General features: G+C 42.5%; 2 protein-coding genes across 2 annotated transcripts; both read right to left on the minus strand.

Moving 5' to 3' along the window:
• Positions 1-6183: 6183 nt before the first annotated feature.
• Positions 6184-46862, minus strand: PLBD1 (phospholipase B domain containing 1). The gene is made up of 11 exons (XM_064452969.1): positions 46684-46862; positions 38161-38380; positions 30347-30430; positions 28265-28403; positions 21473-21637; positions 19800-19944; positions 13405-13605; positions 13153-13293; positions 9136-9321; positions 7851-7957; positions 6184-6435 (listed from the first exon to the last, which is right to left on the minus strand). The coding sequence occupies exons 1-11, from the start codon at positions 46757-46759 to the stop codon at positions 6268-6270; spliced, it is 1632 nt and encodes a 543-aa protein (XP_064309039.1). The 5' UTR covers positions 46760-46862; the 3' UTR covers positions 6184-6267.
• Positions 46863-50725: 3863 nt separating this feature from the next.
• On the minus strand, positions 50726-96500 carry GUCY2C (guanylate cyclase 2C). Its single transcript, XM_064459590.1, has 27 exons — positions 96102-96500; positions 95039-95151; positions 93736-93803; positions 90365-90580; positions 88064-88185; positions 87096-87192; positions 84653-84767; positions 83331-83466; positions 81032-81117; positions 80491-80602; positions 76514-76595; positions 74135-74240; positions 73505-73567; positions 72835-72906; positions 71783-71887; positions 70459-70545; positions 66086-66218; positions 64135-64272; positions 60385-60473; positions 59558-59649; positions 57811-57969; positions 56222-56414; positions 55656-55830; positions 54639-54737; positions 53786-53880; positions 52911-52987; positions 50726-51346 (listed from the first exon to the last, which is right to left on the minus strand). The coding sequence occupies exons 1-27, from the start codon at positions 96310-96312 to the stop codon at positions 51172-51174; spliced, it is 3216 nt and encodes a 1071-aa protein (XP_064315660.1). The 5' UTR covers positions 96313-96500; the 3' UTR covers positions 50726-51171.
• Positions 96501-113238: the final 16738 nt, after the last annotated feature.

Raw genomic sequence — 113238 nt, forward strand, 5'->3', positions numbered from 1 at the left:
TGTATGTACCTGCAGCAGCAGAACACGTGAGGCTGCAGAGGCAGGATCCCCATAGCCTGTATTTATTGCCGTGCTCTGACCAGCTTCTCAAGGGGAGGCAGCTGGTCTGGGGCTTTGCTCCTTTGAATTACCTGTGCTACCGTTGACCATGTCGGACCACTGAGCACAAGCACTGAGACACTCGCCCATCCCGAGGGTTTTGGCACAAGGCTGGAAATGCCTGTGGTGTCTTCCCTGTAAAAATAAGGGGTCCTACCCTGCCTCCTTTGGAAGCACTGGCAAAACCCCTCGTGCCTTCAGTGGGAGCACGACTGGGCCCAATAGTAGGATCCGAGCACGGTTTTGTACTGTAACAAAAATAGTCACTTCAGCCCTTCCTTTATGCTGTTTGTCTTAAGTGTCCAATAAGTTAGAATCCATATTACATGTAGGGACAGGTCAAATCTGTTCCTGCTCCCCAAACAGCCATTCCCCGCTATGAGAGTATTGCAAACACTGTACAAAATCAAGCTGTGATTCTGCCTTCTTAGAAACTCTGTAGCGTTTTCATTTAGTCAAAAATATCTATCCAGACTTTTTAAATAGAAGCTTGTTATATTAAATATATATTTTTTTTAATTTGTTGGTTTGGATAGGGGTGGGCATTGTATGAAAACACTGGAGGGAGCAGAGCTGAAATGACACTGAGCCAGCCCTGCCGCCAACATCTGTATTCCCTTCTGAGGGGAGAACGAAAAAAATAAGGATAGTTAAGAGAAAGCGAATGAGTTTTCCTTTTCATCCCTCCTAAGTACCTGTTAAAATGCATCTTTATTTCTCATTGTCATTATGCAGGCTGAGCATTCTTTTTTTCTTTTTTATATATATATATATACACACACACATACATATATATATATATATATTTGAAGTGCTGTCTTAATTTAATGGGGTATAGCTGTAAATAAGACAACTGGGTAATAGCTGTTTGGGGAGTCCTGTTCAGCTTCAGTAATTTATTGGCTATTGGGAGTCAAACGTACAAAATCCTTTCTTATGAAATTCAGAATCTGATTTCTTGTTTGTTTTGCAGCTGGACTTGTAAATACAAAAAACAAAAATAGGATGGATTTAATGTCCAATTCAAAACGGGCAGTTGCAAGCTCTCCCCAATTTTGTATGTACTGTAGATTAGCGTGTGTGTCTGTGTTAACTGTAGTGGGGTTTTGTCTGACAAGCCTGAAATTTATACTTTGAAATAAACTACTGGGTTTTTAACATTTTGAGTCATCTGTGCTTAGTTCCAGACATTTCAGGAGGCAACTCTTTCCGAAAGAGCCCAGCGTGTGCCCTTCCTCTTCAGAAGTGCTGCCACCCGGAGGAGGGGCCACCGCAGGCCTTTCAGGTTAGCGGCCTCGTTGCCACCTTTGCTCAAGTACCAAGTTGAGCAGCGATGGTTTGGCTCTAGGTCATGCCCAGGTCAGTGCATGGCGCTGCCCTCCCAGCCTTCTCACACAAGCAAAAAACGAAAGCAATGCTGTAACTTCTAGGAAGTCACCTTCCAGGTGCTTTTGCAAAGCAAAGAGCGGCTGTGTATCCTGGAGAGCCAGAATCCAGTAACTTGCACCCCAGAGTTGCCCCAGAGGGGGACAGGAATGGAAACAAGTTTGCTGGTGCTGCCCTCCTCTCCCTCCAAGGGGTTGGGTTTGGTCTCTGAAAAAATGGTCATTGTTGTGGCAAGAGACTTTGGGCAAAGTACAGGGGCTGCATTTGGTTTTTCACAGCACCCTGCAGCTTTAGAGCCTTGAGCCTGCAGCAGTGGTCTCAGCACACCTGACCGGCCGCGCTTCTCAGGCTGGCGGCAAGCTGTTGTGCACAGAACTAATTGCATGAATCAGGTAATGCAATTGGGGGTGATAAAAAGGGTGTTTCAGTGCAGAGATCAAGAAAGAATCCACACACCCCCACCCTCCCCAGCTGCTTTTTCAAGTGTAGAAGCCAGGTATTTCACCATTAAATATGTTGTGCAACTTACTCAAGAACCAATAAACTGCCTTACGAGAAGGCAGCAGGGTAAAAGCTGCCTCTTGGGCCCAACTCTGCTGCCAAATCGTAGGGAACTCAAACGGAGTTCTTAAAACTTGGGAGTTCCTGACGTGCCTACCCTGAGTTAGTGCTGAGCCCATACATCAAGGGCATATACTTAATTTGTGATGGTAATAATTAGTTTTCTGGCACTTACTAAAGCTTGCTTCAAGTCTGACCAAAAGATGATGGCCTCTTGTGAAGTGACGCCTGAACACAACCGCACTTGAAAGTCCAGAGAGTCTCTGAAACTGCCCATTTAGAATAAGCATAGACGTACTGCACATAGTTTAGACCATTGGTTTTATTATAAGATATAGTGTAACAGCGCTGCTGAAGCGTTGTAATTGCAGCTGGTGCTGGTATAGAGAGATGTGAAGACATAAACATCCAGAGTGCTCGCTCTGTTTTGCTGCAGGGTAGCTTTGCCATACGCTCAATGGTATGGCTGGGGAGAAGTGCTACAACCACAGAGCAGAACGTACCTAAGGCAAAGTGCCCCACTGTGGGCCACTGGTGCGCCTAGTGTGTAATGTAAGGGAACAAAAAAACCCAGGAATGGGCTGCGAAGGAATCTGCCCCAGCAGCATCAGGATGCTGACAAAGAAATGCAGTTGGTTTCTCCCTGGGAAGCGCGGTGTGGCCCAGTCTCGCCTAGAGAGTCATTGCTCAGCCCTTGCATGGGCATCCCCTGCTACAAGGGCAGAACATGCTCCTGTCACACCTGGCCCCCTGTGAGAGCTGAGGCTGTGCAGGGTATGACCAGCAGTGCCTATGGGCTGAACTGGGAGGGGTGAATTGCTTCAAAACAGGGACATGGTAAAGGAAGCAAAAGCTTGCATTAGATGTAGTAGTGGCAGTGGTCTTGCTGGGAGCAGTCATTTCCTCGGTAGGCACTCTCCAATGACCCAATGGTGATTTCATTATTCCAAGGGACAGGGTTTATCACAACCACCTCTCAATCCACACCCCCATGCCCATCCCCACCCCCCCAAAAAAGGGAAGTCCCTCTCTAGCCACAGGAACTGGGAAAAAACCCTGCAAGCAGGGTGTTGAAGGGGGGTAGGGGCAGCTTCTGCCACAAAACCCTCTGCTTAGAGCACACCTTCCCTTTTTTTTTTTTTCCCAGTGCGCACTGCAGAGAGGAACAAGATGATGAACCAGACCTTTTAGCTTTATGCAGCTGCCTGGGAATTAAGCTGTCAGTTCTCGCTTGTGCCCAGCCTGTAGGTCCCTGTGGCTGCACTCCCAGCCGTCTCCGCCGGTCCCTGGCCTTGCTCTAGTGGGGAGAGGAGCTGGACCTGGTTCCTGTGGTTGTGGTTGGCAGACCAACCCGGGCTGGCCTGCTGACAAAGGAAGCACGCCGGGCAGCACAGCAGGAGGAATGCTGTGACCTTTAACAACACAACCATCAAAGGCGAAAAAAAAAAAGCTGCAGTCATATGGCTTGCAGTCCTAAGACTCATAAGATCCCATTGATGTAAACATTTACTCATAGAAAAGGGCTCTTAAAAGTAGAGCTCTGTTCTCCCACAACGCTGGGGTTGAGCACAAAGCAGCCTTTGCCTCAGGGTAGGAGGCTGAAGGTGGGAGAAAGGCAGAGCTCCCATTTCCCTGGCCTGGCGCTTCCGCTGCATGCTTGTGCTGCATGCCTCCCAGCGGGGGGAGGGGGGCAGGGGAGCATCCAGGTGTGCACCGGTCAAGGACACTGTCCAACACCGTAACCAACTGGCAATTTCCTCGTCCCTGGGGACCAATGTCTTAACAATACCCTTCCGTTAGTATTTTTATATAAGATTGGGTGAAAAGCCAATAAATACACCCTGCAAAGTTGCTGTGTTGCCTGGCAGTGACAGTTAAGTAGCAAACAGCCATCCTCCAGCCACTCTGTGCTTCCAGTCACGCACAGGCAGCTGATTCTTGGTTCTCTGCTTGCCTGACAGCTCAGATCCCTGTACTGCCCTTCATGACCCGGCTCCGTTTCTTCATTTAAGTGTGCACCTTAATGACTGTTCCAGCCTGTTCCAGTCAATTCAGTCTGTGGCAGTGGCTCTGTAGCAGCCAGTCGCCAGTGCAGGACTTCAAGACCTGTCTCTCAAGGCAGCAATCGGCTGCAAACACCTGAAGGCTGCACACAAAAAAGTGCTTAGTTCATATTTGATGCTTACCCAAAAAAAGCATCAAGGCTGCTGTCCTGTAAGGCTGCAGCTGTGCTCAGAGCATCCCCGTGAGAGCTCACAAAGCTGCCAAACCAGCTAGAGGGTGAGACATAAGGCAAGTGACACACAGCAGGTCGAGCTGCCCCATGTGTGGTGCTGCCAGGGCCAACACAGACGCAGGGCTGTTTCGGGGAGCACTGCTGTTCATGCTGGGGGGGGGGACAGCGCAAGTCCCCACTGCCCTTCATGCAGCACAGTTGCACAGGGCAGGGACGGGTGGCTGGGGTTGCAAAACCCTACCTGGAGGTGGTTTGTGCGCTTGGAGCTTGGGGCAAGGACCAGCCACCCGGGGCAGGGGCTGACACAGGGGCCGGTGTCCCTGGAGTCCCAGCTGCAGGCGAGCAAGAAGCCTTCACTGATAGAGAACCTCAGGGGTAGGAGTAACGGGAGAGGGTACTCTGTTTAAAAACTCTGTGGCTTGGGGTGCCTCCTCCCCGCTGGTGCAAGGCACCTGTGCAGCACTGCCATCGCTTTTGGCTCATAAGAGGCACCGCGTGACCACACATTCACCCCCCTGCTAGCCTGGTCACAGCTGCAACTGGCACATCCACCAAGGCATATACTGACTCTGTGTGCCTGGCTACCACGGCTGCTTTAATTTTGCTGCTTTACCCAATGAAGTACTGTATCGCAGACCAAAAAGCAGCTCTGTGGCATGTACTTTGGCAGTTACAGCCATTTTACATGGTGATCTCCCACCCCTGCACCCACCCACTCCTCCTGCCCCTGCACATGGCACAGGTGCTCTCCGCTCTCTCACACCTCCTGCTCCAGCAAACAAGTCATTTCAGTTGTTCCATGGATTTTTCATCCTCAGCAAAAGCTTTGCTGTGACTTGTGGTCTCCCTCTCCCCTTGAGGGAAACCAGCCCTACTGTGACAGCCAAACGTTTAGGCTAGAACCTCACCCAAGCTGCAGTAACTCACTTCCTTCCCCCTCACGCAAGCTAAACTCCAGCGGCCTGACCAAAACCTCCCACTGCTCATCCTCCACTTTTGTAACCCAGGGCAGTTGCTTCGCAGTTTAGTTTGGACCGCCAAGGCCATGAGGCAAGAGCTGTTTATTTTGTTTTACTTAATTACATGTATAACATCTAGCACTAAACAGACCAGTGACTCCTCAGTGTAAACATCGGTAACTAGGAGTAATACATACAGCCCTGGCCCTCACAGCCATCTTCCTGTCACTTTCCACCTCCACAGCTGAGGAAGCTGGCAAAGAAGTCGCTGAAGAACCCCACAGGCCGACTAGTAACAGATCTGTGGCACACACACACAAGCAGACATTTCTTTCCCTGCTGCTACACCCCAGCCTGGGGCCGGGGGGAGCGTGTGGGGTGGCGTTTCCAATAGCATCAGGCTGCTGTCAGAAAAGCCACCAGGCACACCACTACCTTTCACAGCCTGACCATTGCGTGCTGCTTTGGTGAGACAAAGGAAATATCACATAAGCCGTGCCCTGTGTGCCTGGTGTCTCCGGATCTGCCAGGGAGAATGGGCCTTGGCTCTTCGTTAGGGATATTCCTGGATGCAAAGCAGTTTGCAGTGCATCTCACAGGCCCTGCTCAGACAAAAGGCAGACATCAAGCCAGCACAGAGATAAGGCCACCATGGCCCAAAGCAGCCACCTGGCTTGGCCCAGCCCTGGAGGCAGGTCCTGTGCTGCTACTGGAGACTGATCACTCCTTGATCCTATCGCAGTTTGCTCTGGGAATAGCTGTGATGGTGGGTCAGATCACTGAAAACCAGTGCCGCGCCTGCTTCCCATCAATCCCAGTCAAAGGAAGGGCCACCCAGATAGCTCAGAAGAGCAGAACGTGCATTTGGCTGCAGAGAGGCAGCCAATGTCAGTACAAAGTGCCTAGCAGGCAGGACAGGGTAAGGCAGGTAAGGCACAGGGATGTGGACATCCAGGTCAATTTATTACACAGATGAATGAAAATTTCCATTAAAAAAAATCCCATTTGGGAATACTGATGCTGGTTTTACAGGATCGGCCTCATGGTGACGAAATGAAAGTTGTATGACTCTGGCAGGCCCTGGTGTCGTGTGTGGTTAAACTGCCTCCAGGTGAAGACAGGGAGACCACCCTGTACTGGGGGGCCATTGATTGCAGTGGCTGTGAACGCTGAAGCCAGGCGAAAATCTGACACCTGTAATAAAGAACAGGAGTTCAAGGTAAAATGGTGGCATGGCGTTTGACACGCACCCATCCCACAGAGCAGGAACAGCTCCAGGAGATTTGGTAACAATAAAAAAAGTGAGCAAGGGGGAATGCATGCTGGGCAGGCAGCATTCGTCGCCTCCACAGAGGCATCTTCAGCACACTGGAGGGCAGCAGCAGAGCACAGGCCCATGCTGCCCTCTAGGCCTTGCATTATCCAAGCTGAGAGAGGCAGCACATCTGCCCTCAGGACAATCCTCCTTGGGTTTGGGTGTCTCCACAAGAGCCGGAGCTGCAGCAGACAGCCTAGAGGGTCTGACCTAAGATCTGCTGCGTGTTAAGCACTTGGACTGTCCCCTTGGGCACTGTCAGGGTAACTTAGGAAGGACAAAGGCAGCATGGAGTTAATGCCCAGACCCTGCCCTGTTCCTTCATTAGCTCCCAAGAGGTCGCCAGCCTGCTCTGTCTTCCCAAATTCAGAGACACTAACATTGTCTTTAGTCTTTACAGCAGACTGGCATTAGCTTCACTGCCAGGTTTTGCTTCTGCTCTGGGCTATTTCTCTCACATCCAGCATCACAGCCAGCATGCACTGACCTGCTCCCTTACCAGACACCTCTACACAGCAATTTTCTGGATTCAGCTTATAATAACCAGCTCTGGGAGCTCCTACCAGCCACTGCAGCAGGCGGCTGCCCTGGGCTTGCGCAAGCTGAGTGGACACACAGCACTGGCAATGCCAAAACAGCCTTCACAGGGCCCATCCTAGCAGCCAAACTCACAAATCCAGAAACGCAGCAGGCTGGTCCCCACGGGATGAAGCACCATACAACCTCCCAGCACACTGGGGCTGGGCAGCTGCTTATTCAGGTATTGCCCCTCACAGTGAAAATACCGTACAAGCTGCCTAGAAAAAATGCTGCTTTCTCCAGGACAGTGGGCCTAAGCATTTTCCCTGCATCCCCCAGAAAGCCAAGCGATCTTTAGCAAACTTTGCTTGAAGCAGTTTCACAGAGAGGTGGAGCCCTGCAGTAGGGTGACTCACTAGGAAGCCGGGCTTTCGCAAAGGTAAAGCTAAAATGAGGCTGAAAACACATTCCTGTGGGCTCTGGTGAGGCACCCACACAGTCCTCATGAACAGGAGGCTGAGGCTGTGCAACAGTGATGTAAAGACTCATTTCTGCCCTCTGCCACTGTGCCGAGACTGGTGTCAGGGACAGGAGATAGGACTCTGCACAGAATTACCATCTCAGGATCTGCCCAAGCACTGGGAAAGCATGAAAAGAGGGCACAGACAGGCCTGGCCATGCCTGCCCTAATGCCCAGAAACACAACACAGGTCTGACAGGAGTACAAACAGGCCATAGCAAACATTCAGCAGATACTGAAATTGAGATAATTTACCTTGGAGTCATAGCAGCCCGCAGGCACTGGAAAAGAAGGATTCAGGTCCTCCCGGCAGCAAATGGTGTTGCAAGGATTGTGTTCAGCATAAGGATCACGCTGGTAGTCTGGGCAGAAATGTGGTGGGAGGGGAGGAAGGAAGGAAGGAAGGAAAAGAAAACAAGTTAGTCCCCTCACAAAAAGCCTCTACTACTGATGCAAAGTGCCCAAGCCACTAAAAGCTAGGCAAGTGCGCAGGCAGCAACACAGGACTATCACATCAGTCTCACGCTCCTCCCCAGGTACCAGCTGGAAGTCAGTGCTTGAGACAGGACAGTAAGTATGTAGACAAACTCCTAATCCAAGACCATACATCCCAGGGCACCACTGCCAACCTCTAACCACAAACATCTGCAACTCCACATAACGAAAGCTTGCAGGAACTTTGTCAGGAGAGAAAAGCAGAAGATATAGGGAAAGGGGGGAGGGAGGGGAAGAAAAGCACAGCACTGAGAGCTTTTGTTTTCCTTTCCAGACTAAAATAAGTGGCAAAGAGCAAAGTCTTTGAACACCCATTGTAGTGGCTGCAAGCTAGTGGGGGGAAGGTGGACAAGCCTCACCATCTATGAGCATGTTGCCACTCACAGACCAAAAACAGCAGCAACACCCCACCCTGAGAGAGCCCTCCCAAACCCCAAGCCCAATAACCAGCGTGCTCCCTATAAGGAATTCCCTAGGGAATAAAAGTATAGCATCTAAAGCTATCTGTACTTAGAGATGAGCTTAGTGAGAAGTTAATTAAGCTGGTTTTAATTCAGTTAAGGAGAACCCAGTCAGGGAAGAGCAGAGCAGAGCACTACCTACCATAGATCATTCTGCCTGAACAGGAAAAAAAAAAAAGAGAGAGACCAAACTGACTTGAAGTTTTACACTAAATTCTCTGGTCTGATCTGACCTAACTTTTGCTTAGGATTGAAGGCTTTTAATATTAACAGGCTATAGATGTATTGGGTAACAGCAGCCCACAGAGTCTCCTGGAGTGTCAGAAGCTCTCTGGAAAGGTCAAACAGCAAGGCCGAGGGCCCTTGTTCTAGAAGGAACCCAGACATTTCTTCTGTTAGAGTAATTTTAACCTGGTTTCCTACCTCAACAGTAAATTTATATTATCTATTTGCTTTGCATGTACTCTGCGTCTAGGGTAGTACAACTCTCTGCGTGAGACTACAGCTTCCCATTATATTCCAAGAACTATAAGTAACACTGCTTTATTAAGATCAGCTCCACAGTACATAAACACGTGTCTTACTGTTGTATCTCATGATGTACTTCATGCTTTCCAAGTTGGTCACCTTGCCCTGGTCTCGACGGAAGATTTTTGCTCTTGGAGCAAGCTCGTAAGAGAAATCCATGCCATACTTCTCAACATATGCCGCATACCCACTGAGATTGTAGATCTTTTCGTGGAAAGGGATATTGTATGAAGGCCAATAACCTGCCAGAGACAAAACCCAATCTTTTAATCACTTAAAAAAGCTGAATGCTCTTGTTTGTATCAAAAAAGAAAAATAAACCATTTTCCATGCTGCACTGCCTTAACAGCATGTCGAGGAATAACATGTCAGCTGGTTTGAACACAAGAAAATAAGGCAATAGTCCCTGGCATGACCAGGGTTGACTCCCAGTATAACACCACTGGAGACTGTACCCAAGCAACCCGCCCCCAGACTTCCACCCTGAGGACTCATCCTGCAAAACAGCTGAGATCAGCTCTGCAGGAGTTTGAGGTGAACACGCAGAGCAGCCACAGCCCTCCTAACAGAGGTTTCCCTGCTCAGCCTCAGAGGAGCATAAGACCATTTACGTCCACCAAACTTCCCAGCAAGAGGCTTCAAGTCACTCCCTTTTCCCTCCCTCTTCCCATCTCACCAAGGCAGAGTAATACACCGTGCTGAGATGTCAGGGACGTACAGATGGATACACACACGCACCACAGAGCTAATAGGGACAAACAGGAGGCAGATCAGCAAAGAACACACACACACGCTTTGTGCAACAGTGGCTGGGAAGCTGTGCGTGCACACAGTGATAGAGGAGAGGCGATAGCTGCACCTTTGCCAGTGTCTGTCTTTGAGGGTCAAGAAGCGATTGATCAGCAGGGCAGACCCCTGCCCTAACTCTCCCAAGAGCAAGCGTGAATCCTGCGGTTCTGTTAACTCTGAAGAGCAGGGTTACTCTCTTACTATCTACTGAAGAGCCAGAAGTCCACAGAGAGTTTTAGGTAGGAAACATACAACTGCCTGAAACAAGACCAGTCTAGAAAGCAGAAAAGCTTGTAAAGAGCCAGGAGACCATCCAGGCCAGGATCTGGATTCAGCAAGTCCTGGAAGAAATAAAAATTATACCTACACCTTAACAGTCAATATTTTAAAAAATATCTTTTTGCAAGGCAGGCACCAAGGGCTGTTTAGACAGAGAGTATGTAACACAAGCTAATTCCAAGAGCAGCACACTTTCAGGTTCTCTCCAAAGTGCTAACGTTCTTGTTGTCAGAGGGGAATGTTGCTTCTCAAATCACACACACCAGGATGTGGCCTCAAGATTTACCATCTAGACGCTGGTAAATGCAGCGCTGCATGTATTCACTGCAGCCTATTACAACATGAGGAGTCTTGGCTGCACGATGCTCAAGAAAATCAACTGGGGCTCACTGGGAGTGATACACACAGATACAAACCAAACTTCCTGAAGGACGGACACACGAGACAGCTAAGCACTGGGACACTGCCTGAGCAGAGGCCTTACCAGCTTGGGTCCTGCCTAGCATGCAGCAGAGACGGGAATACCCTGTCTGCTGGCATTTGCTTACGTGACCTAGAGCCTGCCTGAAGGAAAATGGGTTTGTACATGTAGTGTTGTAATACAGGCGTCCTCCAGAAATGAGCGCACTTGCCAGCCTCTGATGACACCGGCTGGAGGACACAGATACATCAGCTTCCAAACCAGTAGGGTTAAGTTGTGATTCAAAAAGATGCTGTTATCTCACATGAACACAGTGCATACAGATGACCCCTTTCTCCCACCTGGAAAAGCTTTTGTTTAAATTGCTAAACCAGAAGAAGCTATGTGGAGTTCTCCAGCAAGTGCTCTTCTGTGTCTCAGGCTCTGCAAGACTGCAAATGCCATGCAGACAGTGCAGCACCAACCTAAGGCAGGCTTTACCCAAGGGCTGCTATAAGCCAGTGAAACCTGCCTGTCCTGGCAGGGTGAACAGTGACAAAAACGAGTCAGAGAGAGTGTAAGGTTGAGAGGGGGGTGAGGAGGACAACATGAAGGCAGCAAAATTTCTCTGAAACAAAATGCCTCCTTCCTGCTCTGCCCACCAGAGCAAGAGATAGCAGCAATATCAAACACAGAGCAATAAGAAAATTAGGCATATGATGAAAGAGACTGAGAACCCAGGTTCTGATCTGATGTGATGCTTTTGATGCTGAAATGGATGCACTGCTTACTCATCATCAGGAAAAGTGAACTGCAGCCCACTCCTCTGCCCTGTCCCTATACTGGAGACAGTACTGCTCTCCCCCACCTCCTCTAAAGGATTCCCAAATTTTCTTTGTCAAGACACAGAAAGCACCTTGACATCTTTGCCTGGAAAGGGCAACATAAGATATTCTAGTTTTTAGAACTCACCTGCAGTGGTCCAAGAGACAAGCTGACACCAGGTCAGCTACTCTACAAACACTTTAAGCCAGAACTGCTCTTAATAAAGGCAAACTTCCTTCACCTGGGCTGCTCTGAGCACCAGGGGACAGGTCAGGGGCCTCCATGGGACTCGTCTGGTGTCCTTCGTGGCATGGAAGAGTCCAAATGTGGTGCTTGCATGAGCAGTGCTGGCTTAGAGCAGCTGAGGTCTCTTAGGAGCACTTCTGCAGTGCTTAGCCCACCCTGTGTGCTGAGGGCTGTCCTTCTAACATTTAAATTCCCAGAGACTGACTGCTGCATTTTCCAGTATATACAAGGTGCATTTAGATACCCGGAAAAAGCCATACTGTAAATGTAAAATAATACATAACTTCTAACACATGCTGTTACCATCAAGAACAGAGCAGCCACAAGATCTCCTAGGAGGGAATAAGTGGACACTGCCTGCCCAAGACCAGAGGCAGGCTCAGTCCTACAGCGAATCCCACACAGCAAGTCTCGAGTCACTGCTGAACAGGAACTCAGGGAACCCTCTAAGCCTGGCCTCTCTGCACAAGTGCAGCACTGCCGTGACGTGGCTGCACTGCTTCAAGTGCCAGAGCTAGAGGGTCTCTATTAGCTTGTTTGTCTGCACCACAATCCGTAACACAGCACAGAGAAGCCCAAGCCATTTCACCATCTGAACTACACGCAAACACTGGAAGATAAAGTGCAACAGCCTACTTTTTTATTTTCAACAGATAAAAGAGCCAGAGAGCATAAGGTAGAGACATGGGATTTTTCCAAATTATCAAGAAGAAACATCTCATAAAGCCATATTAACATTGTGGCAACACCTAAAATAAGCCAGAACTTTCCAAGTAGCTACACACAAGGAAAAATTCCAACGGGAAACAACCCCAGCTGCTAACATAAGTGGACTTCCAGTCACTTTGATGATGAACAGCAATTCATCAATTCACCTCCTCAGCATGTGGTTAGAGGAGGGAGCACAAAGCACCAGACACACACTTGAATTTGTGGAATGAGCTCAGGCTTTTAGATGCTGACATAGAATGTCTAGAAACCACTTGTGAGTGAAACCTGACGGTGGGTGTTTTGCTTCACCTAGATTTTTGTTTGTTTTCCATCAAGATGTTGCTATTCTTGCTATGGGATTAAGGAACCTTTTAAAGAGCAGATATCTAGCTGATAACAGAGCTCCAGAAAAGTTGAGGTGCTGAATCTAACATAAAACTTCTCTTGTCACCAAACATTTCAAGTAGCCCACGGCATCACAATTATTTAGTACTGCTTCAAATAGACCTCACCTTTTTCCTCATGGGTCTCTAAGACAGGGCAAAATAATACCAGAAAAAAAGCAAGCAAGCAGGTAAATTCTACTTTTCCCTCCCCTGCTTCTGAGAAACTCAGATGCTCACCACATTCCTGCTACACCATACAGGAGAAATGAATACAATGTAATAGACATGGCAATAAAGGCATGCTCAAACAAAGCTTTTTACCTTGAATGTCAGCACTAGTATTCAATAAACCCTTCCCAGGTACAAAGCAGAATTCTCCATCAGCTGGCACAAAGAGATGGCTTTCCTAAGCCAGTTACTACTACAGGAGCTATTACCTTTCCGGAGAATATTTGTTTGATCAGAATACTCCACAAGGGTTGGGATCTGCTCAACAATGTACAATGCACCATCATCAAGGCTCTTCTGTAGCTTGACCTTCTTCAGGTCCAGCACCATGTACTGGTTGTTGTAAGTCCCTAAGTATGAGAGCAAAGGGAGAGTTACCTGTCCTGCTGGGGAAGGAAAAGGGTACAAGGGGGAGAGGGAACACATCCGTTTTTATAAGATTCACATGAAACGGTACTTACCAGAGTTGCACTTTGAGAAGGTTTCTGCCCAAGTTTTGCCACCATCTGCCATCATGTTAGCAATGCGGACCCTCTGCCAAGCTAACAGGGATTCAGGCACCACTTGCTTAATGAGAGTTTGGTTGAACACACTGTTGGTAGTTTGCAACATTACCAAGCCGCTGCCTAGTATGTAAAAGTCATCCAGGGACACCAAAAAGCCTTAAACAGCAATAATAGAAAATTTGTTATCTTTGTCAACCTTTGATATACTCATAGAACAAAACAGAGAGACAAGCCAAGAGGATATAAATGAGTCAACATGTGTGTTAAAGATGAGATGGTGACTTCTACAAGTGCTTTAAGCCCACCTGTCAGTACAGGTTCTCATTTGTCATCTATCAAGACACAACATAACTCTCTGTCTAGAGCATTTGCTTCACATTTGCACCTGTCGTGGTTCAGCCCCAGTCAGCAACTAAATACCACACAGCCACTTGCTCACTCCCCCCACCCCTGTGGGACAGGGGAGAGAATCAGAAGAGCAAAAGCAAAAGAAAAAAAACCTGTGGGTTGAGATAAGAACAGTTTATTGATTAGAATAAAATAATAATTATTATAATAAACATTATAACATAATAATAAGGAAAAGAGGGGAAAAAAGGGAAAACACAAATGATACAACTGCTCGCCACCCGCCAACTGACGCTGCCAGCCCCTGAGCCACAACTGCCGCCTCCCTCCCCCAGCCAGCTCCTCCCAGTTAACATACTGGGCATGACGTTACATGATACGAAACATCCCCATGGCCAGTTTGAATCTGCTTTCTTAGCTGTGCCCCCTCCCCACCTTTTTGTGCACCTGGCAGAGCACGGGAAGCTAGAAAAGTCCTTGACCAGTACAAGCACTACCCAGCAATAACTAAAACATCAGTGTGTTATCAACAATGTTTTCATACTAAGTCCAAAGCACAGCACTATGCCAGCTGCAGTGAAGAAAATTAACTCTACCCCAGCTAAAACCATGACAGCATCCCAAGCTTGGAAGTTTCCACTTCACATATCAAGCTATATCTTATTCTTATGTTGAGGATTACATACTGTAAATGCCTAGTGAGTTTTTGTTTCTAACAAAGAAATTCCTTTTAAAAAATACAACAAAGAAAACCAAAACAAAAGTACAAACTCCACAAAGAGATTTTCATCAACCAGTTTCAGTTTTAGATTTTTATTCTGTAAGGACAACAGGTATTTATTTAAATTAATCTCTTCTGGACTAAATCAAGCCAAGCAGAAAAACCTTGCTTCTTAAAAGCATCTCCAAGAAATGGGCACCTCTTCAATCATAAACCACAGCCTGTATATGAGAGAAAGTTTCACCTACTCCTTTTTCTGATATGTTGTCACTGGGTTTTTTTTATGCCTGTCAGCTCTGCAAACTCAACACAGTGATGGATCTCCAGGCAGGACTCCCTTCCACCTTACATGCCAACAGAAGTACTAGGTCCAATTGCAGATCCCACACCAGGAGGTGGTATACAGAGCTGTAAAGGTCAACTATAATGCCATGGATATAGCATGGTGACTGCTTACAAAGCAGAAATAACTTGACTTTGAGATCCTCCAGCAGATACGCAGCTTCCAGGTTGGGGAAGCAAGTTTGTTAACTGAGCTCCTGATGGGGAAGTCATCCAGAACCCGGTCTCTTGGTAATGAGTTTTTAATGGTATCACCCTTCAAAGAGTAGAAAATGCTAAAATGCTGCGCAACAGCGTAATAGTTGAGTTCCACTACGAAATCTTCTACAGCAAGTTTTATTAATGCACTCTGCAAACAAACTAAGGTCAGCAACCTACGACAGCTAGAAAGACAATTTAACTCTGGCTCCTATTCCTGGGCTTTCATCAAAAGGCAGACCTTCAAGCAAAAGTAATGTTTAAGGGTTCCATTTCAGCAAGATGTCTTTAAAGTCTCACGTTCTCAAATCAGAACAGATCCAGGAAAATATACTTTGTGGTCACCTGTTCTCTAAAACTATGTCACTATAGAACAGGCAGCTGTGGTTCCTAGTATTTTATTCTTGGAGACAGAAAAGTATGTCAATAAATTATGTACATCAACAGCAGAGTTCTCTCTCAAATAAGTAAAGACAAGAAGAGAAACACCCTAAACCTGTCTCTGCCAGTATATTTTATACAAAGACATGCGATAGTCCAGCAATAAACTGTTAAAAGTCGAGTGCTTGCCCAAACAAAGACAGGAAATGAAATTTTTAAACAATTGTGATTTGAACTGAGTGCCAATTCCCATGTGGGTGCCAGTGCCAAGTGCCCTACTTCAAAAGAAACCAAATAGTTTTTTCTTCCTTTTCAATCAACACCTGAGGTAAAACAGAAAAACTGAACTCAAAGCAAGTGTCAACACAAGGAATGATGCTGAATTAACTGAAGTTTGAACTCTGTAATTCAAATAAATTGCAAAATTCAGCTAAGCTGAAAACAAGGGCATTTCCTTCTGGGCTTTAGGATTTAGTATTTACCAAGTTTTATCCTGCAATGTTTTATTGCAGACACCAGTGTGCCCTCCATGATACACCATTACTAGCCTAATTATTCTGAGACAACATATACTATTTTGACTTAAGGCATAGGCACCCCTGAAACAAAGGGAATTTAAAACACATACAACAGGTTTACCCAGGGCAAAGACATACACAAAAATAAAACCTGGGTGAAGCCTAGAGATATCAGCAGGTGTTTGATGTCCTCATGTCATTCTTGTCTTTTCAAGTATGTATGAGAATCCGTTGTAACTGAAACTGCTTTTTATGTCAACTGTTGTCTCACTGTACTGTTCACCTATTCTTTCTGTAAACCAATCTCCCATTTTTGTCAGCAACCTTCAATCATTTTTTTTCTTCTCTTCAGAGTAACATACTTAACAAGCCTGTGGCTCAGCCCAGAGAAAGCAGGTCACTACCCAAACCAGAGTGCTTGGGTCCTAATGGTAGGTTCCCTTTCTTAAATGAAGTTCAAAACTAACTGTTCAAGAAGAGGTCCATGCAAATGGATGGAAATCTTGGAAACTGCTGTCCCAGGAAAACTACAGATTTCATCAGTTAAATGAGCTCACTTCTTTGAATGCCTCAGTGGGGCAGCAGAGCAGTGACTTCATAGTGCAAGGGGGGGGGGGGGCTTTCTCTCTGATCTTTTACTAGTTATGTCTTGAAAAACACAGCATCCACCTAGCTTCTGTCATCGCATTCCTTACCCGCCCCAAAATGAGCATCACTTCACTCAACATTTGTGAGCAACTGTAACATGTCTGTATAATTTAAGTTCTCTCTGCTGTGCATAGATTCACCAACCACGTTAAGTACTTATGTCCAGAACTTGAACAAGACACTGAAGTCAGGGGTGCCCAACCATTCAGCTCAGAGACATTCCTCCATTCTGGAGGTTCACAGAGCTGGCCTATATGCAAATCCGCACAGATGCTTTCAACAGAAGAGAAATCTAAGACTACAAGTAGAGTTCAAGTGAGGATTAGGAAATGTGTGGAAATGAGCAGCAAGTGGCTAAACCATTCTGCAAAAGTAGAGATTACTACCACCCTTCATCTCCACTTGACTGTGCCTCTGCAGTGCTACTGTTGCTCTGAAAGGGAGAAAGCAGCAAAGAGGGGACATGCTGTAACAGCAGACATTTGAGCATGCTGGCAGGAATGTGGGAAACTGCTGGGGAAGCCAGGATGGGCTCTGCAATTCCTACCTGTCCTCCTGCCTGCTCAGTCATGGCACAAGCAAAGAAGTGCGAGGCCCTCTAGCTGTATCATAATGCACACGCTGACATGCATCATGGTTAGTGATGAGTCTTAGATCCTTTGAGTCACAACAAATACTGATTTTTGCAGTGTAGTAGCCTGTCTTTTGAAATTCAGTAAATAAACAATCTGGACAATTTTACTCTGTCACCCCAGGAGAAACTGGGGAGTTGGCACATTCCTTCTGAGAAGGCAAATGACTCCTTGAAGCTTTTCTGACACAGCTTTTGGACAGCAGAAGAGTCTTACTTCATACCCAATCTACCAGATGACATAAATCTTTTAACTACTGAATTAGGTGTCACAGAACGCCTGGAAGGACACCTGTCTTTTAATGTTGTTTCCTCAAAAGTCGATACTTCTAAGTACATTAGGTTCATGTTACTATTCAGGGAAGCTTATTAACATGGCCTTTCCTACTGGTTCTTAGTGTCTATCAGGATGGAGAATAAGAGTAGGAACTCGCATGCAGAGAACAGTTAAAGTTGTTCAAGTTGAACCATAGCCAGGACCTGCAGATTCCTTGGTCAGATGCCCTGAAAATATAAGGCTTCATCTCATCACAACATGGAGCAGAGGAATTTGGCAGTTCCCTGCTTCCTGCATGATGTCCCTAGATCATTACCAGGCCAGCGCTTTAGAGCTTACTCATCCCCTGGAAAACTGCAAGTTGGTGAACTACACCCACAGCTAACACAATTTGCTGTAGTCAATGGATCACGCTTGTCTGGTGCTTGGGATAGTATTCCGTAATTAGGCGGCCAGCAAGTACACTTTGCATACTACTGGTGTCTCAAACTTCACTGTAGCCATGGCAACTATGTTTTGCAACAGTTCTAAATCGATTTTCCTGGTAGAAGTGCACCTTAACATGACTCTGTCAGAGTCTACCCAGCACGAGCAAGCTTCTAAATGAGCCATCTCTACAGCCCTCAACAGTCTCAGAGAAGCGCACGGGGATTTTGTATGCTAGTGAACAGACCCTGACCATTTCAGCACAGTAGCAGATAATTTTCAGGTATCCTCCCATACAGCAAGTTTTATCAGTCTTACAAAACAGAAGACCTGTATTTCACTTCATAAAAAGAATCCACAAAAGGATCCCAAAGGCATCACCGCAGACACCCACTAGAAAAAAAATAATACATGCTCTGCATAGCTGATCCTGATCCCCAGTTTGAATCTGCAGCATAATGCAGCATGCAACAGCTGCTAAACAGAGCCACATTCTCCTGAAGGATAGTACTATCCTCAACAGCATTTCTGCTGAGAGATACATGAGATCCAGAATAACCTTCCATACATTCAGACCTCAGACAGAAACCTTGGCTTTCTGTAAGGTTACACAGGCTTGGCAAAATTCCTTGCAACAAGCAAGTGAAATTCCCCCAAGGGAATCCAAAATAAACCTTGAAAGACTGTACACTTAGGCATTTGCCAGAATACCCCTACCCCTTCCTCAAAGCAAAAAACTCAGTTGTCAGAAAATGCTGCATTCCTGAGGGTCACTGAGGAGGGTGAGAACCCCACAGAAAAAAAATTGCTTTCAACATTAAATGAATGCAACTGCTTTTCAAAACAGTTTCACAGTCACAGCTTCAGGAGTCCCTGCCATGAAGGACCCTTGCCTTTGTAGTAAGGCAAGCACAGTAATTCAATAAAGCACGTTTTTAAATCAACCACCAACAAAATTTCATCAGAATCAGGCAGTCCCCTATGGCACATACTTCACTTTTAAAAGTTTATGAAGACTCTTGAGTGTTTGGGGACCTTTGAATTTGAAATTCCACCTTTAAAAACTTATGCAATGCTTACTCTTAGACCCTTAGATTTGATTTGGTTTTTTGTGTTCACATTTCTTGGTGCTAGTCTAGCACGAGGGCCTATTTTACCACTGAAACATTAACTGATGGCAATTTCTAACATTCTTCCAGGAAACATGAGAATATTATATGCTGCCTAATCTTCCTGAGGGAGATTTTAAATATTCTCGCTGACTATATTACTAACACATGAAATCAGAATTTTAAAAAAACCCTCCCCTCTGCATTAGCTTATAGAGAAGCTGGAAGAGGGAGATGTGGGGGAAAAAAAAACAAAAACAACAACCTGAAGACTTGCTAACCCAACACCAAAGAAGTCAGTAGAATTTCAAATGGCTAGTGTTTGATACTCTCTAATAATTCTATTACAGCACGAGTCATGCCACAGTGGTAAAGAGAAGAGTTCAAAACTGTTATTACCAAACATGCGAATGCTATAGGCAAGGTGAGAAGTTCAACAGTTGAGATGACTGCTAACTACGCGAGCAGAATTCAAAGCAGCATATTTGTGCCAGAGGTAGAATATTTAACTAGTACTATTCAGAACACTGAAGGTGATTAATCAACAATAAAAGATGGTGACAACAACACCACGTTCAAGCCAGAAAACTGAAGACGACATTTTGTCCTTCCGGTGGCTAAAAGTTTTAAGGTAGATTGAAGCCAGTGCTTGTTGAGGTATCATCCTTTTTATAGACAAGACATCTGCAAGAAAGTAAGATGGTCTATGCCATGTTGGATATCTACATTGTTTTGGGCTTCTTGGCTTTACCTGGGTAACTGCTGAATGAGACACGGCCGGTGCTAGTGTCTGGATCAACTATGTTGAAGTTCCAATGTTTATATATCCTCAGTGTGGCCGCATATGTAAACCAGCTGGAATGGGCAAAATATATATTCTCATATCCAGGTAGAACCTCGAAAACAGAAGCAGAAAGATGAGTAATTTCAGACCCTACTATACCCTGCATGTTTTGTACTTGATAGAAACTGGGAGAACAACTTGTTTTAAGCAGTTTGATTAATTGCATTGTTCAAGGAGGAGTAGATTCTTGTGCTTTTAACTGTGTACTTAACAATGAATTTCTGAAAACTCTGGAAATAATTCTTGCCTGTATGCTGTTTTCTAATAATCAGCTGTTATTTTTTAAAATGAAACAGCTTAGGGTCTTTTGGGACACCTGCATCACTTGGTATGGTGTTTTTCCCCTGGTTTCCTCTTGAATACTTGTATTTACACATTCAGATCAGCCCTCTGCAAGCATAAAATCATAGAATTGTTTAGGTTGCAAAAGGCCTTTACGATCAAGTCCAACTGTTAACTCAGCACTGCCAAGCCCACCCCTAAACCTTGTCCCTAACCACCACACCTACAGGTCTTCTAAATACCTCCAGGGACGGTGACTGAACCACTTCCCCAGGGCAGCCTGTTCCAGGGCTTGATAACTCTTTCGGTGAAGAAACTTTTCCTAACACCCAATCTAAACCTCCCCTGGCGCAACTGAGGCCGTTTCCTCTCATCCCATCACTTGTTACTTGGGAAAAAGAGAGTGACACCCACCTTATTATAACCTCCTTTCAGGTAGTTGTAGGGAGTGATAAGCATATCCAACATTAACTCAGAACACGCTGTTTCTGTGAAAATGCCTCTGGGTGACTTTGAAGTACGGAAGCAAATGCAAGTAAATTCATTTTGAAAAGGTCAATATAGTTGATAGTACATCTTTTCAAAGTCTTTCCCTTGTTCTAAGGTTTGTTGTTAGCTCAGAAACCTCTTGCTGTAGGCAAATGCTTGAATGAATGCTTCTCAGTTTAAGGTGAATATTGTTGCTCTGGGATACACGGAGTCTCAATATGCTGACTAGATCCTTGATAATTTTAACTGAAAAATTTAATTGCCACCATGATGTATCGGACACTTACCTTAAAAACATTTTTTTCTGTCATTACTCCCATTGGAAAGCCATTCCAGAGTATCACTGTTAACACTTAGAAAACATGAGCCACTTGCACCCATTTGTGCTTGTGCTAGCACTGTCCTTTAGTTTAAGTAATCCTCTTCCCTTCCTCCCTGCTTATTTGCCCAGTGTGTTTTTAAGACATTCACAATACTCCCTTTCAGACTTCACTTGGCTAGGTGGAAGAAGTTACCCTCTTCCAGTCTCCTCTCCATGGTAGTTCCCCATTCCCTCGTAATTCTAGTAGCTTTTCGTTGTCAATCTCCGTGATTTTGTTTTGGTTTGGTTTTTTCCCTGCCCTTGAACACAAGTGAGCAAAACCAGACCCAGAATCCTACGGAGGCACAAACAACAACTGCATAAAAGGACCTTGATTGACAGGAGTCTCTTTAAGCACACACAACGTGAAGAGCAAAGACTCAAAAAATGCAGACTCAGGACACAGCAAATCAACACAGTCACTGGAGATAAAGTTCTTGGTGATCACCTTGATGAGTGCAGAGCAGTGACCCATATCCCACTGATACTTCCCATGGCTTCCTGGCTCCACGTTGCATTGTCCACCCCGTGCAGAATACTCAAATAATGCAGGAATGAGGTCCAGCAGGTCTCCAACTGCATTCAGAAATTGGACATCAAAGATGCTCAGTGGCTGAGGAAATGGAGAAAAGAGAGACCACAAAAAGCGCTTTCAGACAGAGAAGCATCAAGACAGTCCCAACTGTTAGAATTTTTCTTTTCTCAAAGGAAGCTCTTATATTGTCTGTGAAACACTGGCTCACAAGGCCCAGATGCTCAAACTCAGTGTCAAATTAGGCACCTAGGTATCTTTAAGGTTCTGGCCCTTATAGTGGCATTACCAATGCTAACATTTCTGAGGAAAAAAAGAGACACTAGCAGTAACTTATCAAACTTTTGTGTGTCTTTGCAAACAGCATACCAATCAGTCTGCTGGGTAATAGTAAGATTGCAATTTTTCGGCTGATCTAGATGCATCTGAAGAGCTTTACATTAACAAACACTCTTGGGAGTTGCGGATTTTTTTTTATAAAAACTGATGTAAGACATCCTCAGGACTAAGGAGGAGTAAACAAATGAGGGAAGCAAGATATGTTAACAATACTAATCAAGTATGGAATTAGCTGAAGAGAGGAAGTTGGTCAAAAGGCATGCCGCTATGCTACATGCTTGTGAAAACCCCTTACGGTTGGAGCTTTCCAGGCTTAACTACACACAGCTCATTGTGCAACATGCTCTTCAGAACCTTCTCTTAATTTGCCTCTTCAGAAGAGCTTAACAGTGGTCTAACCTCAACCTTCAAAGACCGTTTTCTAAATCCTTCCTGTTTCTGCTTGTACCACACCTTCAGTTAACGCAAGGCTTAAGGAAAAGAAGTCAGAATGCACATCACTGTAGGGCTATGAATAGTAACTTTAGAATGGGACATAATCATATAGCAGAGAAACACATTGCTTGCAGTATAAATCACTGTTATTAAACCATATAGCTGACCTCTCTACAAACCCCAGTAAAAGGCAGACAAGGACATGGAAAAAATAAACAGAGCCAAATCAGTTTCCTTTTTATTCAGAAGGCTGAATTCTGTATCATCCAACTGCTGTTTTGGCAGAGGAGATAACCAACAGGAAAACCAAAATAATGTAAACCCTAGTCCATATATCCAAGGGGAAGGATTAAACCTTCCCACAATGCTTACCAAGACAAGAGAGAGAAATAAACCATTCTCACAACTAAAATCATGCATCGCAGAAGGCCCTAAGAGCAGATATAGTTTGAGGAAGAAATCCAAAGCAAACTTTCATATATGTTACATTGCTTACAGCAAAAACATGATGAGCTAAAAGACTCAAACAGGGAGCAGTAAAGGCCACAACTGATAAAACATCAAGAGATGTATATTTGGATAGCTTTAAGCAACCCAGTGGTGTGAATCATTTACAAACAAGTCCCAACAACTGCTATCTCACTAGAATCTATACAGAGAGACTTGGCACCCTTTCAGCACAATTTTTCCTCATCCAGCTGCGTTTAAAGGTCTGCAAGCCCACCACACAATGAGAAGAAGCTGTTTTCCAATGCCCAATATACACAGGCATTACTGTACAGCACCACCAGGAGGGGAGCAAACAGGATTGCATATGAAAACACTCAGCCAGCCCTGACACTTGCCACCCACTTGACAAGTACATATCCTCCTCCATAAAACCTTCACTGCAACATCAACAGGTAGCTACACTGACATTGCTGCAGCATCACTTGGAATTGCCTGTATATTTTTAAAAAGTTTCACATTTCTGTGCTATCTTACAGTCATTTCAAGTCAACAATTCAGTAACTACTAGGAAGCCCATTCAGGCTAGAACAAAGGTGCCAAGCAAGGAAGCTATCAGAACTATACACACAGAAAGGTGGCCAGAGAGCACGAGGCAAGACCCACTCAAACAAAGAAGCAAAGGTTATGTAAATTCCTAGGGCTCCACTGGGTGAGATTAGGCTGTCAGCTCCCAAAGCCAACCAAAATATCACAGAAGTAAAAGAGGAACTAGGTTGTTAAGTACCCACTAGGGCTGTATTTTCATTTCCTTTTTGAGAGGCAAGCAAATTTTGTTCCAGTTTATTTCCAAGAACTCACTGCTCTGCTTGGATAAACCTGGTTTTGTGTTTAAGATTGCCTGGTGCTCAGTGACATCACACAAGCACAGTGCACAAAGCTTCTCTGGAGTCTCAGTAAAACAATGCATTCAAACAGAAGACTTGGGCGTCTGCAGTGCAGACCAAATCTGGGTATTTCGCGACTGGCCTCAGGCATCTGCTACAAGGCTGAGGGCCCCAGTTAGGTAATTACTACAGCCAATTTCCAGGATATATTGATAAGACTTCTCTGTGAGGAGTTAATTGGTGTCCACCAGCAAGAATTAGACCAAAATAAAAAAAGTGTGCATCATAACAAGTGCATAATATAGGGCTTATTACAACCTTTTGCAATCACCTTCTCCCATCTCACACACCAATGTCAGGAAAACTCTTTGCATGTATGGTTTACACCCTGAAAAAGAGTGAATGAATGAGCTAAATTGACAAGCGGAGAGGTGGTATAGCGACGATAAGACAAAACGTCCTTTTGCCAGAATGTGTGACTCCTCCTCTAGGGTACTGTCACGAATAGCAAAAAAAAAAAATCAAATTGAGTTTGAGTTACATCAGCTGTAAGGAGAAATGAAATTAGAAAGGGGAGCAGATAGGAGAGAATCAACCTTAAAGGCTTGTCTATATGGGACATTAAAACAGACTTTATTCTGTAACAATTATTTTCCAGTAACTTCCCCATATGTGAGCATTCTCAATACAAAATAAGGAAGTACAAACAGAGGGCTGTCCTAGAATCATTGTACTACTTAAAACTCTGACACGTCCTTATTCAAGAGTAATTTCCCTGTGTAGACAAGCCCAAGATTAATCACAGCGTTGGTAGAGCATTAGGCAGATGAAAAGGCTTAATGCTGAGTGCCCCTCCTTCAGAAATTGTCTTGACAAAAGGGTTGGGTTTGTTTACTGGATATAAAATGTTGCTAAACCAGACAGAATAATGTCAGACTTTAACAAGAAAATGTATTCAGATTTTGACATCACTCTTAATGGTACCTGTAAATATCAAATTCAAGATACAGAAGTTTACAATATACATTGCCTTCATGCAGGTTTCAATGGAAGCACCTACCTAAAATAGCCCTGCAGGAAACCAGACTTCATGCAATTAAAAAAATAGGTTAGAACAGTACACTACAAAACATATGCTGCATACATAGAGGAAAAAGTAGTACGAATACATATGTACCCATACTACTATCAAACAGTTCAGAGTTAACACCAGATTTTCTTTCTGTAGTAAGGTTTGGTTATTTGTGGCAGACACAATGGTTCTACAATATTCAAGTGAAGTAGACCTGAAGTTTAGGGGAGAAAAGAAAAATGGAACATTTCAGAGTGGCCTGTGTGCACATAATCCAACTCTCATTTAAGCACCATGTGGATTGAGCATAGCTTCAAACTACCACACATCGTACACGACAATGACAAGTCAGGTCTTTTCACTTGTCCTCCTCAAATAAGTGCACATCAACTGATCCACCAAATGTAAAACTCCAACTACTTGCAAGTTTGAAAAGGCATGCACAGTGCTGATAAGAAAACTGGACATGTGAAAAGTGTAAGATTAAAAGCCAATTAGCTATTGATACAGCTCGTTTCCATTCTCCCGAAAAGGGAACAATTTTGTTCAGCTTTGCTCAGTGTTGAAATACACAGACTTTGTAAACAGTCACTTTTCTCTATCTTTTGGCCTATCCTTGTTAATGAACCAACCTCTCAGTGTTCAGAAGAGCACTTTGTGCACGTATGAGCATTCATTGTAGGGAGGAGAGAATGTAAGAACTTTGAAATCCATCTTCTCCTCTCTTTCTCTTCCCCAGGTCTCTGATCTTTTTTGGGGAGTTAGAAGAAAAAGTAAGACTTTCTTCTGCAGTGTTTAGCCTTCTTTTAAGCTTAGGACATTGGGGGGAAATTACTCTGTAATTACTCTTTATGTGCAGAGGGCAATTAGTTGTATTTAGAAATACGCATAGTTTTTCCCAATAGCAGTTAAAACATGAGGCAACAAAATACAGCCTGCCACTTGTTGGGTTTTGGTTCAGTTTGGGGGTTTTGGGTTGCGGGGTTGGTAAAAAAAAAAGCCACACAATACAACCCACACGAGATACTATCAATATTTCTAATGTTCATTACCACCATGAATGCAAACTACTGCACCACAAAAGATCAAAAGATAAACGTGTTCCTGATGATAATAATCCTAAAACAATACAAACAATAGAAAGGATTCTTTTTTCAATGAAACAAAACTAGTATCTACCAAAGGAAAGATGGAAGAAAAGACTCTCAAAGCACTAAGGAAAACATGCAATAGGAATGAGATTTGCTTTTAAAAACTTGCAGAATTCCTTGTCGGGGCTTTCAGTAACAAGTTTAATTATCTTTTAAGGTGAGAAATAGGTAATGGAAATAGTAAATACTTGTTACTGCAGTTGTTGTCCAAAGAAAGATCAAAATAACATTGGATTAATTGAACCAAAGTATAATACTTAGAAATAAGGAAAAAAATTAATCTATTACATTAATTTATTTGCCAAACATTCTACTTAGTAACAATCTAATGGAATAAATAAAAGAACCTTTGTAAAATTCTTAAAATATGTACTGCAAGAGCAAAGTTGAAAACAGCCTCTCTGGAGGGCAGGTGTTCTTTAGTCACACAGAATAAGGAATATACTGTTGGTCTCCTCAGAGGTTATTTTGTTTGTTAGTTGTTTGGTTTTGTTTGGTTTTTTAAAGTGCCAACAGTTTACAGAAGCTGGGTTGATTCTCAGGTAAGTGGATGTGTCAAAGCTAGAACACTAGTCAGAAACACTGCATCTGCACCTGTTTTTATTGCCCATGTTAAGCTCAGAGCAACAATCTTCAAACTCTTCATTTCCTGAAGGGGATCCTAACAGCAGTAAATATGTACACAAATAGCACCGTTGTAGCCTAATCTCCCAGAATTGTTTGAAAAGTAGCATGATATCCAACAAAATGAACTGTATTTACTTTTGCAGAGCTGTCAGGTATCACATTGACAGCAAGGAAAACCAAACAGGTAGGTGCAAAAGCAGCTGTCCAAACTGTACTCGGAGGTAAGAGACTGATGTTAACTTACTGGCTCTGGCAAACAGAGGAACCTGCAGCACCATCTCAAGTGAGAAATACATACATGGGGAAAATTTCTGCTTTTCATAAAGAGACATGGATCCCAACATAGGTGATAATGCCAAAAGCTAGAATTGTGAATGGCACAGGAAAGAGTTGAAATAAATCCCACCATACGCTCCAGGCACATTTGGGAAAAGAACTATTTATATCCACTGCATTCAAAAATAGAGGACACAAATATTTCAGACTGAACCACATATCTGAACTTTCATTAAATGCACCATTTTTATATAGACGTGTTGATGAGATATCTGAAAAGAGGATTAAGAATGACTCGGTCACTTCAGAGGTCACTGCATTTTAGTATCAAATCCACATTTAAATAAGTAGCATGGAATACACGTGGCAGGTAGGACATGCCTATTATAAAGAAAAAGTTCCAGCACAACCTAGCACATACCCCTCACCCCATCTGAATCTAAAGGATTCTGAAGCAGCCAAAAAAATTGATGAGCTTTGCAGGGCTCTTCAGATACAGGTGTTACGAAAAGGAATTAATGGAGTTCTTTTCCTAGAAAGTCAAAGTGTCTTAGTATCTTCCCTATAACTCAGGCCCACCAGGATGGATCTTTCCATTACTGTGAACAGTCTTTTCTTTTAGTTTGAGCTGATTCCCCATTCATGAAAGCCCCAGAGCAAGTTCTAAGCAAGAAAGATAAGTCCATTTTACTAAAACCCAACTGTTTATTATTTAGCACTCTCAACTTCTCTAAGTTCTTGATATGGTTAATCCCCAGACCAAAGGGGTCAACTACAATTACTCAAGTCCTCCCTCTCACATTGAGAAACCTATTAGACTTAAGCACAGCACTGTAATAGCTCTACTGAAGTTAAAGGAGCTCTGCTGTTGCACACAAGCTGATGATCCAGAACACAGCTCTAATTGAATTAAGAAAAAAACACATGCCCCATTTGGCCTGTCACAGCACTGACAATGTATTTTGTAATGGGAGACTTAAAAGACAGAAAAGGAGAACACATTTAGCAACATAAAACATACTCCAAAATAGAGAGGCTTTTAAGATTTGAAATCTGACGCATGGAAATAAGAATGAAAGCTTTAATATACTCCCTGTATGTCGATTCATGCTGTTGCAGCTACCCATTATACCTAGAGGGTCATTTGCTCAGTAACAATTGTAAAGTGACGACAGCAAGCACTTCAGAAGTGTCTGTCCTTCCAACATTCATATGTGGATACAAAAGCCACCCCTAGTCTAATCAGCACCTGAGTGCCCACGGTTCCAAGTCCAGTGCAAAGGATCTGTGGTGACATGACCCAAGTGCTCAGTCACACTACCTACATTAAACAGCCTTTTTGTAGAATGGCACGCAGAATGAGTACTTGCCACTCATTATCCTCTTTTTTAAAAAAATATCAGATTCCCTTCTCCCATCTTTGTCCTCTGACATCCCATCCCCAACTACTGAAAAAGAGATGCAGTAATCTTACTGTTTGTTTGTGTAGTTTAGCCCACTCAAGGGCGCCCATGTACAGACCATCCAACTGTGCAATAATATAGCCAGCATGCCTCCAAAAGGGGTCATCCTTATTATTTCTGATTTGTTGTCTTGTCCATTGATCTTGTTTCCTGCAGAGGAACAAACAGGTTGGAATTTTCTTGTTTTTGTTTTAGAGTGTAATCGATAATGCAGGGAAGGGACAAATGTATTATGACATAGATGATCCAACCGTCTTAGAGTTTTGTGGCAAACCATGCTTTGGAAATCCTGCAGACATAAGTGTTATATCCTCTGGGTGTAAATGTTCAGATCCATTCAACATACCCTACAGTAGTGTGCCTCTATCACACTTTAGTCTCAAAGAAAGTGTTGGACTCCACCTCTGTGGAGGACTCTGCTACATCAGTTCTAGCAACTCCTTATGGTCAGTAAAGGGAAGCAAGCATTTGATAGGCCAGAACCACCATTCTCTTTTAAATGCCTATTTAAGGATAAAATAGACTGACCTTTGAAGAGCCTATGCCTCTCCCCCATGTATAAGTGCAATGAAGGCATGCTGCTGTTGGTGCTCAAACACTGCCTAAGAACTATTGCTATCTTCCTCTGACGAAAAGGTGGGAGGCCAAACACAACCATCCCATGTGCCAAATCCAATCAAGAGGTTACTAGCCAAATAACCCAGGTTTAGAGCACGAGACAACACAAACTGAACAGACCCTAGGGCAAGAGCAGCCAAGGTTATAAAGATCTCCCAGAGTTCCCTCCTTTGCTGTGTGCAAAGGGCCACAGAAGAACCACAGTTGTTAGAGTAAGTCAGGACCAGATTCCAGCCTCTTCCATCCTGCTGTATCTATCCATCCAGCATTATGTACGGCAGCAAAAAAATAAATAAAAAGAGAACGAACCTAGCAAGGAAGCAAACTCTTCCAGCAGTCTATGGGTAACAAAACCAGCCAGATTTAGTTTTCTAGAAGTAACAAGATGCAAGACGTATGTCAGAGGGAACAGGGATATGGCCAGAGCATTCAGGGCTAAAGACTTTCAGGCCAACACAGCAACCCATATTGCAAGACCGCTATTAAGTAAAGCGGAGATGCAGGAGTCTAGGATATAGGCAATAGGAAAATTATACAATGCCACCTAGTATTTCCCCCATCCTCCAACAATGCATCTTGGGGGATACAGCTGCTATGCTGAGTCATTCTGGAAAAAAAAAATCATACACATTGACATGGTAGCTAGCCCATTTTTCTCACTAGGAGGACAGCAACACTGAAGAATGACAGTAAGGGAGCCCTAAGATTTTTTTTTCTCTTCTTATTGGATAAGCTAAAACCAATCAGCTTTACATATATGCACCAATAACAGAATTAGTCAGGTACATAACCCCTTGAGGAAAGCAAAATACAAGGGGAAGATGGGAAAAACAGTCCCCAGAAATTACTGAAGTTTCATAGAACTACTTGTAATGGAAGAAAACATAAGTCTAAGGAGATTTAAATAACTGGTAATCACAATTGAGTTTCCCAGTACCTGGCCTGGTTCTTCTCCCACTTGTAGTTTCCCACCAGTGTAGCTGCATTATTTGAGCAGAATTACTTTTGATTTATACAGCCAAAGAGAAAAGGGAATCAGGACTTTTGTGATTAGAACAGAATTTACGTCAGTGGTAGAATAAATAAAATGCTAACCTAACAGAGGAAGAAAAGGATACACAGTGCTAAAAAGATTAAGGTACCAAGAGACCACACTCTTCGTGTAACATTCAAAATACCAGCTTTTTAGAAAAGGATTTTGACTGGAATGACATTCAGAATTCATTAGCATTGTCCACACTCCTTTGTAGCAATGGTTTTAAACATTTATTTTAAATAATCAGAATTAGGGAAGGGCATATGCCCTTCTGCATGTATGTTTAGAATTTTTTCTTATACTAATGCCATTCAATCAGAAAGAAAGGAAGCATATATTTTCTTTAGCCCATAAGGAAAGGAGTTAAAAACACTCAAAAATCCAGTCACCCTCCAACCCCAAGGGTTGAATGATTTTTTTCTAATAACTAAATACATACGCCATAAAATTCTGAACTCCACTTCGAATGGTGGGATTCTTAATTAACTGCGGATACATATTTGCAGCATGGTCATACATGTGCCTGAAAGAACAAGAGTAGCAGAAGTTATTCTTTTGCACCTTCCCTTCCTTTTCCTTAGCAACCCATTGGTCAACAAGCATTGATAGACAAACACCACAGCCCACAAAGCAAGCTTTTCATGAACACAGAAATTACTTCATATCTTTAATGCATGACAAACAGCAAAGATAACACAAACGGACTGTTAAAATTTAACTTAAAATAAATGACCTCACTAATACCTGCTCAAACTGCTGTACAACAGAAAGAGAATCAAGAATGAGATTGAGCTAATTCATGGCAAAGCTTCAGGTTCAGGGAATATTTGTAGGCCAGAAGCGTCTTAGAAGCTTTAGCACATTAATTTAAATCACAACAAAAATAGTTTACTGGAGAGCTATTCTATTTAGAACCAAGAAAACTCAGAGGTGAGGAGAATATAATTAGCTGATTCAGTTGTAAGAGAGAATTTCAGCCTGAAATCTAGCAGGTTTTACTTACCATTAACCATGTTCCTTCCTTACAGATTAAGCTAAATCTCTCTATTTTAAAGCATGTATAAATTGATCCTACGTGTTCCCACAGAAACTCCCACTCATGCCAGCTCTAAACAGATTCAGCTTTATGGAAACCAAAATTACTGTGATTTTTTTGTTGTCGTTGTTAAATTCAGTTAGCCATTTCATTCCCATTCACTAATAGAAACAAAAGTTGTAGGGGTTTTCTTTCTGGTTGGTTGATTGGCCAGTTTTTGCTTGTTTTGTTGAAGTGAAGCACTTCACATTTCAAGATGAAATAAACTGCCAAAAACTGCTCAGTAGCCCAAAAATTAAAATCACCCTTCCATTTCATGTCAAATATAACAGTATGATTCAAGCCAAACCAGAACTTTTGGATTTTCTCATTCTGTTATTTTCTCTTCTATCAACATTTCATAATTTGGGTCAAACTTAACCAACATTTTTCTCAGCCACCAAATTAAAAAAAAAAAAAGGAGGACGGGAGAAGAATATTTAGTTCTAGGTGGAAATCAACAGAAAACTATTTTGCTGAGGTCTGGAGTTGATAGAACTACATCAGTCATCAGTAAAATTAGCTCCTACCAAGCCTACCAAGTGCTGACAGAAAGAAAACAGAACTAAGAAACAGATACCAGCCTCAAGGAAGGTACATGCCAGCAGAACAGAATTCCCTGTATTAAAACTCATGAGGGCAACTTCCCCTGAGAAAGATACAGATGGGAGCTCTCCCCAATTTCCCTCAGGGCATAATTTGAGAATACAGCCAGAGATGATTGAATGGTTTGCTGATAATTAGAGAATCATCCACTGACCTTCTCCCCTCTTTCTGTCCCCTGCCCCATTCCCAGCTGTTTAAGTACTTGACTGCATGACCCTGCTGCCTTATCTCAGCTCTGCTACCATTCTGGCTACTAAATTGTCAGCATATATTCAGGCAAAACACTAATCCAGCAAAAAAAAAAAGGGAATATATTTTTCTGGCAGTTTGCAGTTTGAATTAGGTTGTTATGTAGACAGATAAGCGACAAGAAGGCAGCTCTCTACTGTGTTAGTAAATGAATTGATGCATGAAAGGGCCTGATTAGTGCCATGGCAGATACAGGTTGCAGGTTGGGGGTTTAGATCTGTGGAGGGAGGTGCTGGGGCAAGAGAGGGGAGCACTCAGCAGCTTTGCACCATTACACCTTTCATGAAACTGCAGGTGTCGTATCAATTTTAGCCCTAGAGTTTCCTGTCTCCCATTTAACACAAGACTACATGCTGTAATCATAACCTATTTTTTGAAGAGGACAAGGAAGTTGAAGAGACAGACCAATATTCTCCATCCCTACGTCCACAGAGAATGTGGCAAACAAAAATCTGAAGTAATTTTAGGAAGGAAATTATAGAGTAACATACTCCATACTACAAGTCAGAGTTCTCATGGCACTAAGAAAAGGAGCAAATAGCACCAAGTCAGTCCATCTGGCAGATGGTATTTCAGGCATGAGAACCAGATGAGGAGGATAAAACCAGCCAGGATACTACTCTACTGACTGCCTAGGCCAGGACACACAATCAGGCTTCTAGGTTCAACCATCAGCTCTACTCTCTCTATTTTGCATTCATAGATTATGCAACACAAGCAGGGTTCCCCAGGGCTCAGTTCTGAGGCCAGTCTTGTTTAATATTGTTATCAATCATCTGGACAGGGGATCAAGTGCACCCTCAGTAAGTTTGCAGCTGACACCAAATTGGGTAGGAGTGTCAATCTGCTCAAGGGTAGGAAGGCTCTGCAGAGGGATCTGGACAGGCTGGATTGATGGGCTGAGGCCAATTTTATGAGGTTCAACAAGGCCAAGTGCCCAGTCCTGCACTGGGTCACAACAACCTCAGGCAATGCTACAGGCTTGGGGAAGAGTGGCTGGAAAGCTGCCCAGCAGAAAAGGACAGGGGGACTTGGTCGACAGGTGGCTGAATATGAGCAGGCAGTGGGCCCAGGTGGCCAAGAAGGCCAACTTGTATCAGGAATAGTGTGGCCAGCAGGACTAGGGCAGCGACTGTAGCCCTGTACTAAGCACTGGTGAGGCCACACCTCAAATACTGTGTTCAGTTTTGGGCCCCGCACTGCAAGAATGACATTGAGGTGCTGGAGTATGTCCAGAAAGGGCAACAAAGCTGGTGAAGGGTCTGGAAAACAAGTCCCCTAAGGAGGGACTGTAGGAACTGGGATTGTTTGGTCTGGAGAAGAGGAGGCTGAGGGGAAACCTTATTGCTCTCTACAACTACCTGAAAGGAGGTTGTAGTGAGGCAGGGGTTGGTTTCTTCTCCCAAGTAACTAGCAAGAAGACAAGAGAAAATGGCCTCAAGCTGAGTCAGGGGAGATTTAGTTTCTTTACTGAAAGAGTGGTCAGGCAGTGCCCGGAGAGATAGAGTCACCATCCCTGGAGGTATTCAAAAAACATGTAGACTTGGCTCTTCAGAATATGGTTTAGGAGACATGGTGGTGTTTGGCTGATGATTGGACTTGATGGTCTTAAAGATCTTTTCCAACTTTAATGATTCTACAATCCTATAATTCTACAAGGCAGATTTTACACTAGTAGTATCTTTCAGCTGCGATGACTGATATAGAGACTGGGTTAGTTCACAATTGAGGGACTGGAAACACCTCCTTTAATGGCCTTCCTTCTTGTATATGCTAACAGACGACATAAAATTCCTAAAATTTATTTTATTTTTTTAAAACCCCAAGGTTCCCCCTAGTTGCCCTGTGGGTTTTGGTGGGGATTTTCTGTTGGTTTTTTTTTTTTTTGGTTGTTGGTTTAGTTTTTGTTTTCTTGGGTTTTTTTTTGTTTAACAAAGCTTCTATGTGTGTGGCCTTGCATGTTTTGTAAGAGTATTATCCTCTGAAGTAAATTGGATCATTATAGTAAGGTAAGGCTTTGCAATTGTATTTAAGGCCAAATGCAGGGAAATTACAAAGCTGGGAGAAGATTTCGAAGTCTAAAAACAGCAAAGCAGAGCCCTGCTTCTTCAAATTAGAGGAAGATGACATGATGCAGGTCAGCTGAGGTTATATCATAAAAGAGTACAATTAACATTGCTTCAAATTTAAATACTGCTCTTAAGCACCTGGCATGCCCCAGTTGGAACTGATTAAAAGTATGTGCTTAACATCATGGATTTGGATGCGCTCTGCCATTCCTCAAGTAAAGTGAGGCTTCATTAACACTTCTGTTTGTAATGGGAGAAGAGAATTCATACCAAAGAAATCCAGAGCAAACAGTTTCACCTGGATGAGGCTCTCAGAGAGGTGAGAGACTGGTGATAAAAACAAATGTGTGATCTCCAGACATGACAGACACTAGAATTACATTTATTCCACCCCTAGCTATGTGTTTTCAAAATAGACAGCTACTATCTGAATCAGGTGCCAACATTAGAAAGACGAATCATGCTCTAGAGAACGCCTGTGTTTCTACCCTCACTGGTGAACAGGTCTGACTAACTTAGTTATTGCTTTTTCTGCTACAGACCTATATAGCTAGAGCTGAGATTAATTCTTCCCCAGTAATCTGAGATAAGACAGTCCCAGCATGGTGTTTTGTTTTGGTGTTTTTTAAATCTGGTTGTCTTATATTTTGCTTAGGTTCCTATTAAGGACAAAGCATACACTTTCAGGAGAGATACTTTGTCACTCTTTTGCTTACATTTTGAGGCCTAGCTGTGTCTAGAAAACCTCCTTCCTGCCCTTAATGTAATGTAAGAACAGAGCTAGCCAAGAATTCCTGGAGATCTCCGAATTGCAGGCACTGTCAAGCTGGAGCTCCTGCTCAACAGACAGCTTTTGCAGGAACCTGCACTTCAATTTAGGATCAGGCTTGCAATGTGTCCTTCCCAATAATGCATAACATCAAAGCTCTTCCTGGTAGGATTTAAAGGTTTCTGCAAAGAGCCACCTTGGATGATTTCTACTTCATGGAGTCATTGCCGCAAACAGATGTAAAACAGCTGGAGACCTTGGGAGTTGTTCAGGCTACAGGTAGCAATGTGCTAGAGGGCACTTCAATTACCAGGCATACCCAGTGTATTCACACTGGGGGGGCTGTGCCTGAGCCACCCAAGGTGGTGCTTGTACAGGCAAGTGACCAGTGTCTTCACTCCAGTAGCTAAGTGGCTGTTGATGCAAATAAAGCCTTCCAGCCAAACACATTGTTACACTTCCTTCTTGTTACCAAGTTTTTAAAAAGGAAGGTTGAGCTGTGTGCAGCTACTGTGGGCACTGATGTCTGCAAAAGCAGAAAGAGTGTTGAGAGACACCTTCCCATAAAAGAAGTCACAATGGTGTTAGAGAGCATCCCTGAAGACAGACTGAATGGGCCAGGCAGTCCGATGGGAATAGTCAGAGACTGGGAAACTGTTTCCTGGTTTTACTTCTGAAGACTTGTGTAACTGTCCCAAAGAAAGAACATCTGCCTGAGTGTTAATTAGTATTCTGGGAATCTCTAGGCAAGATAAAGAAGGAGGAATGGAGCTCTGAGAACAATCTTAAGATCTGCAAATTTACTGAGTTCTCACTACTCCTGTGGTTCAGGAAATTGCAAACACACTTTATAAGAGGATTCATCAGTTGAAGTTTGCTCAGCAAAAAGCCACCAATGTCATACAGCCAAAGCCTGAAGCAATAGGTTCTCCATCTTCAAGGGTCAGGGGAGTACATCACTAATTCATCTCCACTCCTTCGCTAGAGCATTTTTCAGTAGGTGTTCTTAGCTTCAAAGAGAAGCCCTCTTAATCCGAAATAACTTTACAAGACCTGACAGAAAAAGCTTATATTCATAACTCCCAGTGAGAAATATGCTTCCACTGCAGGTACAGATGTACAATGGGGCAAAGACATGGCCAAAACCCAAATTCAGATGGTATGCATAGTATTTGATAGTAATTTTAATGATGGTAAGCATTTTCAGGTTTTGCACTGTCAGGGGATTTCTCAGTGGATTTCCTCAAAAAGTTTCCTCAGAAAAGAAAGGATTTGGCTACTCTGGTTTCGCATCTTTACCCACTCTCTCACTTAACTCCTTTGAAACAGCTGAGTTTCCCACTTTGATTAAAAGCCAAAGTCTCAAACTCTATTTTTCTACATTGATACAAACCCTCAACTTCACTTCCACAGACTAAGATCTCTGTTCATTACTATTTCTGCTATATCCACTTCTCTGCAAAGGGCCACTGTGTGCTGGAGCAGGTAGCCCTACAGTAGCAACAGCTAGGGCTAGGAACCAGCCTCAGTAAGCACCTGGCCTAGAGAAGGCAAATGCTTTGAGCAGAGTAACTTGTGAGTACCTTCACTTCTATGAATCCTCACTAAACACCTGTAGAAAAAACAAAGGGGAGAAACTCCCTGCCCTAAACCTAAGAATAGACTAAGACATCAGAGGAAGTCCCTGCAGACACCGTTTCACATTCAAACCATGTTTAAAGGAATGGGCATATACTTAAGTTCATTTAAAAGACAGCCAGGAAGACTCAGAAATCTACTGTGGAGGCAGAAGGGGAACAGTGTGTAGGTTGTTGCTACTAGAACATTACTTGCCATCTAATTGGGCTTAGCATGGATTGGGCTCTCTATGTAATGTGACAAAGCTTAAGCTTAACCACTTAAGAGATGAGTACACTTAAGTACAACCTTAGTGAAAAAATAAATCTGTTGAGCAATACCCAATTTTAACAATATTCTAAATGTAATGTTAGCATTCCCCAGATCCATACGTAGTTTACGTAAACTGACTGAATAGCACACAACAGTAACCTCTCATCCCAAATAATCCAACAACATACATACAGATCTCTGGTGTACTTCATTTCCTTTCCTGCCTGAAGTGCACTCAGAACTCTAGGATTCCTTTACTCTTTCCCTCAGAAGTGTTTTGTTATTGACAAATATTACGTCACTGAACTTCCTTTATACTCTCCAGAGACCTAGCTGCCTCTCCAGCAAAGTCTACTAGAGAGTCACATTAACTTGTCATATGACCAGAGAACTATCCATAAGTCTTAACTGATCTCAAAATGTCTTGCTCATTAAACTAATATCATCTTGTCCGACAGCCATATCTGACAATTGTTCAGCAGACAACCTTCCCCTGCTGGCCTGTTCAATGCTGCCTATGGGTATTTATTTTAGTGTCCTGGAAGCAAAGCTGGTGAAGCCAAATTCATGTCACTGCATCCATCACAAGCATCTCCCAACTATTCCCCAGCCATGCATCAGAATTTGGGAATTTTTCTTTTCCTGTCACTAAGTGGATAGAGGAAAAGATGGAGCTTGTTCAACAACGAGTCATGTGTCATCATCTTAGCTATATCACCAGCTATATCCTATCAGTTAGTATGTCATCGTGCCATTCTGTCTTCCAACTTAGTCAAGGAAAGAATAGGGTTTGCTTTTGGGGTTGTTTATTTTTTTGGATGGTTGAGTTTTTGCAGATTTTTTTTTGGTTGGTTGTTTCTTTTTAGAAAAAAACTGCTCTGGATTCATAACATACAAAATTCTTTCAGTTTTGATAGACCTGCACTGCAGGAGAGGTTCAGTCCCGCTTCTCTTCAAAGGGCTTTCGGGAGTACACTGACCCTCCTAGACACCCACCAGTCAGTCTTCAGGCCTATCAGTATATCTGCCTTTTTTTTTTTTTAAATTTCTGCAAGACAGACTAAAGTCCCCATGCTGTGAAGTTTCAGTATCTGCTCCCCAGCAGTTTCTTGAGAGTGTTTGGTGAAAAGGGTCCTTAGGGAAGCCCTGCAGCCCTTGCTAGCAACACCTCTGCCTGCCTCATCTGCTCTCTGTTGTCTCATCTGTTGTTGATCAGTCACCTAACTACAGGCTGGGGAGATAACTATTCTTTCTGCTACCCCATTTGTAATTATTTACAATACAGGGCTTACACACTTCCTTACACAGGCACTATTCTATGGTTATATTACTTCATACAGTACTCATCTATCTTGCCAAGGTGTTAGGAGAGCCTGCAGGACGAGAAGGAGAAGGCACATCTTGATCCCATAATGAAGATGCTATACTTCGTACCTGGTAATAATTAAAAAAAACAGCACACAGCTGCAAAATGTATGGTTAGTTTAAATGGATGGAAATTAAGGGGAAAAAACAAACAAACAAACAGAAAACTCACAAGTATACAGAAATCGACTGTAAGTGTCATAAGCCAGGTTGCTTCCTGAGGTACTTACGGTGCTGTCAGATAGCCTTCCAAGAAGCCAGCTGCATACATGATATCTTCATTGCTTAAGGTCTGACGGCCATAGCCTGCTCTGATCTCCAGAACTCCCCAACCTGTTGTCTGTACAGTGTTGTTGTAGAAACCATAGGCATCTCCACTCCTGTCCAGTTTATTCCTGACCTGAAGGGTTTTTTCAGCTCTATTCCAGTACACAGTTGCATATTGGATTTCTATGGGGTGGAAGAAAGGGGACAAGGGAAACAAAACAGACATGAGTTGGTATTTCCTATCTAATACTGAATGTCAAGACAATATTTTGGCAATTTAAAAAAGTTAATTTGATAGCTTTCTTTCAGGTTTAGGTCTACTATGGAGAGCAACACTAATAATAATATACTGAGGAGCGGCATGAGAACTAAGTGGAGTTTTACCAAGACAAAAGCTTACTGCTAAATATTCTCATGTTGGTCTCCTGGAAATTATCTACAACTCTTTCTGTATAGAGCCCCAACACAGCTAAGTCTTGACATAAAATTCAGAAAAGTATTTCCTTACCTGGCCCAGAAGAAAAATCTACACAAATGTTATTGAAAGTAACTTTAGAAGACAGCATGCCTTAGTAACTGCAAACTATTATAAGGTACTGTTAACTTGGTTTTCTACCTGAAGATTCAAAAGGCTGAAGAAGTTTTCTAAGCTGTCTTTCTGGGCAACTAATCCTGGAGGTGGCGTTACTGAACACAAGCACTAGAACTCAGTGGATCACAGGCTTAAAGACAAAAGCACCACAGGTATGCAATCCTTCATAAAACACACAATCCCTACCATCCATCCAGAACAGAATTGATCCCAAGCTTGAGATGAACGGGAAGTAGGGACACTAGACCACTCACAGTTCTGCTTGAACTGCTGTTTAAAGAAACTTTCCTTATTAGGTGGGTTTTAATCCTGCTAAGCTGAAGAACAAAGTGCAAGGTAAACTACTTTCCAAAACAAAATCCCTACAACTTTAATTCAACCTTCCCCACGATGGGACCTGATTACATCAGCTCTCTATTCATGACTGATCAAATCACTACTATGGTATTGCAAGTGAAAAGAGTTAAGAAGTCACAAGTCAGAGTTCCCAGAATTATTTGAAAAGTTTTAAGGGATAGGTTCATAAACACAACTACTGAGTAATGTTTTTATTCTCCTGACCCTTCTCCAGTGCATGGCAACTAGTCTTGCCAGTTTATAGCAAGAAATTACAATTTGGTTACTACTCCTCACAACAATTCATTTTTTTGCATCATGCCCATAACAGCTGCAAAATAGACAGCTAGATCTAATTCTGGATGATCTCACACACAATACTTGGTATGCATGCTATGATAATGGAACTACAAAAAAAAGGCAATACGATGTCAGCGTAATACCTAATGCTCTTCAAAAATCCATAAGTCATTAAGCAGCTAGTTTGATTTTGAATTAAGTACACCCACTTTTATGCAGTACTCTAACACATAACAAAGAAGCTATTTGTATGAAGAGCCATGACGTATTTGAATTAAAAAATGCAAAAACATTTTCCAAGAACCAAACTCTTTCTCCGACTAATCACTTTTTGACATAGCAGTTACTCGGTTACTTTGAGCCAGTTTTCATCTGTTTGACCAAACTATTGAATATTCTGTGTCATTCAACAGCTAGAAAGCTGTTCTCTCCTAGTGTTCCCGCAAGAACAGCTAAAATTGTTTCTTACAGAGAATTACAGAATGGCTGAGGTTGGAGGGGACCTCTGGAGGTCATCTTGACCAACACCCCTGGCTCAAGCAGTGTCACCTAGAGCAGGTTGCCCAGGATTACATCCTGACAGCTTTGAAGTATCTCCAAGGATGGAGATTTTTACAACCTCTCTGGGCAACCTGTATCGATGTTTGCTCACCCTCATAGTAAAAACATCTCCTGTGTTTCAGTTTGTGCACACTGCCTCTGGTCCTGTCACTGGGCACCATTGAAAAGGACCTGGCTCCATCTTCTTTACACCTTCCCTTCAAGTATTTTTACACATTGATGAGATCCCCCTTGCACCTTCTCTTCTCCAGGTGGAGCAGTCCCAGCTCTCTCAGCCGTTCCTCACATGAGATGCTCCAGTCCCTTAGTCATCTTTGTAGCCCTTTGCCACACTCTTTCCAGTAGCTCCATATCTCTCTTCTACTGGGGAGCCAGCACTGACCCACCACTACAGGCACGTCCTTACCAATGCTGAGCAGGGGGGAAGGATCACCTCCCTCAACTTGCTGGCAACACTCCTCCTGATGCAGCTCAGGAGACAGTTATCCTTCGTCACAAAGACACGCTGCTAGCTCATGCTCAGTTTGGCATCCACCAGGAACCCCAAGACCTTTTCTGCAAAGCTGCTTTCAAAATGGTCAGCCCCCAGCATATATTGGTACACGGGGTTATTCCTCCCCACGTGCAGTACTTGGCATTTCCCTTTGCTGAACTGCATGAGGCTCCTGTCAGCCCATTTCTCCAGCCTGTTGAGGTCTCTCTGAACCATAGCACGACCCTCTGATGTATGAGCCACTCCTCCCCATTATGTATCATCAGCAAACTTGCTGAGGGTACACTCTGCCCCATCATGCAGATCATTAAGGAAGATGCTGAACCGTATCGACCACTGGCATACACCACTAGTTACTGGCCTTCAGCTAGACTTTGTACCACTAAGCATTATGTCAGTCTTCGTGATGTACTAGAGACACTTCTCATGTGAACAGGAAAAGGGTTAGCAAGAACAGAATTTTAATAGGGAAGGAACTGCATTCCCCCCCCCCCCCATTTCTATGAATAGAAGTTTTTACATGAATCTCTATTTAGATATGAGGTCATTGCAAGCACTTGGAACACAGTGTTTAAAAACATGTTTTTCATCTGCCAGGTACTAAGGCTATTTAAAGGACTGAGACATGACAGACTTTGGATAACTCTTCAAGCAGCTATAATTTTACTCTTCTGTTGCCTCCTTAACTATCTTCTAGTAATACATGGGGTAATTGCTACTTCAGCGTAAGGGTAAACATGGGAATCACTCAAGACTGAAACTCTATTAAAAAAAAGAGCAAGCTGATAAGGGTCATCACTGAAGAGAGCCAAAGGCCATCTTAGGAAGCTAAAGCTCACATAGCAAAGAGGTCAGGAAAATGGAGGTCCTGTGACAAGTGGTGCAAGGGGTCAGCGCAGAACACAACTAACCTGTCAAGCAGTAAAAAGGAAGGCTGATTTCAACCAAGAAGCCCATTGCGGGGCAGAGTAGAGATAGGCCACGTGCCCAGTACACAGAGACAGCTGAGGAATGGGTAAAAAGAGCAAGAACAAAATAGGGGAAAAGACAATCATCATATCTCATCTCTTCAGTAGGCTGAGAAGAGGTGGTGAGTAGTCAAGGAAAACCAGGGCAGTGGGGTATTATTAGTGCCCACAGACTACATCAGTATGTCAAAGAAACTTTCTTTGGCCTAAAGCAAAATCGCCATTGCTTTCTTTTTTAAAAAGGCGGCTGATGCCAGTGCCAGACAGCCTGATCCGACGCAGGTATTCTAACAAGGCAGGCTGTGTTTCTTTGTTTTATGCTCTGCCAGAGCATGAACATGCAGAGCTATTTTCAAAAGTCAGAACAAACTTTAAAATTACCCTTGGAGTTTGCCCTGCCCCAACTTCACTATATGACAAATTTAAACTGAAGAAAACCAGGACTAGAAGAAGATGGGAGAGAAGGGGAAATATTATATTACCAGATAATTTCCAACAAACCTGGATCAATGACACCTATGAAACTGCACCTACATAATAAATACACCTACAAAAATAACACCTCACATGCCTTATGAATGCCAGTAAAATTTGTTTGGCTTTTAGAGGAACAGCATCAAGGTAGCTTTCACAGATGTGGCTTAACAATGATGCTGGAAAAGACTATTTCCCATTACTGATCAGCACTACCTTTGTCAAGAAAACCAACCAGAGCTGAAATAAAACACAGATATTCAAGAAGCAACTGCACATTTCCAAACAATCCCATGTGTCCTGCAACAACAGGAACCTTCCCCTTGAATAATGCTGGCATTTTAATGTTTATTTTTGGAGAGCGAGGCAGGGGCCCTGGCATCTCTTACCCCAGCCGTTGTATTGGTAACTTCTTACGTATGAATCACATGCAACATCTCCATGAATCTACAAATCATCCTTTTATCATCAAAGTCAGACTTCGCAATGTGTAGCTGAGAATGCTGACAAGTATTTCAGCCTACTCTGTGCTCTCTAGACTCTGAATAAAGACAAGACTGTGATAATCTGTGGCTATTCCGTAACAGTACTGCTTAGAATAACCTAAATAACAAGCCAAAGCTCACACTATTTATTGCAATGAATGACTCAAAATCCCTGGGGATAAGGTAGGTCAGCGGAGTCACCCTTTGCCTCCGTGCAACCAGCCAGCCAGGAGAACTGCACAGCATCAGCGATGTGCAATTCCACCACGAGCTGTGCAATGCATGGTGGGAGACAGAAGTGGAAAAGTGCAGTGACAAAACAGGCTTGGAAATAAACAAGTGTTCCCTCTCCTTTCTGCAGTTAGTAGGGACTCGGAGGAACCCTTCCTCAAATCGCCTGTTTTTAAAGATACATCAATGCTTCTGCCAAATAAAGGTCCAGAAAGAGGGACTATAGTTGGGAGAGTGCTGGAATTTATTCAACAAGTGAGAAGCATCTGCTTTTTGCCAAGATTCTACCCTAAATAATGGAAAAATGAAGATATTTCAGCTGTGGCTAGGAGGTGGTGGTAGTCCCCTTGAGTTTCAAACTGAAATGCCAAATCTGTTCTCTCTTTTTTGCTCAATACAGGCATTGCCAAGGTTATGTTAAAAGTGGAACTTGTCTTTTATTTGGTGGCATCAGGAGACTGAAAGTACATACATGTTTGTGAGGATATGAAGAAAGCAATTAAAGGAAACACTAAGTGAGAGGACTGAGGCAACATGAAAAAAAAAAGAAATCAGATGCTGAAGAGCACACAAAAGAGTAGCAGTAGCTTGTAATGAAGCAACAGAATGGACAGAGAAGATGAGGAAGAAAACCAAAAAGCAGTACAGTGAGATGGCCCAAGACAATCTAACAAACATACTATTTGATAACTGCCACTAGTATTTATTAAACAAATTACACCTACAAAAATAACACCTGACATGCCTTAAGAATGCCAGTAAAATTTATTTGGCAATATGCAACAGCTTCTTTTCCTTACCATAAGTTGTTTTTAAAACATACCTATATCTAGACAGGCTATTGGACTTCCTAATTAGAGAAATTAGCAGAACTCCCTCTTCTTTGCAGATGAAAGAGCTACACGGTTAGGGCATGAGAATTAATATTCACATTTTTCCTTAGTCTGAGCAACAAGGTAACTCACAAGCAATGAAGCACTGGTTAGGTTGTATGTAACAAGCCAAGTTAACAACCATGAGCATCTCCTAATAACCAGAAAACCACTGGCTTCCTTAACTACTAATTTTTATCTATATTTTACATCCTTATTTTATCTATGGCTTTTCAAAGGTGAAGCCTTTTTTTGTAGAGGTGTTCAGATAGTTTCATTATTTAGTGGAAAGGGTATAGGTGGAGTCTATCACTCTACTGTTTCACTGAAAACTAGTTTTGCACAACTCAGAAACATAAAAAAACCTAGCACAAAGTTGCACATCTCCTTTTTTCACATACCCTCTCCTACAGCTGATGTTCAGTAGTGAAGACTATATTAAGATGGTATAGCATTTAAATATTTCAGGTCCACCACAATAAGAAGCATCTGATGTTTCTGTTCAATTTTGTGATTTGATAGAGGTTGTCCTATTTTCCCATTAACAATTTTAGAACCATCCTTTTAACTGTTTAAAAATGGTTGAAATCTCTGTTGTACTTTAGAGGCATACAAAGTACAGTTATGATTGAAATCTATTACAAAACAAATGTTAAGTACTTCAGGACTTCTTTAGAGATTAGCTTAAACCACACAAGAACTTCACACGAAACCCAGAATTTCCAATTAAAAGAGTAAATGTTTTCTTGTTCTGCTTGATTTTAAGCCATTTGCATTTTCTATTCTACTGGTCTTAATTCATCCTATTTCCTCATACATTTCAGGTCTAAGTAATTTTTCAATTTACCTCTAACAGGCCTGTCATTATTTGAAGCCTAATCCCCCGATTTGTGCCTACGTGAGAGAGATGCAATATTCAAATGTGAACCATAAATTACAAGTTTGAGTCTTGTACAGTTTTTGTGTTCACAAGGACGCTTACTAGGAAAGCTTGGCTGATGCAGAAAACTTGCCAAAACAGTTATAGGTCCTCCACAGCGGAAACAAAATTAATAATTTCACAAGTAGCTTCACGAATGTCATGGTCCCTAAATGTAAGTAATTTTTACCTAAGAACATTCTCTAGAAACAGTTTCCAAACATTATGATGAAGAATCTTCAAGGCATTCAAAATGCTAAAGAACAATGAACCAATTTAAAAAAAAAAAAATCTAGACAATTCACAGTGCTGCAGGCCAAGTTTACCCCATTAAATAGCCTAAAGGCTATTTGCTACTTAGTAGTTTTCTACCAGTATTTCAATTATGATGTGAGGAATCAGTCGGGTGTTAGCTGAAACTATATACCCTAAACTTCCTTTCATTCCCTCTGCATGATTCACAGTTCACCCTTCCTTCAGTCTTGCTAATATAGTACTAGAAGTTTTTGCCAATTCAGGTAAGATTTGAAAAGTAGATCTGCAAGATGAGGTAGGACTGTCAGCAAAATGAGATGCTTGTAACAATTTGGACTTTCAAACAACTGTTACCTTAATTTCTCCCTGTTTTGTGGAAATTCCTAGTTAATTTATTAATTGCCTAGAAGATAAGCACTGAATCTAGCCCTTAAGATCCTCTGAATTAATTGAAAGCAGCGGAAGAGTGAAACATTCGCCTGCTGAGATTTGCTCCCCAACAACCCTACTATTACCATCAGTACAAATGGTATCCAGAATTCTCTAATGGGCATTCTGCTCTAAAAGGCTGCTCTTTGTCACTAACTTTTACTGACCCTCCAGAGGCATCTTCACTTTCACATACTCCACACTTGCTCACCATCTCTTACATTCCCTCCTTTAGTAACTCCATTCCCTATGCTTCCTGTTGCTGGTAAACACATTTAATACTTAGGAATCTTTTAAATTTTTTTTTATTTCAATGTTCATACCTGACTGGCATGTCTTTTCTAGCACATAGGTAGCTGCTACAGTGTACGCCCACAGGTGCAATGTTTCTCAAACATACTAAGCAGAAATTAAATTTTTAAGCGGGAAGACGAGATTCTATAGAAAACTGTGAAGCTCACCAAAATGTGCCTTCGTGGCATTTGCCAAAATCTGCTTCCATCCAAATCTGACACTGAACATGCAACAAGAACAAAGCTCTAAAATCAGGACACAGAAAAGCTACGGCAGTCAACAGAGTAAGATAAAAAGTGTTAGAAAAGTTTCAGTTATTGAATTACCCTAATTGGAGCCTTTCAGCTTTGACTGAAAAAGTACCTTATGCAAATACATGATGAAAACAGCCATGAGCACAAGATTAGCGGTGTTTGTACCATAGAAAACAACTTCAATTTTTAATTTAATCAGATATTGGTAAATCACTTACTCTAATGGCAGCACAGGTCTATCTACTCAGAAAACATCAGATCACGCATAGGTACGAATTCTGAAACGCAGATGATGACCTGTACGCGCAAGCTAGCGCCAAAACCCCTGTTAAAGACGTAAGTCGTGGCATGCTGTAGGCCACAGCACCAAAACGCTGTGTCCATCCTAAATGACTCCCATGCACGCATATTACATTAAAACCCAGCACCACCGGGAGCTCGAGGAAGCTTCTCATCTGCTAAATTCTCTGTTTGGTTCCCTTCGCCCATGTCGGGAGCGGGACAGATGTTTGGAAGGCACGCAGGAATGAAGTGCCAGCACTTAACACCCACGAGGCACCGGGGCCGAGCCTGCCCGGGCCGGCGGGCCATGAGGCGCTCTCGCAAGCAGGGCCATGAGGCAGCCGGGACCCTCCACGGCCTGCAGGGTCCCTCCGGGGGCTGGACGGGCTTTACGACTCCAGCGCTGCCGGGGGTGCGAGGCCCCGGGCCGCCTCGAACCCGCTTTCAAGGCGGGGAGCAGTGAGGAGCTGCTGCCCAAGGCGAGGCGCGGAGCCCAGCAAGTCCCCCGGGACGCGCCGGGGCGAGCCGCGCTGCCTCCTCGGGAGCCGTGGCAAGAGTCCCAGGCCGGGCTGCGCCGGCGGGACGGCTCCTCCCCGCCGCCCGGCACCCCCGGGGCTGAGGGCAGCCCCGCTGTCCGCCTCCCTCCCTCCCTCCCTTCCTTCCGCGAGTGACGGGGCCCCGGGGCAAGGTCCCCCCAGCCGCCCCCTCAGGGCCGGCCTCCCGCCGTCCCGCTTGCCTCACCTGCTCGGCCCCCCGCCGCCGCCCACAGGAGGACGAGCCCCCAGCAGCAGCACACGCCACCGCCGAGCCGGGCCATGCTGCTGCTCCCCCGCGCCTCCTCTGGGCACTGGGAGGCGGCGGGACTTTAAGAAGTTCCCTCGCTCAGGGCAGGTCTCACCGCTGCCCCCGCCTCCTCCGGCGCCCGCCCCGGCGCCCCGTGCTGGGGTGGCCGTGCCCGGGTGAAGGCTGTCCCCCGGCCGCTCCCCGCCGGCTCCGGAATGTGCCCCGGGGCAGGCCGGCAGAGGTGGCCGCTTCTCACACCGCGCTTCCCGCCCAAAGCGTCGCGGCGGAGTCCCCGAGGCGGCTGTCGGGCCCGGGGCCGCCGGCTGCCCGTCCGGCACGCTGCCCGGCACGCTGCCCTCAGTGCCCAGCCGGCGTGCTGGCCGTGATGGCAGAAAGCGCTGGGGAAGGCGTTAAGTCAAGCTGGGTGCCCATGGTCCTGACATCTTTTTGACCCTGGGGCTTGTTCGGAGCCCCCGAGACCTGGCCAGGATGTGGGGTTTGCTCAGGCTGAGGTCAGGCATCGTCACCCCACGGTCCGGCCTCGTATGGCACGAGGCAGGGAGGAAGGAGCCCCAGGCTGGCGCCCACTGGGCCACTGAGCTGCCAAGAGTGATCAACCGAAAAGGGGCGAAGGCTTATCAGGAAAGGCCCCCATAAAGCAACAGGAGTTACGTGGTGTCTTATCAAACTATGTATTTTACATCAGAGGGAGAGCAGCTGATGACCTTGTTCATAAGAACAACCACTGTGCACGTCCCAGCAGAAAAGCTGAGGGATGCTCATTTCCTTAGGGTTTACAGACAGGGTCAACTTCCCATGGGGTCTTCCCCTGCCCCCATGATTCAGATCGTATTGAGATGCTGCCTTTTCTTCTCCCTCAGTGTCGGATATTCTACTACTGTCCTAAAAGAACCATTATTAGGACTTTGTGTTTCAGTAATTGTTTAAGATAGTTCAAATTTGATACCGGTGCCTGTAATAGCCTCATGTAACAAGGTCACATGCCAACCAGTTCAGGCCAAATACCAAGGCTTGGCCTCAAGCCCAGGGTAAGAGCACTATAATACTACTGTCAGCTCCAGGGATCCTTCCATACCCATTGCTGTTTTGTTCTGGGCTACTTCTCACTAAAAGATAAGGATAAAACACAGTGCTGTTACTTTTTATTTTTGCCTCCCTAGTGAAAAGTAACTCTTGAATGCCTAATCATGAATGGAGGATTGCTTTAAGGAATGTTTTCCAAAGGTTTTTTCAAATGAGATGTCATTTGAAAATGACATTGAAATGACCTGTCACATGCTGCTCTCAGTTTGACTACATTGGTGAAGTAAAATATAAAATGGTGTTTTCCATAGAATTCCCTGTATAGGATTACCACAGGAAAAAAAAAAGTACTTAAAACAAGATTCTCTGTGTACAAGTGATGGGCGTGGCCAGGAATTGGACACACATGCAAACTAGGGTAGAGAGCACAAATACGCAATGCTGAAACGGGGAGGGGGGAGTGTGGATGCATGACAAAAATGAGATGGAGACAAGGGTGGAGTCTGATATGACCAAAACTACAAAGCTCTTGTGTATTTGGAAAGATTCACTTCCACCAGCAGCCAGCCCAGGGATTCACAGAATTTTTGTGTGTGTGAGTTAAGTTCAAATGAATGATGATGGTTCAGCCAAAATCCTTTCCACTTAGGTTTTTAATACAACATTTCACTGCTTAAAAAAAACAGGAGAGGTAAATGACTGGACCTTCAGTGGCAGATGGCTGATGGTAGAGGGCTCTTTGATCTAACATTTGATAACAAGATGCAATGGCGAAACATTGAATCTAAGATTCAAACCAGAAACCAGGAGCAAATTTTTAAAAAGGGTAGTCAAAATTTATTTTATTGTGATGTATGGGTGACAGATATGTGCAGGGACAGAACCATGTAGAAAATAAACCTAAGAGAAGACGGGTCCATCGACTCATTGCTAAGGTAACTATTTATCATCAAAGAATTACATTAAATTTATGATCTGAAGAATGCAGGAAAGAGAAGGGCTACTGAAAACTAAACACTTCAGTTGTGTCAATCAGTGTCAGCAGACATTTGCTGTAAAATAATATGTATCTCAGAGGTGCCAATGATGGAACACAAAACTCCTCTTTAATTTAGATCACTTCAAAGATCAGAGCAACTCTGCTTAAAATAATAGTAGTAGCGGGCTTCTTCAGGCCTGAGGAGCCCAGTACTTGTCACTGCATTACAGCTATGCTTGCTGAACGTAACCTGGCAGGTAGCTAAACACCACAGAGCCGCTCACTTGCCCCCCCCACCCCCAGGGGGATGAGGGAGAGGATCGGAAGGGCAAAAGTAAGAAAACTAGTAGGTTGAGATAAGAACAGTTTAATAATTAAGTTATAATAATAATAATAACAATAATTTTAAACATTGTAATGAAAAGGAAAACAATGAGAGAGAGAGAGAGAAACAAAACCCAGGACAAACAAGTGATGCAGCTACTTACCACTGTCCCAGCTGATGCCCAGCCAGTCCCAGAGCAGTGATCGCTGCCCCGCAGCCAACTCCCCCCAGCTTATATCCTGGGCATGACATCATATGGTATGGAATATCCCTTTGGCCAGCTTGGGTCAGCTGTCCTGTCCTCCCAGCTTCTTGTGCACCTCCTCGCTGGCAGAGTATGGGAAGTTCAAAAGTCCTTGACTTAGTGTGAACGCTGCTTAGCAACAACTAAAACATCAGTGTGTTATCAACATTATTCTCATACTAAATCCAAAACACAGCACTTGGCATAGGAAGAAAAACTACTAGGAAGAAAATTAACTTTATCCAGCTGAAACCAGGACAGAGATACAGCAGCCAGAATAGTCCAGTGGTACCAAGAAGCACAGCAGTCACACCCAAGAATGCAGACATAGAGATGAAGCTTGTTGCTTGGCACCACAGGGGAGGAAATAGCAGACTTTATACTTTTTTACTGTACTGGTAGTCTTTTTAATACATACCAGTTTTAGAATACCAGACAATTTTTTCTATTCTTATCCCAGTGAGCACTTCCATTGGGACAGTATTAGTATCAGTCCAAGTTTAAGATGGGTTACATATTATCCGAAAGCTGCGCCACTTGGTTACATGCTATCTGCTATTTTTGTCTATATCTTCTTCCTGGGTGTAGGAATTTGCATTCATTAGGCAAGAGTAGAAGCCCAACAGCACCTCCTGATTTATTTTTTCCAGGAAGCTTTGTACTTCAGATCTGTCTGTTTATACCTGGGTGGTTCTTTGTGTGTGTGTGTTCTTACAAAGATGGTTTAGGCTGATAAAGAAAAAACACAGGCAACTGGCTTGCTCTTTTTTAACATTTTTAGGTTGTTTACTTGGACAAAAATGCTGTTCAGAACCATAAAAGAATGATTGTGTACCAAGTTTTATGGTTTTAATACTGACCAATATTTGACAACGGTGAAAGAAGTAGCTCTGCTTTGAAAGCCACCAATGCAGAAGAGGCCTTTGCAAAAATTTCATTCACTAGTTGTTATTTCTTCATGTGAATGCTGATTTTCTTTTACGTATGTCACCTGTATTTTGGTTGCTTTTTAAAGCTGTTTGTAAATAGCATGCTGTCAGTTAATGAGTAAGCCATTTCATTAAAACCTGAGTTCTGCCTCGTTCTGAAACTTCATCCAAAAGTTGAATTGAAAGTTTCTGAGGTTTAAGAAATTCACATAAGTTTGTTTTCTTCATTTCTGTTGCACTTCTGATTTTCAGACAGAAGCAGAAGTGGAGAAAAGATATGAAAGTATCTGTTTTTGTAAAATTTCCAGTTTCATTCTGCCAGCCCAAGAGATTCAGATAAGCTTTAGAAACCATACCACTTCTGGAGTTATCTCCCAAGGTAAATAACAGAAGTGTTGTCTCTTGAACAAAGTCAACTTGATTAAACAAAACATGGGAGACACAGGGGAAAACAACAGAAGAAGCAAAATGGCAACATATTCAGGATTTACATATGATATGTTTAATGTTATTTTCAAATATATTACAGCAAATCTTTCTTCAAATAAAAATTACACATTAAATACAACATTTTAAAATCATTACAAATTAAGGCTTTGCTGCTAATATTTTCAGAAGTGGATTATTGAACAGGCTATCACATTTTAAAAACTAATCAAAACAAGCAAAAAAATATTTTCTAGACTCAAGTGCAGAAATTTTCATTTACCTTAAATCAGGCTGCTTAAGTCTTACTGAAGTCACCTGACAATTTTTACATTACAGTGAAGAGAGGTTTGATTTATTGATAGCAGGTCAGATGGCAGAAAGCATGCTTGAAAAGGTATTTTCTTTCTCCTTCAGCTGAGAGTATCCGTCTCCAGCCTTCACAAGCAGTACTCCAGAGAGTTGCTGCAGGTTTTTGAGTCATAGTAGATATCCACTTTTAAAAATATGTGGCAGAATTCTCTGCGCTGGCCAGTTGCAGGTATTCCAGGGTACCTGATCGGTAGCTAGCTACCCGTGAAATCTCCCGTGTCTTGAACCCTTCTTTTTCCCTTTTCTGAAGAATATTTGTTATCATCTCTGCTAAGTCATCTTGTAATCGCTGCTGATTCTCCCTGAAAGCGACAGGATGGAAAAAAAATATTCAGTGATTCATGTTTTTAGTGATCCCCAGGTCCCCAGTGGGTTTTAAACATTTCTATGCTATGTTTATCTTCATGACATTCTCATACTACTGATAGAAAGTGTGGGCAGAACCAAATATAGGTTCTGGATTTGGGAATAGAATTCAGAATTTACATGTGATTTTTCCAGATAGCATGGCTCACTGTCTCTGCAGAGGAGATCTGTAGCTGTGTCATTATCGACCTTAAAAAAATTCCAGCATCATTTGCTTGAAAAGGAAGACATAAATTAGATTAATTCCAAATCAAAATCAATTCTAGCTCTCAACACCACTACTGGTGCCAGGATTCCCACTATTCAATTTCAGGTGGTCTTCAGTAACAGATTTGCCACCTTTTCATAAATTTCTGCAGTGTGTCTGGCTTTTAGTGGAGTACCCCACATATGACAACTTTAAAGGGTAATTTTATCAGTCACAGCCTATATGAGGAAGCAAAACCAAAAACATCACTGACCACTGTAATCCAGCTCAAGAGGTACTTTCAGTAGATTAATTCCAAAATAATTGCCAATTCGATAATCCTGATAGTCTCAGCTGATCTTATTAATTCAAAAAAGGAGTTCTGAGTTTACAAAAGAGTAATTTCCTGCTCAGCCCAGAGACAAACACTTGTACTTTATTTAATTGCTCCAAGCTGTACTGAAGCACTGCCATTTCAAAGCAGATGGCACCAAATTCCCACTTAGTAAATAGCGACTGTACACAGTTTAGAGCAGAAAGTGAGGAACTTCAATATTGAGTGAGTTTGCAGGAAATAATGCAGTACTTTTATGCAAAATACACACAAAATTGACACAACCAGTTATCCTGACTTGAATTTGGCATAGTTTCTCAAAAACAGCACTTCCACTATTACTACATTTTATTTAATACTAATGAAAAATGATGGCTTAGTTCCAAAGCATCAACCTAATTTTTTTCTTGATAACTTATCTCTTATGCATTTGAAAGTAATATTTTGTTCAATTTTTAAAGACTTTATGCCTGTGCAATATTACAGTAACTTTGTCCACCTCTTCTAGCAGAATACTGCTCAAAATCCTCAAGTTTCATTCCTTCTACAGATTCCCCCACAAGAGCTCACAGGCAGAACATGGTATTACAGAGAGCTGCAAATTCAGTTGCAGTAATCCTCTCACTATACTGTCACACACAGGTGCCTTTAGGACTAAAATTTTGGAAATATTAATGTTTTTCATTTTTCTGTCCATCTCTTCCACTTACCACATCCACAGCTTGCCCTGTAAGTCGTATTTCCCTTCCAAGGAAATGAACCTGTTAAGCACTTATATATGCAAATAACCTTCAGCACACGCATAGTCCCATGTCATGAATATTTACACGTTTATAAGCACATACACTGTTAATCCTTTAAGTACAGAAGGCAAGTTGAGTGGTTTTAAAAAACCACAAGTGCCAGGGAGAAACAATGAAGGCTAAAGTGCTAAGACTGGGAATTTCTCTTCACTTTTCACATATAAAGAGCGTCTTACACAGAAGGAGGCGTTGGTAGATTGTATTTCTTGTCCTCAGTACCCGTCAACCAGTAGGTAATCTCTGTTCCTCTGCCCTAGATATGCATGACAAAGAAAAGAAAGCACAATTTAGGGATTAGAATGTGATTTCCTGCAGTTAATTTACTTAAAATCACAGAATCACAGAATCACAGATTGGAAGTGACCTCAGGGATCATCTAGTCCAACCTTTCTAGGAAGAGCACAGTCTAGACAAGATGGCCCAGCACCCCGTTCAGCCGACTCTTGAAAGTGTCCAATGTGGCCAAGTCAACCACTTCCCTGGGGAGATTATTCCAACGGTTGACTGTTCTCACTGTGAAAAATTTTCCTCTCATGTCCAATCAGAATCTCCCCGAGGGCGCTGCATTGCACATTGCCATGTTTCCCGTTGCTTGTTTTCAGTAACTGATGCTCACAGCAAAGGATTAAAATCAGACATGAGAAGAAGAATAATGGGGGAGATGCAGCTGCACACCCACTCCCTTGTTCCATGACCTGAAACACATGCCATGGGAGAGGTGAGCTGTACTGCCTGCCATCAGCTCCCAAGTACAGACATCTGCCAAGTGTAACAGGCTGAAATAGATTGGTAGATAGACAGTCAGGTAGTGGAGCGTGAGCAAATTAACAATAAATTCAGCTTCCCTTCCATCAGATTAATTCAGAATTTTCTAAGTGATGTGTTTCATTTATTCTCCACGTCTTTATGTTGCTTTAATTTATGACTGAGGGAGCTCTTCATTGCCTGCATTGTCTTTATAGAAGTGTCTTCAACCACTAGAGACTGTGATACCAATTGATCTGTAACTCTTGTTCTCCAGCTGTAAATTAAGTTGCAGGGTAAAGGCTACCTTCAAGTACGTTTCTCCTCTCACTTCATACTGGAACCGGCAGTCTGTTCTTTTCAGAATGTTAATAGTGGAACCACTTACATGAATCCTTAAAGCTAAAAAAATAAAGACACAACAAAAGCTCAGTCTGGAAATGTACCACGTAATCGTATTAAGTATATGTGAAAACTGGTGCTATAGCAGAAGCTCCTCCAATTATTATCAACATAAATTCTGAGAGTCAAATTAAATGAGAACCAATTATATGGCTGTATGAAAAATCTGACTCCAGTGCATAGCATTGTATCTAGGGAGGAATAGCTGGTAGAGCCATTGATCTGAAATACAGGTGACTATGGGATCTGTAATATTTAGATGCCAAAAGGAAAAAGAATTGGGAGTATTTTACACTGACAAGAGTCATGTGAAGACACTGGGCAGAAGGAAGACAAACTGGCTCTTGGCACAGTTCCCTAATGGTGAAGTTGAAGACATAATTGCTTTAACTTAAATATGCAGTCAACGTATTTACACAACAGAGCTGTAATACAATTGGAGGTCGAACTAAAATCTACCATTCATAGAGTAAAATTAAACCCCAGGCACATAAGTATCATATCTTCCAGAGGAACTCAGGCAGTGAACCAGCCTACCTATTCCCTGTTACCAGCACTGAAGCATGAACAAGGAACAATTCTTTGTTGCCCAGCAGGACAGTGAAACAATTGGTAATCAAAACAAATAGGGCTCCTTAATCTTTAAAACTTCTGTGAGCTGATAGTAAGTTGTTCTCAGCTGAAAATGTAAACCTCAGTCACAAACTAACCAATAGCCTTTGGTCCTGTTACACTGACAGCTAAAATTAAATCCTTACGCAAGCCTGTGGATTCCATCCGCGAAGCTGTGTTCACTGTATCTCCAAACAAACAGTAACGAGGCATTTTTATTCCAACCACACCAGCTGCACATGGACCTAGAAGTGGGAATCAGAAAATTTAAAAAAGGTAGATCAAGACACTATTTTTTTGGAAGGTGTCTCACTGTTGCAGAGCACCGCAGTACCTGCTGGAGCTCTGTGTTCCTCACTGATGACAATACCTCACTTCCCAAAGTATCTGATGGTCTCCCCTTCCATGCCAAACCAAGCCTAGCTCTGTTCATCTTGCATAATCCAATAAGAGCATAAAAAGGACATGGCTACACAATGTTAACTGCATTTAAATACAATTTTTGTGCAGAAGAAATTACAGTTACTAACTGTCAGTTTTGGAAGCAAGAGGAAACGAAAATAAGCTTCATTATGGAGGGGTGCATAGTGATGCCTCAAAGGGTTTCCCAGTGCCTCAGTTGCTTTCATTGATATGTTCTTCCCCTGGCAGCTGGTGTTCAGGTGGTTGTTGAAACAAACAAAAATGAAAAGATTAAATTTTCCGAAGTACTTGGGAGCTGTCTGTTTGAGCTATCTGCAGTTCACCTTTGAGAAAAATTGTTTTTGTGCAGAACTTTTGCCTCCAAAAGCATAAAATACAGGCCTGCATTGTGTGGCTAGACAAGCATATCTGGCTGTGGCTGATCTCCACTTTGGTCAGGAAGGAGTGATCTCCAAAGGCTTATTTGATACAACTGGCTTAATCATACCAGGAACGAAAGCAGTTGCTCTTCCTAGCCACTGGCTCAAGCTATGAATGAATGGGTATGGGCTATTTCAGTATGGGGGAGCAAATCAGTGGCTTATTTACTTCTGTTGTTCTTCCTCCACGTACACTGTTTTTAACCTAATTCTTCATGAGGAGAGCAGTTGCACATGATGTACTACCAGATCTTCTATGGATGTCTATTCTGTTCAAAAACAAGGCAACAACATTGTTGTTGATCTAGCACTAGTGTGTACCAGAGTGAATTCCAATGCGAATCCAAACAGGCAGACCCGGCAGATGTCTCAGTTCAAAAGACCCCATGAAGCTGAGGATGTCCAAAGCCATCATGGAGATGTCTACCGCATGCCGGTTGCCATTCCTCTTTGGCAAACCACTCACCACCATGTAAGCATCACCAATGGTCTCCACCTGCAGAAACAAAATTAGAACTCGCTACCTGCAGACATAGCAAAATACACATTTAGTTAAAAGAAGGAAGGTTTTATCAGATCCTCTTGTTCATGATTAAACATTTCTTCCCTGGACAGCAAGATTGATTAGTTTAAGGTAGCTGACATCTTTTTGGTATATGAGTGTTTGTGACTGTACCCAGAATTCCAGTTAATAAATCTGTGACCACCTAGTATAGGAAACTTGGTATAAGCAGGCAGACTCAAAGCATATTTAACTGACGTAATCTTGACCTGTTTTTCTCTCTTTTGTCTTTGCTTAGGAGGCAGATTCCCAAATCCACCACATCACCCAATTTGATTTGTTTGTCCCCTGGTTGTTAACTGAGCAAAAGTGCAGAGCTAATCACCTTGTAAACATCGTGATGGTCAAGAATGTGGTCAAAGTTCTTGTAGATATCATTCAGCATATCTACCACCTCCATAGGGGTGCTGTATTTGCAGAGTGTGGTGAAGCCAACAATGTCACTGAAGTAGATAGTGACTTCTTCAAATAGCTCTGGCTCTACCAGGCCAGTCTCCTTCAAAGACTTTACTACTGGCCTGTGGAAATAGAGAAGGCAGGAAGACAGATGAGTAGTCTGTGTTTAACATTAAAGGTATTTTTTCATGCAACCCAACCACATCATTGCTTTCTGTGTAGGAAACATCGAATAGTTTGCTGAAAACTGACACTGTAATCGCATTTTAGTTGCCCGTAATGCCTTTCAGCCAGGGACCTCAAAGCACTTACTAATTTAATTAATGCACTACAGCCTTACAAAATCCAGGTGTGTTAATAGTTGTGAGGAAACTGAGGCACAGGCAGCAGCTTCTTGGCTAAGGTCAGAAATAGGGATATTGAGTCAAATTTAAAACTGAAGTTCTGAAACTTCTGACATATAGACCTGCATTCTACCCACACAGTAAGTAAGAACAGACATATTTTTCTGTTTCCCCAGCACAGAAGTGATTTCATCCTGATAATTACATCACCTCATCCTCATTTCAGATGAGATATCACAGTCTGATAATTTTATGGAACAAAAATTCAATACCATGACAGTCAATATCTATTCAGAGGGACCTTCATTTTCTTGCATTTCTAAATCCAGGAAAATATCTGTTCCTAGTGGAGATGTTAGAAGAGGATAACTGAAAGAGACCCAAAAAATTACAGGTGTTGCACAATGCTGTGTTCCATCTACCATGAGATAATTATAGAGTGTAGGAAAAACAAAGAGTGGAAGGAAAGATGGATTCCTTGCCACACGGTCTACACAGCCAGACCATTTCAAATTTTCCCCAAAACTGGATTGAACAGACACATTTTTTTAAAGATGAGTCATAAAATTAATACCCTGACTACTTAAATACCCTTGAAACTAGTGGTGACATAGCAGGATAATTTTACTACTCCAAATGTATGCAATACCAAAATTACTGGTATTACCAATATTACATCAATAATACTTGCCCTATGCCATGCTCTGAAGCATCCATCTAGCCTAGTATGGCCCAGTATGGCCCAGCTCACCTCAGCCCCTCTGTTGCACTGCTAAACCCTAGCCTGAAGTTGGACTGCACTCCTGCTCTTCAGCTGGAGACACTCCTTCTACCTAGCAAGGTGCTGGAGCAGAACAGAGCTCTGTGATGTGCGATCACAGTAGAGGTATGTTCCTAGGAAGGCAGTGAAAAAGAGGGTTGTGCTGGAAAGAGAATGAAGAAAGGTTGTGCATGAAGAAAGGTTGAGGAAGATAACAGGTCCAGGTACCATCTTGGCATGAAATTCCACCATAAGGTGGAGACCTCAGGGACAGCTTCTTCATCTTTCCTCCCTAGCAGGTTCAGATTAGAGGGGAAGGAAATGGAATATTAGTATTAACCCCAACCTCCACTCTCTATGAATCAGGTGATATATGTAAATAAAATGCCAGTGAAAATCCTCCTGGCCAGTTACCTTGGAAGTAGCATGAAATTAAGCCTGTCTGCTCTGTCTCGCTCTGCTTTGTATAGCTCTGTCCTTTCTTCCACCAGGTGCTCCAGGTTCCGGGAATACATCTGTAGACGTCGGATCAGGGTATCCATGTAGCTTTCATTGGTCTGGCCATGGTAGTTACTGTAAATAACAGAAATACACAGCAACCAACAAGAATGGTTGATGGGAGCACATTGTTGAGAGAGGCAAAAAAGGGGCAACGGAAAATTTCTCCAGTGTTTCACTTCCGTGTAGTTAGAATGCAAAGTGCCTCAAGTTCACCATTCTTTTTCTTGCTTGGAGGGCTTATGTATATGAATTTGAGCTGGTAGCTCTTAAAGCACTCTTAAATCACCTAGCCCTGCTAATATTCTCAACTCCAGGTTACCTTGAGTAATCCGTGAATACTCATTTGTAAAAAGTAAGTGACAAGCGTGAATCCTGAGAGGAGGCTAAAGATAGTAGGTAGAAAACTGCATATAATGTTTAGATAGGGACTTCAGCCAGAAGGATTAAGACAATTTGGGGCTGCCTGTGCAGAAGACAGAAAAGTTCAGTGGAACAATTAGCAGCCCCTGGGCTAGCTTTGCTCACAAAATCCTGCAAACTCCAGCCTACTCACTCCTGGAAGCAGAAGTATGGTAACAAAAGCCACTCATAACCCTCAGTTGTCTGGGAAGCCTGCACTCACCAAAGCAGTCTGAAAGTAGATGGGTCCAGGCTGACTGGAAGAATCAGATTAGTATTGTACCCACTGGACTTGAAAACCACTCTTATTTTAAACAAATCTTTATGTTAGGGATGCACCATCTTAGACCCCCTGCCCTGAGGAGAACACTGTGTTGCATGGGGCAAGTGGCAACCTCTTTGCTTTTATAGGATGGAGGCTTAGGAGCAGAACCAGGATGTCTTTCTGTTCAGCTGCAATAAGATTATTCAATTGATACATTCAGTTATGCATAGTGCAGTTGTCCTTCTGCCCATGTAAGGGGTAAAATGATGCAAGTACTCTTGGGGTTTGTTGATGAGGAGAGCTTTAAAAACTGGGGAGCAATTTCCCAAGAGAAGTGCTTGAAAGCTCACTGTTTGGACATCAAAATAATTAATTCAGACCAAATTCTGTAGTAACAATGCAGCATTGGTCAGGTGAAAGGCCTGTATAACCCCACAGGGTTTGTCCAGCTATGACCTTTATTATCCCACAAGTCTATACCAACAAAACCATGTAATTAATAGTTCTGGTGAGTTACAACCCAACACTTCTAGTCAGCTTAATTTGGGACCATCCAAACTCATTTATGGCACAACTCAGCTCATCCAAACTTTCTAATCATCCTCCAAACATTTATGTGCATTCATTTCCCGAAACTTAGAAGACATGAGTCACTGTCCAACTCTCAACTAGAGACGGGGTGAATTACTTGAATGGTTTAAATCTCTAGTTATGCAGCATTCTACTTTCACAATGTACCAATCTGAGGTATTCTGATGGGCTTACCCTCACTCAGCTAATACATGCATAGATGCTCATACACCCACACGTACATATACATATGCACATGCTCGCCTACTTTTCTGCCAAATAGTAAAAGAAGATCTAGGTGAAGATACTCAGTTTTTCCACTGACTGAATCATAATCACATCAGCTTACATAGTTAAAAATATGAGCTTTCTAACACTTAGGAGGAGTTTGGATCATCTTAAAAAAACAGAGTCCCTGCTGCTCACCTGAATATTTTAGCCAGAGTACTCTCAATTTTCTTAAAGTCAGGCCTTTTCTCTGGATCTTCCTCCCAGCAGCTCTTCACTAGCGTATAGACCTTCAAACAAAATTTTAAGGAAAGTCGACCTGAGTAATGGATATAGAAGGATAATGGTGCTGAACAGCACTAGCTCATTAGGGAATTTCCGGTTACTCTTGACCGGCAGCATATTAAAATGTGTGACTAACTGTTTTGAATCTATGGTTAGGACACTATTGCAGGCATCTTAAACTTAACTCGGTGGTGACTAGTGACATCATCTTAACTTGAATTTGTAATACATAAATGAAAGGTAAGTGAATGGATCCAGTCTTGCAGCTAGTGCCAGATACAGTTATTGACATGGAGGTAAATGCTGTGGTAATTGTATTTCCAATATCCAAAGTTTGGGATTATTTCTGAAACTGGTGATTCAGCCAAAATGAATGGGGTTCATTGCTGAATATGTGGATGTCTACAATACAGCCATTTTCACCTGAGCAAGAAAACTTAGGGACTATATAATCAGTGGAGAAAGGTACGTTTGAGGTGTGATTCATCCCATCTTAAAGATATCTAAAATAGGTCAGAAGAGCAGCACCATATAGACATCCATTTCTTTCCAGTGAAATTATTTTAATGAGTTGTACTTAATTTCACTGGTAACAGCTATAGAATACCATTTTTCCCATGAGGTTAGGGCATTTGGCATAAAATGTGCATAGCTTTCATCCTCCCATGAGCATGAGCTCTAGTTTGGCCAGGACTTCTGCCCTTCACCCAGAAAAATGGCTTAGTTAATTATTAGCTTACTTCCATCTCTCTTTCTCCCACTGTTTCCAAGGACAGGTCTGGTCGGAAAGGCTTCACTCCTTTGCCGCTCTCCACTCTGTAAAGTTTCTCTAACACGGGAAGAAGATGCAAAGTTTAAGACCGAAAAAACATAAGAAGGTTGTTCCTTGTGGATAGTGTCCTGTGATGTTATGAATTACTGTATAAACAGAAGCCTTGAAGACAGTTCCCTCATTTTGATGGGAATTTCAACTTTGGAGCTTTTCTAAATATATGGCACAAGATCAAAACAGACTGGCTTGAAGGCCCCTGAGAGCAAAATGAATAGGAATGTACATGAGTATTTATTGGTCACGGTAGACATGGTTATGGCATCTTCCCAAATGAATGCTGGGCATTATTAATGTGTCTCTCAGCATGAAGTATAGCTATAGTGAAAAACAATGTGGAAAGCCCATTGCGTCTTGATCAAAAGTGTGGAGACATACAGCTCTCATCAGAGCAGTTCAAACCATCCTGCAGATGCTTAGCTTCCTTAAAACTAGGCTATTAATACATATGGTTTTAAAACATTGTATTTGTTAGCTCATTTGTACTTTTATTCATGAAATCTGTTCTATGAAAGTTATTGGGATTCTGAATGTCTCAGAATGCAGGCTGCGTTTGCACAACTCAATTTAAACACAGTAAGTGAGAGCTAAAGCAAAAGTATCTCTGTCCTTCTCCTCCAGACCTCAAGAGTTCCAGAGGGAGGGATTTAAAAAGGAGAAGCAATTTTTTACCTCTGGAGGAGAGAAAGAGAAACTGAAAGGGATCCATGAACAAGCATGAAACACATTTATTAATAATGTCTGGTTATATTTGGGAGACAATTTTATTGAAGAAAGCATATAATGAGATGAGGAAGGTTTGTAACCGTGATGGTATGTGCAAGTGTAGAGCACCTAGGGATGCCTAAGCATGCCCAGTGTGCATGATCACCCTCTAAAGATGCAGTAGCTTCCAGCTTTGTTGTACAGAAATTACAGACTAGAGAAGGAGCAGGAAATTTGAGTCTCCCAAATGCTATGGAGTGGAGAGACTGCTAAGAAGCCTTCTGAGGGCTAAGAGAGAGAAGAATCTGTTTAAGTCTCATGTATACAAGAGGAATGTGTTGCATTGCCATGCTGCACACACACCTGAGAGCGGAAGTAACCACAACTGTTAGCAACACTACAGGCAGCCAGTGGCAGAAAGTAGTGGAATAGGGAAGCAGCTTGAATTGAGCGTTGGTATGTGACAAGATTTCAGAGTCTTGAGCAGTGAATGAGGTGTTTCTGTGGAGGAGTGGAGCAACCAGCTGGCCTAACAGCTGTCTCACAGAGAAGTTGGTGAAGGGGACTATGACCTAGTTGCTTCTATACATTAGAAATCCAGTTCTGTATGCATGTTGCCTTTGGGGGACTTCTTTTCTCTCATTAGGAGTAATATTATTGTATGTTGATTCTTGATACATATTTGCAGGTTGAGAAAATTGGTTCACTGAGTCCCTGGAAGTTGACTTTAATTTTCCTAAGTTGGTGGATGGAGGCTAGGTATAGGGTTTTTAAACAACTCTTTTAAAATCTGAACACAGTCTTTGCTGCTGCCAAAGAAGCCTGGAGAGGTGGTTATATCAATTGTCCTGAAATATCAATATCATGTCTTCTAACTTGCAGAGATTAACTTCTGATAGCCTAGCCTTTGAAAAACTTTCTGCATGAATGACTGAATCTAACACGCACAGGGACATTTCTTTGCCTATTACCGTTTACTCTAATTTGGTATTCTTTTCCTCCTTTTTGCCTTAGACATTTGTAAATAATGGTCATGCCAAGTTTGAGCTACTCTTTTCCAAAGTTAGACGATGCCATAAACAAAATCCAAAGGTGTTTGAATAAGCATGGTCCACCCTTGTGCTGCTTTATCTTGGCTAATGAATGAATCCAGACATTTAAATGTGGACCCACTTCAGCAATATGTAATAACACTCATTCCTTTCTGTTACATGAAATTTGATGAACTGCTGAAACTAGGCTGAACACATCTACTCAAATTGCGTAATCAAAAATCAAGAATACCACCAGAAGCCATTAGACATTAGATCAGCAGTATATATCTCAGACATCTACTAAGGCTTTTAAGGAAAAGCTGTGGGGAGAAAACAATCTCTTCACTGAATGGAAAGCTTAACATTTCAACTGAAGTTTACAAACCAGATTTTTTTTTTTTTTTTAACGTTATACTGACTCCAGACTTACCAAACAGGCTTACGGCCCAGTTTTACTGTCTTTCTAAACATGCTGATATTTTTGACCATCTCCAGCAACAGCACCTAGAGGTGCTAAAAATTCTTTCAGTTGGATGAATTAATCTAATCCTATCTGAAAGGGACAGACTTTCTAAAACAACAACATTTTAGTCAGTGTTAAGACACTGGCAGTGTTAAGAAACAGGTCAAAATTAAAACAAGGAACGAGACTGTGACTATGACAGCCAGGGTCAAATTCAGAGCAGTGAGGATGCCACCACATCTCAGAAGAGCCCAGAAACACTGTATCTGAGGCTAACTTAATAACCATTAACGTAATACAGAAAGACTGTAACTGCTGAACAAACAGTTGTTTGTGGTTTGCCAGGGATTTGCTTTGCAAGTCAAAATGAGCAAGGAAGAGCATTGCTCTTTCCTTTCTCCATCTGCTTTGGTGATATCTGTAAAATCCTTGCATTCATGAGGATTGTGCCTGCCTCTTCCCAGTAAAAAGACTCTTATTTTCTCTACCTTATCTTAAGCATGGAGTCCTGAAGAATTTGTTTGAAGGGGAACAGGCATTTCTAATCTCTTTTAGGTCTACATTTATATTAAAGAGTCGATGATGTGAAATACTGTGTTTCCTCAAATATGAACATAGATTTGCAATAATGTAGGATGATGAATGTGTCCCAGAAATTATTCTCGAACGTAACTCAGGAAAAGAGCTATTAGCCTGTCCAGCTGCTGCTCTAGATGTTTTCACAAATGTGAGGTGGATCTATCAGAATGACTCAGAGGTAAAGGCAATGTCTAAACTTGTTGCTAACTGTCACTAGGAAAATCCCAAACCCACACATGCTTTTATGTCAGTTCTAATGTATAATAATGCCTGGATTCTGGGAACTGGGATTGACTGGGCTGTTAAGCACTCAAAAACAATGTCACAAAATGCACAAAATGGAGTTTAATGGATGTACTACAGGAGGAAATGCTTTTTCTGACATAAATTAAATTACTAAAGTTAATTTTGACAGGCTTGAATAAAGTCTGAATTGCCAGTTTTTAAATGCCAAATGTTCTTGTGTCATGCTGCTGAGTTTTTGTTGTTCTGTGTTGACATTGCTGTTTTACGATGCCTAATACGAGTGAATTATTATATGTCATGCACAACTCATAATAGAAGAACCTTTGTGGCCTTTAAATGTTACAGTAAGTCTGGACAGCATTGTCTAATGTTAACCTCTGTAATGCTGTGGCCAAGGTGAGGAGGGAGGAGAAAGGGCAAGTAAACTCAAGGCAAACTTTATTTACAGAAAGAATAAGGACTCTTGCTCCCACAATGAGGTCCTTCAAACAGGCTCTTCAGTCATCACACAGTGAAAGAAGCAGCAGTTCAAGCAAATATCAGAGACAGTGCCTTTCACAAAATGTGGAAAATGGGCCAGTTACAGCTATGCTATCCCAGAAGGCTGCAATGGAGGAGAAATCTGTGGATTTACCTTTGTTGTCCCGGCAGTGACTGGTGTAGAAGGTCTCCCTGCGTAGGATGATTTCTTGGGCAATGATCCCGTAGCTGTACACGTCACCCTTCTGAGATACATCAGCACGACGGAGATGCTCAGGAGCTGTCCACAGGTCTGAAGATCCAGATGACAGTGGGGATGAGGTAAAGGGGGAAAGGAGAGAAGTAATTGAAAAAGGGTGATCCTTCTCAGAGCAACCATTGGCTATAGTGGTATCTCCTTTTACTCTTTCCATATCAAACCCAGAGCCCACTGGTACTGTGTATTTCCTACTTTAGCATTTTTCTTAAGATAAATCTTGAGATTTATCAATACAGGTTAGATAAACCTCTGATGTGGTAATTTTCAATTGTCTGGCATTTGCTGACCCTACTATTTTCCAATGTAGATGCAGACCGTCACACCTCCAGAAAAGTTATAGTTATTGGCAAAGAACTTGCTTTTCTTAGCTACCTTTCATGGGCTTCTTAGAAATAGATTATGCATCTGGATAAGACCAAGGAATGCCAGTGCTCTAAAAAAAAGCTGAGCCATAAATTATTGAGCTAGATACATGGAGTTTTTAATACAAATGCCAGGTGAGAAGACTGTAATATTTCCCAGTGGCCTTGATATGAATCTTTTTAAATAATTCTCAAATGCTTTTGAGCCTGACATAATATTACCTGCTTGTAACTACTTTCTTTCTACAGAAATCATTTATCTGTATTTCTAGTGCAACAAGCACTATCATACTTCAAAACCAGAATGCTGCCGTGGCATGACAGTTTGTTATGACATTTTGGTGACCTATCATAACAGTGACCTGAACACAGTGACCCTGAAGGGGCTGCAACAACCATCCACAATGAATCTGTAGATCTTTTGTGAAACAGTAAGTTTCCTTCAGGGAAAGAAATCTAGTAGCCAGAAATTTTGAGGCTGCTCATCAAAGCATTTATCTTACGAGCAATGGAAGAAGAGAAATATATTACAGTGTAATTATAATATAAATTTAAATATGAAATATGTAAAATGAAGAATGAATAGAACATTCACATTCAGTGCACTTTTCTTACTCTTTTTTATGTTCTCATTGCTACTTTTGAGCATGTTTGTGTCTGAAAGTAAAAATTTTCTCTTAACCTAGTTGCAACCACAGTTTCTTCTCAGATCGTATACTACCATTATGGCACAAAGCTGTGCTTATTATACCCCAAGCTCTACTATACAGATTCAGATGACATAATTTCAGATGGGCTTGTCTTTTCACTCAAGATCAGGTAAGAAGGAAAAGATGAGTAGAAAGCTCTATTTTACAGAAATGTCCTATGAATATGAGATGAATAGAAAATATAAAGAAAAGCTGTTAAAAATATTCCAACCTGATTGAACACATGTTGCTATATTCCTACCTATGGAACGAAAAACATTAAGGTTATCATTGCATATCATTACAGATTTTTTTAAGGATGATCAGAATTATGAGTGTTAATATTTAAATTAAATCACGGAGTACTGTGGTAACATATGCATCTGGTCAATGACAAGATCATGTGGTACTTACCTCCTTCACACAAATTCAGAGTTACTGCTGAAGAGAGCTGTTTGCATGAAGGCCTTGGATGCTGAAAATGTTCCTTGCAGCGCAGTCACATGTGAAATCTGTTTTCTAAACTATAAGTTTAAAATTCACCTTTCCTTTCCTTCTCACCTACATGGCCTAATTTCTTTCTCTACCTGCTAATAATTCTCATTCATTGTGTTACTTAAGTTACGACAGTGTTTTCAGATATCATTTTTGTGATGGCTGCTACATGAAACAAAATCCTATTGTATGTTTTGTACTGTATACAAGATGTAATTAGGCCCTGCTGAACCATGAATATAGGAAAATTCCATTGGGTTGGAAACCATGAAGGAGAGTCCAACCGGGTACTGTTTTTACCTTTCCTTGGAGGCAGAATTGAATTACAGCCAAAATCGGTGATCTTCACTACCATGCGATTATCAACTACACAGTTTGTGGATTTGAGTCGACCATGGACTTCAGTTTTGCTTGAGTGCAGGTAAGACATCCCCTGTGGTTGATAAAAAAAGAGTAAGAAAGCAAGACTATGTGTGAGACGCTCAGCTGTTACCAGACTCAGTAAGAATGTGAAGTATCAGTGTAATATCTGTCCAAGTAATTAAATGGCCTCCACCAGCAATGCATATGCATAAATCACAATTCCCTGACACGGAGGGAAACAAGTATTATTTTACAGAGGAGACTCTCCAAGATGACAGGAACAGTCAATGTTAAGAAATGAGGAGATGGATCATTAGAAGGCTCATGTCATGGAAGACCATCCTTCCTCTTAGTTAACAAAAGTCTGACATAGCATCTTGGGTTTTGATAAGATTAGAACACAATTAAGCAATTAGGAAAATTTATTTCCTCCCACACAAGTTTTGATTGCACTTGCAATAAATGTTTTGGGGTTTTTTTTTGTAAATTTAGTACAGATTTGTTGGAATGTAACAAAAAAAATTGCTTCCAACTACATTTTCATCCAATGGACACTATAGGTATGAGAGGAATTGCTCTTTTTGTCTGTATTGTCTTTGAAGATTACCAAACACCAGAGACTTCATTCAGAAACATTGCAGCAGATCCTCTTCTGCAAAGCAGAGGGCTAAAGAGGGATCAATGCAGAGAGTGTTAGATGATGCACTAAGGCTTATATAAGGCAGGGGATCAGATTAGACAATCATAATGGTCTTTTCTGACCTGACATTATGGTTTTCTCTGTACTAGTCAATACATAACAGCTATCCAGGAGCTAAACTTGGAAGTGGGCACCATGAGGACTGGCCGATGCAATTTGAGGTATATTTCCTGAGATTCAGACTCTTGACTCACAACACACACAGGCGTGTAGTTTGTCCCTTTTTACTCATCACCTCTGATTTTATCTCATTTAGTCTAAGGCACTCAAATACGGTGCAATTCATGAGAAGGGGCCAGCACTGAGGCATAGCAGGAAAAGAACATTAGTAAGCGGGCGTAAACTGAACAAGGGAGTAGGTATGCTAATTTGCACCCTCTTGCTATTATTTATTCTGTTTCATCTCTCTCTTCTGAACTACTTACGCTCACACCTACTTATAGCCTACTGCTGGTTGTTTTTCTCCCTATAGCCCTCATTTCTGTAGCTCAGTATATGAAGCACAATATGTATTCTGTAGAAGCCGGAACAGGTAATTCGTATCTCTTTAGTTTCTTCTCTGAATGGTCTTCCACTTAGATTCCTACATGTATAGCTCATCCTCTTGTATGATAACTGGTAGATAGACTTTAATCAGGGTTACATAGCCCATGTGGTCACGAATACACTGTATGACATGCTGGGGTTTCTCTCCTTCAGCACCCATATTTGGGAATGGATCAGCAAATGCTACAAGAGATCACTAAGACATGAGCTGAGTTTTGGGCACAGCAGATGTATGTCTGAGACACAAGCAGCCTGCAAGAGATGCAATCCCTGGAGAATGCAAGAGATGCAATCCCTGGAGAATGTTGTTGGACTGGTTATCCTGGACCTATCTAGACCATGCCAAAACTTACAGAAACTATACTTAGACTTCACAGAGACTTACTGCACACTGTATCCAAGGAACACGTTTCTTGCTTAAGCAGCTTTTATTGTGCAGCCCCGATGACATTATCCAGGATGTTTTGCCTGGTTTTGGTCTTATTTACTCCAGCTGTGCCTTTTACCAACACCTGCTTTCATCAGTCAGGAACTATACCCATTGCTACAGCAGAATTCCTAATCAGTTTCAGCATCAAATGCCAGGCAAAGGTGATTTTTATTTCCTGGTACCAGGGCTTTCTTGTTAACAATTTCTGGAGGCAGTCTTGTAAATGTGCCTGATAAAAGTTTCCTCTTTCCTTCCAACTATCCTATGCATCTACCTGGAAACACAGAACCTATTAACCCACAATGTGATTTTCAATATTTATAATGACTTTCAGTGCAGCACTCCTAAATCCTTCAGGCATTCTTGTAACCTCTGCTCTGAAGCTCTGAAGCTTTACTTCTGACTAAGAACCCTTTTCCTGATACAGTGCAAGAATATTACAATCTCTTGCACAATATCCTGCAGCAGCCCCTTATTTAATAAATAGTGTTGCAACAACAGTGTATGCACGAGTAACTGCAAGGCTTGATTACTGCAATTCCTTCTTAGCAGACCTTTCATCAGAGCTCTTTGGTCACATGTAACCAAATCCATGTAGCAATAGGTGGTGCCATCAGACCCAGAGACAGCAAAGATAGAAAAGGGGAAAAAAAAAACCCCAAAACCAAAAACCAGAAAAAAAGGTAAATGGAGCAGATTCATGGCTTCCCATTTGCCTACCCTACCTCCTCTAGTGGACTGGGCGATGCTTTAGGAATAGCCACTGCTTGGCTAGCTGTACCAGGGAATAGAAATGATACAACCTCCTCTGTTCAGAAACACTGATGCAGCAGCTTCTGTGCCAGATGAAGAGTAGGCGAAGTACGAGGACTGTTTGGGCAACAGTAAAAGTGGGGTGTAGGAAAGTGGTGGTATGGAGAGGGAGGAGCATATCAAAAGGAAAGCAAATTAACTGCAGAGCTGGTCATAGAGATTTTAACAGCCTGGAGAGCTGAAGCTGGGCTTGAAAAGGGCAGATGCTGGGATGAGAGGAACTGGAGCTGAAGGGCTATGAAGTAACTTATGTAAAGCAAGAAGCCATTCAAGTAAAAATAGACAGGGTGCCTGGAGTTTGGGAAGCTGTGGTTTGGAAAAAGCAATACAAGAAGTTCATGGAAATGTCTAGGTCCCAGAGGCTCCACTGCAGCATCAGGTCAAGGAATATGAGAGGCTGGCAGATCTTCCAAATGACAGTAAGTTTCCTGATATTCCTAGGTACCTACAAGTTTTCAGGAAGATTCTGTGAACCATCTCTATTAACATGGCTAATAATGCTCAAGAGTCATTCAACAGAAAAGGTGCAGTTCAACACCCATCCTCTGACCCCATGTCCCATCCCCATTACCAATGGTGCAGTGAATGACTGGTTGTAAAGTCCCAGTCCCAATGCAGTCACTGGGCATTTGGTTGCTCCCTTCAGAGGGACTGGGATTTCTCTCTCCTTCTCGTAAACAGAGCCAGTACTAATCCCTGTTTTCTTAGGAAACATCTGAAGGTGAACTGCAAAGGGTTAAAAAACACCATGTTTTTTGATATGCTATAAGAAGGAAGGGAGGCTCCACTGCTACTATTTAAAATGAAACTTCATGCTCAACATTAACTGAACTTGAAATCCATTAACAAGGCCAACAAACTGTGACAATTTGGATTAAGGGGACTTTAATAAAGAGCAAGATTTTCAATATCTCTTTAGAACAGACACATTGGAGCCATTCATTGCGGAGACCAAATCTGAACTGATGCATGTAGGGAAATGGGAGGACTGTCCAACTCAGCAATATCAATATACACTGATAAACAAATCAGCAATAGGAAATGGAGAGCAGTTGAGCACTACCAAAAAGGCTGAGGTAATTCTCTACATTACCTGCAGAGATAATGAATTATTATACCTGTGAATTATAAAGGCTCCTTAACTACCAGCTAAACAGATACCAGTCTTTAACTAGAATAGAATTTCTTTTACCATTCATATTGAGTCTTCCTACCACAAGGACCTAAAATGTAAAGATCTGTTGAAAGTTACTGAAAACCAGTCTTGGTTTCTGTGCAGGATTAATCTCTTCCCCCTTGAACTGAAATGCCTGAAATGGATAACTCTAATTTCTAGTTTCTCACTCTAGTGAGTAAGAAAATCAGGATGCAAAATAAACAGTTTATTTAGAAAAAGTTTATCCTGTCTCTGGATACAAATTGGAACAATTCCATCATTTCGAAAAAACCATAGTTTTCCTTTATATGCTTTACCTGAGGCCAGAAAGCAATGTGTTTTGCAGGTCTTGTGACTGCACAGGCCCTTACTAATCAGAGTCACTGGTCAACAGATTTGTAACCCTCTGATCTCTGGGACACATTCACTTTATTTGTTTATTTATAAATAGCCCAAAGCCAGCTCTGGCTCCCATTTCCCCCTTCAGTTTGAGATCCACTGGCCCCTCTTGCCTTATACACCTATTCCCAGAGGAGGAAAGTGCAGAAAGGCATACATCCTTTAGCAAGGAAGGGAGAAGACCCTGAGAGCTGCCCTTCTCCAGAGGATCTGTTTTGCAAGACAGGACAGGTTGATGAACAGTGCACTGTCAGCAGCCCACTTACCTTGGCAATATCATACATGACAGAGATTTTAAATTCCCAGTCCATGAATGTGCCATCAGGGTAGGAGATTTTATCATTTAAAACATCCTGTGAAGAGAAGAGTGATTCTAAACCACATCAGGGAAAAAGGAGATGAGGTATGAGTATCTAAATTGCGCAGCCTTTATCTGCAGCTGAAAGAGGTAGCCCTTCATTTCTCATAGGGAGTACGTGCACTAGAGCAGGGTTGATTCAGAAAACAAGGCATATGAAATATATTTTAGGTTTACATAGAGCTAGAAAATTGAGGACTCTAGAAAAGAGGGTTTTTGTGTAATTAAATGTAAATAGTGAATTTCTTTTAAAGCTGAGTCTTAAATAAAGCAAAATAGCTGAGACAGAAATGGGCAAGGTGTGCAAAAGGAAGGGAAAGGAATTTCTGTGGTTTGTGCTCATGGTCCATTTCCTACCAATTTACTCATGGACTTACAAGTTCAAAGTAGACTGTTCCTCTATCTTAAAGTGCCAGTCATTTACAGTTCTTCCAACCTCTATGATTTCCATTGCTAAAAATAAACCTCCCTGAGTATGCCAGTTTACAATAAAAGAACTAGTGACAGAGCTGTTACTTTGCTGCCTTGCTGTGAGTTTGTTCCAGAGACCACTGCTACTGATGAGAGTCTTTGTATGAACTCGGAAGCAGAGACAATGTGTGCCTGCAGAAGAGCTGAAGGCGCCATTATTTCATGATTAGCACTGAAATAATATTGGTAGTAATAAACCATCAGTCTTTCCATAACTCTTGCCAGGCATCAATTTACCATTCTTTTTATAAACAGAAATAAAGGGCTGTTGTCCTTTACAGCACAAGATTTGCCATATTCCAGCCTTAAATGTTTGTCCTGCATTAATATGGAATATATTCTTTCCTCTAACCTTTCACACTCTGGGGGCACTATGGGGGTCCACAAGGGCATTAGCAGAGACAACAGCTAGAGCTTGGAAAATAAAGAAGTTATATCCTATATGCTCCCGACAGGGGACATGATACAAATACTGGGTGTTGCTGTTGCTTGGGCATAGCTCTGCCTGTACTTTTCCTTGCTTGCACCTCACCTCAGCCTCTGGCTGCTGAGAACCATCAAACTGATGGCAGCCACAGCAGCACTTGGGGAAGGCTGGAGACAACTGAGCAAGGGAGAGGGAACCTGGAGTCAGAAACCTACCACCACTTGCACAGTCCATGGCTGCTGCATGAGGGCCAGAGACGTAGAGATGGGGATTTTTTTTCTTACTTTGAAATTTGGTATTTTGGGGGTGGAAAGAAACCTGCAAAATTCTTTACCCGCAGAGAGCCTCTTTCGCAGTACTCAATCACCCCAAAGATCATGGTGTCTATCTTCACAGTGCCATAGAACTTGGTCAGGTTGTAATAATCAATCTGTAGGAGCTAGAGCAGAAACATTGCATCTATTTTTAGAAGCAATCATTGTTAGTACAGAAACACAGGTCAAGGATACTTGTGTGACGTGCCTTTTTATCTCAGGCCCTCATAAGGTGTTTGAGTTCCCTTTAAACCAGTGTGTACTAAGGCACTGAGTGAAGTACTTGAAGATGTTTGTCATTGCAGAGCCTTCTGGATTAGGGAGGTAAGCATGGCTGCTGTTGGATACTGCAAGTTAATTCCAGAGCCCACTGTAGTCTCCATTATTGCCTCTGTACTCAGACTTCGCAGTTGACCAGAATAGACGTTATGAATGACAGAATGTTGTGAATCAGTCGGTAAATGAGCAACTAATAAAAATTTAATGATGCTGCATGATATTCTGGACTTTGTCCATTTATATAGACAACTGTAGTTTACTTTGAGGTATTTTTAGAGCTTATTGAATTAATAGTATAGCTGTGTTGCAAAAAAAGGAAAACCATTCAAAAAAGATGCAATACTGCAGCCAAATTCATCTCTCATGTTGGAAGAGTCTGTATGCACAAGTCAGCAGAGAGTTACCTATATTTAAAGAGCTGCACTTGGCATTCAATAATAAGATCTAACTACAACATTCCACTACTAATGAATTAGCATGATATGAACAAAGAGAGTGCCTTGCCTTTTAGCATCAGTTATAAAGATGTATTTACCGAGGCCATATGACAGAGCAAGAATTACTTCATTCATTCTCAGCTTCACTGCCATACAGTTCAGACTCTGAACTGGTAATGAGATCACACACACAAAGAGGAAGTTCATCAGGCAATATCCTTTGAGGAACTCATTACCCATCTGCCTCACAAACATGCACAAGCATATGGCTGTTGGAGTTGAAAGTGGAAAGCAATTACTTCATTCATAGGCCCCATCCCACCCTGCAGTGTCCAGCTGCTACGTGCAACAGTTACCTTGTTCAGTTCTACTTTTTGCTTCTCTGAGAAATTACCATCGCTGTTTTTCAGATCCTTTAGGATCACCACCTGAAGAAAAAATAACAGAGGGAAAAACTCATAGGTTTAGTACAACATCAATTCATCCTTCTTTTCCAAGAAATGTCCATACAAAGGAATACGTGAGAAACACCTGCCTACTGCTTCACTGTTGGGAGTTTCCGTTAATCAGCTAATAAGTAACAGAGTTATATTTCCGTCAAAAGATTAACCACGTAGATATGAACTTTTTAGAACTGTCAATGATGCAAATTTTAACTCAACATGAATATATCTCAGACAGGCAGATAGCTCTACTGAATGTACAAGAATTGCCTTGTAAATGTCCTGTCCTCCATTAATCCATTAATCTCTTCGGTACCAAAAATGTGTCAGATTTCTGGTCCCTCTCTTTCTGCTTCTGTGCTTCTGGATTAGGCTAGGTGTTCATGGAGCCTAATATTTTGCCTCCCATCAGTAAGCAAAATGCAAAGCACCTGATAGGGAATAAATGGCTTATTCCTTCCATAAGATCAAGCCATTTTGCAAGGTTGGGAGACATGGAATTGTCACTGGAGAGGAACCACCTTCCCCCAGAAAGAGCCCTCCTAGGCTGAGGAAGGGAGCATGGACACTGCAGTCAGGTTACCTTCTTGTCATATTTGCCTTGGCGCAGTCGCTGGGTGGTGTCACGTCTCTTATCTTCATCGATCTGTCTCTTATCTTCATCAATCTGAGAACAAAAAAGAATGATTAACTTGCAATTATCACCTACTCCCCACTTGGCAGGTCCAGAGAGATAAGTAATGTCAGTGTGTGCCACACAGAGAAGTATAAGCCTCTCTCTATAGGGAGTGCCACTACATGCCACAGAAAGTGTGGGACATCCATGCCACTCCCACAGCTGCCAGGGCCTCCACCTGCTGCTTTCATGCTCTTGGGTGTTACAGAGGCATAACAAAACACAGGGAAACAATTTGTAACAATGGTGGTATGGAAGAGACTGGAAATCAATACCTAGCCTGTCCCCCCATCGCAAAATGGGCTTTACTGTCGGGGAACAAATATATTCTATTAGGGAGTGATAAATGGGGAATAATCTCTTTTTTCTTTAATACAGCGAGGGTTAAAAAATTTAAAATATAAATAATTTTTAACAGATCCTAGTTCTACCAGAGCAATAGCCTGCATTGTAGTCAGAGTATGCCAACACCCCAGCATTGATGGTCTTTAGAAGACAAAATCCAAGACCCATCTTCAGGCATCATGCATCTCTTACCTTCAAACTAACATGACTTGTCTCACTGGTCTCCAGAGGCAAGATTTGCTCAGGCGGTATATGGAACCATTTCTTCCACCGACGCTCATTATGTCTCCTGTACTTCCTGCAAAACAAGCTAACTGCTTCAGAATATCCTCCCAGTGAACCAAAACCCACAACAGCAGGTTAGGACTGGGAAGCTTCCAGTGTCAGGATGACACAAGGATGGAGTGTCAGGGTCAAGGCTTGAGCACAAGCCCTCACTCTCATACAATTTTCCAGTTTGAAGCTGCTCTAATGCCTCTAGTCTTGGGAAAGCTTAAATGCTCATTCAATTCCATAGCCATAGCAGAAGAACAGAACAGACTTAGCAGAACAACTGCCAGGCAATTGCCAGAGTCTCAAGGGAGGTCAGAGCAATTTAAAGCACAAAGGGCCGTCTGGATTTTATATAGTACTCTCCTCTGTGCTATTGAATGTACTCTGAAGGGAGGTCCCACAAACAAACACAAGCCAAAGGAAGTCCTGGCATCAACAGGCAAGAACTGGTATGAATACAATGCCAGGAGAGGAGGTAACAACAGCGCTGAGATGACTTTTTGTGCATGTCCCTTGTATTCTGCACATTTTGTAAAAATGAGGGAAGAGCCCTGAGAATGGGGAGAAGGAAACTGCTGTCTCCCTTTTAGAACTTCAGAGCAGACACTGTCTTCTATTAAAGAAAAGCTGCACAAGACTAGTGTTCATCACATTTCCCACTTACCCGTGCAAGTCCTTCCTCTATTAAAAAAACACAGGACGGACTGGAGAGTCCGCAGGGGAATCCCAGCAGCCTGATGACTGCTGGCAAATGCTCCAGATGGGAGAACCCATGGTATTGACTAATAACAAAAATATTCCCTTTTCCAATGTATTTTAACTCATACATATATAAGAAAAGGGAGACGAATAATTGTGGTAAGGACTGTTTGTCTCAGTTCGATCTCGTAAGATGTGTTGTATCATCAGGATGCACTGCAATTCAAACTGATATCAGCTAGTGATTAACATATCAAACTGAATTAAAATCTACTAGGTCTAATATTTAGTTATGTGATTTTCAGGACTTCGCCTCTTTCCTTAGCGGTCAGAACTACACAGAGAGATGTGGGATAGTTCAAGTGTCCTAGAAATTTGGGAGCTAAAGAAGGAATAATTAGGCATTTTGTTCATATTCATAGCTGAGCCTCTCTTCTCCTTTGCTTGTTAGGGAGCTAGCTTTGGTAGCAATTATAGCTGAGAAGTTTGCTATTATTTAAACACTATAAGGTCAAGCTTTATTCTAAAAAAATCCTCAGAAATCTCTTATATATTTGATGCTAGGGAATATTACAGGGATATGAATACAATAATAATCTAATAATCTAAACAGAATCTTTAGATTTTATACACCTGCAAATATGAACCAATTTTCATAGCCATTGCAAACTTTACCTGTCTGTTTATACATTAGTGCTTAGATGTGGCAATGATTAGCTCTTCCATTTCTTGAGGTTAACTGGATGTGTAAGAGTTGTATACCTTCATCTTTGATTTTTCCCTTATGAAAAGCTTTGTTAGCAAGGCAGATTGGTCTACTCAAAATAAAAGAGCCTGGGTAATGTCTGTGTCTAATCAAGTTTTCTTAAGATCTGATTTTCTCACTTTTTCTCAAGTTCTCTGATATAGAGCAAAGAGGGATGCTTAGCTACTGAAAACAAATGCACAGGTAAGATTTTTTTTTAAATATTAAATAAAACCATATACTTTGGAAGTGGGGTGGCATGTCTTACAGCAAAAGGAGACATAATTGATTTCTCTTTCTCCTTTTTCCATCATGATAAAGCTGAGCTGTGTTTTACTTATGAAATTCTAGCTGTTAGAAAAGTCAGTATGCCAGGAGTTGGACTGAGTCAGAAAAAACTGAAAGACACGATGGATCCATGCAATCAAAACACCAAAACCTCATGGTGTTTTGATTCCTACAATGACTCAAGACAAATACCTCCTTCTAGATAGAACTTTTATGTCACCAAAGGTTAAAGAAACATAAATGAACCCCAGGTAAGCTAAAGATGGGCAGTAAGTGGAAAAAGTCTGAAGATTGGTCCGAGACATATGTTTCTGTGCATGTATAGGAATCAAAGTTTCTTAGCAGATGGAAGATTCTTGCTGCATCTTCTCCCTTGATTATTAGCCTGACATAACAATACTATGGATGCAAACACTACTTGGCATATATACTGAAGACTTCACACTGAGGGTAACCACCCAGGTATGTAAGGTAAGATAATGAATGGCTCTTCAAGGAGAGATCAAAGGCATTGCCCTAGGAGGAAAACGGTTCAAGGACAAACAGAGGGCCAAATGTGTTGGTACCTTAGAATCAGCAAAGAGATGATGAGAACCAGAATCACAATTCCTGTGAGTGTAAAGACAGCAATGGTCAAGCTGTGTGGGCCTGCAGAAAAAAAAATACAACAACTTGACATAGGACAATAAAAGCAATATTATATTTAAGAAATTACCCTCACCCACACATGTGCAAGTCACATTAGCTGAGCAGGGATATTCTTTGGTCACATCCAAATTGAGAGACTTTACCAAAGTTCAGCACTGCCTAGAGACACATGCCTGCCTCTTTCACTGCAGAATGAAGCATGACCCAGAAACATGGGCACTCTGTAAGGACACCCAGGTGGGAGGTAAATTTAACCACACTAAATCTCACATCAGCTCAGCAGCAGTTTCCAGATGTTCTCCTCTTTAAAAAAGCTAGGATAGTCTAGGAATAAAGCTGGCTTTTCTTAGTAACCACATTTTTAAAATTGAAACAGCCAAGTTTTTCCTTTCAGTAAGTTCTTAAGAGTGGATGGTGGAGGCAAACCTTGGGTTTGCCTTGCTCTCTGTGGGACAGGGATGTAAATAGGGTAAGCAGTCAACCATTTGAAATCAGAGTCACGGGCAGGCAGGAAACATTGTTTTCCCCCAGCATACCCAGGGCTTAATGCAAAATGGGCTCCTCATTGACTTATTTGGATAAGGCTTTCTCTGAACTGGGGAACACAGGTTTGGTCCTCACAGTTTTTATCATAAAACACAATACTCATGATGACTTTCTGATTCAGGCTTTATAAAATACATCTTTTCGGTTCCTATCCTGCTGGCTACCCACCCAGTGAGAAAGACATGCCTCTTTGACAGTGAATTTTGCGCATCTACCCATACCTTTGTCACACAGAGTCTTTACCAATATAATTTGCTTCAGAATGGGATACACCTGAAGACCACAGCTTCCACCCAGAATTTCAGCTGATACAGAGTACAGCCACTTGTGTTTTTGAAAGGCATTTCTCACAAGAACTTGTTATCCAAGTAGAGGTCAAGATGAAAATCGTGGTAGAGCTTTTAACATACATAGATTTTTCAACATTTCGTAGCTGGGTTCTCCCCTTATTGGCCCAGTTGTTTAAAGTGATTCTGTAGTTGTTGTAGACAGAGCTTTGGAGATTGTGGACTCATTTCTGAACACGTTTGTAGACACTGTGTTGGGATGACAAGTGGTACTGAGGGGACTCTACTCTTCAGTATGAAATTTGTATGCTATAGAGGGAAATTTATCTGATGCATCAGAAAGCTGCCAGATTAGTGTCCTTGGAAGCTGCCAGGTGCCAAACAATTTGAAAATCGGGTTGTTCAGGCATCTGAGGACTTAGACCCAAAATCACAGAGCACATGAGGGTCCTAGTCCTGAGCAGGCAGGCAGAACTGGCAAGACCGGGAACTGATTATTTAAGGTTGTAATTTTGGTTGTCTTAATGTGGAAAAGTGAACTGAAGCCTGTCTTGGGTCAGTTTTTGGAGCTCAGGGATACTAGGAAGGGAAGTTTCAGCCACCAAATTCCTTTGAAGAGCAACAGACCATTAGTGCAGAGCTTCGTCTGGTGACCACATGTCTAGAGTGTACCTACTCTACTGAGCAAGTGTTGCAGGCAAAGAAGGCAGAGGAGAATCCCGTTTCACAGATTGCTATGTTGGTTATGGATAGTAAAAGAGCCAAGCTACTCAGTCTTACTGAGGTTAATGTGTGTGCCCAGAAACAGAAATCAAGGCACACAGGAAAATTATAAAGTGTAAAGATAAATAAATAAATAAAAAGCAACAAGACACACACTAGCTACCTCCAGAATCAAACACCAGCTGGGCAGGGATTTTGAATGTACCAGTATAAATATCTGCATCTGACATAGAATTCCATTTAGGAACTCTGGATTTTGGACCCAGCTTTCTGGCTTTGATTTTTTGTTCTGTGGATCATGTCTCCCCACCTTCTTCCTGTGTGTTCATCCCAGCATCAGCCTCAGGGCCCCCTAGTAACTTAGTCTGATGCTCGCCACTGAAAACTGTCAGTACTACCGTTTCCCTCCACCAAGGAAGGACACTAAGTTATGACTATAAAACGACATATAGATGAAAATGTGCAAAGCCATTTCCTACGACTTCTCTAAAACTTCAGCTTTGTAGTGGCCTGCAGCTTACAATCAGCAGGTTGAAGCTGCGCATGGAAGCACCGTGGGGCTGCCATTTCCCGTTCCTGAGGCTCTGCTGCCACCTGCTGGCTCTCAGTATTACAACACACAAACAGAGAGCGCATCACGAATTAACTGTTTTCAGGTCCTCTGGAACCAGAAACGTTTGTGCATTTAAGGCTCGCCTTATCCATGTTTAGAGTGAGGATTCAGACTTTCTGAATAATGGAAAAATGTGGATTAAGCCCTTTTTCTTAAGGGATGCCAGGAGGACTGGGTCGGCTGGTCTCAGTTACAGCTTAGGAAGGAGCAGAGCTCTGGTTGCTGTGTTTGTTCACCTCCCTGGAGGAAAAACATGTTTCTGGTTGGAAAGTTTTGACTGGCTTTGGCCTACTTAAACTTTGTCTGTAAAAAGTTGCCCTTTAGGGGAATGTATTTGTTTAGACTCACCCTGAAGGAAGGTTTATTTTAAAAAAAAAAAAGTTAAAACAAAGTAATCAAGTACGTGTGGGAAGTGGGTTTACTTTGATTTGGTATAGCTTGGCCACAAAGTCAGGCCTCCATTAAGTGCTGTTAGCCTACTAGTTTGTAGACACTGGCTTTCTGCAATTCCCAAACATTTTTCTTTTGCCTGTGTACAGCAGCTTCAAACAAGGATGTATTCAGGGGAATGTTTTAAAGATACAGAGATCCTCTGGCAACACCGTGCGGATGAATGAGAATGGGACTGGAGCAACGCTGAGAAGGCTGGGGCCAAGCAGCAAGCCCTAAGCTGAAGCCATCTGATTTACTTTGCTGAGGAACAAAAGTGTTTGAATCCACCAACCACCTTACTGTGAATGGATTTTTAGTTATCAGAAGGTGTTTGTTCCTCCAGTTATTGTTTGCATTGTAATATCACCTAGTGGAGGTAAGCAGTACAGCAAAATAATGGAGTCCTTTAACAGTGGTATCTTTGGACACTCACTGATGAGAATGACTCATGTGAAAACTAGCCCACTGTGCACTAACACTTCCACCCACTGCCACTGCAATATTTTTTATCCTGCACACCATAACCTGAAGAATATACCTTTCCATTGCAAATCACCATGTGGCAGCAGCCTACATGGGGACACAATCCCGGTGTGCTCAGACTGACAAGGCTGTACTTTGCTATGCTGAATTACAAGGGCGTTCAACTGTTATATCCAGGAGTCACCAAAAACTCAAAGGAAAAGGAGGTGGTTATTTCTGGAATTTCAGGTTTAAAGTTTGAGTGGAGACATAGCAATCACCTAGTTTACCATTGTCTTTCTGCAAAGAGCCAGCTCGTCTAAGAGACCCCTCCAGAGAAGCACCCTGAATCTGCAGAGTATTGTGCCCTCTCCCCAGCTCCCTACAACAAGGATAAAGGGACAAGCAGGAGCCACTGTGCTGCATCAGTGATTCAGAAATGCAAAGTCAGGTAACTCATAACCTTAACTCTGCTGCTTTTTCTGAACAGTCTTTCAAACAATTCACACCACCACCGTCTTCTGGTGAAGCTTTTATGTGTGCGGATGACCTCTTCCAAAACATGCCATGGTATTCCCCACAATCACCGGCACAGTAGGGAGTCTGTAAAAGACTTAGTAGCGCCTAAACAGAAATGCAGGTTTAGAATTGGGCTGGACACAGAGAACATGGCGGGCTGGGGCAGGAGAAGGGAAGATGTTGTTATGCCCCCAGCTCCTGGCATCACTGGATGGGGGCAGTGTGAAGGTAACTTGCTGGATTGCAGAGCAGGTGGATCTTAGAACTGTGTGACTTGCCTTCAAGGAATAGGTAGGTTTAATGAGATTCTCACCAGTGCCTGGCGTGTCACTGGGCAGCTTGTGGTTCTTCCAGACAAAATCCGGACTGGTAGTCACCGTGTGTGTTTTGTTCTTGTGAGTGTCGTAATACAGAAGAGTTCTGAACTATGGGTGTAGGAGGGAAGAAATGCAGTCAGCAGCTGTGCTCTCTCTCTTTTGTCCCTTGCTTCAAACTACCCTTAATAAACATATTGCCCAAACTCAAGGTAATTCTCACTCTGCTACAGTGGTGCATTCCTCGGCTTAGCCATATGTTTGGCTGCCATATTCTTCCTCATCCCTCCCCTCTCTCTGAAAAGAAATGTATCAGTCCCACAAAATGCCAGCTGCACTTCACTTACTGAATCATCAGATGACATCAATTCTGTCAGTCTCCAGCACACCTCTCATGACCCCCTCCTGGCATACACAGCATGCCTTGGCACGCCACCAATTCTGCTGTAGTTATTTTCATCATTCTTATGCAATAGTACAGGGCATTTTGTGTCTCCTTTCATATATAACGTCAAATAGTTGCTCCCTGGGCATACGTACATGATTTGCAGTCTGTGACGTGTACAGCAGTGTCAAATTGTTATCAATGTCTCCAAATTCATCTAGAGTTACAGGACCCAGTACACCTGCGGACACAAGGAATTAGTCAGAGGGCTTGTGTTCTCAGAAACACAAATATGTGGCAGGAAGGATGGGATAAATAAAAAGATTTCCGATGCTTGGGATATTTTTCATCTTCAGGTACACGCTAAAATATATATCAGCTTAGTGTGGCACTACTTCTCCCTTAATAGCATGCTACATTTACTCTACAAAATCCAATAAAAGGTGTTGAACCGACTGCACTGACAAGGAAAGTCTCCCTTTAGCTATAGAAAAGGTATTTGTCAGGTTTCTTCAGGATACCAGGAATGTCAGAGTAACCTCCCTTGAAGGGGCCATTTCAGAAGTGAGAAGGGAAATTGCCTGTTTCCACCTGCAGTTTGAATCTATCAGCAAGAAAGGAAATACAGGGGTATTTTCATTCCCTTTACTCTTTTGAGAGCTAATAACATTATTTTAACCAGGTTCTTTTTCCCTTGAACCTCCTGCCTCTGTATGTCAGCAAATGTACAGATGGAAAAATTGCCTGTGTAGCACATTCCAAGGATTTTAAGGTGGAACTTCGTAAGTCCCTCAGTCTGGCTTGGCTTCCCTCTCATTAAGTCAGTCATTTCAACAAAAGCACAAGCTTAGCCAACACCCACCACTCCTGAAAGTCTCGCCTTCATTTTTTTCCCTTCTTTTTGCTGGAGAGTCTTTTTGATGAACTTCAGATTGCTATTTTGCTGCTGTTGCTGACGAGTTATTTTATTTTCCCTGAAGTTCAGCATCATCATTATTTTAGTTTGGGAATTACCTTCTCCCTTTTCACCTCAAAAACTGATGCTAAGTTTTTCATGGTCCACCTTCTTAATATCAAAATAATTATTGTATGAACTCCCTACTCTATCAGCCTCCAGCACAAGAAAGAATGAAGGTAGTTCAACATCTTTCACTTCTAGGACTTCTTTTTAAAACTAAACCTATAACTAATGTGGGGCATTACACTGAAAGATTTATTTCAGATAAGAAGTTTGTGCAACTTACCCTTCAAATTTAGAGTGAAGAGATGAGTTTACTGATATTCAAAAAAGGATGCTGTCTCCAGGAGGAAACTATATCTTGCTAGGTTTGGGATACCACAGTTAAAGCAAAGATAAGTCCAAAACCTGTTAGTCCATATTAGGAAAGACTGGGAAACTTCTACACCTGCGTTTGCTGAAAGCAGGTGGGATGTAAAAACACAAAGCTTTGAGTCATCATTTTGGTACAGATCTCTGATATGAAGTGACAGCTGGGGCTTTGCTCCCAGAGAGGTAATGTCACTTCTTTGTGTAAGTCTTGCCTCTGTCTTTTCCTAATGTTCAAATTCTGTGATTTTAAGCCTGTGCCCTACAAAATCCCACTGGTGCTAGACAACCTGCGAGAGGAACAAGAAAGTTGACTAAGAAAAGCCAACCCATTGCCAGATGGCTTATACTCACACTGCAGGCACCCAGGCCTACGATGGCTTCGTAAACTGGAAAAAGGTGGAAACTGCTTCATTAAAGCTTAGCTAAGTGGACTTCAGAGTAATTTTGAACATCCATCGTATTTCATATGTGCTGGCCTCAAGTCAAGACTAGACCTTTGGGGGAAAGCTTAGAAATGCCACAGTCATGAATAAACAGCCTGAATGCCAGGTTGCTTCTGAAGGAAGCACGCACTCTGAAACCCACCTACATGCTTCAGTCTTCGAGCTCCTTTCTCATTCTCCAAATAGTCTCCCTATTGAGAGTTGAGCTTTTTGTCAAAAGAATGACACCAGCTTCGGGTCCTTGTCCCTGTCTTCCATCTCTGCTGGCTGGAAAACTTTCTCCACCTTCCCCCACCCTTCCTTAGACAGCAATATTCTTTAAATCTGCTTTGTACTTCAGAGCAGCAGGAATGATGCAACAGCCCAGAAAGGAGTCTGGTCCTCAAAACAGTATGTTGCTAATTGCAATATTTCAAATGATCATCATTTTGACATTCTACCTCTTATGTGTTGCATGCACTGAGGTGATTCTACACAACTGGTGTGTAGTGCTTCTGCTAATATTGAAGATAACATTCTTGGAAAAAAAGTATAGGAAAAGAAAAAAAGAGTAGGAATAAAACTCATTGAAGGGCTTGGGTTTGTTTAGTGCAGAAGTGACTTATCCTAAGAGTGCTTAAAAACAGATTTCTTTCCCTTCATCAATTTAGTGAACCTTATACAGGACTGTACTTTTTCTACCTTGAAAAGTGGTATTTCGGAATTCGTTGATGAAACTAGCAGGTGACACTGGGCGTTGGGAGGAGATAAATTTCTTCAGGATATGTCCAAACAGCAAGACTGCATTAAAATAGCCAACAAAAAAGTCATCTTCCATCTAGAACAGGAGAAAAAGGAAAACAGCAATTTGAGGATTCATTTTTCTGCCTTAAAGCTACAACATCTTTGGTGGTCTCTATTTGTCAAAAACTTCAGCATCGAAGATCAGAATCTGCCGAACACTGTGTGAGTAGATGGGCAATGCCACATCAGTGCTCTTGCTTGGAAAAATAAAGGTAAACAAAACATATATTTGTTGTATGAAGACAGGGTGGTGAAAACTTGTGAGAGGCCAGTGTAAAGCCGTGGCATGCTGATCCTGGCACAAAGGATCCAAGAAATCCTACACTGTAGGTTCTGGCCAGGTCTACTCAGTGGGACCCAATGCCCCTGACTTTGGATCCAGTGTGGTGCCAGGAAGTCTGAACTTCCAGATGGCCACAGCTCAGGGGCAAGGACCTGTGCCAGAGTTTCCAGCAGCCTGCCATAGAGCTGGCACACAAAAAGTGTTGAGCCCAGGCTGCGGGATCTGGAAGGCCTGTAAATCCAGCCAGAGGCTTCAGGCTGCCTGCTGGAGAGCTGGAGCTCAAAGCCACAAATCCTGGGAGGAGCTCTACATGTAGAGTCTATTTCCTGGGCAGATGGCAGGAGTACCAGTTTCACTGAGCAGATACAGGGTTTGCATAGTTTCTGCTTTTCAGGAAATTAAAGAAATACATATTTCCTACAGAAAAAAAAGAGTCCCTGTTGTTGAAGTTTAACTGGAAAGCCTGTGGCCAGAAACAGCAATGGTTGCCGCTGCTTATACATGCCTGCATACAAAATTCAGTCAACAGTTAGTAGTCTTGAACTTTCCATGCTCACAGCTCAACCACACCTATAGATTTTTCCTTCAGTGATGCCTTGCAGCTACATATAAGATTGTCAGTCACTCAGATGTGGAGTCAGAAGGCCGTGTACCTCTAAGTCTCCCTCACACCCCGTGAACATGACACTTGCAGACCAAATTAAAAGCTTGAGTTGAACTTCACAAAGCAGGAATATGAAAGCCTGCATGTTTGCCTTATGATATTATATTTTTCATCATTACAGCAGGACAAAATGTCATCCTGTGATAATGTAAGAAAATGTCAGCATAGAAGCATGATGGGGAATGATTACAGCTGCATTTTTAGTTTTCATTTCCTAGTGCATGAACATGAATTAACTGAATGCAATAATCAGATATAAAATAGTGTGGTTACCAGGGCAGCGTCCTCAGTCTTTATGGTATTCAGGTTGTAACTAGCTGGTGGCAGAGTCAGGACAAGAACATTCTGCATGTAACGGGCTGAGTTGTTGTTCCTGAAGTACGTGTTACTGCAAAGCAAAGCACAAGAACCCCATGAACAATCAGCAACAGCGGCAATGGTAACCATGACAGAATCACTCTCCTCTCACCAGCAGCACTGTTATTTACAGTAGTTCTAAAAATAAAATTTCACCGTGAACAAAACTCTTCATGTTGTTCATTCCCTGATGCCAGCTTCTGTGCTTAACTACATTAAAAGATAATATCAAAGCAATCTGACAATCTGAAACTCAAAGGTTGCAGTGAATTATTGTTATTATTGTAACTGGTTTCTGTCCTGTTTATATTTTGAGATCCTTCTTGCAACCCACAGTGCTGCAATCTGTAGTTTCTTCATCTTATTGTGCATGTTGCTGACCTCTTCTGTACTCTTCTGCGTGTACTTCTAGTTTTGATATTTCCTGCTAGATTTGATCACAGCAGGATTTGCTCTAAAAACATTTAATGGGAGGGCATGAAACAATCTGAGAGTGCAGAGAGAAGCTTATTGATTTATTTGTTTAATTCAGTGAGCTAGGAAAATGAGAGGAAACTATGTGAACTTGAAAAGTATGCTAAAACAAGCAGAAAATGTTGTAGCTTTCAGATATCTTTGATTTCATCACCCTGACAGGCCATCTGGAAGTGCTTCACAGACTGGCAACCACTGGATTCACATGTTACAGAGGAATTTAGCAATAGATATCAGTGTCAAGTGGCAGCATCTGTCATTGCTCTAGCTAGATTGAGAAAAAAAATTGTATGAGCCTTCTCTTGTTATTCATATTCGGTCATCATTTTATTTTTTCAGTCAGTACTGTATTAAAAATTTTTAGAGACCACAGACTCCGCTCCATAGCCATTAGATGGGATCCTGCCTTTCCCTGAAACATCTGACTTCTACATTGCCCTTTTCACTCTGAAGAACTTCAAAGTGCTTTTCATTCAGGCTTGGACTGAACTAGCCAGGTGAAAAGGAAACTTCATTAGAGTCCACCAGACTGGATAATCCTGCAGCATCCCACCTACCCTGAGGGAGGCTTAAAAACTGTGTTTGTGTTCTGTCTGCCAGAGGTCTAAGAGCTGAAGAAAATTTAAATCCATCACTTTGTCTGAGGGACTTGACTCCTGGAGAAGCATGGGACCTTGCTTACTGTCTTCTCCTGCAGCTTCAGTTTGGATCTAACACATGTGTCTGTGTTTTGTTTCTGTTTTAAGAATAAGAACATGATTTGAGATATTCAGCAAAATCAGGTAAATAGCAAATATAAGTAAGATGGGCTGAGGCAGCTGGGTATGTCAGAAGGATGCATATCACAGCAGAGAAGCCCCTAATCACCCTCACCTAAGTAAAAGCACACACATACTTAGTCTCCATTGTGTATTTGCAAAGAAACAGGAATTGTGGCCAGTTGCCTCAGGAAAAGCAACTGGGGATTCCTAGTGCCTGGATAAAGTGGTGGAAAGCCTGAAGGTCTTACAAGGACCTCTGAACAACACATATGGTGAACTTGAAGGTGTACAGCACAGAGAAGATCCTGTTAGATCTTGAACCACAGTCTCCAGTTTGGACCCAAAGGTTAAACGACTGAAGTCATTAATCCAAAGTGCCTTAGCCCTGCCCTGTCAAGGTCAGTGTTAGATGCAAGGGCTGGGAAGTCCCACAGGCCCTGGAAGTTAATGAATTCTTTTGCTACATCAGCAGTGAAATAAACTTTGAGGTACCATTGATAAGGCCGGTTTATATCAGTCCTCATCTATAAAGATTTTATAATTGGTAATATAAAGATTAAATTGAACAACAGAAAACTCTAGGCTGTATACTAAGAAACATCTCTGGAAAGTTAGATTTATGTAGTTAAAAAGATGTTGAAGAGGCAGTTATAAAGAGGAAGAGTTAAAGTGGAAGGGACAGTTGTACCACTTTTAAATCATTTAAAAATTGAATAAATGGAGCCTAGAAAAATATACTGTAAGATACATTTACATAATTGTTTGGGTCATCAGAGTGTATGAAAAATGTACAATATCTCATATGAACAGCTTCTGGCTTTGGACTCTGTGGTTCTCTCATGGCATCCTGCACTGAGGAGTCCACAGGATGACATTAACACTACCTGCTCTGTCACTGCCTTATTAAAATATTATATGAACTAAAGGGGATGTTGTCGAGGATGTGCAATGAATTAAACACTAAGCAGCTTAGATAAATGGCAAGACGTAAGGAAAGATGGCAATGGAAAACATTTTGTGAGAGAGCATTTCTGCAACAGAACAGTTCCACTCAGACTGTTTCCATTATCTCTATCTTCCAGCAAACCGCAGAGAAAAGAGGAAAAGCAAAGGTGATACTTTACTTGAAGAGATCTATCAGGATGATAACAATGTCCTTATCCACTTCCTCCGTCCCTAGGTCTGTGCGGACATCGGCTGGAGAGCCACACATGATGATCACTACAGATTGGGCAAAAATGGAGACAGATTGGTGAAAGGTACAGACAAGAAGAGGACATTTGCCTGCTGCCCCCATGCTTGAGTAGCGGGCAGCAGAGCAATGTTGGGCTGAGGAACATTACCTGCACTATGCTGGGACCCAGGTGCAAAGCTACAGCCTCTCTGCACTAAGACGGGGATATTTGAGGGAAAGTGGAGAAAGGTGCCTCAACATCTGCACAATTTTATGTTTGATTGCATCAGAGCACTACCATTATCTCACTCAAAGAAGCTTTTGCAGTTCTGATGCAGTACAGGCTACTGAATGTGAACATTTCTAAGTCAAATGGCATTCAAGTAATACTTTCATTGGCTTACTTATTACTCTTGCACTCACTCAGCCTGCTGATGCCAGGTGCTTAGTCTTAGGAGAAGATGAGGTATTTACTCATCCATTTTTCTAGTTTAGATGGTTCGCTTCCAGAAGAAGTGCCCCTTGATCGCACAAATGAGGCCTATATATGTACCAGGGCTGCAAACACAGGAATGGTAGAGCGCTAAGCATTCTTGTAGTATCTAAGGCCCTTCTTAGCAGGAGTTGTGATTCCTCAATTTCTGAATCTTTCATAGAATGGAACTTGTGCCTGGATGGGATAATTCACCCAAAAAGCTCTCTGAACCAGGATATTCCCCCATATTTTAAGGGGATAGAGAGAGGAATCTAGGAACTTTGTGCCATTTTATGTTTGCATTCATGTGAAATGGTATATCTGTGTTTCTCCACCATTTATGTGGAAAAGACTATCCCTAAAATGTAACTAAGGGGTAAGTCTGATTTCCCGGGAAAAGCAACTTACCTGCAGGGGAGAGTACACCCTCAGCCGCCCCTTACCATTGCTTTTCCGGTTTGGATCTTTCACAGTTTTTTTAAGCTGTTCTGGAGTCCTTAAAATCAACTTGACTTTCAGTGTTTCAGAGAAGTGTGTGATTCCAGCATCTAGCGCATTCATGTACCTGACACAAGGGAGAAGAGATATTGTCAGAAAATTGCTAACTCCTCACATTCTCCTAAATAAGCCAAAATTTAGGCTTATAAGCCAAAAGATAGGCTGTTCACAGCACGCAAGAGTGTTTGTAAGGCAGTATGGAACATTTTTTTTTTTTAGCAATAGAGGAGAGAAAATCAATACAGAGCATGAAAGACTTAGAAGTGTTTGGAAAGTCACCCAAAGGTATTTGATCCTGACTGTGCAAAGGATGGGTTTGGATAATACAGTGATGTACTAAGACATTAACAACTAAGAAAATAAATCAGGGATATGGGGAAATTACAGTAAGTGAGACTAACTGGGAGGCAGAGCCAGGAAGCTCTGCTGTTTTACGGTAATCTTAGAAGACACACGTGAAGGTTCAAAGGAGTAAATGGGAGCTGTAGAAAGAACTGAGATAAAAACCACACATGTACCCTGACTGTAAGAGAAGAATAAATCTGTTTTCAAACTGCTTAACTTTTGATCTAGCAACACAGCTATCCTAGTCCTGTAAACTACTAAATATCTTTTCCTCTGTTTTTTTTCAGGAACAGAATCATTAACCATTAATTTACAGAAACATATGCATAGTTGAGACATAACCTGATTTTGCTATCACTGTGGGTATTCACTTATTTTTATACAAATATGGGGATAAAAATTAGCTCTTACAGTATTTGTGCTTTAGAAAAAATAGGGGTTTTTCAATTTGACAGTCCAAAAACCTTCAAGCTGACAGTTTCTCTTAAAGTGGAATGAGATGCATTTTTACAACTATATTAGGATGAAAAATGGGCAGAGATACAAAATTAAGTTAAAAATTTTTGTTAATTCAACAATAAAGAAAAGGAGCTTGAACAATTCTGAAGTCATAAAGAAGGTCCTGAACAGAAGTATTAATAAAGACAAGGTAAGAAACACTTGGGAAAATAACTTACATGCATTGACTTCCCTGAAAGGTATGAGAACTGCAGGATTAAAGGGATTTAGCTAAAGTGTGTGTAGTGCATTGGCAATTATAGCTGCAAACGTGAAGAAAAAGGAATTGTAGTAAGAGATAAGCAAAATGCACTGATGATTCAAAGCATCAAAGAGAGGTAATCATAACAATTACATCATGTGATCAAGTTGCTATCTATATTAAAAAAGAAGGAGGAAACAATAAAAGTCCCTAAATATCTACAAAACAATGAACTGGAGATCAGTTTTTAGGCCTCTTAATTCAGAAAAAAAAAGTAAAATCTGTATACAAAATATTCTGTAAGTACATGCTTACATTATTCTGAAGCCAATACAGTAATAAATTCTGCAAGTTCCTCAGGTTATGAACTGGAAGGGTAAATAATCATTATTTCCATGAATTCTTGGCACCTTTTGAGCTTAATTTATAAAATTAGTAGGAGAAACAATTTTTTTTTAATTAATCAGCATGTTATGTCCCAAACTTGGAAAAAAAATCAAAGGAGCATAGAAACACTCACATGAGCTTAAAATTAAATGAGTCAATAACTGAAGAAAAATGATAAATATCAGTATATTAAAGAGTCTATTTGACCAAAAACAGCCTTCGATTTTAGGCAGGGAGAAAACTCAGTGTTCTTGAGAATCAAGCACAGGCTCATGTTTCAGGTCACAAAGTGAAAACTCTCTCCTTTGCTCCAAATTGGTGAGAGCATAGCTTAAACTCTGCAATCATTGGGCGTCATTTTGTTCAAAGAAGGATACAGTTTGAACTTGGAAAATGTTTTGGAGTAACAGTAGTACCCACAGATTGAAGCCATTAATGTGGAGAAGCATTACAAGAGCTTGGTAAGATCCCTGACCTAAAAAGGCATCTGTGGACACCCTGATGGAGGAGCCTTTCATGTCACACTATTTACACCAAGGATGCAGTAAACAGGTATTTTCAGCAGGGACAACATGGCGGCTATGCTGTCCACAGGAAAAGCCAAGGCTTGAGAATACTTAAAAGTAGACCAAGTGAACCATTCAGATATGCAGTACAGCTAAAGGGTATAATTGATCTTTTCCTTCTCTCATTTCTTGGTAGTTTTAAGGCACATCCCAAAATGTAGGACTCAAAGGGCAGCCTGCAAGAACTACGTCCGAGGATGGAGATGGAGTTTATCAACAGCTGGGTCAGAGTTGGATCCAGATCTTACCAGAGGCAGGCCTCCGAGTTTTCATTCCTCTTGTAAAGGTAGACAGATTCCCAGGGTGTGGTTTTGAACGGCAGCTGAGATTCTTTCCAAAAATAGTAGAAGAATTCATTCACTTTCCTGGCTGGGGTCAGAAGGCGGGTTAGGTTTACTTTGTTGTCACAGGACAGTCCAAAACTCCCTACAGAGATCAGAGGCAGGCTCAGTATTGTTTCAACTCTGAAGAGAGAGACAAGAGGACAAGTCTGAATGGATTGCTGTTGCACCAAGGCAGCTACAATAAGACTTCCATCCTTGGCTCCCTCTCCTTTTGTGCCCTGCATTAGTTTAACAGCAATTTGAACCTGAAACAGAGGGTCCTCAAGAACACAAGCATATTTCAAGTCAGTACTGACACTGAAAAGCCCTGTTGAACCAGCCCACACAACTTCTTTCACTGCCCCCATTTCCCTGTGCCATTTTGGGTACCATGCACCGTTTCAGCCCAAGGGCTATGACAGGAGTCAAAAGGCTCAAGGACCCATCTGATTCTGTTCCCCGGCTGCCATTAACATGGGATAGATTTGATCTCTTCATTGGGGCAGTGATGGAGGGTGACAGCTTTTTGCCATCAAAAAAGCTTTACCTCTACAATTCAAAGGCAAAGTCTTTTAATTTCACTATGGCATATTTTAGGAGCTGAACAACAGCAGCAGTCAGGGAGGAAGACTAAGGCAACCCTCTGCTGGCAGGGAATTTGTAAAACAAAGATATTTTTTTATCCACAGAGACAATAAGTTTTTAAGGGTGAAAGTATTTTCCTAGATGCTGCAATCTTAACAGATTAGACTCAAAATATTTTAGATATTGTATTTACCATACAATAAATGCAGTGGTTTTTATGACATGGAATTTTGCCTACAAAAAAACATGGCCATTAGAGCTGTTGGCATTATTGTGACAAAACTATTTTCCAGATAAAGCTCACTTACCAAATTACAGGGTTTATACTTGTTGCAACAGAAACAGATGATGTAATAATAATGCCAGGGACAGTATTTCACTAATGAAACAGGCAGTTTCCTGTCTGACTTTAGAATAGAATAGAATAGAATAGAATAGAATAGAATAGAATAGAATAGAATAGAATAGAATAGAATAGAATAGAATTGAATTGAATTGAATTGAATTGAATTAATTTCAGTTGGAAGGGACCCACAACAATCATCTACTCCAGCTGCCTGACCCATTCAGGCTGACCAAAAGCTAAAGCATGTTATTAAGGGCATGGTTCAAATGTCTTTTAAACAGTGACAGACTTTGGGCATCGAAAACCACTCTAGGAAGCTTGTTCCAGTGTTGAACCACCCTCTCGGTAAAAAAATGCTTCCTAATGTCCAGACTAAATTTCACCTGGCACAGCTTTGAACCATTCCCACATGTCCTGTCACTGGATACCAGAAAGAGATGAGCACCTCCCTCTCAACTTCCCCTCCTCAGGAAGCTCTAGAGAGCAATGAGGGGACCCCTCAGACTCCTTTTCTACAAACTAGGCATGCCCAAAGTCCTCAGCCACTCCTCACAGGACATGCCTTCCAGCCCCTTCACCAGCTTTGTTGCCCTGCTCTGGATGCATTCAAGGATCCAGAACTGCACACAGTACTCGAGGTGAGGCTACACCAACACTGAATGTAGAAGGATAATCATGTCTTTTGACTGGCTGGTTATGCTGTGTTTGATGGACCCCAGGGTGTGGTTTGCCCCCTTAGCTGCCAGGGCACACTGCTGACTCTTACTGAGCCTGCTGTTGACCAGCACCCCCACATCCCTTTCTGCAGGGCAGCTTTTCAGTCACTCTTCTCCCAGTTTATACCTGTGCCTGGCATTACTCCACCCTAGGTGCAGAATCTGGCATTTGGATTTGTTAAATTTCATCCAATTAATCATTGCCCAATGTTCTCCTGAATTAGAGATGGTGAAGAAGTTGGAGGCAGACAGTGAGGCTAATGCCAAACCACACTTGTTACTTCCACCGTTCTGTTGCAACATCCCAGCAGCCGCTGTGCTCTTGCAGTTAACACTCATTGTCACTTAATGTCCATTTGACAAGCCATAGATGAAACCTGGAGAGTGGCAGCAAAGCACAGGAGCAGCCAGGCTGCTGCAGGCCCTGTGCAATCCCTCCCTGCTGCCCATGGCACCCTCCCCACAGCACCTTCCCCGCACTTAAAGTGCTGTAAAGTAAGGTACTTGTTCTGATTCACAAAGCTATTGCACCATGGGCAAAAGCCAGCTGCCTGTTTGTTAGTGTTCTTCATTGCTGTGCATAAACTTCCGCTATTCATATTTTTTACTGGTTTAACAGTGTCAGAGTCCGAGGAAAAGACTTTGGCATCATTCTGGGCAGCTCCATATCCAGCAGATAGAAAAGCAAACATAAAGTTAGGAGGCACAATGAATAAAATGGGGTATGTTGCAAAATATTTACCTTGGTGCTAAAGATATGTAAGACTTATTCTTTTGATTCTTCTATAAATCAATCACATGCACTCGCTAGTAACATTGTATTCACTTCTGGTCATCCCACTCAAAGAAAAGTATAGAGCTAAAAGCAGATAAAGCTTGAGGTAAAAGTGTCTCAATCTTCCCAGTATCTCTCAGTGAAACCAAAAGGCTATGAAGGTTTAAAAAGAGAAATGATTCGCATGGACAACAATATGGATTTGTATGTAATGACTGATGGGGGGCGTTAACTGATTTCTGCTAGAAGTCTGCAGATTCAGCTTACACTTTTCCTAATATCTGAGAATGAACATAATGTGTAATATACTATAGAATAGAATTATACGGGTTCATGTATAATACAATAGTAGAGACATTCATTCTCCAGGAATAATTCCTCAGGCAGAAGAGTTAGGATTAAACTGGCTGCTCCCTATCTAAACACTCTTTACTGAAGACGGTTGGGGTTTTTGGGTCTTCTCTTGATACATGTAGCTGAGGCCTCTCTCAGTGACTGAACACCCACCCACAAGGACCCCTGTTGCTGCAGTAATGCAATGTCTACATGCCTCAAGCTAACATCTCTTTCCTGCTGCAGCTGCTGAAGGGTTAAATCTTTTGAGCCCTTAATCAATCAGTCAACTTACTGTCAACAATTAGAAGTTTCCCTGCTAGCAATGGAATTTCATCAAAAGGCTTTGAAAGGGCATTTTCTTCTCCCTACCAAACAGAGTGGCTATGCATAAGAGTCTTACTGCCTTGACTGCAGACCTTGAGGAGTGCCATGTATCCTAAACCCCAATGTCTCTGCTAGCTTGTTGTACACAAAACAACTTTGTTCAGCAGTTGATATCTTTAACATTACAATGTCAGAGGGAAGAAGTGGTACTTACGAGACCATCTGGTAGGTGGCATAAGTGCATGCAGGTCCTATGACAACACAGCCAAGTGTGCCATTATTCTGCAAGAGATCAGAAAGGGTCAGTAGTGGGGACAGTGCAGAGGACTGGCAGAGAGAGGAGGATGGGAGAATGAAGAAAACTTTAGGATTTGAGAAGGAGTCACAAAATTTACCCAGCAAAAGCAAGAACAGAGTAGCAAAGGAGCTACAGAAAGATTAAAAGAACAAACCTAGAGTGAAGGAGGAAGGAATAACAGAAAGCTAAGAAAAGGCAGAGGACAGAATAGTGCCTGTGCATATGACCTTCATTAAGAGACAGACAGCAAATTAGGATTTAAATGTTGCAAGTGTTACAATTGCACATATGAATTTACACACCCCAACAGTGCTTACATTTGCAGGACACAGAGGGGTTGGAATTACAAGATATTGTGTATAAGAAAAAATATTAGATATGTGCATATGAAACCTGTATGAAAAAAAAATCCTTCCATGACCACCAAACGAGGCCTGACAACTAGCTTTGTGTGTTGTGAGGGGCTTTTTCTTAACAAAGACTATAGCATGTGCTCATACATTGGTAGATTTGAGAATTCACATTGGATTGACAAAGCTTGACAGTTATTAGACGAGAAAATCCACTGAAACACAGCTTCTGTAAGGCATCAATTCTATCTGAAACTTTTCCCCGTATTAGGGTATTCACGTAGTTTCTCCCACATTACTTCTGTGATTTCTAGTATAAAGTGAGCACTTCATCTTTGCCCTCTGGGCATAGCCGCATTTGCATTTCTTTGGTACCAGCGCCAGCCTAATAATCTCTGCCACAGCTCTCTGTGTATTTGTGTAAACCAATGGTGAACCAGAATACGGTCTGATCCAGTTGGAAATAGACCTTTTTTGCTTCGCTTGGGCCATTTGAGTGTTTGGGTCTTGGGTTGCATTTTTTTTTTTTTAGTTGGTTGTCCTGGGGTTTTTTTTAATGGATAGCTGTGGCTCTGTGGCCACACAAAGAGAACAACTTTAGCATAGGAAAAGGAGCCTGAAGCAGAAGGCTGCTTTAGCCTGCTCCGCCACCAAATGCCTAATGACAACCTCCAGGAAGCATTCATAGAATCTGTCTCCAGTATTTGACTGCTTGTATTCACAAAACCTACAGGTCTGAAAACTTCTGTTTGAAAACTTCACTTCCCTATCAAATTTATTTGGAACTGAACAACAGGATCAAAAGTTAATAAGGAAAGACAGAGACACACACGCACAGAAAGTCTTGTCTTCTTAAGCCTGCTACTCACATAAATTTCCCTGATGAGCTGCACACCTTCACAGGTGCTGGTACGACAGCCTTGTGAGACATAGAGTGATGATGTGAAGTTGTGGAAGAGGGCATTGACAGTAACATTTTTTCCTGTAATGCAAATGTAAAAGTAAACAGCATCATGAGCTGCAGATAACTGCTAATACATTGTATCCCTCTTCTTCTGGCACAGGTCTCAGCAGTCTTATGTTAGGGTGTCTCCCATCAAAAAGTTGCTAGAAACTCCACCTACCACCTAACCCCCACTGCTTGGGATGAGACTTGAGATGTGAAATTTGCTCCAGTGTGGACTGCCGACTTCTTCAGCTGAGTGTTAGTACTTTCAATACAAAGTACTTTTAGTGTTGACCATTATTAGAGACATTTTTAAGGCTTTGTAGGAAGTAACCGAGAGACCACTTTCCGATAAAATTGGACAAAATCTCTTCAACTAGAGGGCAGAAAGAGAACAGGTATAATTTCTTTGGAAAGTCTTTTTCCCATTATATTCTAGAGAGTGACAGTAGATTGGTCATATTGAAAGGAAAGGTAAGATATCAAATTAATAAAAGCATAATCTGCAGAGACTCTGAATGACGGAAAAACATATGGACTGCATATTCTTCACACTTCACACTTCAAGTCATAATGCAATCAGCAAATGGAGTGAAGAGGAAAATTATTTTCAGAAAGTAAAGGATAATCCAGCCAGGACAGGAAGCGAGGGCATCCCAGTTACTGCACTACATGGATCACTGGTCTTGTCTGACCCAGTTCAGAGATTCCCATGTCCCCAATCCCAACTGAACATCTCCAGAAAAGCATGTAGGGAGAGTCTGCCCAAACACCATGAAAGCAAATATGGTTCTGCCCATTGGTAGAGCACTTCTGTTTTTACAGAGGGAGGTCATTTTTTCTGTAAGATCTACATAAGCTGAATGGACAGGCAAGAAGCCTGTCAGAGGGGCAGTTTGCTGAAGATCAGATAGGTAGAAACCTGTGGCACAAAATCCGACAAGAAACCACAGCAGGAGAGGGATAACCAACACCCGTTACCTTACCTGTCCTCTGGAATTCTTCTTGTACCATTTTCAAGGCTTGCTCCACAGCTAATTGCAAATTTCCATTAGTTGATGGGAAGTCAAAGTAATTCATGAGCATCACATTGATCACATAATTTTTTTCGCTACACTCATTTGAACCAACTTGCTGCAGCAGCTGAAGAGAGAAAAACAAAGGCCAAAGGGCCCGACCCAACACCCGTTGCTTCATTATTGCTCAGTTTAGACCCATTGTTTGTGCTCTCTCTTTTCTTTTTCTCTTCCAACCCTCTTTCTTTCAGACGTTCTACATTGGTTTTGTTCCTGGATAGGAAAAAAATAGTTCTCCACACTGTAGATTCAAAGATAGGCTGTACAATCCTTTGCTCAGGCACTTCCCTATCCCCCTCCCTGCCTTCACTTCTGACCACTCCTCCAATGTACTAGGTGGCACTTCTGTTTGTGAAAAACTAGCAACAGCAAAGCTCAAGAAAGGAGAAAGGCTAAAGGTTGCTGTGAATGTTTGCTCATGGAAAGGCTGAGGCTATAAAACTGAAGCATTACCTGAAACCTTGCCTGATAAGGGCACTAACTCTTCATCAGAGGGATGAGCTGAGAGAACAAAGGGCAGTGGTCAAATGGACTATAAAGATTACTCTTTCAAATGGAAATAAAATACGAGGTCTGTTAAAGCCTAGAGCAAAATAGGTGGTTACTTCATGTTTGCATTGCCCTACATCTCTGGTTACATTGTCACACCATCTCTACTGGCTGGGTTCATAAATCAAGGTTATATTTTCTTCTGTGGTAAGTTACCAATCTCATTCCTTTAGCTTTTACCATGGAACACTTTTTGTATTGGGAAAAATGTCTGACTTACACTCTTCCAGACCAAAGCCTTCATTTCTACTTACAGAGCAGACTCAGCACAAAGCCTGTCCAAACCTTGTAGTTACCCAGCATTGTGCACCAAAGTGCTCCAGGTCTGCCCCAGACACATTTTTCCCAGGCAGCACAGGTCTCATTGCCCATTCCCACCTTGTCAGATGGCTTCTCAAATGGGAGAGCAACATGGTCATACTTTATGTGATGTGACCTCTTGCAGGAGGCAAGGATTAACAAAGCTGAAGGCCACATCTCAGACCCCAGCTGTTCCCAGCTAGGGGTCTTGGGCCTTCCTGAGTATTTTTCCTGAGAGTGGTCTCAGAGAAGGTAGGTAGAAAGAAGAGAAGACAAAAAAAAAGACCAACAACCCAGCAGCCTTATGAATCAGTCTAGAACCAAAGGAGAACTACAAGATAAAAGTAATCAACAGCCAAATTTAGATAAAGTAATGAGTGTGATTGGTCTGAATTTGGGGCATTTGTGCACACCTATAGCAGCTTCTGTTTTTTTATCAAAACCTGGACTGAGGCTGTCAGATAATAAATCAGTTTACTTTTATTACCTTCCTGAAATAATTTTAAGACAAACAAGGAAAATAATCAGCAACAGTGTAAGTAACAGTGCTCTTGGTATAAAACAGAACTGTAATTCCATGATTTCTTTCAAAGCCTGTATTTAAAACATGTTGAATACACTTTAAATATATTTGCACAGACTTTTTACATTATCCTATTCTGATACCAAATGATTATTGCTTGAATCTTTCTTATACCCAACACCAGAGAAGACCATGAGCCAGAACTTGAAAACCTCAGCATACCTAATCTAGCATTTATAATTAGTAATACAGTAATTCTAAATCAGCAGTCTGTCATGTAAACATCTGGACTAGTATGACTGGCTAGAGCCACAGACCGAGAGTTGAATATAGCTTTTCATGCTGAGATCATCTGCTCATCACTGCCCTGTTTTATAGGTATTTACAACATCCTTGAAACTTACCCCATATAAGTCAATAAGAGATTTGTCATTAACTTCAGTAGAGCAAGATTTGCATTTTTATACTTTTCTTAGCCTGAGTAATTTACTTTTAATGAGAGAAACAGCCAGTGTGGATAATGCAAGTAGAACTGAGTATTTTACATTGCTGGTCACACAGGAAGTATGTAATGGCACTGAGGTCTCCCTAGTTTTGTGTCTATTCATGTATTTATTTGGTTTTCATAGCAGCTTTAAAATGTGCTTTAAAAATAAAAGGTAAAATCAATTATAGCCTTAGCACAGCATTTCTTTTTACTCTCTCCCTTGTCCTCTGCCTTCACGGTGCCACGGTGCCCAGCCAGAACAGGTTATACATGAGTTGTTGATCTTTCAACTTTTTAATTGCCTGGTGTGTATAGTTTCTCAGTGTCAAGTCCCACAGTGGGAGCACGCCTTGAGCATTGGGTGATGTCGAGCAAGAGGGAGTGTGGCAGGAGGCTGCAGCTGGGGTGAAGCAAGAGCTCCCTGGAACCAGCTGACCACCGCGCTTTCCCTTGTACCTCAGGGCTTTGTACATCAGACACAATTGCCTGGCAGACTGAGGAGTAACATCTGCTTCATGGCATAAAAGAAACAAAGAAAAGCTGTGGCATCATGCTCTAAATGTGAGAGTTACTGATACTATAGATGACCATGATGGTGGAGAGAAGAAAAAGTAGACGAGCAAGTCATGTGTAAAGCACAAAATTTGATGGGCCTGCCACAAGCAAAAGCAAAAACTTCTGTATATTTGTGTTTTCTGCTGCCTGTACCTGAGGGATCTCTAGTCCCCAGGGAATAGAAGAGGTGAGACACCAGTGCCAGTCCGTTCATAGTTCCCTGGCTGCAGAATAAAGCTAAGCTCCCAGGAATCTCAGCCAACCTCATCTAACTCTTTCGTAATGTCCTGTCTAGCAGTCTATAAAAACAAGAGGTTACCAGTGACACAAGCCAGGCAGATACCCCTCAAAAAAATCTTCCATATCTCTTCAGGGCACTGGCCCTGCTATTTCAGTAACTTTTCTCCAACTGTGAGCCAGCTCTCACACTTCAAAGATTAGTCAGGGAGAGACAGGCATATGGTTCAGAAACATAGAAGGTAATTATGTGTCAGAGGAAAGCAAAAAAAAAAGCTTTTTGAATCCTACAGGTGACTGCAGCTGTAATTAGAAATACTGTCTTACAACAGAACTACAAGTAATGGGAACATCCTGAAGGCAAAGCAAATGACTCTGCCTTCCCCTGAAAGAATTGATAACATGGAGAAGCAGAGCAAGTCTCAAACAGCAGGAATAGTCTACCTAAGGTCACCTCTTCTGACATCCCAAGGACAAGCCACATAATTTACCCCAAAAATGTCTTTAAAGCGCATCTTCTAGAACTACTTATTCCTTCTTTAAAATGTTGACGTTTAATCACCTTCTAAGGAATAAGTTGCGAAGAAACTGCATCTGGTGTCCCCTGTGCATTTTTTCTGGTTGTGCCTTCTAGGCGTCAGCTACTGTTACCACCTCGTCAGAAAGGTAGAAAAGATCCCAGCATTAATATCTTCCAAGTATCTATCCAAAAGTCAGTTCTTAGGTCAGTATGAGTACCTCATCTTTGTAATCCTAGCATTATTAACAGCTGATGGAGGTGTCCCTTTGAATCACTGAATACAGACCCTGTGGTCTATCACATATTCTGCCTTCAGAAGCACAGGGACAATTAAGAATAAGATTCAGATAGTCAGGCTTTGTATTTATTTGTCTGAAGCCAACAACAATAATACGTGTGCCTATATTGCATAGCTACAGAACACCACAGTAGGTCCCTGTGGGTGTTCTTATAATCTGTGTTAGATTAGAAATACCAACTCAAATTAACTCACTGGAGAACCGTATCATTGGTTTTAGTGAAAAGAGATTTTTAGTGCCTGATTCTACAGCACTTTGTTTGTTCTGCCCTCTGTTTTATTGGATAATAAACAACCAGATATTATAGGGTGTATTTGAAACAGATAATCAGCACTGACTTCTTGATCTAAAACTACTCTCAGAGATTCTCTCAGTCTTCTGGAATATTCAGACACACTGAGACAGAGAAAAAGAAACCAGAAGAGCAAAAAAACCCAAAGAATTCTTTCTCTAAGTCTCTCGGCCTACGCAAGATTATGCTCTACAGAATGTTCTCCAGTCCTTTTTTAATAGCCCATGTGACAGGGGTTTCTCATTTCAATGGCTTCTTTTTTGTACAGAGTCTGAGAGTCCTGAAAATTGGAATGATAGGCCAACCGGGGCACTGCAGAGTCCCTTTCCCTCTCCAGCTCATATTGTAGAAGTCCAACCATATTTAGAACGAGGCACTGTGTATCTCCAGTACCTTTACCACATTCATTTTTAGGATCTTTTCACTGGCATGTAGCTTAATTTCTTTTTTACTTAATTAGAAATCATTATTTCCACTTGACCACTCTAAAAGGAGAAAATAGGGAGAAGATATGGGATTAAAATTTCAGAAAGCTCAGAAAAGCCGAAGAGTTCTGTGAAACTATCAGCTGCCCCCTGTCAAATTATTAGTCTGGAAGTTGGTACCAGTAGTCCTAGTAAGTCTGAAGACTATGTAGACATATTGTCAGCTCGTCTGCAATTTCTTTGGTACCAAAGACAACCAATGCAGCATTTTTCAAGCAACTGTCTTGTAAAGAAACATGCATTGTAATACAATTGTCTTACTTTGTAGAATAAAATATTTTGCCAGTGTCCTTTAAAATGGAATTTTTTCTCCATATTTGCTACAATTATTTATTTTCTCAGTGTCATTTTATTATGATTGTTATGATCAACTTATGAGTTTCACAATTGTACAGTACTTTTTATTTTCTCCAGAGCTGGGAACTTTGATAGTACATAAGAATCTGAGGTTCCATTAAAATACAAGAGATGCTGCAAGTCTCCAGCATTGCAGAATTGGGAAATGTGAAGAAAGGATATTAAAAAGAAAAATCTGAAAATATATGAAAATAAAAAGAACAGCAGATGCATTTATATATTTAATTCTCACATACTTAAAAAACAAATTTCCTTGGTTTCAGTGGCCATGCCTACATTTTTTAATAAATGAGGTTATCAATATTGTTTCCATAAAATACAGAAATTTTAATAAGAAATTTTCATGAGACATTATATGTTGTAGTAGCTGATCATATTTAGCCACAGGATAAATGTAGAAAAAGTTCAGAACCCACTGTTACTAAGCCTGATTCCAAAATATTTTTATTGTCTGGGGCTTTAACAGCTTTTACCCTGTCTTTAAACAGATTAGGAAAATCATGTTGAAGAAAAAGAAAACAGAAATGTTTCAGTTTCCTTTTTTTTCCAGTTTTGTTAGAGGTTGGAATCACAAAACATTACAGTACTGTAATGGCTGTGTTTATCTGATGTCCATAGCTTACAGGTCTAGACTGGATAGTATAAAGGTATCTTCTTTAACTTTCAATATTATGGAGAAGACCAGGGACATTAAATAATTTTTTTCTGTCTTTTAAATGATTTTTTACCTTATTTCTACTATCCAGATTTAGAATACAGTAAAGTAAATTATGACAAACATAGCTGCATATTATACATTTATAGCAGCTGTATACATGTATATAGTATAGATGTACAGCAGCTGCATAGCAGGTATGTTTACTTTTCAGAACCGATCTGGTTTTCCTCTTCATTTACTACACAAAAACATAAAGAAAGATTTGCAAACATTCTTTGGGCCTGAAACTATCCACTGATAAACAACAAGCCTGAAAACAGCATGCAAATATGTGGGTCGTGCATTACATGATCCTGATAGTACGAGCATAATCAGTACAGATCCTGATAAAGTTGAAGTCCTCATTATACTGCAGTTCCCATGGGTTATCAAGAGTTTAGGTCTGTTCTTGGAACGCATAGCTGCTGCCACAGGTTAGAGCGGAATTACACTGCAAGCAATGATCTCATCAGAAGTTACCAACCAAGTAAGAGGAAATCTACAGACAAGAATAAGAAAAGTTGTAACTGGAATTGCATCATACTACCAGTAGCTTGGTGGTGGCCCCATCTTCCCGTTGATCTCTGTTGCCACATACAAGAAGGTGAAGCTAAATATATGATGTACCATAAATGTCTAGCTCAATTAAGAAAGTCTTCTGCCTTTTACCTCCTTCCCAGCACATACACAGTTTGAAGTGAATATTATTCATCCATCTAACTTGTATACTACCGAAATAAAAGAAATCTTTCCTCTTAACTGCTGGTTTTGTACTCTTTTCTTTAAGGACTTTGTTTCCAGAGTGACAGGACATATTTTTCTTATCAGCGTAAGAGTTAGCCTCTGCTGGAGACTCAGCAGGATACAGCTCTGTCAAGTGACAAATGTAAGCTATCCGTACTGTGCAAACGTCTGTTCTGGTTCTCCTTATGAAGGTAAATGGCTCCAGTGTGTAATAATTTATGTCTTCGACACATCCTTTAGTTTCCTTAAACATTCTACATATCTATACTATGTGATGGGATGGAGCTATATGATGTTGAAGCTAGTGGACACTTGATCCTGTAAATCCATACGGCGAATACTGTGCAGATATACCATCACATGTCCTGGACCAGTACAACTGCATTCTTTGGGATGTAGCACTTGCAATGACGTGGCTTTCTGGCTTGGGTAAGTTTGTGTGGACCCAGCTAATCATGCATTCCATTTTCAGTTCTGACACTGACTTGTGCTGGATCAGCAGATTGTCTCATCTCCCCTCCCTTGGTTCTACATACATAAACTTCCAAAAACTTACCTAAATGTGATGCTGAAATCCCATACAAGGAGAGCCTTTAAGTTACTTTTATTAACTTGACTGAATCCTGATAACAGGTTGGGTGCTGGAAGTATCAGGAAAATTCCAAAGGTGCAGTTCCCACAAACACATATAATCACAGACATAAACACCAATGAAAGCTGAAGAAAGAGGTTCCCCTACAAAAGTAAAGATAAAAACTATTAATCTTTGTTTCACCATTTGGAGGTCTTTAATTGACTTGACTGTTGTTTGCTTTCTTGAGCTGCAGGCTGGTCTTTGCCGTCAACTTAAATATTTCACCTTCTCTCATCATGGGTAGTCTTTCCAGGGTGGATTAAGGCTCAGATGTTGCTGACTTCATAAAAAAGAAGCAAATATTTTTCAAGTTCCTTGCTTTTAATGGAATAATTTCCCATTTACTCATCTTAGGGAATTGGCTTTGTAGCTTTAGCAGGGGAGCATTTAATTGGTCTCACTTTTTCATATCATATATCTTAAGATGTTGTCAGATGCATTTTCAAAGATACAAGAGGCAGAACATAGTGAAGCATCATTACTGAAGAAACATGGTTTTACCTAGACATTACAGAAATTGAAGCATGTGATTGTTGCTGATGCAAAGGTCACTTCCTAACCTCTTGTTTTGGTTATATGATGATTTTTTTCCCACTTTTTTTCCCCACTTTCTCTCCCTTTTTTTCTTTCCTTGTCTTCCTTCCTCTCCTTTTCTTAGACCTCATTTACCACTCTGATTTTTTAATGTAAACACTCATTACACTCTCTGATACTTATCTTGGTGTTTAGTCATAGGTGCATGACTTCCCTTTTGCTGCTATCAGTGTAAGTCAGTTCCCTCTCTCCCAGCAATTCTGTGTGTTAACAAACATGATCATTAATCATCTTACAGTTCACAGCCTCCAAGATAATGCCACTGGCTAATAGAATGGGGATGGTAAGAACTGCAGCAGTTTTCCAGCATTATTAATAGAGTAGCTGAACTTCTCGACTTGTCTTTAATTTATGAAGTGTCATCTTGGCATTTCATGTGAGGAAAAGATTATAACATCTCTACCTACTTTGGTCTGCATCTTAATAATAATTTCTACACCAGACATGCTGGTCAAATTGACCAGACATTTTGGTCAGTTTGACGCTGGTGAGAATACAGGATTAAATTATGTGCCCTCCTACACAACTGACTTTAGTGAACATTAGATATGAATGGAGACTCCTACTGCTCCGAATGGGTTTTAGACCACCCTGTACGCAGAGAGTCCACACCAATTGCCATAGTGCTAAATGCTAGCATTTTGCCCCCATTTATACTGCTCACACACTATGTACAGGTAGGACCTCTACAAGTGAGGAAATGATAACTTAATTTTTACACTGTGTCCATTCCATGGCCTACCTATTGAGCTGTGCAGCTTAAAATTAGCAATACTTCTGATTTCAAAGTCTATGGTTTTGATTGATTACAATCACAACCAAACTCACCACCTTGTCCTTTAATACTGCTGTAGTCCTCACCTATGAGGGAATGATCTGACAGGTAAGAGTCATAGCTTTGCCTACTGAGAACGTGCCAGAAGAACTCCGTCATGCTGAAGCAGCCGAGAAGGATCCTTGCTATTAAATGTAGCCTACAGTTCTGCTTTACACATAATGTATCTCCAGTTTTGTAATTGGAAGCAGGTGAGTCAAAGCTCAGTTGAAGGTTACCGTCATGGAACATGTTATCTTTTTGGAGGCAATGAAATTACACAGAAAGAGGGATGCATGTACATTCAGTGCTTAGAGGACTTGCCTCCAAAGCATAGCTAAGGTGAGATGTTGTCTCCCATTTGAGTTCCCCCTGACAGGCAGAGAGCTGGCAGCAGAGATATGTGTCATGCTTCTGCACACTCTCCACTCTGCATGATCACAAAACTTTTGGTTGAGAAAATCCCCCCCCACAATGCAGATAGATGGTGGAATCCCACTGGTGCCATGCAAAACACTGTCTGCAAATAAAAATGAACTGATTTGGCTGCTATTAGTTTTTATCTTAGTTGACACTGTCCTTCTTGTGCCCACAGCTAACCCAGTGGCACTGCACATCTGTTAGCTCTCACACATTCCCCAGCTTTGGACCTGCCACATAAGAATTCAGGAAGCCACTGGGAAATGGGAGAAACCGGTGGAGCAGCTGACAGCTTTCTTCCATTTGAGTAATTATTTCAGCTGTATTTAGTACGTTGATTCTTAGAACAGCAGGATATTGTGGAAGTCTATAAAAAATGGAAGAAAACAATGTAGTAAAATTATATTTTCAGTTACTTTTTAAAAAAAAAATAAGAATCTTGCCTGATTGTACTGTCTGCTTGCTTGCATTTCAGTCAAAAGTGTAACACCTTCACCAGTGACACCTTCCGCTCCTTCTGTTTCTCTTCCTTTACCCAGTTTACTTTGGCATTTCATAGAGTCATAGAATTATTCAGGTTGGAGAAGACCCTTAAGATCATTGTTGTGCTGGTTTTGGCTGGGATAGAGTTAATTTTCTTTATATTAGCTACTATGAGGCTATGCTTTGGATTTGTGCTGAAAACAGTGTTGATAATTCGGAGTTGGTTTAGTTGTTGCTAAATAGTACTTACACTTTTTCAGCTTCCCATGCTCTGCCAGGTGCACAAGACATTGGGAGGGCACACAGCCAGGATAGCTGACCCCAGCTGACCAAAGAGATATTCCATACCATATGATGTCATGCTTAGCATATAAAGCTGGGGGAAGAAGGAAGTGGGGAACATTTGGTGTGATGGCGTTTGTCTTCCCAAGTAACCGTTACGAGTGATAGAGCCCTGCTTTCCTGGAGATGGCTGAACACCTGCTTGCTGATGGGAAGTCACAAATGAATTCATTGGTTTGCTTTGCTTGTGTACGCTGCTTTTGCTTTATTTATTAAACTGTGTCTACCTCAACCCACAAGTTTTCCCTCTTTTACTCTTCTGATTCTCTTGCCCATCCCACTGGTGGGGAGTGAGCGAGTAGCTGTGATTTGTTTAGTTGCTGGCTGGGCTTAAACGGTGACAATCGTGTTGAACTGTAAACCTAGCACAGCTAAGTCCACCCCTAAACCACGGCCTTAAGCGCCATGTCTACTCATCCTCCAAATACCTCCAGGGATGGTGACTCAACCACTTCCCTGGGCAGCATGTTCCAGGCCTTGATAACCCTTTGAGTGAAGACATTTTCTTAATACCCAATCTAAACCTCCCCTGGCGCAACTTGAGGCATTTCCTCTTGTCCTATCTCTTGCTACTTGGGAGAACAAACTAACCCCCACCTCGTTACAACCTCCTTCCAGGTAGTTGTAGAGAGCAATAAGGTCTCCCCTCAACCTCCTCTTCTCCAGACTAAACAATCCCAGTTCCCTCAGTCACTTCCTTCTCACAAGCCTTGTGCTCTAGACCCTTCACCAGCTTCGTTGCCCTTCTTTGGACATGCTCCAGCAACTCAATGTCCTTCTTGCAGTGAGAGGCCCAAAACTGAACACAGTAACAGTATTCGAGGTGCTGCCTCACCAGTGCTGAGTACTGGGGCACGGTTGCTTCCCTACTCCTGCTGGCCACACTATTCCTGATACAAGCCCGAATGCTGTTGGCCTTCTTGGCCACCTGGGCACACTGCCTGCTCATATTCTGCCACCTGTCGACCAACACCCCCAGGTCCTTTTCTGCTGGGCAGCTTTCCAGCCACTCTTCCTCAAGCTTGTAGTGTTTGTATAGTAAAAAAACCTCAAATCAAAACCTTGAGTTTTCCTAACTTACTACATAGAACCAGAATATTCTATGACAGTTCTGAAAATTACTGCGAGGTACTTACAACAATTATTATTTTCTTCCAATTTGAAATTAAGTACTTCTGCGCCATTGTTTAAGATCTGAAAGGAAAAAGGCATCTTACTGTCGTGGTTTAGCGGCAGCCCAGCCCCACACAGCCGCTCGCTCACTCCCCACCGGTAGATGGGGGAGAGAATCAGAAGGGTAACGCTCGTGGGTTGGGATAAGAACAGTTTAATAATTAAAATTAAAAGAAAACAACAGTAGAAATGCAATGTAAAGGAGAACAACGAGAGGCGCAAAGCCCCGGCGGGGGGGGGAAGGGAGGGGAGAGGGGGAACGAACCGCCGGAACAAACTGCCCGCGCCGCAGCCGCGCGCCGCCCGCCGACCCGACGCCGCGCCGCCTCCGCGCTCGCGCTGCAACTGCCCCCACCTCAATATATTGGTCATGGTGTCACATGGTATGGAATGAACCTGCCATTGGCCAGTCGGGGTCAGCCGCCCCCACCATGGCCCTGCCCCTCCCAGCCCCCCCCGCCACGCGGCAGAGCGCGGGAAGCTGGAAAGGTAGCCGACCCCCACAGTGAGGAGAATTAACCCCTTCTCAGCCAAAACCAGCACATTCTCCACCCCTTATTCCATACCATTTACACCATGCCCAGGTCCCATATGATGCAATACAACCATACCAACCACCACCCCTCCCCTTCCCATCCTTTAACATAATACACAGACATCATTCCCTTAGTTCATGGACCTTCCCTGTACAATGTCCATTAAAAATGTCCATTGAGTTCATCCAGTCCATGACTCTGGGCTCCATCTGTTGTATCAGTCTTTCCGGGTGGGAGAGATGGCGTGTGGCGTTGGGTCGCTGCATACCGAGTCAGTCATCGTTCCATCACTGCTGCACGGCTTGTTTCATAGTTGATCTTCCATGGGTTGGGAGGCTCGTACTCTGATATCATTGGTACAACACAGAGGTGACACACAGTATTATATAGCAGTTCACATTGTGCCATTCAGTTCATTGACTGTTTTCACCCAAAATCAAATCCCCTTGAGGCACACATCGGATTTCTCCATCCTCCCGCATCACCCACCAAGTGCACCCAGGTCCTTGAGCAAAAGCAATCCCACGAACGGGTTTGCCTTTGCCGGAGGCAGGAAGAACCCAGACTGTTTTGCCCAGCATACTTTTTGTGTGCACTACAGGGACTCTATCCCCTTCCACAGTACGTAAGGATTCTGACTGGGCAGGGCCAGCTCGGTTGGCAGATCCCCTCGTGTTGACTAACCACGTGGCTTTTGCTAAATGTGTATCCCAGTGCTTGAATGTTCCACCCCCCATTGCTCTCAGTGTAGTTTTTAACAGTCCATTGTACCGTTCAATTTTCCCAGAGGCTGGTGCGTGATAGGGGATGTGATACACCCACTCAATGCCATGCTCTTTAGCCCAGATGTCTATGAGGCTATTTCGGAAATGAGTCCCGTTGTCTGACTCAATTCTCTCTGGGGTGCCATGTCACCACAGGACTTGTTTCTCAAGGCCCAGGATAGTGTTCCGGGCAGTGGCGTGGGGGACAGGATATGTTTCCAGCCAGCCAGTCGTTGTTTCTACCATTGTAAGCACATGGCGCTTGCCTTGGCGGGTCTGTGGGAGTGTGATATAGTCAATTTGCCAGGCCTCCCCATATTTATATTTCAGCCATCGTCCCCCATACCACAGAGGCTTTACCCGCTTCGCTTGCTTGATTGCAGCGCATGTGTCACATTCGTGGATAACCTGTGCAATAATATCCATGGTCAAGTCCACCCCTCGATCACGAGCCCACCTGTATGTTGCATCTCTCCCTTGATGACCTGAGGTGTCATGGGCCCACCGAGCTAGAAATAGTTCACCCTTATGCTGCCAGTCCAGATCCACCTCAGCCACTTCAATCTTGGCAGCCTGATCTACCTGCTGGTTGTTCTGATGTTCTTCAGTGGCCCGACTCTTGGGAACGTGAGCATCCACATGACGTACCTTTACAACCAGGTTCTCTACCCGGGCAGCAATATCTTGCCACAGTGCGGCAGCCCAGATGGGTTTGCCTCTGCGCTGCCAGTTGCTTTGCTTCCATTGCTGCAGCCAGCCCCACAAGGCATTTGCCACCATCCAGGAGTCAGTATAGAGATAGAGCACTGGCCACTTTTCCTGTTCAGCGATGTCTAAGGCCAGCTGGATGGCCTTTACCTCTGCAAACTGGCTCGATTCACCTTCTCCTTCAGCAGTTTCTGCTACTTGTCGTGTAGGACTCCATACAGCAGCCTTCCATCTCCGGTGCTTTCCCACAAGGCGACAGGACCCATCAGTGAACAGGGCGTATTGCTTCTCATTTTCTGGCAGTTGGTTATACAGTGGGGCTTCTTCAGCACGTGTCACCTCCTCCTCTGGTGATAATCCAAAATCTTTGCCTTCTGGCCAGTCCATAATCACTTCCAAGATTCCTGGGCGACTGGGGTTTCCTACTCGAGCCCGCTGGGTAATCAGTGCAACCCATTCACTCCACGTAGCATCAGTTGCATGGTGTGTAGAGGGGATGTTTCCTTTGAACATCCAGCCCAGCACTGGCAGTCGGGGTGCCAGGAGCAACTGTGCTTCAGTACCAACCACTTCTGAAGCAGCTCGAACCCCTTCATATGCTGCCAATATCTCTTTTTCAGTTGGAGTATAGCGGGCTTCGGACCCTCTGTATCCCCGACTCCAAAACCCTAGGGGTCGACCCCGGGTCTCCCCTGGTGCTTTCTGCCAGAGGCTCCAGGTAGGGCCATTCTCCCCGGCTGCAGTGTAGAGCACATTTTTTACATCTTGTCCTGCCCGGACTGGCCCAAGAGCTACTGCATGAACTATTTCTCGTTTAATCTGTTCAAAGGCTTGTCGTTGCTCAGGGCCCCATTTGAAATCATTCTTTTTCCGGGTCACTTGATAGAGAGGGCTTACAATCAGACTGTAATTTGCAATATGCATTCTCCAAAAACCCACAACGCCCAAGAAAGCTTGTGTTTCCTTTTTGCTAGTTGGTGGAGACATGGCTGCTATTTTGTTGATCACATCCATTGGAATATGACGACGACCATCTTGCCATTTGATTCCTAAGAACTGGATTTCTCGTGCAGGTCCCTTCACCTTACTTTGTTTTATGGCAAAACCAGCTTTCAGAAGGATTTGGACTATTTTCTCTCCTTTCTCAAAAACTTCTTCCACTGTGCTGCCCCACACAATGATGTCATCAATGTACTGAAGGTGTTCTGGAGCTTCTCCCTGTTCCAGTACAGTCTGAATCAGTCCATGGCAAATGGTAGGACTGTGTTTCCACCCCTGGGGCAGTCGATTCCAGGTATACTGGACGCCCCTCCATGTGAAAGCAAACTGTGGCCTGCACTCTGCTGCCAGAGGGATTGAGAAGAATGCATTAGCAATATCAATTGTGGCACTTGGCCGCCTTTGACTCCAGTTCGTATTGAAGTTCTAGCATGTCTGGCACAGCAGCACTCAACGGTGGAGTGACTTCATTCAGGCCACGATAGTCTACTGTTAGTCTCCACTCTCCATTAGACTTCCGGACTGGCCATATGGGACTGTTAAAGGGTGAGTGGGTCTTACTGATGACTCCTTGGCTCCTCAGTTGGTGAATGAGTTTATGGATGGGGATCAGAGAGTCTCTGTTGGTGCGATATTGCCGCCGGTGCACTGTTGTGGTGGCGATTGGCACCTGTTGTTCTTTGACCTTCAGCAACCCCACCACAGAAGGGTCCTTTGAGAGACCGGGGCAAGGTAGACAGCTGTTCAGTTTCCTCCGTCTCCAAGGCAGCTACACCAAAAGCCCACTTGTAACCTTTTGGGTCCTTGAAGTACCCTTTCCTGAGGTAGTCTATGCCAAGGATGCACGGAGCCTCTGGGCCAGTCACAATGGGGTGCTTCTGCCACTCATTGCCAGTTAGGCTCACTTTGGCCTCCAATACAGTTAGCTCTTGGGATCCCCCTGTCACTCCAGCAATGCTGATGGGTTCTGCCCCTATATAGTTCGATGGCATTAAGGTGCACTGTGCGCCGGTGTCCAATAAAGCTTTATACTCCTGTGGGTCAGACGTGCCAGGCCATCGGATCCACACAGTCCAGTAAGCCCGGTTATCCCTTTCCTCCACCCGGCTGGAGGCAGGGCCCCTCTAGTCCTGATCATGGCAGTCACAACTCACTTCCTGCAAATGTGAATCAGGAGTCCCTCTATTACACTTAGAAATAAAATCTGCGCTTCTACTCCTCTGTCTGGGGACTTGTTCACTGGAAATTGGAGCAGCAGCTTTCCTGGAAGAGCCCCCCTGAGTGACTGTTCTTCCTTGCAGTTCATGCACTCGTGCCTGTAGGGTCGAGGTAGGCTTGCCATCCCACCTCATCATGTCCTCTCCGTGGTCACGCAGGTAGAACCATAGGGTGGCCCGTGGTGTGTATCCCCTTCTTTGAGCCAAAGGACGCTTATTCCTAACAGCTGAGACACTGCTCTGTCGAGGTGGGGAGTAGGACAGATCTTCTTTGAGTTGCTGGACCTCTTGGGATAGTTTCTCCACAGCAGAGACAAGCGAGGAAGAGATATTTGTGTCGTAATCTCGGAGTCTATCTATCACCTCTGCCACCGTTGGTGTCTCGTCATCTTTCCAGGACATCACGGCCAATGAGTTTGCATGCGAAGATGGTGCGCTCCGTACAAACTTCCGCCACATGGGTCGTGTGCACTCGGCTTCATCTGGATCTTTGGATGACCGTTGATCATCCAGGTCACCATAAATCACCTCAAACACAGCTAATTCCCTTAGATACTGGATGCCTTTCTCCATAGTTGTCCATTTTCCTGGGTGATATGTAACATCTTCTTTAAAGGGATACCTTTCCTTCACTCCAGACAGGAGTCGCCTCCAGAGGCTGAGGGCTTGTGGCTTTTTTCCTATTGCTTTCTCAACGCCCCCTTCCCCAGAAAGGGATCCCAATTGTTTGGCTTCTTTTCCCTCTAGTTCCAGGCTACTGGCCCCATTATCCCAGCATCGGAGCAGCCAGGTGACAATGTGCTCACCTGAACGACGGCTATAATCTTTTCGCATATCTCGCAACTCGCTTAAGGACAGGGATCGGGTGGTCTCTATTTCATTTATTACTTCTCCCTCCTCTCCCCGCGATGGCCCTGGTTCTTCATCATCCCGTTCTAAACGAGTTGATGTCCGCTTCCAATATTTTGTCTTGTGTATGGGGGCAACTGATACTGGTAGGGGTTTATTTTCTGAGCTAGCTCCGGTACTTGTTGTGGGGGTTTGAGTGGCTGCAGTGCCTGTCGTCCGGGCTGGATTGTCTACAGTGCCAGTCACTTTGCATTTCAATCCAGAGACATTCTCTTCCCCCTGGGGGCATTGAATGCTGTTGAGCAGGGCTCGGTATGCATGGGCCAGACCCCAGCATGTTGCAGTTATCTGTGTCTCTCTGGAGTTCCCAGCGTAACAACATACTTTCTCCAAATATTCTACTAGTTTTTTAGGATTCTGCACTTGTTCGGGGGTGAAACTCCAAAACGCTGGGGGTGCCCACTGCCCTAGGTATTTGCCCATGCTATCCCACATGCCCTGCCACTCGTAACTATCAAGCCTCGGGGCAGATTTCTGGGTGATATTCTTAAGTTGCTTAGTCAAAACCAAAACAACCTGCGCAAAAACTAACAATAAGTGCACCTTAACCACCCAAGGATGTTCAAGATACAAAGACGTTGTTGTAACAAAGGCACAGACATCATAGAACAAAGTTGCAAAGGTATTATTCTGTATTTCCTCCATATAAAATCTCTCAGAGGAGGAGGTATAATTGCTAATTGCCTCAACAAGGTGGTATCCAAAGTACAGTAACGGTTTCAGCAAAAACCCCAAATACCAGATAAAGCTGAAAACGAGTGTTTGTATAACAAATCTTGTAGGCAAAACATTACTAATCACAGCAGAACACAGCAGACTCAACAAATCAACACCAATCTGTAACACCAACTGCAAAAAGGACAACATGGTGCTGTGACCAGCAGCTGTTGTTATCTCCAACCCTTGAGCCCCACGCTGGGCGCCAAAAAGACTGTCGTGGTTTAGCGGCAGCTCAGCCCCACACAGCCGCTCGCTCACTCCCCACCGGTAGGTGGGGGAGAGAATCAGAAGGGTAACGCTCGTGGGTTGGGATAAGAACAGTTTAATAATTAAAATTAAAAGAAAACAACAGTAGAAATGCAATGTAAAGGAGAACAACGAGAGGCGCAAAGCCCCGGCGGGGGGGGGGGAAGGGAGGGGAGAGGGGGAACGAACCGCCGGAACAAACTGCCCGCGCCGCAGCCGCGCGCCGCCCGCCGACCCGACGCCGCGCCGCCTCCGCGCTCGCGCTGCAACTGCCCCCACCTCAATATATTGGTCATGGTGTCACATGGTATGGAATGAACCTGCCATTGGCCAGTCGGGGTCAGCCGCCCCCACCATGGCCCTGCCCCTCCCAGCCCCCCCCGCCACGCGGCAGAGCGCGGGAAGCTGGAAAGGTAGCCGACCCCCACAGTGAGGAGAATTAA

Source organism: Phalacrocorax carbo, chromosome 1, assembly GCF_963921805.1.
Source record: "Phalacrocorax carbo chromosome 1, bPhaCar2.1, whole genome shotgun sequence".
Lineage (NCBI taxonomy): Eukaryota > Metazoa > Chordata > Aves > Suliformes > Phalacrocoracidae > Phalacrocorax > Phalacrocorax carbo.

What these genes read in the sequence shown, in the direction of transcription:
- GUCY2C (XM_064459590.1), bottom strand. Translation starts at nt 96,312, where the DNA reads ATGAAGCAACGGGTGTTGGGTCGGGCCCTTTGGCCTTTGTTTTTCTCT. An exon ending in CAAGTCATGTTAGTTTGAAG is followed by an intron (nt 73,568 to 74,134) that starts GTAAGAGATGCA and finishes GATAAGAGACAG; the next exon opens with ATCGATGAAGATAAGAGACG. An exon ending in TCACTGCCGGGACAACAAAG is followed by an intron (nt 60,474 to 64,134) that starts GTAAATCCACAG and finishes TTCCCGTGTTAG; the next exon opens with AGAAACTTTACAGAGTGGAG.
- PLBD1 (XM_064452969.1), bottom strand. Translation starts at nt 46,759, where the DNA reads ATGGCCCGGCTCGGCGGTGGCGTGTGCTGCTGCTGGGGGCTCGTCCTC. An exon ending in CTCATTCAGCAGTTACCCAG is followed by an intron (nt 13,606 to 19,799) that starts GTAAAGCCAAGA and finishes TTGCTGTTTAAG; the next exon opens with GCTTTTTGGTGTCCCTGGAT. An exon ending in CGGGCTGCTATGACTCCAAG is followed by an intron (nt 6,436 to 7,850) that starts GTAAATTATCTC and finishes TCTTTATTACAG; the next exon opens with GTGTCAGATTTTCGCCTGGC.